The sequence below is a fragment of the Streptopelia decaocto genome (genome assembly GCF_964273445.1).
Source record: "Streptopelia decaocto genome assembly, chromosome: 1".
In the NCBI taxonomy this organism is placed as follows: Eukaryota; Metazoa; Chordata; class Aves; order Columbiformes; family Columbidae; genus Streptopelia; species Streptopelia decaocto.
The window spans coordinates 54,077,460-54,221,638 of record NC_138663.1 but is presented as its reverse complement, the minus strand read 5'-3'; the positions used below and the strand labels follow the sequence as shown (position 1 = coordinate 54,221,638).

Here is a 144,179-nt window from a genome sequence, read left to right as displayed (position 1 = left end):
AAAACTTTACCAGTTTTTCATTATGGTGACCTTTTGACCATGATTTGGAAGCTGAATGGACACTTCCAGTGCCTGAGTGTTATTACTAGCATATGTCACCCTTAAAAACATCCCTGTTTTGGTCTCTGGATGCACCTATTGTTTACTTACTCTTGCTCACTGTTTGCATATCCCCAGAGCAGGTGTGTTCTCCTCCCTGTGTCAGGCAGGAGTCCTGATCTGAAAGAGTAATTGTACTGGGTGAAGACTGCATCTTGCCACGTGCATGTGATGGAACTCATCAGCCCTGGCACCCTTCTCTTGGTCATTTCTTGGCTCTTACTGCATTTCTCAAACACTGATGTTCTTCTAATGCCAGGTTTTGGGGAATCTGTGGTTCTGCATGCACAAACCTGAGTGGTGCTGAGATTCCTGAGTGTCTCAAGGAGCAAGAGCTATCAAACAGCTATCAAAAAAGGATATGCTTACAGTCATTTCACTCACAGGCCTGTGAGAAAAAAAATATATTTTTCTCTAACCTCGGTTTCCAGAATGATGGAACTGATGCCAGTGGATTCCCCAGAAGTGTATTTTGCTATTTTGATCAAGCACTATCCAATGAGATATTTCAAGTCTTAGCCATACACAGATTTCAATTACCTTTTTAGAAATTCTTTAATTATACTAGTGCAGCCCAATAAGTAGGTAGCCCTAAGTTGGTTTATGTTATTTTTCCCTAGCTGGTTATCCAAACAAATAATGGATAAAATTGTGTGGGTGTCTGTATAGAGATCTTACATTAGATAAACCACTTTCAGTCATTATTTAGCCGAAGCAGTAGAGATGTGTCTGCAGGTAAGATTCTAGTGTGTACTTTCTATCCTCACTCTTTGTTACTCAGAGATCGTAAGAATTAGCTGTTCTATTCCCTGCAGTATTTTTCTTTCTAAATTTTCCCTGCTTCTCCTTGCAATACAACAGCATATCACAACTAGATAAACACAATTTAAATTATTTACAACATTGCTTTCTGACACTCCTTAAGAAAATCTATGATGTTCTTTTTTAGCCTGCCTTGTGCACACTAAGAGACTGATTTTGGTGAAACAATATTTTACTAGCATTTTTTTTTTTCACCTCTGTATGTGGATTTAGATCAGAAGAACCTATTTCCATTAGAATGTAAAGCATCAAAAGATTCCAACATTATATTTCTTCCTAGTTGTATGATGAAGGGAAATTATAATCTACAGCAGTGGGAACAAGTTTATAACGAGAAAAATGTCCTGCCTAGTGCCCAGCACATTCTGGTCAGGCTGAAGTTTATGGTAACTGCTGTATTGCTGCAAATGTGCAGAACAGAAATGAGTGGAGGCACATCTCGCATTTACCACTCCAGGCTCAGCTTCCTAACAAAATCTCCCAGAGCCCTTGTTCCTTGTCAGCTCGTACTCAACTGCCTTTACATAGAAAATTCCCTGGGAACTCAATGATCTGCCAGAGTTAGATTATTTAGTCTTCGGATACACTGCAGAATGCATCTTTTTCTTTCATTTTCCTCTGACTGCCCAAGAAGGAACAAGCTGTGGGCTGGATGGTTTTTCACCTTTTTGTAGAAAGGATTTTGCATTATTCTAGGTATAAGGTGCACAGAATGCAGTGTAAAACCTACTGTTTTGTTTTATGTACTTGAAGAGATAAATAATACATGAGATCAAAGATACTTTCACTACCTTCCTGGGTTTTTATGTGCTACTTTTCGTTTTACTGTTTTGTAATGCAGACAGCTATATATTAGGCCATAAATCATTCTATTTCTTTTGATGGCTTTACTGCACGTATCCAAAGGAGAATAACAGTATTCAAAATATAGGTCGCTTTGCTTTCGGTTTCCTTGCTTTGAGTATGGTAGAAAGAATAAAATAATGGTTTTTAAATCTGTGACTAACAGAGTTATGGAAGAGTTGGACTTCTAGATAGTATGTAAATATAAACAATACTTTAAAACTGGGAGTCTAAATGGATACATGTTGAACTTTAGGGCTACATTCACGCCTAAGTAGTAAAACTGAGGGAGGCTGGGGGAAAAAAATTCTCTGTCTGCCTGGCTTCCTGCTGGTTTTTGTTACGCTGCATCACAGCACAGAAACTGGGGTTAGCTGGAAGAGAAAATACCAAGAGAATTTACCTGAGTAAAAGGGCAGATACAGTTGCAATAAAAGTCTATGATAGAGCCAAGCTCTGGGTGACCCCAGCAGACCCATCCACGAATGGATTCCTGGTGTCTTTGCTCTTGGGCTTCTGGTAGGAGTCAGGATGGTGCTACTGGAGAAGCCCAAGAAGACCATAGCTATTGCTCTGTCTCCTGCCAATGCATCCATCAAACCCCTGGCAGCTGGAGCCAGGATGCATGAACAACCTTGTATGTGCCCTTGTGTTTAAGAACTGCTGTCTTGTGTTTAAAGTAGGATGTAAACACTATGTGCTAGGAATGACAAATACACTGTCCTTCTGTTTTCTTTAATAACAATGTGGAATTTAATGTATTAACATAGACAGGGGTCTTGCAATAATGTTTTTTTTTCTTCAGATGACCGGAGCTATGTTGAAACAGACGCCAGGCTGGCAGAACAGACAAAGAGAAAATGTTACCATCTTTTAAATATGTGATGGGCACATGTTTTGTACTTGGTTAGGGTCTTGAAGAAAGCTGGCTGTGAAAAGAGTCCCAAAGAGCTGGGTTCTGGGTGAGATATCTTGTTCCCCAAAAGCAATCAGACCATGTTAGTCTTGTGCAATGTTCCTTTTGCTGCAAGGGACAGGGTGTGTGTGAGTCAGCGCTACATTTGCCATGTGCTATAAGAAGTGGTGAGTAAACCTCATAGCAGGTAATGGAGTGCAGGGTTGTATCTTTGTTGTCATGCTTAAATGGCCTTTAAAGTATGAAAAAGTATTTGCTGTGACAAGTGCTTTGGCCAAACAGCTCAGTCCACCTGCAGTATTTGCAGGATGTGAAGTAATTTCTGTTCCCGGACAAAGACACAGGTAGGATTGTTGGTCTTGCTTCCTAGGAGTAACCTAGTGGGAAATTGCAAAGTAATAAGTAAAGAAATGTGCTGGATTGGAGCACTACTATTGGGTTAATTTGCTTATATTCTGTTCTAGACAGCATGAAAAGACAGCTTTTCAGAAACACACTAGATCAAGTCACCTTATACTTCAAGAAGTAATAAAAATATGACTAAGTAAGCTTTTTTCCTCCACATGAAGCTTCTAACTATTATACTATGAATGAAATGAGGCTGTGTTTGCCTCACTGGGAAACAGCAGTGGGAGTTACAACATGAACATCCAAGATAGCAGCATATCTACTCACACAAAATGACTTAGCCAAATCATTGTGCCCAGAGGATAATTAAACCATCTTGAACTTAAAATAAAACAAAACAGAAGGACTGATACAAAAATGAGACAAGAGCACATGAGGTGCAGGAAGATGCATAGTTGCATCTGCAGGAACCAGAGCAGATTTTCTTTTCTCCAGCAGATGGTAGAATTTTCTCAGCTACAAACAGGTAACAACAAGAAAAAATACCCAAAACCTAAACTCTGAAGAAACGATCTCCAGACTTTTTTTTACTTGCAGATTCCTAGAAAATCTGGTGGAGTTAGGATCTGAACCTTTCTGGATGGTACAATTCTCAACATCTATTTTAGCTACTGCTTGGAGGTAGGATACTGGGCTAGATAAACCTTTGATCTGGCTGTTCTTACGATACTTACTCTATGTTATGTTACTTACTCTAGTAAATTATTTAAACAATGTGAGGAAATAAAATTTTGCTACAGGTGTTACTTAAGTCCTTATTCACCACTATGTGGTGAAGGAGCTGGTAGGTAAGGCAGCAAGGTTTAAAGTCCTGGAATTGATACGGATATTCTCTGTATGTCTTTTGGCAACTCACTTATCAGTCAGCTTTTCAGCTTTCTACCTGCAAATTTGGTACAATGCCCTCAAGAGATCAGGATATGTTCTTTGGATGACTTTGTCTTTATTAGGTGCTCAGATACAATAGAGAAGAGTTAAAATCATGGCTAGGAAGATGGACTGTAAACATGAACTCTTTATCTAAATACATAATTTTAGCTAAACTTTGAAAGAACTCTTGAGATATCATTTTCTACCAAATGCTACATTTTGGATTTGCTAACAATAACCATTCATTTATGTTAAAATGGTAGATTAGGTAGGTTTGATTTTTTTCTTTTTTTTTTTTTTTTATTTTGAGGTGTTCAGCCACTATAATCATACTAGTACAAATCTAAAGTTGCAAAATAGATTTAGGTGTACTATCTTCTTTGTAAACAACTATGTGCAGGAGCAACCTGTAGAAGCAGATCTTTATTTTTTTTCTAACATATTCCTACTCTATTAGGTGGATTTGTGTGTTTAAATTCTTATTTTATTCTGACTTAACTACTAAACCCATTACACTCATTTCCTAAGTGGACTTCTTTCACTTCCACTCACAAAAGCAGGAGTCACAGGACCACAGAACATGTCTGCGTTTGGAGAGGTGAAGCTCTGCAAAGTAAGAAAAACTTTCCTTCATAATATAAAGTTTTTGTCTGTAATTTCCATTTTGGTATTCAAATTGTTGTTTGAGGGTTTAAAAACTCCATAGAATCATAGAACAGACCAGCCTGGAAGGGTTTCCTGAGCTGCTGGGAACAGCAACTAACTATCAGGTAACTTGTAACTTGTGCTGAAGTTGTCTCTTTCTGTGTTGCTTGATTTTTATGATAAATAAACAAAATGTTTTTCAACTACAGAAAGATGTGGTCACAAACTTTTTTTCAGGGTCTCATTCTTGCACCTTTCTTACATGGTATCCTATTCTGCAAGTCAACCCATTAGAACTGATGGCATAACTGAGCAAGTAAAGCACTGTCCCCTGCTTTCCTACCAGCATCTATGTCTTCCTCAAATTGTAGCCCAACTGTGAGACCCTGCAATGAGAGGTAATGCTTCTGTCTGTGTTTTTTTTAACACAGGCAGAATTTAAAATAGATGGAGATTGAAAGACTCTTCATGAAGGTGGTAGAAGAGGATTGAATGCAGTGTGGTCCTGCATCAATTCATGCATTCTTTTCAAAATCGAGGTCAGTGGAACAGGGAGAAAGTCACTTTAAAAAGTCAGCTCTCATATTTTTCTTGTTTTTCTAATGAGCCAGATTAGATAAGGGTAAGGAATTACTAATCAATTTCTACAGATGTGTCAGTTTTATTTATGCTCTTTGATTTCTCAAAGAACCTTACTGTGTATCTTCTGTGCAGGTGAATGTTGAGTAGTCACTAACCTGGTGTAGAGGGTTTAGATTGCGGGGTGACAATAAAACCCTGGCAGATGTATTGTTAACCTACTCACCCCCCGCCACTGCTTCCCCCTTTTGACCCTCCCTCTCCCCCCTTCCCACTAAGGACAGGCGATCGGGAGGAAAAGAAGGACAGCGAGAAGAGAGTTGGAAAAATTAAAAATGTTTTACTAATGCTACTAATAAGAATAGAGAAAATAATACAAAATATACAAAACCAATCTTGAAAGTCCCAGCAACTGCAGAGCCGACACCCAAAGTCCTGGATTGGACTCTGCAGCCAACCGGAGCTGGATTCAGTCTGTCACTAGGCCTCAGTTCTCAGGGACAACTGGCAAGGTCCTCTCCTAATGTCGGCCATAAGGAAAAAGGAGCGAGATCCTCGTGATCTCCCACTTTTATATGAAGTATTCACGTGAATGGAATGTTATACACTGTTGGTCAGTTTCTTGGTCACTTGCTTCTTGTTGTCCCTCTCGCGAGATGTCCATCCATGCTTATCAATAACTTCGCATTCCATTGCTATGTTTACCAAAACATGTATCTGGTTCTGCAGGAAAATGCAGCTAATACGAAGGCTTTAGCTGACAGGCAAATTCACTAAAAGAGAAACTTGTTTTTTAACAAAACCAGGACAGTGGATTAGCAGAATTCAGTGTTTGTCATAATACTTCCCTGTATTAGCAACTTCTGAATAGACAGATACTCAACCATATGTCATGGGCATTGTTTAAAAGGTGGCCAAGTTGCTCCTTTGGCTCTAGTAAGGTAAGAGGCCCTGAATAATTTTACTGCTGCTTTTACTGTGATCGTTTCCAGCCATCTGCAGTCCCTGGAGCATCACGGATGTCCCCAGAGCTTCTAAGCCTATTTTCCATCTGTTGCCTTCTTACCTAGAGCAGCACTAATATGCCCCAGAAGATTTTGCTGCTTTCACTGACAGCAAGAGCAACATTTGGAGCCTTCTGCTGTGTGCTGGTGCTGCTGGGAGCTGACAAGCAGGCAGCAGGAATTTATGGCTTCAAAGCTGTGCAGGTTAGGGTTAGTCAGACTTAGATCATGCTCAAAACCATATACTTGCTCTGGGAAATGAGAAGCTCAGGTACAACCTTAAGAATGCCACCAGGACCTGACACCTGAATGTTCAGAGCTGTTCATGTGATTCCCCTCATGTGTAGCTGGGCAGAGGGCAGAGCCTTGAATCCATGTGGATCTACTTGCTGGTTAGAGCAGCTGATCCAGCAAAGAAAAAGCAATTTACTGTTGTACAACTTGGGAATAAAGAGGAGGAGGAAGGGTGAAAGTGAATTTGCCGTGTCTTCTGGGCATAACTATCTGCAAGATGGCCAGCTGTCCTCTCTGTTGCTCAGAACTGAATCTGTGAGCACAGTCAAGCTCTCTGCAAGACGCAGGGGAACTGGAGAACTGAGGGGGCTGGTTTCCTGTGCTGGGAGGGGAGGAGATGGAATAAGATTGGTGACATGAAGAAGAAAGGACCTCTCAGAGCTGGCAGAGGGAGTGTCTTGGGAACAATACCCCCCAAAATAAATAATATCTATTGATTCAGTGGTCTTTCCTCTGCCCTGGGACACAGTCTTAGAATTTATTAATCTTTTTAGCCGTGGATGCACTTTGGTAGTTCATGGTTTCCATACAGGTACTCCTTTCCTCAGTGCTTCCCCTAATGAGTTCTATACCAGCCATATGGTGGGACACTGAAGGATGTTGCCATACTTCCTTTTCACGCCTGCTTCTCTGTCACATATCCAGGTTTCATAGAGAAGTTGTTGGCGATGCACAGAAAACAGCATTGGGATGCTTATTCTTATTTTTTCCCAGGTACTAAGGTGCTTCAATAAACAGCCAGTTATTTACTAACGTTACTCTTCTCTGTAAATTACTGCAGGAGTTGGGTTATTATGTGATTTTGTTGAAGTGATGGGATGGCATCAGGAACCATAACTCTGTGAAGCAGGGTGATTCTTTATGAGTGAGTCTGAGAGCCTGATAAAGTCTAGTGATAGGAAAGAAAGAGGGATAAATGCAGAGGGAGACACCCACCCCCTGTTTCAGGACCCAAAAAGGTGAAAAAGCAAGAACAGAATAGAGCAGAGCAGAACTCAGAGCAGAGCTGGAAGTGGTGTGGTAAGGATATGTTATGAATCTTGTGCTGTGACACAGCAGTGCATGTTGCCACCCAATTTGATTCAATATCACTTTGGATAATAATCTAGCCCTTCATGGTGATCTCAAGAGCCTCCTCTGGCTAACACAAACACCCAAGTTAGGACACACGTCCCTGGAGAGACCCATCCATTCAGCTGTACTTAGGAAGAGCAGCTACCAGTTCCAGGAAGGCATGGAGACTCTTCTGCTTGCACCATGCTGGTCATGCAGAAGTTCCCCATCCCAGCAGCCTTGCTTGACTCTGTGGCACAAGTGAGTGCCTCTCCATACTTGATCTATCTCTGCCTCTCCTGGTGAATGTGGTAGTCATAGAATCATAGAATCATTCCATTTGGAAGAGACCTTCAAGATCATCAAGTCCAGCCATAACCTAACTCCAGCACTAAACCATGTCCCCAAGAACCTCATCTATACACTTCCAGGGATGGTGACTCGACCACTTCCCTAGGCAGGGTGTTCCAGTGCTTGACAACCTTTCCATGAAGAATTTTTTCCTAATATCCAATCTGAACCTTCCCTGGCACCATTTGAGGCCATTTCCTCTTGTCCTACCACTTGCTACTTGAGAGAAGAGACCAACACCCTCCATGCTACAACCTCCTTTCAGGGAGTTGTAGACAGTGATAAGGTCTCCCCTCAGGCTCATTTTCTCCAGGCTAAACAGCCCCAGTTCCCTCAGCTGCTCCTCATCAGACTTGTGCTCCAGACCCCTCACCACCTTTGTTGTCCTTCTCTGAACTCTCTCCAGCACCTCAATGTCTTTCCTGTTTTGAGGGGCCCAAAACTGAACACAGGATTTGAGGTGGGGCCTTACCAGTGCCAAGTACAAGGGGATGATCACTTCCCTTGTCCTGCTGGCCACACTATTTTTGATGCACGCCAAGATGCTGTTGGCCTTTCTGTTTTCTACAGTGTTGTGAGAGACAGTCAGAGGGTGAAGATAGTAGGGAGATGATCCAGTCTAGGAAAGCTTCCTGTCTTCCTCTGAAAAAAGATTGTTCACTCTGCCTGCATGACTCAACTGGAGCCAGTATAGAGCTGTCGTATATACCAACTTGCGTTAGGTAAGCTGGCACGAGCCTTGAGAAACTACTGCATGTCACCCAGGGACCAACAATGCACAGCCTTTGGTGTGACTGGCTTAGGGCACAGGAACCAGTTTTATGCTGCCTGAAGAACTGGGGAGGTTTTTAATACCCAGCTATATTCCTTTATTGTCAAAGCAGCACAAAAATTTAAACAATTCCAACAGTATTTCAAAAATCAGCAAGATAAATTTCTAAGAACAAAAATAATAGAAAATATCTTTTGGAAAGTTCTTTACTGCCTTCCTGCTTCAGAGATGGAAGTTGGTTTTAGGCTGGGGAATGCCCTCATGTCAGAGATTTGCTGTTTTCTTGTGTCCTAACAATAGGCCATTTTTGAAAATGTTATAAATTGCTGTGTTAGTTCAATTAATGTGCACTCCATAAAGACTTGTCAGAGTTTGGTACCCATTTTCCAAGGAAATCTGATCTGCAGCAAGCACATATGTTGCCCAGGCTGAGATGTAGGGACAAAGAGCCCTGCAGCAGCTGCTTCTGGCTGACGCAGACTTTGTGGTACTTCACACAAGATCTGAGAGCAATGAGCCTGTCTCTCGGGGATTTTCAGTGCTCCTTCTGCTGCACCAATCCTGGCAGCAACAGGACAGTAACTGAAGTACAGCATCGAGTGATGGCGAGGTGGCAGAGAGAGGCAAAAAGGGCAAGGTGCCTAGGAAGAAGGGTGGAGCAGGGAGCTGTTGAAAGAGGGCAAACACCAGGACCTGTAATGCTGGGTAAGGATAAGGGATTTGACTGAGTGCTTTGAGAAAAGAGTCTGGAATGCAAAAAAAAAATCAGGTTCTCCTAAGAGAGGGAAACCACGTTGTGACGCTATGAAAGACCAACTATAATTTTCCAAATAGAATGAATGCAAAATTCAGGATAATTCAGTAGTAATGGAAATTACAAAGTAGAGGAGACAAGAAACAGAAGAGGGAGTAGCAAGAGACTAGAGCTGCAAAGATGTTGCTTGAAATATCCAGATACTGAGGGGGCACAGATAAGAGAATAGGAAAGTAATTTAAAATATGAGACTGATGATGAACAAAATCGATGTGAAGATGACAAAAGCTGTCATGAGGCTTTACAGACCAGCTTTAAAGCCAGAAACAGCAACTTCCTACACATCTACAAGGCTGTACCACATACATATATTCTCTTCTAGCACTGTTCTTTCTAGAGTCATTTGTCCTCCAGCTTCCTACGCTAATTGTTGTTGTATAAGAGTTATGCCTGTGATTTCTTTTATAGTGTTGCCAATGTCGAGGAACCGGTAATGTTCAGTCATCAATAAAATCAACAAAATTCTCCTTTCACTTCAGAGAGCTCCAGGCACAATAAATAAAGGAAGGGAGTTAAATTAACAGGATACTGGTAGCTTCATTACTCTTTCTCTGTAGAGCTCTGGCAGAAAGACTGAACAAAATTAACTGCAGAATTGGAAGAGGAGAATGAAAGGGGAAGAACAAAGAAAGAAGTGAACATGGACACTTTAGCATGTAACTATCTGATTAGGCACTCTTTTGTACTGTGAGTTAGACCAAAAGAAAATTCATCCTTGTTGCCTGTCCACTGACTTCACTGGAGACAGAGCAGTACTGAAGATAGCCTGGGCATTCTCAAATACATGTTTTCTTCATAGTGAGCATCTAAGTTAATTGCTCCTTTGTAAAAGGAAAGTGGAAGAGAAATGAGGTTCTATTTCTAGTTCTGGCACCAACTTGCCAAAATGTAACTGTTTATACAGTTAACTTATGTGTAGGATTGCCTTCCTCACCCCTGCTGCTCGGAAGCTGTGCACAGACTTCATTCTTCATGCCAGGTCCAATGCTTTGGCCAAAGATGTGTGCTTCAGGACTCAAGAAGCCAAACATTGCCTGGCACCAAGGAGAACAGAGATGGGCAGAGCTCTCCATCAACCCAGGGTCAAGAGTGAGGTTTCAGAAGTAGTAGTGTCCCTGTTGTGAAAAAATATCAGAGTACGGCACCTTTGTCTGCAGCCATTGTGTTTCATTTGCTGCTTATAAAAGGCCTCTCTGAGAAACCACAAACGGACACACAGCTCCACCACGCCTTTCAATGCAAGCAGGAACTTGGAGGAGTCCTTTTAGCTGCTGCTTCTGTGCTTCATCTTTATGAAGCTTATTTCAGAGGAACACCTTATGGTCTCATTTATTAATGACTTTGAAGCTCTTTTATCATTGGAGGAAAGGCTTACAATGACAACTATAATGCTGCAATCCTATACTAATCTCTGGATGTCCAGTACAGATGATACTAGAATTTTGTGTGTTATCCAGTTTAATAAAGAGCAATGCAGTATTCTCAGCAGATCCCTGAATGACCTTTGTAGGCTTTAACAAATTATATATCCAGGTTCGTTCTGCATAAGAAGCATCATCTTCTGCTAATGTTTTCTCCTTGACTAGAAACCAAAGACCAAGTTACTCAAGCAGAGGGAGTAGTATCTGTTTAATATTCCTAGTCCTGCTTTGTCCAGCCCCCCACCCTGTAATCAAAATCTCATTTTACATTATAGAACTATAGGAAAATGCCTTTTTTTTTTTCTTAAAAAAAGGGTGCTTATATTTTGTATTTTGGGGAGTTTTATTATGACCATATATTTTGACTTTGTACTAAACGTTTCATGTCAGTCCAAAGCATCTACCATGTACCTAACAGCACAGAAATAAATTTAAATCATTAGAATCCACTGGATAATGTTATTATGCTACTCTCCGAATAGAGAGGGTGCCTTTGGTGTCTTCTCAAATCTATATATGCAAATTCACTTCTATACCTGCATAGTTTTCTAAGGAGTAGGAAAAAGGTAATACCTTGGAAAAGCAAACAAGAGGCCAAGGAGTAGTCAGTAGGGAAGGGCCATGTCTCTTAAAAGGGCACCTCTGTAGGGCACAAGTTTGTGTGGGTGATAACCAGAACAATGAACAAATGAGACACTGATGTATAGCTGCTACCCTGCTGACACACGTAAAGAGGAATTTCATGTGTGTTCATTCACTTATAGATACAGGACTAAAACTGAGATGCACAACAGAGTGTAATATAAGTACAGAAAATAAACGAAAGACCTAATTGTGTTCTACAAAGGTGTCTCTCTCAGTAACTTTTAACTCTTCCTGAATTTTCAGTCTTTCTGTAGACAGACCAAGGATTTAAAGATGGAAAGTCAAATTAGAAGACACTTCAGATCATAGTCTAACAAAAGGACCTGTACTTTCCATTCTTTTTGTTGCCTTACATTTGTGATTCTTAATTTGGTGGAGGAGGGGGGGAGGAGTGGTCATCTCCCATTCTCTCACTGTGATGCAGAGTTAATTTTTTGAGCCCTGTGGTCAGCAAATGCGTGTCTGAGTGGTGCCATAGGAATCTGCACTGCCCTAAGGCAGAGCAAGGGAAGCAAATCCCCTAAAGAGGAGGACACAGCTGGGTCAGAACTGCTGGGGAGGGAAATATTCATGGAAACTGTGTAAGAAGCCATCAGGCAGTGAGACGCTGACTCTGGTAAGGAAAAGCAAATTAGAAGAATGTCTGTAATCGGCACCAGTAAAGCAGAAGTGCTTGAAAGTGTGAATAAGCAGACCAGCTACTGGAGCAAGTTCACGCTAACAATTTGAACCTTTCAGCTGATTAAGAAGCAAAACATGAGGCAGAGAACAGCCGAGATGTTGAATAAGGCTGCTCATTACTCAAGTCAGTTCAAGTGGCGTGAGGAGCTGGAATATATTCCAGAAAAGTGACAAAGAAAAAGCATGAGAGCAGATGTGCTAGGCACTTGCCTCCCTCCTAAGTGTGATATATGTATTCACACAAAGAAAAAGAAATGTGGGAAATAGAACAGATTGGGATGGTCTGAGATGATACTTTGTTCTCAGGAGGGCAAGAGTTGCTGTCAGTAACTGCTATATGCTAAAAGGGCCTTGATGCAGTGTTACATATGGCAGATGGCCAAAGGGTGTGAAAATTGCACTTGATTCACCAGTAACTAAGCAGCATGTCATCTTTGAAGTACTTCTTCTTACTGATTTGCATCCACAAAATTTTATTGCTGGAGCGAGATCTTAAAGTCCATACCCAGAAGTTAGGAATCTCTGCTGTCTGTATGGGAAGCCAGAAATCCAGAAATGGGATGAAGACGAGCCTATGTGCTGATAAAATGGGCCGAGGGAAATACGGCCACCAATAAAGCATACTGCAGGGGGTGTTCCTGAATCTCAGCTCTCTCCTAATACCAGGATGGACTTCTTTTTCTCTTAGGCACCTAGCCTAACTTTTGGGGTACCCTCCATCCCTGTTCCCAGCACTGCTTTTCTGCATCCCCTTCTGCCTCCTGAAGGTATAAAATACCAAGAGAAAGTCAAACCAATTTTTCACAATATTGCAGGCCATTGTGCTTAATTATATGTGATTTAAAAACATTGGTCAATCCTCCAGACCAAGGGTGTCAAACTCATTTTCATGGGGGGCCAGGAGGCTGATGTGGCCCTTGGTGAAAATGCGTTTGACACCCCTTCTGCAGACTATTTTGAATGGAGAATACTCCTTCCCTACTGATCAAAGAAATATCCAATTGGGTTTTGTTTTTCCTCTGCTCTTCATATAAGCAATTTTTCCTTCCTAGTAGGTAAAAAGCAATTCTGGTCCTGCAGAAGTAGTTTATCAGCATTCGTACATCCAGTACCTACTGAAAGCAACACAGAGGAGAGAGATTTTCATGAAGACTCTTTTTAACACAGAAAGAGAGATTATTCTTTGTGACCAGGAGCCAGGGTTCTGCATCATCAAGCCACCACCATAATGTAAATGAATTGGCAGCTTTTCTACATAGGGGTGGTAAAATTGATGCAATAATACATAGCAACGTTAATTCAAATAAACATTAAAAACAACCAAACAACAAACAGTCAAAAAATGGAGGACAATCCTTTGAGGGGGGCTTTATTGTTGTTCTTTCATTTATACATATCTATAATGGTAAGTTGTCATGGAAGATTTTTAGTGGAAGCCGTTTTTTTTTTAGGCCAGTCACTAAGCATCTGCTGCCCTAATTGCACTAAGGTATAATTCCCCATCATAAAATGAGACTTTTTTCCTGTGCACAGCTTGTGTTTTTATTGCCTTTTATAACTCCAGCACTTACTGCATATTTATCTTTTTGATAATTCTAATCAGAAATTAACAAGTTAGCAATCTCAATCTAGTAGTTAATAAATTAACCCATTTCCCCCCCAACTTTCCTTTTTTTTTTTTTTTTTTTTTTTTTTTTTAATAAAGAACCCTTTCCAGTCACTTTGGTCCATCAGACCACTTATCTACAATTTGTTTCTCTGGGTGTGTGTTGCTAAAAGAAGAGACAGCCTTGAAATGACAGGTAAAGACACACAAATGAGACAAACATGCAGAATACTCAGGAATATCTAGATACATTTGACACTGGCAGCCACTAATGAGGCTGTCAAGTGCTTGTCAAATTTCAGATGTTTTGGTTGTGAGGGTTGGTAATACCTATGAGCACTGCCAACAGATTGTTAAAAATAACCCCAGGAACACACCCTTTCTAGGTCAAAACCAACTGTGAAGCTGAGTGCACTGTAATTACAGTGCACTAAATGAGTTACAGCTTGAGCTAATCACACCCCACTGAACTAAAAAGCTGTAATTACACAGAGAGATAATGTGAATTTGGCAGGATCTCTTATGGCAGCCTATGACTTTGAGGGAAGCTTCAAGTGCAGTTTGCTGGTCATTGCAAATTGGGGCTCAGCAGGACCAATTTGCAATTCAACAGGTAAAATCAAGTTTATGTTCAATAAAGGGCAAAAGTTGATGGTATTTACCTAGTAAAGATGATATAAAGAACAGTTGAATTGCAGAAACAAGGATATTTATTAAACCAACCCACACGATACCGGTTTTATGACAGCATGATGCTGTTGTTTGAAGGGAGCTAGTATAATCTATCAATGTAAATATAGAAAGAATTGAGGCCTCTGTATTTTTTCTAGTATTCTGTATGTTCCTCTTATGTTGAAGAAGGAGTCTGCATGAGTTATGAGATATAGGGCTTCACATTTCATTCTTGATTTTCTGAAAGTTGGAGTTTTGCTTTATCTGTCTGGAAGGCTATGAACTACTCTTTAGGCAACTTTAACTTGGTGCTGTCAAACATTTCAGTATTGATTAATTCTTAATAAATAGATGATTTTCTCTTACTTGTGATACACCTTGGCCTGTGTTACAAGTAGAGCATTTAACAGGCAAGACATCCTTAGCACTATAGGAATCCCATGGAGAACAGTTCACAGAAGTAACTATATTAATCTTAAACAAAATGCTGGATCATCGTATTTGTTAAGAACCTCATGGTGCCTTCCTGAAGGAGCAAAGCTGTAATAAAAGTGAGAGTGGATAAATGGAATGAATATTAAACAAACAGGAAGAAGAGACAAAGAGACTGGAGAAGGAAAAGTCATTAATGAAACATTAGGTGCCTAACTTAGCAGAGAAGTCATATTCCCTGAGGTGACTCCTGGGACTTGCTGGAATATTTCTAAAGACAGCCAGGAGACAGCATTCTTAATAGTGATGGCTTTTAGTCATGATTCACTCTTTTAGCTGGTGAAGAACTGCATTTAGACTTTTTATTCATTCACACAGTGTCACATGCAAATTGTTCTGCCACAAAAACCTCCTGTCTACCACAAATATCGCTGTTGCTGTTAAACACAATCTGATAACTCAGTCAACTAAAAGGCAGCCTTAAATATAGTGCCTGCAGGCACTTCTTTGCACCAGAGGATGTTTCTGTGTCACATTTCAGCTGCCCCCTCCAGCTCTTTGGTCGCTAGATCTGCACAAGAAAGGTTGCTCTAATTTTCTGGAAAGCATCACTTAAGGAAAAGGGCCAGATGTTCACTTGTGTCAAAGAGCAGAGGATAATGCAGGAACATTATCCTGCAGGAACAGTGGGATGAACAGGGCTTATTGTGCTTGCGAGAGGAGACCTGCGTAACCTGTCCCCTACCAGATAAGCCTTCAGGAGCAGGAAAGAGAAGGTCCTGAAGAGAGCAGATGTGGTGGGAGATCCCAGGGAAAAAGCCTGCCAGGCAGAAAAGAGGCTACATGGGGTTTACAGCAGGGAGAGGGGTCTGCCCAAACCCAAGTGTGGAAAAAGGGGAAGAGTGTGAGAAGTTCTGTCAAGGCAGGTTTGTGCCAGGATGTATTCGGGTGAGGTGACCTTGTTTTGTGGTTGTTGTAACCCCTCTCATTCTCTTCCCTTCCTTTCTGTGAAGGGGTGAGATAGAGATGGCAGGCAAGGTGGGAAGCCCTGCACACACCTGGCAGGCGGTCACCAGGAGATGGCAAACTCTAATACAGAAGGTGTTGTTTCCTTTCTCTCAGTATTGCAGCTTGTACGCTCAGAAAAACACTACATTGGGTTTAAAACTGTGGCCTTAGCTTAACTCTTCCTAATGAATTTAGAAATTTAGAAACTAATGAATTTAGGAACTCTTCCTAATGAATTCATCCGCTTCTGGAAATCCCTGTGTGAACAGTATCTAGAGTCCTAGAGAACCAGGTAAGTCTGAAGTAAGTACCTTGTTTCTTAAATTTGGGCCCAAGAAGAAATGTGGGGAAGGAGACCAAGGGATGGGGGATTTTTATCACTGTCTCCCAAGAAATGCAACAAGTGACCAGAGATAAAATAGCTTGCTGAACTTGTTTAAATTTCACCCTATGGGAATGGCAGGGCAGGTGGGATGAACTGTCAAGCTTAGTTTTGCCAATAACCTGCAAAATGTTATGGCTTCTTTCAAAGTTGATATAATGACTGGAGAACTTTCTTGAGTGGATAAAAACCAAGAAATGCTTGCTGTGTCTGAGAATGCCATCAGGCTGGGAGTGCCCTCTCTAGCTAGCTGTTGAGCTCCATGTATGGCCACAGGTGAGATAATAAAGAAAGGAAGAGGCAAGGTTGATAGGGAATTAGGGAAGAGATGCCCAAGAAACTGATGGCAGCAGGAGTTTGACAGTGCCATACACATCAGGAGAAGTGCTCTGCAAGCCCAGTCTGGCTGCTTGAAAGGGAGGCAACGCTGGCAAAGGTACCTCTGCAAGCGAGATATGTGGGAAAGCTGGGAGAAGTAAAATAGCCCTCTCCAATTCATAGACACTATCTTCCTTTCTTATAATATTAATTGGATATTATTTTAATCTACTTGCTATTTTGTCCCCCTTCTGCTCCCCAATCTCACTAGGTTTTTTGCTGTGTTCCCTCCTGCCATCTGCCCTGACTCAGCAGGCAGGTGAGCAGCTCCTGCAGAGAGCCTGACACGGGCTGTTAGCGGTGCTGGTTTAGCACAGCAGAAAAGCAGCCATGTGGAAGAGTCTAGCAGGGTGGTGGGGTGCAGTAATAAAACAGTGCAGGGTAGCAGAAGGAAGGAAGGAATCAAGGCTACTAGACTCTTGTCTGGATTGGTTTTGATATCCACACCAGCGAGCAAGCCTTCATTCCTGAGCCAGGTGGTACGGACTGGCTTGTGCCTACTTGCTGCAAGCCCGGGGTTTTGTGGTCTGGACTGGGAGAGGCTGCCTGTTCCTGCTATCACCATGGTGTGATAGCTTGCCATAGTCCTTACTTGCCCTTGGTCTCTCAGCAGATGCTGCGCTTCTGTCTTGCCTGACTTGTGCACATCATGCGATCAGACAAGCACATGCTGTATAGCAAACAAGCCCAATGGCCAGGTGTCCTGGTTTTGTTAAAAAAACAAGTTTCTCTTTTAGTGAATTTGCCTCTCAGCTAAAGCCTTCATATTAGCTGCATTTTCCTGGTTGGTAAACATAGCAATGGGATGCAAACTTATTGATAAGCATGGATGGACATCTCGCGAGAGGGACAACAAGAAGCAAGTGACCAAGAAACTGACCAAACATGTATAACATCCCATTCACGTGAATACTTCATATAAAAGTGGGAGATCACGAGGATCTCGTTCCTTTTTCCTTTTTCCTTATGGCTGACATTAGGAGAGGACCTTGCCAGTTGTCCCTGCGAACCGAGGCCTAGTGAGAGACTGAATCCAGCTCCGGTTGGCTGTAGAGTCCAATCCAGGACTTTGGGTGCCGGCTCTGCAGTTGCTGAGACTTTCAAGATTGGTTTTGTATATTTTGTATTATTTTCTCTATTCTTATTAGTAGCATTAGTAAAACATTTTTAATTTTTTCCAACTCTCTTCTCTCTGTCCTTCTTTCCCTCTCGATTGCCTGTCCTGAGTGGGAAGGGGGGAGAGGGAGGGGCAAAAGAGGGAAGTGTGGGGGGAGAGTAGGTTAACAATACATCTGCCAGGGTTTTATTGTCACCCCGCAATCTAAACCCTCTACACCAGGTTAGTGACTACTCAACATTCACCTGCCACTACGGTTCATGCTGTTGCTCAGCAGTGATGATATTGAAGCCTAACACAGGACCATTTTCATCCCCTGAGCTGGAGGCAGATAGATCTGTGCTGAGTACAAACCATCCTGGGGGATGGATGGAGTTGCTTAATATTCATGGAAAGTATGAGATGTTTGCACCATTTGCATTCTACAGATTTAAGCCGTAACCCAGGCTGACTTGTCAAAAGGAGGGTTTGGGATTGGGAAACTAGTATCAGTTGGTGAGACCACATCATTCAGCCTCGTGAGATAACTAGTAGAGAGTAGAGATAACCATGTTCAAGTGTTTGTGCCAGGAGCTGAGTTACTCTCCAGAATCAAAGAATTATCTTGTCAGCACCCAGGCCCAAGAGGAAAAGGGCTGCTATGTGGAGCTGTGCAAAGATCAGTACTTACTAGCTGTTGAAAAGCAATTTTGAAGTCCATGGTTTTGCTGTAGGCACAGAGGAATGAAGTCTCTGGAAGCCCAGCTACAGGTCCTCTGCCCCCACATGATCAGTGTCCAGTTCCTCAGCTGTACAGGGCCACGATAACTATAGAGATTTGCATAATGCCTACATGGAACTCACATCCTTAGCAGAAATGAATGGTTAGGAGTTTGGGTCATTTTTCTAAGGCTTTCCTTGTCTATATGTGCTAAGGCAAAAGTGCCACACTGAAAGTCTTGAGAATTAAAAGCATTATATAAATATTAAACACTGTATTAATATATTTATATTTTTTGTATCGTATTTGTATTTATGTACTTATAATCCCTGTGTTTATATTTTAATATTAAGGCACTGCATAAATGTAAATATTATGCTATTTCCAAAGCTTATAAAGACAGCTTTTTCTGCTACAAAGATGCAAAGTGATATTTTTCTTAAACTTTTCCTTTTTTCCTTTTCCTTTTCCTTTTCCTTTTCCTTTTCCTTTTCCTTTTCCTTTTCCTTTTCCTTTTCCTTTTCCTTTTCCTTTTCCTTTTCCCTTTTCCCTTTTCCTTTTCCTTTTCCTTTTCCTTCCCCCTTCCCCCTTCCCCCTTCCCCCTTCCCTTTTCCCTTTTCCCTTTTCCCCCTTCCCTTCCCCCTTCCCTTCCCCCTTCCCCTTTCCCTTTCCTTTTCCCTTTCCCTTTCCCTTTCCCTTTCCCTTTTCCCTTTCCCTTTTCCTTTCCCTTTTCCTTTCCCTTCCCCCTTCCCTTCCCTCTTTCCCTTTTCCCTTTCCCTTTTCCCTTTCCCTTTTCCCTTTCCCTTTTCCCTTTCCCTTTCCCTTTTCCCTTTCCCTTTTCCCTTTCCCTTTTCCCTTTCCTTTTTCCCTTTCCTTTTTCCCTTTCCTTTTTCCCTTTCCCTTTTCCCTTTCCCTTTTCCCTTTCCCTTTTCCCTTTCCCTTTCCCTTTTCCCTTTCCCTTTTCCCTTTTCCCTTTTCCCTTCCCCTTCCCATTTTTAATCTCCATTAAAAGTATCTGGCTTCATTTTTGGAGACTGTTGAGTGTACGATGACATTCAAAGTTCTTCACACTACCACAGTAACATAGAAAGGCTACAGTCACTCAGAAGCTTTGAAAAGCTTGACTCTGAGGCTGGGAGCGAGGGTAACCAGGCACTGGAATGGGCTGACCTCAGAGGTTATGGACTTTTAATCCGTGGAGATGTTCAAAACTTGATGGAACTCTGAACAATCTGCTTTAGCCATAACTTCTGTGAGCAGGCAAATGGACTAGGTGACCTTCAGAAGTCTCTTCTAGCTTGAATTATTCTGTGATTTTATGATCTTGGCAGAAAGTACCTCTCTACTGGGTCATCTTGAATGGATACAGAGATTCAGATTATTTGTAGATAGCTAATAAAATAAGCTTTTATTGCCTTATTTGTTGGAAATACGGTTGGTTTCTTGTAACTGTAACTCTCAAAAACCTATCTATTTTGTATGCCACCACTCACTGAAGAGCTTTTAGAGGCGTTTGAGAAACAGTGTCCACATATATTGTTTAATTTAAACTTTGGGTTTCAGATTGTCTTCAGGATGGTTCCAGCTTTTCCAATTTTCTCTTTACCAGGGTATGCAACTGCTAATGTCCTAGTCTATCTAACACAACAAGAAAAACAGCAAATGAGTTTCTGAAGAAATTATTGGCATTTTAACAACAGTAGTCAGATTGGAAATGCTTTAGAGCATACAGTAAAAATTACTTGAAATCTAAGACCATTATGAGAATCAATGATACAGCTTTGAAAGTATGCTGGTTTTTTAGACTTGCATATTCTTTATATCAGTTTCAGTAAACTATTTCCAATTCCTTTAAGTACATGAAAGAGTAAGATATTTGTGGTGCATAACTTCAGTGGGGTTACATCTAGGATAATGTTGCCCATCTTTCACTGTCAGCTGGGGAATATCTCAAACCAAGACCCCAATTACGTATGCAGTGATCATGAGCTATGTCTGCGTTGTTTACAAGATTGCACTTCATTAATAAACACACTTCTGTATTGCATGGTTAATGACAATCAACATAATTACCATAACCTGGGTAGACAATTGCTTCTGAGTTATAATGAAACATTTTATGAAAGAACCTTTTACTCCAAGACTTGAGATAATAGCTTTAATGGAACATTACTCCTTTTTAGTTTCTTTTCCCTTTTTTTCCCCCTAACATCCAGTAAGTACTTTTAAGGCAATTCATCTCAAATGTGTAATTTAGAAGAACATAATTACCAAAGTGGAGGACATTTTTTTTTCTATTATTTTATGGAAATTCAGGTTAGATTCCCCTTTTTGCTTTAGTCAGCCAAGGGTTTACTTTAGAATTATTCATGGTATGTTTTCAGAATATATCATGAATAGTAAGCTAGAATCTTTCATCTCTTGTTTGTACACAGTTAGTACAGCTTGTCAATAAACAATTTGGATTTTGCCCAATTCTTGCTATGAAATGCTGAAACTTCTTGTTTAAGCAAAAAGTATTTACCCTGTACAAGTAATGGTATTCCGAGCATGCTCATTTTGATTACATTAATTTGCTTCCACAGACCTAGGATTATTTTTTATTTATTATCTAGATATCATACATATATTATGATTTCTTTTTTTTTTTTTTTAATTGAGTCAGCACCGAACAAAGCTATCTTTTGAGTTTATTATTTGGTAATACTTTGAGAAAATTTACATTCCCCCTTTGCATGAATATATGCAGTGAAAACAAAGTTAAAGATCTTTCTTAATTTTCTTGTCAGATCACTCAGGATGTTCATCATGAGGACGTGAAAGAGAGGAAAAGTATATTTTATTTTGGGTAAGTTTTTACTGTGTACAGTCCATGAAGAGATACAGAGAATGAAAAACAAAACAACAAACACATCCCAAGACAAGAAAAAAAGTAGGATTTCACTTTGGAGAAAGAGATTTCCAATGTAAAGAGACCAATTTGGGAATAATTAGTGGAATAACAATACTCAAATCTGCCTCCACATGTGATTGCTCAAACTGGATGTGCAAGCAGAAAAGAAGTTAGGCGCCTAGGGAAAAAAAAAAAGAAAAAAAGCAGAATTCACAGTTTAGGTGTTGAAAACAAGCTAGTGGCATCACTGTGCCATTTGGCTGGGATTTAATGTTTCTGATTTCTCAGTAGAGCTAATTAGCCTAATGAGCACCGTCAGGAAGGGAGCCGTGCCCAGTTCAGCTGATTCCAAGTCAGCACCACTACGTCACCCTCTGTTGTGCTTCATAGACACAAGTGAAATGTCTGAAGAAATATCTGAGGGATTCCCTTAGGGATTCTCTGGCTGAAATCATAAGATAAAAAAAGATGATGCTCTATCAAAGGAGAAAAATGAAGGAACAATCTGGAAGGAAAGCACAGCACCTACATGAGGTGAAATCATTGAGTCCCTCCACAGGATGGAAACAAGGTTGTGTTTAGCAACTCTGATAGGTGGTACTTGTTAATTAGTGCCAGATACAAATATCTGACACCTGTGCATTCCAGTTCAGTGGAGAATAGGAAAAGAAGCAGGCTGAAAGTGTTTACTCCAAGGGCAAAACATGCAGCTATGTCATTTGCTTAGTAGCTACTCAGTACTGAAAAAGTGACCAAGATAAATATTCATGGAGAACTGAAGGTCTGTCAGGAAAGCACTGGGCTATGTCACCAGAAGGTCAGTGACATGGAAGTTTATGACCTGAAAATTCTTTGTTAGAATCAAGTGACACCAAACCTTGACCAAAAAAAAAAAAAAAAAAAAAAAAAAAAAGATAGGTTGTATTGGTAGTTTCAACCCCCTGTCTTGGAGGGAACAAGGCAATGGTTCTCTCAGTCAATGAGGGAGAATGACTTCAAGCAAGATACAGCTTTTCCAGTCTGATTAAGCACCCTTTGAGAGGAAAACTAAAGGATCAATGACACCAGTCCTGTACAAAAATAAGAGTAGACTTGGATGCTGCTTTCTTAACTGCTGCTTTGCACCAGCAGGTGCTGGTTCATCCCAGTAATAAAGGCACTCAGACTCTGACAGGCACTATTTAAAATGCAATTTACTAGTGTCAATGTTATAGAGAAACAGAGGGTAGTGTAGATAATCTTATGTCCTTGTAGGAAAACAGAGGGTAGTATAGATAATCTTATGTCCTTTCAGATGCTGGTAATGCTGAATTGTACAGCTTCAGGCAGGCGTCCAGATCACATCCATCGAGGAGTTACACCACCTGTTTTTTTGTTAACTTGAGCTCTTAAAATATTTTCTCAAAAGAAAACAACTCTATTCATAATTTCTACTGCCAGATAGAAAGGATGTTCCCATGAGAACTTGTTGCTGCAGTTTTAGATAAAGGCAAGGGCATGCAGATGGTGTAATCATGGATACTGAGTGGGAGCTGCCTGCAGACTCCTCTGTTACAATCAACCACCCAAGTTCACCCTGTGACCAAGGGATCTGTGCAACACAGCAAGGGCCAGAAAACCCTGCTGTAGTGCAGCATGCTCGGGTTAACTGCTGTGTGGATGACTCACTCCTTGAGGTACAATGGTCTGCTGGTCATGAACACAGCGTCTGCTTGCTGCATCTGATTTCTGTAACTCAATGACTAGGTTTAGCATTTCTGTTACCATGTCTTTATATAATCAGGCAACTTTCATAGGCAAACCAGATAAAATGTAACCCCAAATAAAAAGTAATGCAATTGCATGTTAAATAGAGCAGGTATTGGCCTAAGTCAGGCTTACAGTTCACTTGGCAGAATGATGTATTTGGCACGTGTGGAGGAAGAACTTTAACTGAACCATAAAGGTCAGAGAGGTTAAACCTATGAAACATGGTTGCTGGCAGATTTGGATGCTTCTCTCTAGAGACTGTTTAATAAAAAGCCTCTTACATTGGTCTACTTGTGCAGTGACAGCCATAAATATAACGGGTGAAAAGCAAGCTAATTAGAAAGCACTTTCCCTAGTCTTCCAGACTCTATTCAGATGGAAAGCTTAACTTTCAGGCTACAACCTACTCCTTTCATATTCAGTCCCATACTTTCCTTGTTCTACTGTTAAGTTTTTTCTTGTTATTTCAGCGACATGCAATACATCTAATAAGCTTTTAAATGCAGATTTCTTTCTGTGGTTCTGAGTAAAAGTCATTTTCAGAACAAAAGTAAGTCCTTGAGGAAATGTGGCATCAGCTTCTTTGTCTATCCCATCAATTATTTGTTCCCCTTCCCCTAAGCAAACATACACCTCTCTTTAAAACTCAGATCTGGTGGAACAGGACTACCTCCAACTGGGGATATGGGATTTACTAAATCCAGAACCAGTATTAAATATCTGCTGGTGCTATATAGTGCTCCCCAGTGCGATAACATAGCACTGACTCCCCTATTGCTATGCTAAGATTACTCAGTAAATTTGCTTGGTGAATTTGCTGAAGTAAATAATCTAAAGTACAAGTGCGTTTATTCAATGACAAGCAAGTTACTTGATGATAGAATGGTGAAATTGTTCAAAACTGAATAAACAGAGGAATGAAATTACAATATCTCTTGACATTCCTTGACATTTTTGAGATTAAAAAAATGAAATTTTCAAGTCCTTATAATAAAACTAACCTCTTCTACAGCATTATCCTGGCCTGTGGTTCAGTTACTAGAGTGATACTTCACCTTTGCTTGTGACCACAACTTAAATCTAAGATAGACTTGCTTGAACTGTTCCTTACAAGTGAAAATATTGCCTCCATCAGAGAGAGCTGGCATTTCATTGCAGGTGCAGGTGGAAAATGGATTGTTTGTGCACTGATCCTATTTCTCTTTATCTGTACTTCCAACCAGCAAGGGAAGCAGAAAGTAGCCTAGGATCAGGCTGGACTATTTGAGTCTTAAACTTTCATATTTTCAAATGTGGAGAACTGGAGAGGGACTCTGAACTTTTAGCTACTAGCAAAGGTTACCTGGCTAGAATTTGATTGGAGCTGGAACTAGAGGTGTTGGAAGGAGGGTGTTGCCAGCAAGGCAGGAGAGTATCCTTTGAGCTGGACAGTCTTTGGACTAGGTTTTGGGTGAACACTAGGGTAAACTACTTGGATGGATTTAAGTCACAGACTGGCAGGGTATGATGGCCTAAGGTGAAGTTGGAATTTATTATTTCACTTTTACACATTGAAGGCCAAAGGCTGTGGCTGTAGATAGAAGGAGAGAGTAAACTAGCCCTGAGCTGGCTTAATTTCACTGGGTAGGGTCGGTATACTTTACTGTTAAAACATAGGTTTGCAGAGGGCTCTAGTGGGAAGTTTTCCTGACCCCAAATGACCAGTGAGGTGACTGGGGAAGGGATACATGCCCTGGGTCAGGCATAGGGACGGTGCAGTAGTCCCTATATTGATCATGAGACCAGGCCAGGGTTTTGGGACCAAAGCACAAATCTCCCACTCTCTTGCCAGGCTTTTGGGAGTGCTGCAGCTCTGGGGTCTGGCCTTGAACAGGAAAGCAAGCCACAAATGAGGGAGAGCAATTTCTTGTATATGTCTCTAAATTTTTGCTCCTTATTCCTGATATCCTCTGTTATAGGGGATATTTGGCAGTTGCATGGCCAGGGATGGACAGAGAGAAAGGTCTGTGGATCCAATTTCTCAGATATGTAGTAGATTTGACACAACTAGAGGTAAGTCAGGACCACAATCTGACAGACTTCTTGGATTGCTCTGGTTGCTATATCTTGCTCACATTCCCATGGCTAAAATAATTGCCAGATCTGGGGTTTAGTTAAGGATTAAGTTTTTCTTTTGTGTCAGATTGGCAGAGGCTGAGCAGCTTTTGCTTTCCTGCAGGGCATGGTGTAGGGTCCATCTGCTAAAAATTTTCCAGGGATGTTTCAGCTAATGGCAGCGTTGTGTGTCTCTTCTGTTCTCTTTTAAAGTGATGCCATGGTGTAATTTTTGAGGCTTTTTGCACCAGTGGTCTTGCAATTGTTACACAGTCTCAGAGACTGCTTTATGGTATGAGATATAGGTGGGGGTGCAGGTACTCTGAGTATCCATCTGAGTCTACTGTCAATGTCATCACAGTGTGATCACAGGGAATTGGATTCAATGACCCAGAGGCTCCTTTGCAGTCCCACCTTCTGCCTCACCCCCTGTGAGCTCGGACAACTCATGTGTCCCCCTTTCCATCTAATTTTCCTGTTTCTCTGCTGCTCTTCAGTCTTCTTTTCATTAGATATGTTTCTTTATCTGCTTATGAGACTACCTTAAAGTCTAAACAGAATATTTCCAAAATAAGTGAATATAGTTAATAATACCATCCTTCGAAATTATACTGTTCTGATAATGCTCACTCATATCTTCCTATTCATGCATTAGCTTTGGACCCAACATTTCCACAAACTGCTGGAGCTGGAGATGAATCCTTCATATAGCTTGGAAGTTGTGATTATATGTTTTCAGATGAAACATGGCATTGTTTCAAACATAAACCACTTGAAGGCAACAGCCATTTAAGTTGGGTCAGAAACACTGAGTCAGAGTGAGGATAGAGGATGTTAGTGAAAATAATGTGTTTTTAATCTTCAAAATCTCGTGAAACACTGAGCCTAGAAGGCAAACTGCTGTGTATCTTTGCAAAGCTAGACTGGATGACTAGCCTTCTAGTGGCATATGGCATTGATTTCTGTTCTTAGTGATCCTGAGTCATCCATAGTCAAAGGTTTTTCAAATCCAGCAAACACACAGGCCTTTTTCTGGACAGGACAGGATGTTTTCTGCATCTCAAGTATCTTGAACCACTTACTGGAAGTCATCCAGCCTTGATGAAATAAGGACTAGCCAGTAGGAATAAACAGAACTTTAAATAAAAAGGGTTTGTTCTCCTGCTGTGGGAGAGTAAGAAATGCAGACATAGCTATATAAGAGGAATTGTCTGCATGAGGCTTTCTTCTCAAAGGCTTACATGGGGAGCGTAAAGCTCCTCTTAAACACTCACTTCTTAGGCAATGGCACTAATGGCACACTGTGCACAGAGTCTTCAGTTTTAATAGCAGCTGCTTGGGTAAAAAGGAGGTTCTGTTGCCTGATTTTCTAATCCTGCCTGCATTGTTTTTGGAAAAGTCCTTTCTGTGCAAAGCCCTGAGAAAGAAAGTAAATTCTTTTCCATTTTTTAGTGCCTGGGATTTGTGAATACTAGAAACAGGCCAAAGCCTCGATGCTATTCTTGACATTTCAAAGTCGACTAAGCTGAAAATCAAATACTGCTTAATGACAGAGAAAGAAAAGATTATGGCTAGTATTTCCCTCCAGATGCATGAGACCCTGTGGCTTCCTTGTTCCCTTGCCCAGCCCGCAGGCTGTATACATCTGGTGGGAGAAGATTTAGTGCAACTCGAAAATTGAAGAGCTGTGACTTTATGATTAATAAACACTTGACAAAAAAGAAAAAAATGTTTCAAGAGATGATGAGTAAGAAATGCCCCTATTCTTTCCCCAGCCACCCCTCTTTTTCTCCTCTAGTATCCTCCTTTCTCTGTGTTTTACTGCCCATTTTAATTGTTTCTTTCTCATTTTCTCTCTCTTCTCCAAAGCTTTATTGACTCAAATTCTTTCATTTCCATGCAAGAGTCTTTTTTCTGGTTTCTCATGTAACCCCCCACCACCCCGTAATCTACCCCTTCATTTTGTGCCTTGTTTTAGTCTGTTCCTCTTTTCATTTCTCAACCTATTTGTTAAGATTTCTGCCAACTTCAGGCTACTGGCAGAGAGCAGTACCTGGCTTCACTCCTTAGATGAGCTCTGCAAGCCACAAACGATCTGGGACATCAGTAGGCTTCAGTAATCTTCACTATGCCTTTGGAGACCATGTTGGGCTTTATTATTGTCCAATGTAATAAGCACAAACACAGAGTGATAATGTGTCACTGCAGCAAAAGGGAAGGGCAGATTCCCATATCAGAGCATTGACTGACCAAGTCTTAAGTAATTCCATTTATCTTCATGGAATCATACTGTCTACATCAGTGTTTGCAAAGATACCCACTGCCCCTTTCTATTAAGAGGCGGCTCCTGCAAATACTGGACCTGATTCACTGCTAATATTGCGGAAGTTTTGCACCAGCAGAACTTCACTGGTCCCAGTGGAGGGAGGCCAAGCTTAGGGATATATATGGGAGCAAGAGTAGTAAATCTAGCCTATGTGTTTTCTCTGAGGGCTTTCCAAATCTTCAGTTGTATTTTAAGAGTTTCTGCATTTTTATTCAAATTCAATTATTCATGTTTGATAGAACTTGCTCGGGTGCTATTGTGCTTTAAAAACTGGAAACTCCTTCAATGTACAGCACAGAAAAAATAAAAGCTGCTATTGTCCTTGAAGGGAACACTACAAGGCTGCTGGTTCTGTTCTTTCAAGCAGACTGACAGGTTTTCGTCCTATTCTGTCAGTTCATGGTTGCTGAATGTATTCTAAAACATCTCAATTACTTTCTATTTTACAGACATTTTTATTAGATCTCTAATCTCATGCCTCATATCCTCAGAGTGTCCTCAGTGCTCTGCCATTGCTAAACAATTATCAGAAGGATGTATTTTCTCCCTGATGGATTCTAAGCTTTTCTTCCAGTGGCTAGACTTTATAGCAGATTTTATGTCAGGACAGCAGAGGTTCATTGTTTCTTCTTAATTGTTCCCACTAGAAGTAAAAAACATAAATACAGGAAGAAGAGCTGGAGTGATAATCCAGGCAAGAGAGAGACCAGGTTTTGATGTCCAACATTCTCATAAAAATTCATTTCACGTTTCTGCTGACCTCCTTCTTGTTGATTCATGATAGATAAGCAGAACACCTCTCTCTTTTTTAGTCTGTTATGATGCATCAGAGAGGCCAGGCTCATCTCTTACACAACCTCTTTTCTGCAGAAAAACAGGCTATAGGACAGCAGATAGTTTTGCAAGCTTTCATATTTTGGCTGTTCTTTCTGCCCAGGCTTATTATCTTGTCCTCTTCATATATTGAAACACATTACCCACCCTAGGTGGTTTTAACCCCACAACAAATCACAAATGAAAAAGCATGTTAATGCTGTCCCCAGAATATGATAGTTCATATCCGTCTCTTGTGCTCTGCCATTTTCCACAGCAAAAAACCCCCACAGGAATATATTCCCAGCTTTCAGATAAAGGTGTAAAATTCATTAATCAAGTCTAATCTTCCAGTCCAGCCTTCATTTTCTATTCTTAAGAATTCTTAAGTGTATGTGAAAATAGGGATACTGAATATATGGCAGGAAAAAAATTTCTTTCCTCCAGTCATTGCAGTAGCAGTGTCATAGCTATATGAGACTTCTTAGAAGCATATGACATATTTCATTCATATAGTGGATGTTTTCAATTGGATGTTTTAAGAATTACTTCTATAAATTAATTAAATGCACAGCACATGAAGGAATGAGGCTAGACTTCTCAGTTTCAGTATTTGGGAGATGTCCTACCAGCTGGCTGCTACGAAGTAGCCAACTTGCCAAGACTACAGACTGCTGACATATTTTAGGATCAAAGGAGAAGATGGAGAACCTGGAAGACAACAACAGTTTGAGAAATTAAATGGCAAGAATGTCACAATAAACTTTCTTAGCATAATTCCAGTGGGTCCTTACTCAAGCGTGTAAGAGAGTAGCATTAGGTTTTCCACTAAAAGGCTAACCACTACAATGATTTTTTTTTCTGATTTTGGTGAAAAAATATTGAGTTTATGCCAGTAAAAGTCCCACAATTTGAGGCTATTGCTACCAAGTTTGCTTCATGTATTGATTCTGTCATTCTGAACGCCTTTTTTTCTGCATGCATTTGACAAGCACTTGAAATACTGCTACAAAACAAATGCACATGAATTCAAGCCAACATCCTTTGCACAAATACATTATCTCCAGAAACGCCTACATTATTTTGGAGCCAGGGCAATTTTTTAAAATGTCACTCAGAAGAGTGGAGTGATATCCTTCCCTGGGGGAGTGCCATGGGCAGAAGCCTCTGTTGGAGTCACACACACACTCTCACATCCTAATGCTGTGCCTGTTGAGCTGATGTCTGCACGGTGCAACACCTGTCACAGGGAGGATGTAGGGTCTTTCCCACGAGCCAGAGAAACTGCCTTGTATCCGCTTGTGGTGCATGAAAGAAGTTGAGCAGGCTCCTCCATTAACCACCTGTCTCCCTGATAAAACACTGGGAGGCTTCATTCTTGCCAGGTAACAAAAAATTTAAGAAGGAGACAAGTATTTGTAGTCAATAGTAAAATATTTCATGTTTCAAATTCACTGGGGTTTTTTTCCACCCAATTTCTTGCAAGAGTTGGGAAATTCCTGCTTCCCAATTCTGGCAGCTGCCTGTGTGTAGGTGTCCTGGTTTCAGCTGAGGAACTTTGGTACAAATTGGAGTAAAAGACAGCCAAGAGGAATGCCTTATGTTGTGAGTCCAAATCCACCTGGGCTGCCGCATTGTGGTAAGATAGTGCTGCCCAGCTAGAGAACCTGGTTGTAAAAGTACATTGTGTAAAGCCTCACATACCCAAGAGTCAGGACACTGAAGAACATCGAAACAATGAGCAGGTAGATCAGGCTACTAAGACTGAAGTGGCTCAGGTAGATTTGGACTGGCAACATAAGGGTGAATTATTTATAGCTTGGTGGGCCCCTGACACTTCAGGTCATCAAGGAAGAGATACAACATAAAGATGGGTTTGTGATCCAGGGGTGGACTTGACCATGGACACTATTGCACAGGTTATCCATGAATGTGAAACATACTGCAGTCAAGCAAGCCAAGTGGTTAAAACCTCTCTTGTAAGGAGGAAAATGGCTGAAATATAAATATGGGGAGGCCTGGCAGATTGATTATATCATACTCCCACAAACTTGCCAAGGCAAGTGCTGTGTGCTTACGATAGTGGAAGCAACCACTGAATGGCTGGAAACATACAGAATGCCCTGTGCCACCACCCAGATCACTATCCTGGGCCTTGAAAAGTAAGTCCTATGGTATCCCACAAAGAACTGAGTCAGGCCATGGGACTAATTTTCAAAACAACCTCATAGACACCTGAGCCAAAGAGCATGGCATTGCATGGGTATGTCACATCACCTGTCATGCACCCGCCTCTGAGTAAATCAAATGATACAATGGACTGTTAGAGACTACACTGAAAGAGATGAGTGGTAGAACATTCGAACATTTGGATATACTTTTAGCAAAAGCCATCTGGTTAGTCAACACTAGGGGATCTACCAATTGAGTTGGCCCTGCCCGGTCAAAAGTTTTATGTATTGTAGAAGCAGATAAAGTCACCGTAGTGTGTACAAAAATATGCTAGAGAGGATAGTTTGGGTTATTCCTGCCTTGGGTAAAGGCAAACCCATCCATGGGGTTGTTTTTGCTCAAGGACCTGAGTGCACTTGGTTGATAATGCGGGAGGATGAGGAAGTCCGATGTGTACCTCAAGGAGATTTGATTTTGGTAGAGAATAGCCAATAAATTAAATTGTATTATATTAATTGCTATATAATACTGTATATCAGCACTACTATGGTTGCTATATGCCATATCAACAATATTACAGCAAGAACTATCCAGATTAATGAAGAATGAACATTGATAGAACCAGAGAAGTGCAGCAGTGTTGGAATCAGAACTGACAACCAGCAACTTCCTCAAGATCAGAATCTTCAACCTGCAGATCATTGGCATGTGTCTCACCAGATACACCAGCTATGAGCTTTGGATGCAGCATGCAACAATCCAACACCACACACCATCTCTTCTTCCCTGAAAGACTGTTATGACAGATAGACCCTAAAGTCATGGACTAAATGAACTCAATGGACATTTTAGATGGATGACCCACAGGCTAAGGGAATTATATTTCTGTATTATATCAAAGGATAGGAAGGGCGGTGGTGGGTCATGAGAATGTATTGGAAAGTATAGGATCTGAGCATGACGCCATTTGTATAGAATAACGGGTAGATATTGTCCTGGTTTCGTGTGGGATAGAGTTCATTTTCTTCCTAGTAGCTGGTATAGTACTGTGTTTTGGATTTAGAATGAGAATAATGCTGATAATATATTGATGTTTCAGTTGTTTCTAAGTAGCCAAGGACTGTTCAGCTTCTCACACCGTGCCAGGTGCACAAGAAGCTGGGAGGGGCACAGTCAGAACAGCTGACCCAACTGACTAAAGGTATATTCCACACCATATGACATCATGCTCAGTATATATTTTAGGGGAAGCTGGCTAGGGGAACCACTGCTCAGAACCTGGCTGAGTATCAGTTGATGGGTGGTGAAAAATTGCCTTTTGCATGACTTGTTTTATATGGTCTATTATTATTATTATTATTATTTTATTTTATTTTTTTTCCCTTTCTGTTCTATTTAAATGTCTTTATCTTAACCCAGGAGTTTTTGTTTGTTTGGTTGGTTTTTATTCTCTCCCCATCCCACTGCAGTGAGCAAAAGGCTGTGCATGGTGTTTAGCTACCTGCCAGGTTAAACCACAACAGTAGGAAAACCCATATCTTGGTAAGAGAGAAACTCATCAATCGCAGATTTGAAGTGCTCAAGCCTGATGAGAGCTAGCCTTCAGATGACTGCAATAATGTTGTGGGCTTCTTTTAAAGAGTAACACAGATGCAGCTGGCTCCATTTGCTGTGTTTTACATTTCTGCTCTGGCTTCTGTCTTCAGGGTTTAGGATAGGAACTGAATGCCTACAAAGGGCAAACAACGAGCACTGAGTGAGTTTCCAACCAAACAGCACAGTGCTTATACAACATAGCTTGCTGTGAGTTGTGCTTTTGTGTGGCAGCTCTGCATTTAAGTCTCCGAAGTCTTTTCTTTTCCTCCTTTATGTTACAGACCTGTTTTGAGTTGTTTTCTCTCTCTTAAGTAATCTTGCAAAACCAATACTGTAAAAGTCCTTGGAGCTTGGTTGTGACATGCATCTCTGCTCATGTGTGCAGCTGGCTCTGCGTGGTCCTGTCCCCCAGATGGGTTTGTGTGAACTAACTCTGCTGACCCTGGAGCTGGCAGCCTTAAGGTATTGGTATGATCCAGCTTGCATCTGCGGAAATGCTGTGGAGCGCTCCCACTCGGTCACTGCTTCTGCCACTGAATCAACACGGCAGATCCATGCTGCACCGGAGAGCTGCACCGAGTTCAGGACAGCCTGTGCCTGGGCTCTCTGTACTCTGCTTTATCCTGAAGAGCATCTCCTGTGCCTTCTTGCCACAGTAACAAAGAGAATTTTAGGCAGTTTTTTGGGTTTGGTTCTCTCTCTCTTTTTTTTTTTTTTTTTTTAATATTATGTGAGAGGCAGAACCCAACCTTGTGGTGACTGATAATTGTCTGCAGAAGGTGCAGATTATAATTTAAATTGTGTATCTATTTGTGTATCTATTTTCTGATCTGCTCCAGTAGACTACCTTGGGCAGGAATGGTAGGACAATATTTGCCACGCAATTGTGAAGGAAAAGAAACCATGAAGTGAGAGGATTTAATAGATCTGTTCAGTAGATCAAGGCAGCACCAGCCCTGACTGTCCCTGAGCCTTTCTTGGGGCTTCCCCCATGCTGTCCATGGCCCAAGACCCCATGTCAGCCCCACGGGGCCATCAGCCCGTGCCCCAGCAATGCCACAGCAGGGCTGGTCTCCATCTCCTCACAGCCCTGCCCTGCTCATCCCATCCCCAGCGTGCTGCCCAATGCCAGGGTTAGGGCTGCCCTGGTGCCCCCCCCAGCAGCCACCCTCCTCCCTGGCCTGCTGGGTGCTCAGGCAGCAGCAGCTCTGCTCCTTCATCTGGAGCTGTGGGAGCTATGGGGAACGGTGCTAGGAACAATTATTGGGTTAAAAACTGAGAATGCCAGAAACAGGCTGTCAGGAAAAATAAAGACATTTATAAGACACTAAGCATATGGCTCCTAGGTCTGTATTACGTTTCATTTCACCTTCATGGAATCAGCCCCTCTCCCTCTGAGACTGGCAGGGACTGGGTTAGTGTTACACAGGGGAGCTCACATCTCTGTAACAGCCAGAATATTCTCAGTTGCAATATGCCAGCCTGCAACTTTGCAGATGAAACTGATTATTTTTGCTGTCAGCCCCCTTCTGCTCTATTAAAATTTAATTTTATGGTGCAATATCCCCTACAGACTTGTTTTGTCATTTTTTTCCAAGAGATACTGGAAGCATGTATGTGCTTCTAGCAAATGCTGAAGCCTATGAGAAATAGCTTATAAATTAGCATCAGCAGGCTATAGTATAAAAAACTGCTTACTTTTTTGTTACTGTATGATATGTGACCATTTGTAACAGTTTTAAAGCCCAGCTATATGCTCATTTATTAAATATCATTCTGTGTGCCAAACCTTTTAGTTCCACTGTATTAAAGTGCGAACAAGACTTTTTTCTTATTTTTTGGGATTGCTAAATGTATCAGCTGTAAATGAAGCCCAGGGTGACCAAGGTCCTGATCCTAGAACTTCCCAAGTGTTGCCATTTCCCATTCCCATCAAGATGTGCAGTTAGAATTCTGTGAGATCTCTCAAGTGCTGGCACTTTTGAGAACAAGGGCTTAAAGAGTCATAAACTTTGCAGCAACTGAAGGGAGGTCTGTCTTATCAAGCTGTAGGAATCATCAATGCTATTTTGACTGTGTTACCTCAGCATATGAAGGAAGATAACAGAGTCATTGCCTTTAATATGTCTTAGCATTTAGAGACTTTTTTTCAGAAAAGAATTGTGAAAGAGGGTTAAAGCATTCACCTATTTCTGGAATTATCTACATGGCCTATGTTTTGTGATGTTTCTGATCAGACATGGGTTTTGATTTTCATCTGCAAGCTCAGAAAGGCAGACTTGGAATAGTGCATCTGTAGATTTCTGTCCACTCCTAACACTGATCTTTGCACAGCAGATTAGAGCTGTGTAACAGGGCTGCCAGCTTTAATGTGACAGCTCAGTTCTCCTGCACTTATTCTAAAAATGGTACCACTGGTTCCTTTCCTACAACTCCTTGACTTGATTATACTGCCTATACACCTCCTATGCATTTCAATGTCTTCAGTGATTCCCATCTAAACATAAAACTATGTGAACCCCAGTTTTCTTTTTAAAAGATTTAAATTTTCATCATGCAGCATCATGTTTAACATCTTATACTTAATATTACTGAATATGTGTTTAAGTTTGCAGTTCAGATTGGCCATTTTCATCCAAGCCTTCTGAATACCACATTTTAGTTACTTTTGTTATTTTAAAGCCTAATTGTGAGGATTACCTCTTCATTTAGTAGCTTCATTATTCTGGCAGTCGTTATATGAATCTAATAAAGGAAATCCAACCCTAAAACCATGTTCATTTTTCTCCAACTGTATCAATGAGTCAGTGAAAGAGATTGCTGCTACCTGTATATCTTTTCTTAGTCAAGGGCAGATAACTGTTGGTGCTACCACACTTTCTCCTTGAAGGACAGCCTAGTTTATATCAGCACCTATGCACAGAGTACTTGCCTGTGTGCAGTGGTTATTAATTCATCATAAATTCAGCAGAAACCTAAATAATATGGTAATTCATGCGGCATTTTCCATCACAATTTTGAAAGCTTATAATGAGTGATGTTGGCTTATTTTGTCTGTCTTTAATTCCAATAATATCATAAATCTAAAGCACCTGCATAACGCGATTTAAATACTTCAAACAGCTGACTGTTTTCTACAAAATAAAATGCCATAGAGAAATAAAACATGTCCCATGAAAAGCAAATGGTCAGCCCTGAAGTGGTGAGGCAGTTGGACTAGATTATTGTTCTAGGCCCCTTCCAAGTGAACTATTCTATTCTATTTTCTATTCTATTCTATTCTATTCTATTCTATTCTATTCTATTCTATTCTATTCTATTCTATTCTATTCTATTCTATTCTATTCTATTCTATTCTATTCTATTCCATTCCATTCCATTCCATTCCATTCCATTCCATTCCATTCCATTCCTATGTATAAGAAGCTTTCTGGTTTTAATCTCTTATTTTCTTTCTTATATTTTGGTGAAAATTTCCTTATTTTATATTTTGTTCCTGTGCTATTCTTTTTTTTTTTCTCTCCTCTTACATGAATACAAACAACCTTTCATGCTCAATGAATGAGCAGGTCCATCTCTGGCAATGTGCTGTCCCTGACATGGTCTCTAGATATCCACTATCACGCCACTAATGACTACAGTTCCTGAAGAGGATTGTAACACCAAGTAATCCATCACCATGCTATTTACAAGAGTGTATTATTGTCGTATGTTTAGGCACCACCTCAATCACTGAAAATTGTTTGAATCCAGCTATCAAAATGTGATTTATAAAGGGGAAATTTGTTAACCTATCATGCTCCTCTGAGCTTGATTTAGAGCTGAGCAGGGAAAATATTTACTTCATTTAAAATAAAGTACTAAAAATAGTTCATTTATTGGCTTTTATCCAAAGATGGTTACTTAAACTCCTAACTGTGATTTTTTTTTCTTTATTTTATCACACAACCCACTTCAACCTCAATTCCTGAGGAGGCAATATTTCATTAAAGGACCACCGTAGTTAAATATAAACTGCTTCATTCTCATTATTTTTAAAGTAGTGGAATGGCTTTTAATTTTACTTCATTGGTTTGTTATTGGTTTTCAGTTTGGCAATGAGCTCCTACTTCAGCAGCTACTTGAGTTTCAGAAGTCTGTTTTTGGACATGTTCTGCAACTTCTCCAAAGTCAGCTGGAATAATCAATGCAATGGATGTAAAAAGAGGTCTGGGAGAACAAATTGGCAATGAAAACAAAACCAGCAAAGAATAAAAGTTCATAAAATATAATCCAGTTTTCAGTTTCAAGTCTGTTCACTTTCCTTTATAAATATCAAGCATATTCCAGTATCAGCTGTTGTACAGGGCTGCATCACTGGAGTCCCAGGTTTGCACCAAAGAAAGAGTTCAGGTGGATGTGTTTGCAGAACAAACAGGTACACATGACATGTTCCCAGATGTGCTTCATAAAGCACTTTAAGGGGAAACTCAAAGGAGAATAACAGACCCATATTTAAAAATATTTTGGTAGACCTATTAGATATATTCAGTCTAAATAGAGGTAACACCAAGCAATAGCAACTTTGACTATAATGAATGAAGAAAGAAGAGATGGTGCTTTGACATTAAAGACAGAAGCAAAGCCATCCGTGAACATGATATGCTATGGTATCAAGAGCAGACATTCAAAATACGAGTGGGAAATAGACACACATCATCTTAAAGGAAAACAAGTGGGCATAAAAAGTCAACTTACACGAAACCACTCATTTTCCGTACTTTTAACTCTATGAATCAGTGCAGAATTTGTCAGCATGTGGAACTGCATCAGCAAAGGTAATCACCTTGGGAAAGAATATGATTGTTTTATGTCATTCAAGGACTCTACATATGTGCTATTAGTAAGATTATTTTGGCAGACAAGAAATACACAATAAAATGACAAACCCACCAAAAATCTAAGAGCATGGGTGCTATGCTTAATAGCAGACTACATTTAGTGCTCTCCTCTCTGACTGTGTTCAAATACTAAATCACAATTCCATAAAAAACTGTATGAAAGAAGAGCAAGTGACTGAAAGAAGCTATCCAGAAAAAGATATTGCCTTAACTGGCTGAATTTCTTACTGTTTTGAAATCCAAACTTTAATTAAGCCATTTAGGATTCCACAACTACAACTTTTTTTTTTATTAAATACATATTTAGCATCTTGCAGTTACTCACTGTTTTCTATATATGTTTATTTCATCAGCACTATATTTTAATAACTTTACAGGAAAAGCTCCCTGCGTTTGATTTAATGTAGAGATTTGGGGTCCAATTATGCTGTGGAAATCTACCTGTAGAAAAGGTTCTCTTTGAATGAAATGAATGACATCTTTCTCTGCTGCAAGGGCATTTCCAGCTTCCAATGGCCAAATGTAGAGAAATAGTAAAGGATGGTATAAACAGACACAGTGTCTGGCTTTCTTCTCTTCACAACAATGTAAATCAAGATGACCAACATGGAAATTCAGAAACACATCGCTATAAAACTGGTGTAAGAGCACTGCCAGGCTCTCTGGCGTGATCCACAGAAACAACCTACCTAATGTAGCCACTCTGACTCTTCCTTTTTGCCAGATGTGCAGGGAAGAGGAGCCTGACCGTGCTCAGTAGAGAGACAAATCACATCACCCGCTGTTCACTTGTACTAACAGCATTGACTGACGTGTGGCAGCATATTACACAGCCACACAGTCGAGTCGCTGCTGTCCCCAGCTATCCTTGCTGACAGATGCTGCCATCTCCCAGGAATGACATCCAATCCCCTCATGAGCCCTCTCCTGAACTGCCATGGCTTTCAGCCCAGGAGGCTGAAGACTCTTGTTGCCTCAGAAGAGAGGGCTGGACCCTGCAGTGGCTCAGGGTCTGACCCACAGCGGGATCTGACAGCTCTGCCTTCCAGCATAGAGACCTCTCTCAAGAGGATGAGGCAAGTGTTTGGGAGCAAAACCAGTTTTAGTCACTCAGGTTTTATTCATGTCCACACAGCTGTCAGAGCCCCGAAATATTATCACAGAAGCAGTGACTGCAGCTACAGGAGGCAGTGTATCAACCAGATTCACAATCTTTGATTTCTGGTATCAGTGCTGCAAATTTAATATCCTCCTAATGCACTTGCTTTGAGAGCATTTTCAGCTGGATTTTATTTTTAAAGACAAATTCCACGGAGCTGTTTGGGCAGAATGACACAAAATAAACTATGGCTTTCACTGAGGATAAATGACTTTGATTGTCCTTATAAAAACTGGTTGTAGTTTCACTTCAGGTATCATTTCCTGCATGGCATAGGGGAAGACCTGTTTGTCATCAGTTTAAATATATTCTTGAAGTTGTTAAACTGTGAATTTTGGGGCATCACAGCCTATCTTAACCATAAGAAGGTACGAAAGGAAAACCAGCAATGGTGTCATGACCTCGTTTCAGCTACAGTCATACACAATAGACACCCCTATCTTCAAAAAGAAAAATTGTCATACCAACATAGTTTTTTGTCCACATTTTTGTTCACACTGGATGGAAAATGGTCATTGGCAAACCTCTCCCTGTTATTGGAAGTGGATCACTGGTTTCACCTCAGTTTTCCCTCTGGTTGTTTCCTGTTATGCTGAGAGAAGACCTAGTGAGAGTTTCTAAAAAATGCTGAGGGCCTTACATCATGGGATTAAAATGAAATTGCTGAAGCAGGTTTCACTGTTGCTGCTAGGCTTGCCTTCCAATAGCCAAACCAGAAATATTGATGGAAGTACAGTATATGAGGTGGGCAGTCACAGCTTAGGGAGTAAGCTTCAACCAGGCAGAGGTTGGGACAATGAGAAGATGCTGGCCCCCACAGAGAAGAAAAACCTACACGGCTGGTAAATGAAGGTATGTTTCCGAGCCTGATGCGTACTTAAACACTCAAGAATATGGTAATGCTGCAGTACTTTGTGCTGCAGAAACACATTATGGAAATGCTTCCAATAATCAGCAGCAGGAGCAGACTGGAGGGAAGGCCACCTGGGGGGTTTCAGTCCGCCAGACTCACAGGCTTTCAGTCACCCAAACTGGTCCAGACTGTGTGAGAAGTACTCTCCATCTAGGAGTGAATGCAGAGAGAAAGCACAGACTTGGATAAACCCAAGCGGAATGACACATTTTATACATTCATTTTGGCATACACAGCTAGATGGATGGATGTAATTTCCAATATGAAAACCACGAGGCTCAAACAACAACATGACTAGAAAATGCAGAGTAGGTAGCCAATAATAAAGATAATTGCTCATTCTGATCATAGCCCCTCTGCACACATACCCAGAGAACAGGAATGTGATATGGCTTTCCCAGATATTTTTGTCCCTGTCAGTGAAGCAAGTTTTTTGGGTAACTGTGTAAGGGAAAATTTCAGAGAGGCTTCAGTATGGTGGCAAATCCATCTCATGATGCTTTAACTAGACAAGGATTAATGAAAACTGAAGAAAAATCACAGCTCCTTTTAATATATTCATTCTTGTAGGGTTAGGTAGGGTAATTTTGACCTAGCACCTGTTTTTGTGCTAAGACGTTCCAATATTTTCAGTTTAAGTTTTGGCCTGCCATGAGTGCAAATACTTAGCTTTAATTGCAATATTTTAATATTTTACCTTTGCAACCTTTTCACTGCAAAGGTAAATATTGTTCAGCTGCATTTTTAGCTGGTTTAAGTGGTAATACCACAATACAAAACTATCACAAAAAGAAGTATATTAAATGGGTTTTATTTCACTGTCACATTTCACAGCTTAGTGGAAGATTGGAACTAAAATAGCTGCACAGTCATCCCTAGCACTGAACTGTGTGTATGGATGTGTACTCTATAAATGGCTTGTCTCTGCTGAAGTAGTTTTCTTTTTTTCTTCATTAAAAAAGGTAAAATTCATGCTGCAGAATAGTGAATCATTAAACTTTGTGATATTTACTTCCCAGTTAGGCTGTGTTTTGGTTTACCTGAAAATTAAAAGGTGTCTAGGCCTCATGTCCTTTTTCAGCGATTAATGTAAAGCAAAACAAAGGAAAGAAAATCATTGTGGTATTGGTAAATTGTGTTTGTCTTTTGTCTGACTAGAATCTAAAATAATTTTCTGGTGCATGCCATGTTTAGTCAATACTATAGACCTGTCCCTCTTGCACATCTAGTAGGTAACCAGATAGAACCTCTTCAGTCAATATGGAAAACATTTCACACATCAGCTATCGACCATTCAATGTAACCAAGCAGAAGAGCATTTTCTGCCATTGATCAGCAATAATTCCTGGCATTTACAAGGTATCTTTAATCTGAGAGCCCTAAATTGCTCTGCAATTATGAGTTCTAAGAGTACCCCTCTGAACTGGGTGACATAGTGTTTGATTTAGAAATGAGCAAAGTAAAACATAGAGGAGTAAGATAATTGTTCAAGGTCAGATAGTGACATTGTGGCACAGATAGAAAAGTACGCAACTTTACAGCATTTTAGATGGTGGAAAGTAGGCACAAAATTTGTTACCAAAGCAGATTATTAGTTTTGTATCTGCAGTACACTTTGCACAGATGTTAATTTGTCTGTAATGACAATATAGGACAGTGAAGAACCATATTTGTGTTACAGATCCCAAAACAGGGAATGTCTGAAGTGTGGAAAACTTTTTTAACTTCTGATCACTGCTACCTTTTGAATGAAGAACTCTAATGCAGAGACACCTCGGCACGCTCCCTTATTCTAGTTCTGCTCTTACATGGTGGTAAAAGGGACACTCAGCTCTGAAGGATATAACGGGCTGCACATGAACTACATAAATGGACGAGGCCTCAAGTTTAATGGCAAAAATTCTCTGCACAGATGTCTCTGAGAACGGAATTGGTTTCAAAATGCATCAACCTGTGAAGAACAGGGTATAAATACCTAGAGAGATGTCAGAGTGTGCCTTTACAATCCAGTTCAGAGCCAGGGGACAAAGCATAACTTCTTCAGACTTGCAAGGAAAAATAGTCTGCATAGTAAAAACACTATAAAAATTTTTTGTTATTTTATAACCCTCACTTTTATTACAATGAGGAGGGAAGTACTGTAGTGACTGATAGGTCTATTTCTGGGGCTTGCAGGGGGTTGAAAGCACTCTTTTCTGGCAAATCAGATTGCAAATAATATCCAAACTCAGGTACATTTAGTAATACACACAGTTAAAAAAAGATCCCCTCTCCTGTGTACTCTGTGTCTTCTTCTGCTCTTTTAGTACTTCAGTACCTTATGGTTTCAAGTCTGTACTTTTAGACCTGTTTCACACCCCCAGTTCCTAAATGCTATGTCATTCTTCTTGACAATTTTAAATTTAAATATATTCATAAAGTGAAAAGATATTTATGGTTTAACATTTTAATAATGCTGTAGGCAGATTTTATTAGTGCTTTTGTGCTACATTTTGTATGACACAGGAAAGAGTAATGAAGAGAATATCATTGTGGGTTTTTAGGCTTATGAGCTTAACGTATTATGATACAATAAAATGTATTATCTAAAGGTCCCTTTCTCATAAAGGCAAATGAGAGCACCATAGATATGGCAATATAAAGCAGTAGTCAAACCAGTGGTAACATTCTGTAATTGCGAAAAACATTTTTGTTGTACAAAAATGTAATTTATAAAAGAAACCAAAGTTTGAAATAAAGAGATTTAGGATACCTAATCTTGGTTGTATGTGTATTACACAGCTTTCAAGAACAGAAAACAATAACAAAACCAAACCCATTTTCCTGTAAGATGTAATTTCACCCCTGAATCTGCAGCCGATAGCTTGGCCATCTGGACAGTGTGTGGCAGGAGGTAAGAAATCACCAGTTGGTTGTAAGGGGTTGGAAAGAAACCTTTCCAGATGTCCTCAGAACTCTTAGGGTGTTTCAAACATGCTTGCAGTTGAGAGCAAAAACCTTATCAAAACTCTCTTTGATTTCTTCCCATGCTCTCTTAGTGGGCATGAAGGTAACATATTAGAAAACTGGACAGACATTACGTAGTCTGGAACCGAATCAACATTCAATGTGCAAAGCAGCTCTCCTTTTGCTTTCATTCCAAATTGTAATGAGCTTAATTAAGCTGAAATATCTCCCAAACCCCAAATTATACTAAATATTCATTTTGGAAGCCGATACTGTTTATCTCCAGAAAGTAACATGCTTCTCCAGACAACTTGGTTGCTTGCAAAAAAAAGTTGCTTTCCCTTTTGGTGGCTGCTGGCCCCAGAGCAGCTTCTGTGGAGCTCTGGGGAGGCTGTAGGTCCCCAGCCCACAAGAGACAAGGCCCCCCTGGGGCAGTGAGCATGGGCCGGCTGTGTGAAGGCAGTGGGTCAAAGGGGCAGAGAACCAGCGACCTCTCCCCTGGAGATGTGGCAAACCAGCCCCCTGTGGGAGGATGGTGGCTGCCCTGCTGAGCCAGCTCCCTGTGGGAAAGCAAAGACGTGGGAAAGCAAGGTATGCAGTTCCAGCCACCTGGATGATAAAGGAAGATCAATAGTAACATGACCATCTGGGCGGTCGAAGAACAAATAGTACTAACATAAATAGATTGTAGCAACCATTCAAAATATAAAGGGCCTTGGACAGGTTGTGCTGAAGTACGTTTCTCATAATTGTAAAGAGTGATAACCCAGACTCGTGGGAATGATGACTGCCCTTAGTACATGTGATGAGTGGATGTCATTGGGCCTGGTCTGTGAATGAGTGGGAACTTAACCGAAACAGGCATGAGCATGGTGTGTTTTTAATAACAATTACTGATAAAACATCATCGTCCAGGTCCGTATCTGTAAATCCTATAAACTGTCAGTGGTTAACAAAGAGGGTCTCAGCCTGGCTCAGCTCTCTGTTATGCCCGGTGCTGCACTCCTTCCTGAACAAGACCTGTGTGTGCATCTTTGCGTCCCGGTGCGCGTGGCTCCTCATCGCCGCCGCTCCCCGCCCCCGGCGGCCTCTCCTCCCGCACGATCATTCCGGAGGCCCGTTAGGGCCCGTTGTGCCGCCGCCGGGCGCTCCCGGCGCAGGCGTCTCCCCGGCCCCGCCCGTGCCGAAGCGGCCGGGGAGCGCGGGGCGGAGGCGGTGCCGGGGCGGGCGGGGGCGGGGGCACCGAACCCCTCCCCGAGCCCCCGGGCCGCCCCGCGGGTCTGCGCCCTCCGCGCGCGAGAGCGATACGCGGAGCGCGAGGCGCCGCGGGGGGGGTGTCGGGGGGAAGGCGCGGCGGGCGCGCGCGCATTACCCGGCATGCAGCGGGCGGCGGGCTCGCACCAAGATGGCGGCGCCTCTGGAGGAGTACGAGAAAGAAGCGGGCTGCGTCCCCATCCTGCACCCGGAGGTCAGTGCGCCCCGCCGGGCGGCGGGCAGGGCGCGGGCTCGGGGCGCGGCTGGGACGGCGTCCCGTCCGCGGGAGGGGCGGAGGCGAGGCGAGCGGGCGGGCGGGCGGGCGGGCGGGGTGCGCGGAGGGCGGGAGGTTGCGCCGCCGCCCCCCGCTGCCGGCCTGGGTGTGCGCGGCGGGCCGGGCAGGGCCGGGCGGGGTGGAGGATGCGGGTGCCGGTGGCGCGGAGGAGGGCAGGCTGCGCCGCGGGCCCTCCTGTGGCGCCGTCCCTGGTGGTCCCGCCCGGCAGCGGGCCGGGGGGTGAGGCAGCCGGAGGTCTGGCCCGCCGCGACCTCCGCCGCTCCGCCGCGGGCAGAGCGGCCCCAGGGCGGCACCGGTGTCCCCGAGCGGCAACGCTCTGTGCCCGGCCGGACTTGGCGCCCGCCTCCTCTGTCCCGGGGGGGCTGCGGCCCGGCAGCCCTGGGGGGCCACGGTTCGGGGGAGGAGGAACAAATGTCTCCTCTGGCGTTTGGCTGGTACTGGCCTGCGGGTTCTCTGCAGGTCGGGCCTGGTCCGATCCGGCCCCGCGCTCCCTGGGTGGCGTGGGGTTTGTTTTGAAAGCAAACGATCTGTCTTTTGCAATGTACTGGCCAGGAGGTGGGACGAATGTTTACAGGTAACATGTAGAGGTCGTTTTGTGTCGTATTTTTACCCTTCTTTTGTGCCACCCACCTTTGTCAGCAGCAGGCACACATTCTTGAGGACTAGTATGATTGTTTTGAAATGTATTTTAAATAGTTTAGAAAACCTTTTAAATGCGGACTTGTCACCTGATACATTAAGGATTGTAAAAATTGATTTTTCAGCCTACGTAAAACATCAGTGCATATGCCAGGCGGCAGTTTTTGCTGAACAGATGGTGCGCTTTTTCCTTAAACAACATTTTAAAGATGCTTTTAGTTTTCTTGATGGCTGAAGAGCCTCTATAGGCCTCTGTATGCAATTGTGTATCCTACCCACTCTTCTCTACCTCTCCCAAACTCTGCTCTCTTATGGCTTTAAAATATACCCGTCTGTTCTGAAGGTTAAGTAGCAAAGTGCACTCCAAATAAGTGTTTTGATTTTTTTTTTTGTTTAGAAAGTGTTGCACGAAGACCAATGTTACGTGTTTCTTCAGACTAACTGGAGAAGTACCTTTATTTGCAGTGTCTGATGTTTTTCAGAAGTGACGAAGTTTTCAGTAATGGTCCTGACCGTGGGATGTTGATGTTCTTTGAAAGAAAATGTTCTTGACTTGTGGAAACCTTAAATGGGCAGTCTAAAACTATAAAATGGAATAAAAAGCATTTACAGGCTGCTAGAAAACCATTGTGTTTTAAAGATTGAAGATTAGCATTTTTTGTATTACCTTTGAGTAATTACTCAATAGTGAACAAAAACATCCCAATTTAAATTGATGATTTTTCACTAGTTAAGCAATCTAGTAGAATTTTTTACTGTTCCTTTGGTGTGTAAAGTTGGGTGCGTGTACAGAAGATGGGGAAGCAAGTTAATATGTATTGTGTGTTGTAAGACCAACCTGAATCTTTTAATATGCAATAAATATCACTTGTCTGACTAGTCTTGAGGGTTTTTAATTTGATTTTTCTGGAAATATGGAGTATCTGACTAGATCTTATTCACAGGGTAGTATTTACATGGATTTCAGTGGGTGTTCCGTTAGTCCTTAAAATCCCTTTGTGCAGATAAGATTTAAAAGAAAAGAATGCTTTTAATGTTGATGGTGAGACTGTTATAAGAGCATTTCTGGAGTGTTTGTTAAAAGCCTGAGGATTCTTCATCATAGCAGAGCTTTATTGTTCAGTGGGCAGGTCTGTGACAATGTAGTGCATCTGCGTTCAGTCATTTTTGAAGGTCAAGGCCCTTAACACTCAGTGATTTACACTTTTTAAGAAAATAGCACCATGTCCTTATGTAAGTGGTGACATTGGAGCATATAAGCAGTTCTTACGTTTGTATACATGTAAAACAGATGCTTTTTATAGGTCTGTCAAAATCTTTCCCAGTTTCTTATATTTCAGGCTACTGTTAACCTGTCATACCTCTTAAAAAATATTTTTCCTGTGCTGCCTTTTTTTTTTTTTTTCATAGAAGTGAGGCATTTGCCTCTTGCTGTCTTTTTGTTTTGATTTACTTGGATTACTGTTGAAGTATTTTTAAAGGGCTTTTTTTTTTTTTTTTTTTTTTTTTTTTTAAGATAAGTGTTTACTTTTATATGGGCTCTATGGCTTTGCATTTTGCCATGAGATATTATGAACACAGTATTAATGTTGTAGGAAAGATGGTCTTGGACGTAGTGAAAAATTACTTAAATACTGGAGTGCTGGAAGATCTTTTGAATTATCTTAAGCTGAGCCTTTCACAAATAAATAAAGTTATTTTGGTAAGAAGAGGTAGAAACACGGCTGAAAATGTGAATGCTCTAGAAAATGGATGATGGGACAGCTTTGGGTGGGTTTTGTGTAGTATCTTGCTGACTGAGTTCATGGGCCTCCCTCCCTGCCGCATGAATGCAAGCTGAACTTATATCACAGACTCTTGTTTCAAAGGATATTTATGCTTCTTATCACAAGTTCAGTTTAGTATGTCAGTGTAGATCTCACTGTTTTCTACTAGCATTGTTGTTAAGATTACTAGTGGAACAGAGCAGTGTATAAATATCATTTTAGTGGTGAAGTACAACAAATAACATCAATTGCTCATGTAATACTCAAAGAATGTGCTTATAGTATATGATAAATGGATGAAGAGCTGCTGGCTAGCTGATGTATCTTGGAAATAGTTGCTAGAGCAAATTATTCGTGAATGTCATTGTTCCTGAAAGTCTTAGAAGAGTTAATATACTAGACTTGAGACTCTTTTAATGAATGGTTTGGAAGTAATAACAAAATTGTCTTGAGTGAAACTTAGAGATGGACAAGATGGGTAGGCACTAAGCAGGAAGGATGGAACAACTGTAGAAAAACATCTAGAATTCAAGGATGCTAGTAAAACAAAGTGCACCTCAGCGCAGCCATATTTGAAGTAATGTGTTGAAGATAAGGAACACAAGCATGAGATTGTATCCTAAAATTTATTGTCTGGTAGGATTTAAATATGAACAAGCAGTTCAGCATAAGCTCTCAGTATAATGCTTTGATTGAAAAATATGTAATATATTCCTTGATTTATTTTTTTTTAAGGTGGTTTACTGATTAGGAAAAAGATAATGATTTTTGGCTGAGTATGTGGTAATAATAATAATGATGTTTTGTCTTTAGTAGTCATTGAATGAAGAATGTGGAAGTGAAGAATGAAGAGTGTGTAAGGGAGTTAAGAATTATTTTAATAATGCCTTACAGTGAAAGGCTTGAAAAAATGCTGTTCACATTATCAGAAGGAGTGAGAAACACCTTTTTTGTCCCATGTAAATACTTCCTTACTGAGGTGCAGTCCTTTATTCAGTTTATACCTAGCAAAATCCAGCAGCTGGAAAGTGAAGCTGAATCAAATTGAAGGGCAAAAGTGGTAAATGGTGAGGTTGAGTAATCATTGTGACAGAGAAGGGAGGGCAATGATGATTGTCCAGCTCTTGGTGTTTTCAGCTTGAATTTGGATGTCTTTCTAGAGAACAAATGCAAGCTTTTGAGTTCCAAACATGGATGACAGGGTGGTGCTTCAAATCCATTAATACAATAGAGTATAGATGACGTTGGGGTGACTGACTGTGTGAGTGATGTGCCATCTCTTTAATATACATGAGTTTCTTCAGCAGGATTGTGAAGTGCACAGATGAGCAAAGAGGGGGAGTCCTGTGGATGTAGATCTCGGGGTGGACATGGCATTGGCTGCCCTACAGTGTGGTGTGATAGCTCCATTATAACAGATGCAGAACACGCCAGGATGGCCCAGTTACACTGGACTTTCTGGTGAGACTCCACCTGGAGTCCTGCATCCAGCTCTGGAGCCCTCAGCACAGGAAAGACATGGACCTGTTGGAGAGGGGCCAGAGGAGGCCACAGAAATGATAAGAGGGCTGGAACAGCTCTGCTGTGAGGACAAGCTGAGAGAGTTGGGGTTGTTCAGCCTGGAGAAGAGAAGGCTCTGGGGAGACCTTATTGCAGCCTTTCAGTACTTAAAGGGGGCCTACAGGAAAAGATGAGGACAGACTTTTTAGAGACGCATGTTATGACAGGACAAGGGGTAATGGTTTTAAACTAAAAGGGGGAGATTCAGGCTAGATGTGAGGAAGAAATTTTTACAGTGAGGCTGGTGAAACGCTGTCCCAGGTTGCCCAGAGAGGTGGTAGATGCCCCATCCCTGGAAACATTCAAGGCCAGGCTGGACAGGGTTCTGAGCAACCTGATCTAGTTGAAGATGTCCCTGCTCATTGCAGGGAGGTTGGACTAGCTGAGCTTTGAAGGTCCCTTCCAACCCAAACTATTTTATGATTCTTTGACTGAGGAGTCCCTGTTAGTTTGTTTCCTTCTGCCAGTGTTCAGGCTTCTGGTGACAGAGTGGCAAGCTCTGCTTCCTTTTATACCGTGTAGCCCTGGTATGGGAATGCTGCTCCTGCTGTTTGTACTTGCTGTCCTTGGACCAAATGATTTTAATAGGCCTTCTGACTTCAAATTCCTTGGATCCTCTAAACAAGAACAACTTCCTCACTGTTCTGTGGTAGGTGATGGTAAGCTTGGATGTTTTATTCTAAAATCCAAGAATGGGAATGGGCATCTTTAGGAAATGGATTTTGTTTGTATTGCTCCTTTTGGTTTGGAAAATGTTGTTTGTGTGTGGCCTAATATGGCCTGAACTGTCAAATATATTTCAGCTGTTCAAGGCTGCATCTCTTCTTAAATAGTCAGAAATATTACTGAGGGGGAAGCTCTGTTTTGTTACTGCTATCTAGTGCATTCACCAGTGTGGTTAGGTTGTATGGGATATGTTTGAGAGAGATGAAAGTTTTTGATTGTTACAGATTTCTTTTGGCGTTAGAAAATCTTGGCTGTGGAAGTGTTAACTTTGTTTCTCTCCCTGTGGTTCAATTTGTAACTACCTGAGAAGTTGGAAACACCCTATTTCCTTGGATTCCTTGGTGGCAGGGTGAAGAAAATAGGTAAACCTATTGTGGGCAGAATCATAGAATGATTCTACTAATCACAGGGTGATAGTTTTTGCTCTAATTTCTTCTGTTTAAGAGATCAGTGAAGGCCTGATTTTGCAGTCTGACTCTATTACCTGTGGGATTCTGTTGATATTGTTGGGGCTGTATTGCAGTGCAGATTGTTCTTAATTGTCCTGCAAAGGTATGAGACTTACTCTATAGTTTAGTCAGGATCACTCCAGGGGCTAAGCTTACATTTGTGAGCTCATTCGAAGATAGGTTATTGTTGTTACTTAAAAAGGACAGAACCATGAAGTCTCAGACAAATTAGCGTGCTTAATATTGAAAGTTGAGTCTGACTTAGGAAATCATGGTTACCTTCAGAGTTTGAGGCCAGAGGGGGCTGCAGATCTAATCCAACCATCTAATGCAGGCATTGAGAGGATTTTAATGAACTAATTCTTTTTATAGCCAGCATACTACTTATAAAGTAAAAAAAGAAATTAAGCAAAATCCTACAGTAACAGATAATTTTGTATGGCTGGGCAAGTTGCCCCCAAATTTGATTAGTCTGCTTAAAACTTAAACCTGTTTCTAGTCTAAATTTAATTTGTTTCTGTTCATTACATCTTGAGAGTTATCTATCCACATATAAGTCTGTCTGTATTTATTTAATATGTTGATGATTATCAGATCCCTGCACTGGTGTTACAGTCTACAATCATGCTGACCCTTTTGAGTCTCTCATTAAGATGGGTTCTTTCATTATTTCAGTGTTTTTGTGACATTGCTCTGAGTGCAATAGCTGTTGTACTAGTGAACTTGAGAACAGAGCACTATTCTTACAGTTACGCCAGGGCCAGTTGTAGAAGTAAAGCAGTTTTTACATTCTTACTCAGCATTCCTCATTTGTATGGAGGAATTGCACTAGCTTTGTTGGGAACTGCATCACACTGGAAGCTTGTGCTCAGATGACTTTCCACCTCTAAGTCTCTTCAGTGCTTTCTGGATAGTCTTCTGGATGGGTTTTCCTTTTAGATATGACTTTGCATATTTTTGTTGTTGTTTTTTTTGTTTTGTTTTGTTTTTTGTTTGTTTGTTTTGTTTTTTTTTTTTTTGTTTTTTTTTAAAAAAAAACTTATTTTGACTTGTCTCAAGCTTCCCCAAGTAATATAGGCTACATCGTATCAGAAATAGTATTTTTTTAATCTCTCTTTTTTCCCTCACTCTAAAACTTCTAACTGCTGTTTGCTCTAAGGTTGCAGGGCAGCCATGGAGTAGAGTGGGGTCAAAATACAAGAGCAAGAGCCTTTTTTGGCCAGCTTAGTCTTTAACTACGACAGTATGTATAATAGTCACAAATTGAATCATAAGAATAAAGCTTGTACATCTCTAGTTTTTAATACATGCAAGATAGGCCACATTAACTTTCTTTATATTCTGTTTCCTTAGTCAAAATATCAGACAATATTAAATCAGGCACTTTTTACATTAACTGTGTTTGACCATTACTACTTCTTTATCAACTGAAAGTGCTGGGTTTATTTTACTGTGAAGCCCTGGTAATTAGCATTACTAGTCTTTTTTTTGCTTGTTTGTTAATTCTATATCAAATCTAGAAAAGTCTGCAATAACTTAAAATGGTAACCATTTATAACCCATGTTATCTTTTATCTAGATCATTGAAGTGTCTTCAGTCTTAATGAAAAAGTGTTTACATGTTTTGAACTATATAGTTCACCTAAACAACCTGTACTTTAAATAAGTTTAGTAATATTTGTTGTCATATTAGAAAGCATTTTATCATGGCAACAGGATGTGATTTACATTTTCTGGCTTCTTCCTCAACTGTTTTTGTTCTGGATTTTTTGAATGTTTTCAGATTTTGTTGTGTTCTTATTGACAGTTCTATCATTTTTTTATGTTGTAATCTTGACAACTTTTGTCCTTTTTTTTGGTGGTGTTAGGATGTTGCTTTCCTTTCTATGGATAAGGATGTCTTGTATCCTTTTGCTTGTCTTTCAGTTTTCTATATTTTTCTAATTTGTCACGATCATTGTCAATGTTTCTCTTGACATTTCTATAATATTTTTTTTTTCGTTTTGCAGTTGTTCTCACTTCCCTTGTAAACTGTGCATTTTTTTCACCACTCTGGGCTTTTTTTCAGTGGTAACATTATGGCTTTTCAGGCATCTAGTAAAACACTTAAACTGTAAATAGCTGCAGTCTTTTTTTTTTTTTCTTCTACATATTTTCTCTTTATTTGGGCAGTAATTGATTTTTAACTTTCTGGACCAGCATCAGTCATAAATGTCTGGCTTGACCTAAATTTGTGTTGTCTCAGTTTGCAGTTACTTGTGAAGCACAGATGCTTTCTCAGATTTCACAGAATTTTAGTCTTTGAACAGCATTTGTTTCACTGTGTTTACCTTTTTGCTCAGGAAAGTAATGAGGCAGTATAAATCTGGAAGAGGTTTACATTTTAACTTTGCAGATTTGGTTTATGGAATTAAAGAGAAAAGTGTTTGCTGTCTGCTTGAAAATTGGATAATATTGTCATTGATACTGACATGTTTAGATGGCAGCAGCCTCAGTAATTGCTGTTTCAGCATGCCCACTGTCCTCTGCTGCTTTTCAAAGACATAAGAGATAAAGATTTGACTTTCACAGCATCCCTAATGTTAAGGGAAACACTGGAATCTGTTATAAATGAGACTGTAGAATGAAGTCCAAAGCTTTTTCTGTAGTCAGAGGGAATCTGGCTGAATTGAACCCTCAGGCCTGTCACGCCCAGTACGTGGTGTAACATTAGACTACAATTTGTCTTGTGCAATTTTGAAATCTAGTAATTTCTTCCTACCCTTGTAGGATGCTATGAGGGCTTTAGAAGTGTTTTCTTGATTGTCACTGTAAGGAAGGAGGTATCAGAAATAGAGGGTAGTGGGAATGCCGTGTTCAGAGCTGGGAAGGCTGCCCAAGACCAGGGGAAGATGAAGATGACTCAGTGAGGAGGGAGCACAGTAGTAAGAGAGGAAGAACTTTAGAGTGTGTTTTGAAAACACTTCTATTGCTGACTTTGAAGGATGTGGTTTTGCAGCTGAGTTTAAGCTGCCCTAAAGCCATGGTGGAACCCATACACAGTCCCCATTCTGCTTCCTGGGGTCAGCTCTTGCAATTGTGTGGCCAGTAGGTGAACTGGGATACTACTTGCTTTGTGAGTCTGTGACCTGACCTAACTGAAGAAACCACTGTTGTGAGAACTGGTAAAAGGTAATGGAGAATGTGCAGCCAGGACCATGAGTGTGACCACTGCTTCTGATGGCAGGGCAGTTTTAGTTTGCCTTAAGCTAGTTGTGAAACCTGCCTTTAAGCACTTGCAGATGCACACGTTTGCCAGTGATGTTTGTCTGGTCCCAGGATGAGCCAGTTCAGGGAAGGAAATCGGTAGAAAATTCATCCCATACAAAAAAAAAATATGGTGAATAACTTTCTGCCAGTTCACTAAACCTACTCATTGTAGGATCAAGTACACTACAGTACTGACAAAAGGTAGAAGTTGAGCTGGTGTGACCAGTTTGGAACATTGGGAGTTGGATAGACTGTGACTGTTCATAGCTCTCAGACCACAAATTTCCTAAGCGCTCTCTCATATGCTGCAAAAAGTTGACTGTCAGCATGGCTAGAAGCACCTTGCATTCACTTCCTCGTTGTGGCAGATGAACCGCCCTGTGTTTATCGTAAGTGGGAATGAGAGTTTGCTTAGTTAGCTATGGATTTGAAGCTCCGTTTGCTGGTTCAAGGCTGTGGTGGGAACAGTGAATTCAAGTTTTCCATGAGGACTGAGTGCAACTTGCACTAAGTGCTAAGGAGAAGAGAGGGTCCGTAGGTGGACTGACTCTTCATTCTGTCATGTACACTTGCCAGTGCTCTAATTCTTGATTTAATTTTTTCACTGTTCCTTAGAGATGACTTAATTGTAGATTCAGTAAGCAGCATAATTTACATTTGAGTGTGACTTTGGCAAATACTTACTGAATAAAGTGGAACCTTCAGTGTACAATTTTTTTAACATGCAAGGTTACGAAGTTTGAAAATTGAATTAAATGTCTTGATATATATATAAAAGAATTTTCAGATAATCCTTCTCAGGCAATTTTGAAGAGAGTATTGTGTTTTTTAAAAATTTTGGTTTGGTTTTGTGTTTTGTGTTTTTTTTTTTCCTTTCTTTCTATTTTCTTCAAATAGTTGAGAATCAGGATTGAACTAGATACATATTTATGTGCTTTTTTGAAGTTTAGCATTTTAAGAGTGAAATGCATAATCAATTTTAAGTTACTCTTGTGTTGACTGACTACTAAGGCTAATTCTCAGGGATTTTTTATGTTGAGAGGTCTGCAAGCTCAAATACTCTGAGACCTGTTTAAATCCCTTGGAAAAAAGTACAGTTTTGTGTTGAAATCCTAAGATTTTGGCTGAGAACACAATGAAAAGAAAGCCAGAAAATATGTGTGTACATGTTAATGCAAGTTACTAAATTAAACAAAACTTTAAGCTTTAAACCATAGTATTTTAAACTTTTAATTTTTTTAACCTTTACAAATGCTAGTAAACACAGCTGTTTTAAATAGCGCTTGCTGGTAATGCTATGTCTGCAAATACAAGGTCTTCTGAAAAGCCTACTTGTGAAGCTATTACTTCCTAAAGTGTAACACTGTTCAATTTAGGAGCACCTGTAAGTAAATGACTAGAAAGCAGCAGTCAGTTGGTTATGGACACTTGCTTTAAAGGAACAAAATTTACTAGTTACCAGCTGTGCCTTAAATCACATGATCTCTGACCTCTGCATAAAGTGGTTGGATTAAGGACACTAGTTGAGCATCTCTAACTCGTTGTTATGTAAAAAAATTAGATCTACGTTGGAGAGTACACACGGGATTATTCTCTATGTGTGTTGGCTGACTTGCTTGTGGGTGAAACTCTGTATCAGCAGAAGGACTACTTTATCGTGTTTGAGATGAGGCTTTTCTTAATTTATTTTGCTGCTTTTTAAATAAAACATTGTCAGCTTAAACTATAACTTGCTTAAAAAAAGAATCAGTGTTAGGTTCAGATTTTTTTCCATTGTCTATGTATTCTTTAATTAGCTTCTCCAGGGATTTTCATAAATGTGTCTTTTCTATTATTGTGTCAAGAAATGGTGCAAAGAGGCCAAAAATTTAGGAGGGAAACCAAACAGACTTCACAAGATGCTGTTGAATGTGAAAAGTAATGGAAAATGGTGACAGAATTGGCATTGAATGGAAGGAGTTTTTTGTCATGTCATACTCATTTTGTATAATTTAATGCTATAGTAGGGGGCAGGGAGAATCACAGCATAGATTATAAGGGTCAAAGTAAGGCAAGTCCAACAGTATGTATGTGCAAGCCAAACACTGAATGGTGGTGTTATATTTTGTTTTTTGTTTGTCTTTGTTGTTGTTGGTGGTGCTTGTTTGTGTGTATGGGTTTTTTTGTGTGTGTGTTTTTTTGTTTGTTTTTTTTTTTTTAAAAAAATTTTGTTTTGTTTTTGTGTTTTGTTTTTTGTTTGTTTTTTTTTTTTTTTTTAATATGCAATATGACCAGTTAAGATGGGACTTACTGTGTTGCAGAATTAGGTGAATTGATAGGTAAGATATAAACTTCAGAAGCGAAAGTTCCATTTAAAAAAATACCAACAGTATATTTTTTAGGAATGCAATTAATTTATTTGCTTGTACTTTGTGAGTGTTTTTCTATTAATACTAACACATGAATGGCTAGTATTTATGTGTATACAAACTAATGTGGGTGTTTACAATATGCAAATTACTATAAATAAATTTGTCTGTATAAATTCTTACACTTTTTTTAAAGTAGGAGGAAAACTGGGAAAGCTTACTAAAAAGGACTATATTCTAACATATTAAGAACAGATAAATTACAGACACAAATACAGGGGAAGGAATTATTCAATATTAACTTCCAGTAGTCTCTATAAAAATGTAACACACACACACACACACACACACACACACACACACGAGGATTATTTTATTATTTAGCTTTCCTGAAATAGTATGCCTAGCTGCAGTCACTTCTAATTTTATCATGATTCTGCAGCCAGATATGGAAATAGTATAGTCATCAATTACAGAAAATAATTATGATTTCTTCGATTTTCATTAAGAAAGGCAAGAGTATGCAGTATTTTATGGAAGGTAATGCTTTTATTTCTACATTTTAATTTTAGAACTTGTTCGTATTTTCTTGGTTACCATTCAGAATTTGACTGTCTTAACTTTGGTCATGGTATCACTTCCTTTCAGCAATATTGCATAATGTTAAAGGAAAGGCAGTTCTAGCCATCTGTCAGTGCCTACCAGAGCCATGTGTAGCAGCTGTAAGCAGCAGTATTTTCCTCCCTCCCTTATGTCCAAGCGGGCATATTGACCTATTCTTATCCTTCTGCTATATAGAATTGCAAATTATGAAATTGCTGTCTTAGAATAATTCAGTCTTGGGCATTTTATTCTTTCATGCGTAACTTATTTTTTCTATGAACACTGCTCTTAGAATTCATCTTGAGCTTATTTCAGTTAGGCTTTTTTTTTTATTGGAAAAGATTAAAAGATTTGAGTATTGAGGGGAAATAAGCATAACTTTACTTGTGCATTTGGTTATGAGGAGAACTGATTCGGAATGCAGGTATTGCTAGTGCTCATTCTTCAGAGCTGTGCGTACTTTTTTCTCCTCCGCACTTCTTCCTTTTTCCTTTGGAGTTATCTTTCATATTGTGCTTTATCTTTTGTCTCCCCTTCTTGTTGGTCCTGTTTTCCAGAGGAGGTTCCTTTTTTCTCTGGTACCATGTTGTTTCTTTTTTCCAAAACTTTTTTTTTTCCCCCAGCCTTAATCTCATTCTTCTGAGTTTTTTCCTGCCCTGCATTACTTATGCATCCATGCCAGCAATCTACACATTTCGTGACTAATGAGTAATGACAAACTAGTCACAGATGCATATGAGTGATTAGGGCACTGTCAAAGGATAGGCACTGAAGTGGGAAGCTCATCTAGAAGAGTGACCCTTGGCAGTAATTGAAGAACCCAATTTGGTTTTTATAAATAAGTAAAATCTGTAACTCTTGCAACCTTCCAAGCCAACTAACTCTGCAGTTCCTAAAAGTAGCATCATTTTCTTCATCCTGTGAGTCTGACTGCTTTGAATATTTAAAAGCTGAAGTGTGTTGTTCCATGATTACTTAGTCAAATTAACAACCGGCAAGTACCAAAATGTTCTTGCTGCTTTCTCTTTACTTGCTCTCCCTCTACCAGTGGTTCTGGAGCCTGTCTTTTCACAGGAGAAACAGATTCAACTTGCTGTCCTAGTAAAAGAAATATTTCTTTCTGTTTCCTCTTCATTTTTTTTTTTCCCTCTAATGAGTTGAGTGGGCTTGCTGTGACCACAGCTCCAAGTACCAAAGCTATAGCTTGAGTTAGGCAGCAGGAGCACAGAGCCAAGAGCAGTAGGGGAGAGTGGGCAGAGAAATGACCTTTCTCTTTTTGCAATGGTAAACTGCTAATTTGGCTCAAGTCACACTTGGAAATGGTTCCTTGAAGCAGGATGAAATGAGTAGAGATTTAGCATTTGCAACCTGCCTGTTGTAAATCAGTGGAATTGGGCCTCTGCTCTACTGCCTTTTGTTTAGTTTTCCTGACTTTCAGCTGGGAGGGAGCCATTGTCAGTAGAGATCAAAATGTCAACAAATAAATGCATTTGGATTTGAGTTTTTCATCTTTGAATGAGCTGTTAGTGGCTTTTAACAGTGGATCATCATTGTAAAATTAAACTCCTGGAGTAAATATTTTCATCATAGAAGGAAAAATATTTTAGCACGTAGGAATATTGTTGAAGCCATTTGTGAATATGTTAAATGTTCTAGGCTCAAAATGTTAATTATTACTTTATTATCAATCTTTCATGTGTTTTAAAAAAATGTAGTAGTTTCAAGAATTTTAACTATTTTAATAAAATTTGTGTGAGGGTGTATGATTTTGGAGAAGGCTTATTCTATCCTGTTTTAGGTGAGAACCTAAAAGCCAAATGATGACAATGAAATTGGCAACACACAAAGTTCTGTGAAAGGTGTGATCTAAACATTCTGTACATCGTTTTTCACTTTTTAAATGCTTATGCCTATTCCTTTAGTAATAGTGGGCAAGTAATTTAGATCAGTATAGGATTTTTAAGCAGAACTTTCTCTTCTGTCCAAGAGGTTGGTGGAAGTAATCTGTATTTTTGTGCGTTTTAATCTTCTGTTAAACTCCAAAAATAGATGTCATCTGAACATCATACTTATGTTTTTTTTTCTAGTTTAGCTGCTCAGGCGGAATGACTAAGATTGGGCAAATTCACCCTAGATGTCACAGGACTGTGCTTAGTCCTGCTGGGGCTGAACAGGAGCTGAGATGCGCGGGCACAGATGGCTTTGGTCTGTGAGCTACATCTGCGCATGTTACAGCAGCACTTGGTGGTGTGGCTGCCTTGAAGCCCTTATATTTGGTAGCCATGCACCTGGAGAGATTGTGTTTGACATCCACAGCTTTTTAAATAGCAGTCTTTAAAACTGCTATGCTAAGCATTTAAAAATATAAAACTTGCCAAAGAAGGGGGTGGGAAGGTGTGCTTGTACATTCTTTGGCATGGTTTTATTCTAAGCCATGTCTTTGACGTAACTTACAACAGGTGAATATGCACAAGCTTGTATAGGCTCATGAGGAGTTTTATCTATACAAGATGAGCTTTTTTTTTTTTTAAGTGAGTGAGTTGGAATCCTTGCATATTTAGGCTTAGCTTTTTGACTTTTAAATGTTCAGTTGTCTTACTGCTGGGTCCTTGTTGCAAACTTAATAGTTTAAATATACTGTTGCAGTTCTTAAAATGGATTAATTATCATAGTGGTCGTTGAAGATCTTGACTGCTTTCAGGTTATGTTTGCAACAGTGTAGTGCAGTCAGATGAAACAGTCACCACACTGGATTTTTATGACTTTCCAAGTAACTGCAGAGACACATGACAGAACCTAACCACTGGCTGGATAGATAGAAAGAATGATTTACATTTACTCTTTTTTTCATTTGAGAGATTATTGTAGTTTAGCCCCAGCCGGCAGCTAAAACCACATCCCGCTCGCTCACCTCTCCCCTGCCCAGGGTGGGATGGGGACGAGAATCAGAAAACAAAGGCAAAACTCGTGGGTTGGGGTAAGAACAGGTTAATGGAACAGCGAAGGAAAAAAGAAAAAGAAGAAAAATCCCACAAAATCCAAAACACAAACGCACACACAAAACCAAAACAAGCAAAGGAAAAAACCCACGAAAAAACCCCAAACAAACAAACCCCATAACAAACCCCCAAATCCACACCAACCAGAAAAACCCCCAAACGAACAAGCATTAAGAGCAATACTGAAAGAACCTACAAAAGCGATGGGCTCGCAGCGCATCCCGATCCGCCTCCCCCCGCTCCCCCCGGAGCGCTGAGCAGCTCCCACGCTGAAACTCTCCTGTCGCCCCGGCCACAGCTCACGCTGAAACTGCTCCCCGCCTGCCCCGAGCTGGGACTTTCGCCCGAAATACAAAAGCAACGGTCAAGAGGGGATCGAGCCGACCCGCTCCTCCCTCTGCCTCCCTGCCCTTATAACTGAGCGTGTCCTCACGTGGTACGGAATACTCGCATGTCCTGACAGTGAGGAAATTAACCCTATCTTTACCGACCCAGAACAAGATGCAGCAGAAAGCGTGTATTTGTCTGTACTGTAGTATTAGAAATTACGGGTTTCGATTACAGAACTGTTTTTAAGGAAAAAGAAAAATAATATAATTTGAACTTCCTTGTGAGTTTTAAGAATGTGCTTTTGGCTTTCAGCACTGTATGTTGAACAACTAAGGGGAGCTTTGCACTTCAATTTGAAGTGAATGTATGGATAGGACCAAATACATGTCAGGTATCAGGTTGTACTAGTTTGGCTGAAATAATTAGAAATCTGATATTGGTATATCACAAGTCAGGACATCTGGGATGGTTAATTGCATTGAATACAACAATTGTAGTTTCCTGGTAAGTCAGTGTTTAATTAAACTAGTGGGCTTCATAAGCAGAGACATAAATAACCAAATTGTTTGTTGCATACTCATATTGTGTCAGGAAGTCATATTTGCCATCACCTCAATTTTGACTTTCAATCACTTTGGCTATTTGGCATTAATATAACAAAATCTGAACATTTCAGCTTAAAGAAAGTAGTTCAGAGACAGTACAAAAGGAGATTAATTTTTTTTTTTTTTTTTTTTTTTTTTTTAGTTAAGGGTATTGTCATTGCCATTGAGTCCTTAGTAAATGTAGTAGATAACGTGTAGGTAGGGCTTACAAGAAATAGCCTCTCACTTTTTCAAACTTACGTGGTAATAGTTAAGATTTTGCTGTATTCCTGTAAATCCTTTTGTGAAAGCATTAGTATCATAAGGTTGTGGTTTCATGGTCACTTCAGGCTGATGGAAGTTTACACTGCTTGTTACTGGGCAGCTCTGTTGACTGGCCAGTGGGGGCTCAAGGGAACAGAAGCCTGGTTTGTGTGCTGAAAGTGATCAGGAAAATGCAGCTCAAGAGAAATAGTGTTCCCTGATAAATTAATATCTGCCTGAAAAATAACCCAAGTTTCTCGGTTTGCTTTTAATGATTAGATAACAGGAAGTGAGAACTTTTCTGCTTCCAGCAGCTGTGGAAGGCTAAGAAATACATTTAGCTACATCTCCTTGTTGGGATGCTCCAGGACCGTGACTTTTTTTTGTTCTGGCCTCTGCCTACTTGATTTACCCTTCAGCTTTTCAGGGTCAGAGCATTCCAGTTTGACATGTAAAGTCTTAACTGCAGTTGTGTGGTGTAATAGTTGGGGAACAGGGGTGGTATAGATCCTGCTTTTTTTCCTAGTATGATGGAGAAGAGAGAATCTTGTGGCACAAAATAAGAGAAGACTGAATTTGTTATATTTTACTTTACATTTACCAAAAAAAAAAAAAAGTCTTTTGATATCTTTTCAGGCATCTTTAATCCAGATAACACCCTGGCTTATCTAGTAGTGGGGGGGAGGGAAAAAGGTTTGGTTAAGCTGTTGCCTTCTTCAAATACAAAGTGAAGCAAAGTTTCTTGATACTAAGAGAACTGGTTATAACATGTGGTTTAGATGACAGCAGATGCCCTGTTACTCCTTTTGGTTGTCTCTTCTGTAGAGATGGCAACAGAGCAGCCTCCTGCTGCACTGGCAATGCTTAATTGGTTAATCTAGTTAGTTTTTCAGGTTTAGAACAAAAAAAAAAAAAAAAGAGTGCCATAAAATAACATTACAGTCAAGAAAATATGTACTCTGCTGATCATTTAGGTACTGCATGAAATAGAAAAATATATTTTTCTGAACAAAAGTATGTGTAAGAATAAATCTATTTTGAAATGAAGACTTTTGTTGCACTAGGTCTCAGTGTTACTCTGTTATGGTTTTAAAGCTCTAAACACTTACATTTATCAAAAGGTTTTTTTTTAATGTAGAAAATATCATAAATGTTCTAACTATAAAAATGACTATATTCATTTTGTAAAATTTAGCCCTACAAAATGTACTTAATGCAGTAGAATGTATCTTCTTTCAATTTTTTTTTTTTTTTTTTTTCCTCTGTGAAACGGCTACATTGAATGTAATAAATACAAACCTGCTCTACTGAAGTTAGTCTGGAAATTAATACTGAGAGTTTTGGGGATTTGCAACTAAGCTACCTTCTTGATAGTTTACCCAAGGTTGTAACTGGTATAAGTTTTTAGACTTCTGCTTAAGTAGGACTTCAGTATTTTGAAATCTGGAAATAGATATTTTAGAAGTAGTTTTCAGTTTTCAATCTTTTTTTACCTTTCTACAAGAGATACATAATGCACGTAATAATTTAGGCTAGAAGTACCTTGTGTACACATACGCAGGCATGTCGCAAGAAGAAACAGAGGCCACGAATGCATTGCAAAGAGCAAGTTTTATTTTAGTTACCTCTCTACTGGGGGATCTCTGAAGCCACACCTGAGCTCCCAGGCAGAGGTGACACAAGGGGGTATGCAGGCGCTGGTCAGTTCAGCCCTGCTGGAAGATCACTGGGCCTGCTGAGCTCGCCTGTATTTCAAGGCTTCAGGCAGGCGCAGCCTCCCGCTCTTTCTCACAACAAAGCAGGAATCTCAGATATAGTGATAAGGTGCCTAGAGTTTCTCACAGGCCTATGTTATCTAACACAGAGGTTCTACTCGTCAAGCATATGAGGTCAGTCAAACCATTAGTATGATGTATGTGCTTTTTCTACAGACAGGTGCAAGTCACTTGAGCATATTTACATTTAACTAATCTTGTCAAATCTTTCCCTATATCCCCATACATACCTTAAAAGTAACTTTAATGAGAAAAAATTGTGATGACTGATATGATTACTAGCATGCAATTACAGGGAAGACATTGTCTTTACAGAAGTGAAAGGAGTAAGGGTCAGATTAAGAGCATCAGAGAGCAGAGTGTACTTACCTCCATGCAGCTCAGTATTTAAACTCCCATTGCAGTCAACAGAGAGTCCCTATTGTTGCAGGAAGCTAGAAAACACTTGGGGTGGCTATCCACAACTGGACACAGCTTCTGATTGTGACCAACAGCTCCCTTTGCAGATGCTGTTGCACAGCTGAGAGAACGTGAGAAATGGGAGACCTGCTCAAACGGCAGTAGGAAGTCTCCCTGGCCATAGTATTGTCTCTTAGTCACTTAAGGTAGGGCGCAACATACGCCGCTTGGGAGAGAAGGTGGTGGAGATCTGTGTCTGCAAATCCTTGTTAAGGTTACATGTATTATGGCATGGTTGTCTTGACTAAAGATACCTTTACTAAAAACCAAACAAATAAACAAACCTGTCTTGTATAATAACAAAAAAGTCAATCACTCATTTTAATAGCCAAGTGGAAGTTGGAACCTTAATTAAATGCCTTTTGCAAGGTGTTCAAAAGTGTTTCTAGGTGTAGATTGAAGAAACAAAATTTCTGCTCATTGATCTATATGTTGGGGAAAACTGAGTAAAAGTAAATAAACACACATTTTAATAAAATCAGTTAAAATGCATTTTCAGAACTTTCAGGGAGCTTGCTTCTTTTTTTTTGCTTTATTATTCCAGTTCTCATACTTTTTTATGTAGGTGGCCGAATTGCATGGTTGATACACAGAGGCTACACCTGTAGTATTTGTAACAAACAGAAAATTGTCTAGAAGCTGTGTAACATTCATCATTTGATTTCAACTTGCTGAACTGACTTTCACATGCATCAGTATGTGAAGAAAAATAGTGTGTTGCTGCCCTAGTGATCTGTCAGTGCAGTGTTTTAATATAAATTCTGCCACAGGAAGCATTAAGAGTTGAAGTGTTGCCCTTCATCAAAAGAATTAAGTTCGTAGGGAGCTGTATCTGATGAAGAACATATCACAGTCATGACATTTATTTCTGAGACTCATAGGTTAAACATGCAAAGGTCACCTCTGAAGCTGGGACTGGAGCTGAAGAATCAATAAAGTATCAGTAGATTCTAGTCATTGGTATTAATCATTCTCAATTTTTTTCTAGAAGGTATTTGGCTGTGATATTTGAAGTGTAACATTTATTTGTAGTAGCAGAATCAGATGATGTCAGTTTATGGCCAGTAGCTTTCTTTAGCTATGCTATGTTGCATTTATTAAAAAAAAAAACCAAAAAAACCCAAAACAAACAGAAAACCCACTGAAAAACAAATGAACAAAAAATGTTGTTACTTTCTATTAGCATTCTAAAAAAATAACCCAGCATAGGATTTGGCAGAACTCTGCTATTACAAGTGGTGTTTTCTGGAAGGTGTTTTAAATCTGTATTAGGGAATACACTGGCCTGATTTGCAAAATGTGACCAGCCAGCTTACCACTTACCACCCTCAGATTTAGGTAGCTTTAGCATATATTGAAGTGGGTACTGCTTTAGTTTTGATTATAGCAATCTCAGAAACTTCAGTGATGCTGATTTTGGTGTTCTAATAGCAAGTTTGTCTTTTTTAGGAAATAAAGCCTCAAAGCCATTACAACCATGGATATACTGAATCTCTTGGACGAAAAAGCCACATTGATGATTACAGCACTTGGGACATCGTCAAAGCCACACAGTAAGTTTCGCTGTTAAACTTGTCTGCATCTGTATTAGTTAAAAACAGTGAAATAGATTTTTTTCATTTGTGTAAAGTGGAAGGTGAACAGTATTAGTAAATACAGCAGTGGAAGATTTCAGATGTGAACTCTACAAAAATACTGTTAAGACAAATTTATGAGCTTTGTATGAAAATACGTGGGAGGAATTATGGTAAGTTGTAAATACAGGTGGTTGCTGGACAGCTTGCTTGAAGAGAATGTATGGTTTTCTTCCTGTTGGCACTGATGTTTATATTCTGTAGGTGATGACTAAGAGATAAGTGGGCAACATTTATATACAAAAATGAGGGTTTCCATGATTGTTGGCGTTATTTATAGGTTAGAAGGAATGCGTGTCTGTGTAATTTGCTTCATTGTCTCTAACTGTGCAGTTTTAGTGCTGCCATGAAACTGAGTTTATTGCTGAGAAAGGTTTGCAGGAGTAAACTGTGTAAATTTCATAATTGTGTCCTTAATGTAGATAAATTCTACAAATTTGTTTTCTGTACAATCCTGTAGTATGTACAAACTCATGAGACTTTCTGAAGAATTGTAATGACACTACTTTTCAGCAGAAACCACCACCCTGTCACCTTTCTTCAAGGGGCTGAGAGGATAGAGAGTTCTGTAAGATTATTTTTTTTTTTCCTATTGTTGATTTGAATGATTAAACTATTACGTATGTTGCTGAGCTATTTGCCTTTTTCTTCTTAAAATATTTTTTCCTTTTTTTTTTTTTTCATAAAAGGCACCTCCTCAAACTGAAAGTAGCTTTGCAACTCTGCATTTGATACGGACCCCATTTAGGTTTAGGAATTCACTTTTTGTTTTGAGTGTGAGGAGATTAACTTTCTGAAATAGATGTTGACTAGCTCTCCAATTGTTGCCGTAAATGCTTTAATAGTAATGCTACAACTTGTAGTTCTCATGTCAGGGCATTTTTAGAAATGAAAATATTGGCATAGCATCAAACTATCTGCCTCTTAAAAGCATGGAAATATGACAGCAGAAGTGGTTTTGCAGGTTACTTGCTTCCATTCTGGTTATATTCCTTGCATGTGGGAAACCGTAAAACACATTTGTTGCTGTTGGCCCTCAAATTTAGGCTGATCTGTCCTTTCAGCTGAGTTGCTGTTATTCTCTACTGATCTCTTCCACCAAGAATCAAAAGGGCTGTCTGTTATCTGTTGTGTTCCTTCCCAGTCGTGGTGAGTTGTGACTTACAGAGAGTGTGACATCTCACCAAAGAGGACTGTAGTTTCACATCATACCGCTAATGATTAATATCACAGGGAAGGAGGATTGTCAGCGTGGGTATATGATCAAATTGTGGTATCCAGACAGCACTTCCCTCTAGAGGGAGAACTCACCTTTAAGTATTTACTAGGATTTGAAGGCCACAGCTGTCTTAAAGGGAAATATCTCTGAAGTTTAAGGCAGAAAATAAACTCATCAAATACCATAAGGCTTGCAATAAAATGAATACAGGGTGTTTAAAAAAGATGGACCCAATTTCAAAGATATAGTGATTTCAAATTGGGTCCATCTTTTTGAAACACCTTGTAGTGCTGCTAATGTATTAATTCAGTGTTATTTAAAGGATATACAGTTCCTATGAAAATGATGTAGTTATTAACTTTTGTAGAAATATAACCTCTGTTTTATATGTATGAAAATTAGGTGATCTTATCCTCTACCACTTGTCCTCATAAATCAATATTCACTTATATTTTAATATCTGCTGATTTTGTTTACTTTTAAGTTCTATGCTAATGTAAGACAGATTTCACAGAACATTTTTTAAGAAATAGCCACTCATCTGTCTCCCAGAACTCCCTTCCCCAAGCAGTTCAGTAAGATCAAGCAAAACACAGCAAAATAGAATAAGAATTATTTTTGTTGTCTTAGTTCGGGTGTCTTTTTCCCAAGTCTGGGGATGTAGCATTCAGCAGGGGATTGGCAGCACAGTTCTTTTTTTTGCAGAACACTTCAAAACTGCCTCAAAAGAATATAGCAGGTTTTCTAGTGTGATATGGTCAAATGGTAGGTGGAGTGCTTACCATTAGTTAAATGAAATTCTGTTGATCTTGAGAATGGTCTGATAGCTAATTATAATAATAAAGTTGTATATCTTTTGCTATTTAAAAAAAAAAAAAAGTGGTCAAACTGATCTGTCATCCAAAATGGTTTGACATTTCATGTAAGACCACTTAAATTGTAGGCTTCTTGACAGGTAGAAGGCGCATTTCACTGTAGCATAGAATTGTTTGCTATTAGAACTGTGATAAGCCAAGCAGGAAGCAATTAGTCACTTAACGTTAGTAGCTAATCAGTCTTTTTTTCAATCATTGTTGTTCTTACAGTATGCAATGTCCTGCATTATTGAAAGTTTCTCCTGTGAAAGTAACTAGTTATATTATTGTTGCAACATACCTGAAAATGGGGAACATAGTTCCTTAAAGATGATGATGAAAAAACAAATGAAAAGGTTTAAAACTCATTTATACTTCTTATATGCTGTTTGACTGTAGAATTCTAAGATGTTGAGTTTATTGGCACTCGATTGCAGAGAAATATAGGGTGTTTCAAAAAGATGGACTGATTTCAAAGCAGTATAATTCTACTCTGTAAAAGAATGTTAGTAAAATAATGCATTTCCTTTTATGTTTTTCAGCAAGGGAAAATAAGAGCTTGCAAGCTCCACACATTTTTTTCCAGAAGTATTTGTTCATTGTTTCATATTTTGTTGAACTGTTTGTGTGCTTTGTCGTCTTAGTCTGTAAATAGACACTTATTAAATTAACGTGCTCATACACTGTGTGGTACAATTCTAATAAGCTCTTACAATCAAATTAAGGCTTTGTACAGAAAAGAGTTCAGCTGATGTTCTCATTGCAGAGTTTGTGTTTTTTCCCCATTACATTTGTGATTAAATTCTCCCACAGACATGGGGGCCTAGGCATGTTCTATACCAAAAATAGTCTGTCTTTATGTTAACTTTGCAGAAACTTGTGCTGCAGTAAAAATGATATTATTCGATTTTAATATTTATTGATGTAAAAGACACTTTCACTGACTGTCATAAACATGTCCAAGGCATCTAGGTGGTGTTAAAAGTGGTAGTGTCTTAGCTCTTCATCTTGCAGATGTTACAATGTGAGTGTGATTTCTTGGCATTTTGTATTTGGTTATGGCAAAATTCAGTTTATTTAATATAAAGTTTCCACTGTGTTTCTGAAAGCAGAAGCAGGTCACTTGTGTGTTTCAAAACCTGTTTTTAAAGCAGTAGTTAAAAAAACATTCTCCATTCTTGCCTTTGCTATTGTAATGGAGGAAGACTGCTTACTAATGCTTAGTAAGTACTTCACTTACAACTGCATAGAAAATATTTTAATTTCTCTACCTCTACGAAATCGGAGGGTGTGCTTTTTTCTCTCTTCTTCTAATAATAAAATCATAAGTGATTTAAAAGTGAAATTTAATGGAGGTGTATTAGGTATGTTTATTTCCATCTCTTCTGGCATCGGTAGCCCTGCATCATCCAAGGCTGGAGTCATAACTCTTAAGATAATGTCTTGGAAAGAGAACTGTGTTAACCTAACTTAAAGTCGCTGCCTTTGTTTAGTTCTAAATCTTTTAAGTCATAAATCTAAGGAAAAGTAACTAATGTAACTAACTAGTGAAGTATATGATGGGTTATGACTATGTGAACATAATCAGAGACATGTTAATCCTTGCTTGATGATTTTCAGTTCTGTTGAGAGTGAATAGCAACCTTCTGCTTGTAGTGAACTTGAGCAAATTCCATCTATTCTGGAAGTGTGTTGAATAACCCTTATGACCATGGATATTAAACATTAATAATATTAACAAGTGCTTTTGTGGCTTCTAGAAGATTGATTCCTTATACTCAAGTGTTATGATTTCATTATTGCAAGATTAACTTTTCTGTTAGTTTTATTCACCGAGATGATTCAAAATGTAGTCGTGTACATTGTGAAATAGTGCAGCACAAAATATGAAATATGCTGAATCTTGCTTGGGAAAAAAAAGGGTGTTGGATACATTTAAGAACATATTTTTTTCTTCACTGTTTCTCATATTCATGGGGTGACATCTAAGAAAAAGAATAGGATACATATGGAATAATTCAAATTTACGAGGGTTGGGCAAAGTGATAATTACTCCTGACTTTTTTCACCTATCTGGAGAAGAGGATGGGCAGACTGTGACACAGGTAGACATTCTTTATGTCTAGTCATTTGGGCCCATGGAGTTTAATTATATTCCTGAAAGCGAAAAGTATCTGAAGTTCACATGGAAGGGTGGGATTTTTTTTAACCTCAGCAATAATATAGCCACAACAGTCTAGACTGTTTGAGGCATTGGAATGTATGCAAGAGCTGAATTTCTCTTGTCTCTCAACATCACTGATAACAGTTCATTAAGCAGCTATTGAGTTATCCCTTTACTGTTGAAAACGAAACTGTATTGCTGTTTAACAGAAACACAGGAACATTATGAAAGGCTTTGTTAGTATTTAACCATCGTTCATGGGAATGAGACTTCAAAAGATAAAAAAGGTCATTTTTCTTCTGATTGCATTTCCAGTGGAAACAGCTTTGACTGGGGTTACAAGGATAGCAAGATGAGGGAGCGAGCTCCTGGTTTGCCTACTGTTTGTTGGCATGGTGATGTGCTCACTGAAGAGATTCCTTCCTAGTATTGTGGCCAAATTTTATGTTAATCATGTAGCGAAGATGGCAATGTCTATTTCCAAGAGTCGATGTGATTGCAGACAAAAGATTAAAAACACAAAAGGATTCTAGAATACTATTTTTGACATTATTTAACTCAGAATATCTTTACCCTGCGATGACAAAATGTTACAGATTGGTTGTTGAAACGGCTTAGAGACTGTGACAGTGAAATGAACTTGCACGGTGTTATTTTTTGCCCTGGAAGAACTAGTCCCATTTCTTTCAGAACAAGACAAGCTTAATAGTATGGTTTAATTATATTCCATATTGATGTTTACAGCATCACCCTCTAGAATTCATCCAGATGCTGAAAAATTGTCAATATCAGTGTCTTGTGAGGATTTGAATCTTTTCCTACATTCTTGAAGGACACAGAGCCCTTTATAACAACATTGTAAGCACGATTATGCTGAGTGTCTGAAATATGTGACTTTATTAACAGTCTGTCATGAACATTTGGAGAAGGCAAGGTGAATTCAGCTGCAGCAAATTGGTGGGAGAAGACTGTAGGTGGTATGTAGGAGAAGAGTGATGCATTTCTAGGACAGAGCTCAAGAAGCCATGACTGCATCATATTCAGTGTTTTATTTAATTGTGGAGACCCTATTCTTTTCAGGAAGAGGAACAAATAGTTTTAAATTCCTAATTTTTTTTTTTTTTTTTTTTTTTTTTTTGCCAGGCACATTTTGTCTGTCTAGTTCCCCGAGTCCTCTTGTGACAATTGAAGAAATTGAAGGGTTGTTAAGTTATACCTTGTGTGTTACATCTTTTGTAATCAGTTATGACTGAGTTCAAGATACCAAAATAAATTGCTAGGAACAGGCAAACCAACGGTAAATAAAAAATTGTTACATACCTCTTTCTCAGTTTATCTTTTGGGAAGCATTTTGTTCCTGGGAAGCCTCTTCTGATGTATTGCAGACTTCATGATTTGTTCCATGGCCAAGTGGTAGGAAATGTCTATGACTTGCAACTTGTCTTACAACAGGAAGGAGGAGAAGTCTGTGATGTGTGAAGTCCCAAGAAAAAATCCATTCCTACTACAGGACTCTACCTCACCAGCCTACAGAGTTGATTCATATGCTTGCCACAGCTCTCCCTCTTTTTCCTGTGTCTTGAGCAAAGTTCTTCAGAAATAAAGCACCATGGCATTTTCTGTAAGAAATTTGCTTTAAATAAAAAATAAACAATAAACAACACCACCACCCACACAAACCACAGACACACCCCTTCTCCCCCCCGCCATGCCTTGCTTCACTCCCTGGAGGCTGTGATAGCGCTGCTTGGTTATACCTATTGGTAGCATTGTATAACAAAATCCTGGCTTTCATTTTATTGTTGTGTGGCTAACTTGGTCAGATACTAATCAAAATCATTTGTATGATTTACCACAGATGACCAATAGTAATGTGGTGGCTTAACTCTAGTAGGCAGCTGAGCCCCATGCAGCTGCTTGCTCATCTCCCTTCCTTCCCCCCAGTGGGATGGGGAAGAGAATCAGCAGGGTAAAAATGAGAAAACTTGTGGGTTGACATAAAACCAGTTTAATGGGTGCAGCAGCAGCTGCACACACCAGCAAAGCAAAACAAGGAATTAATTCTCTGCTTCCTATGGTCAGGCAGGTGTTCAGTCATCTCCAGGAAAACTGGGCTCCATCATGCATAGCAGCAGTTATTTGGGAAGACAAACACCTTGACTTCAGATGTACCCTTTCCTCTTCATGCTCAGCAATAAAAGCTGTGGGGAGAATGTCATATAGTGTGGAATATCCCTTTGGTCAGTTGGACTCCACTGTTGTAGCTGTGTCCCCTCCCACCTTCTTGTGCACCATCAGCTCACTTGCTGGTGGAGTGGTGTGAGAGGCAGAGGAGGCCTTGACACAGTGCAAGCACCATTCAGCAAGAGCTGAAATATTGGTGTGTTAGCAACACTGGTTTGCTCTTAAATCCAAGACGTAGGCTCATAGGAGCTACTATGAAGAAGAAAATTTACTTGATCCCAGCCAAAACTGATACATGTAAGAAAAATGCTAATGCATTGCACAGGAAGGTTTACATTATTGCATCTTACACATTATAGAAGTTAGTGTTATGGTGTTCTTGTGTTCTTTGTATCTTTCCAATAACTTAGAATATTTTATTAATATAATTCCTTGTTGTTGTGTAGTAGTATTACTGGTTTGAGCAGGATGAGAGTCAGCTAAACTCAGCCTTAGGCAGTACAATTTTTTGTACTTAAACTTAATAGCGGGGCTGTAGGTCAATAACTTCTTACGTTATGGCTTTGGTTAGTTGTCTAAATGAAGGTAGCGGGGTTGTCTGCAATAGGAAGAGTTGTCATAGCAGCTAACTGGAGTAGAACAGCTTGTAAACAAAAGCATGTTTTGCTATTCTACATGAAATCACTTTCCAGGTTACCTCGAGGTGTTCTAACATTCTAATGTGATACTGTGGTGCACTAAGATCAGAATTTGCTGCCTTGCTTGCAGAAGTCCTGCTTTCCCCTGTCTCTCCTACGGTCTCTCACTCCTCATTCTTTGCTGACCTGCCTGTAGTAGTCCTGACCTGTTCCAGTGGCCCTTTCAGCTGCAGGGGATGTCAGGAGTGGTATAATGTTAAGCCATTGAAACAAGCACCCATCAGGTCATGCTGCTGATCTAGGCTGGGACTTGGCAGATAGTGTGCCTCAGGGTTGGCCAGGCTTAGAACCTTATCAGTTTTCCTGGCAAGTATGTGTGTGTGACTATGCTTGTCTTGTCTAGCTGGTTGCTTGTTTTTGAGTATTTGTAAATGGTATTTCTTCTTTTCCCCCAACTCAACTGATTAAAAGCAAAGCTTTGTCATCAAAATTGTTCATAGCTGCTGCTTTTTTCATTCACTCTAAGGGACTAAATTTTATAGGCTTATTTGCCAATTGGTATGTTCTGCACACAATAGTCTTTGTTCTGATCTTCTGTAGTGTTTGGAAAGATTACAGGTATGACAGCAATTTCTATAATTTTTCATAATTTCTAGCACAACTTTCCTAAGAAGTTGAAAACAACGTGATCAAAGTAGGCTCTTTGTCTAATACTTCTTTTTCAGTAGTGTCCAACTAATTTAGATGCTTAAAACCTGCAATAGGCTTGGAAAGCCTTCCTGAGGTTTGTTAGTTTGAGTCAATTGGGGCTTTGCTATGAGAGCACTGTCCAGATTGGAGATCTGTTCAAATACATGAAAGAAAAAGTAAGAATGGTAACAATCCTGGAAAAAAGGTCTCAGCATCGGTTACACAAGTGTAGCAAAGGGGCCTTAAGGTGTCCAAGGCTGTCTCTTTTGCAGAAAATAGAACATAGAAGCAGCATAAGGAAAAACTAATTCCGGCTTTGAGAGGCTGTTAAAATTCTGCTTTAGCAGAAGTTAGATATCCCAAGGCATTGATCTTACTTTCAAGGTATGCCTACAAGTCAGTCTCCTTCTTGAGAGTCGAGAAATCCCTGTGGGTTGTACAGACATTGAAATGTAATCTTTACTTACCTTTCTGCATTGCTTTTTTGACACTAAAAATAGGTGGTAAAACAGCATAAGCATCAAGACAAACATTATTTAATGTTGGAGTTATTCCTACCTTAGATTCCTAAGGGATGTCTATACTGAATTGTTTCAACTTTCAAAATGCATGCATAATTTTTTTTCCAATGACGGTAGCTCACATTTAACGGTTAGCTTTAATGAGAGAATTAATTTCTTACTGAAGAGTAGAATTTTGAAGTGGTATGAAAAAGAAAATGGTACAACTTATATCAGGAAAATTGCTATTTGTCGTCTGAGAAGAAAAGTGGGAAGTGTTTGAGCTCTGTGTTCATAAATGACGTGATGATTTTGTTGTCTGTGAATTTTAGGAAGATACTGTCTTTGGGTTTTTAGGAGATGGAAAGGTGGGAAAAACAATTGTAGTGGAGTTTCTGAGAAGATTATACTTGATATAATACTGATCTATATTATGCCTTGCTCTGCTCTATAGTTTGCTACAGAGAAAAGTTTTCTGTAAAATCTTAAATTGATTAATATATCTTTCACCAGTGGAAAATTCTTGTTGCAAGAGATCTGTAATCAAATAGAAACAGAAATAAACTTTCTGCTTAATTTCTGTTGAAGCTTTTGTATCTGTAGTGATAAGTATGGTGTTTGCTGAATGCTTTTTTTTCTGAGATAACAGCTTAGAAAAATCTTATTTCCTTCTTCAAGGTATGGAATATACGAACGATGTAGAGAGTTGGTGGAAGCAGGTTACGATGTACGACAACCAGACAAAGAAAATGTAACACTTCTCCACTGGGCTGCAATCAACAACAGGATAGATCTGGTGAAGTATGTATTACACTTTAAGTTAAAGATAAACTAATCATGTCCTTAAAAATGTTAATTTCTTTTTTTAAGATGTTAAATATTCTTAATTCTCTTAAGAACTCATTTTTGGTCTTGAAATTTGGAGGGAAGGGGAGTAGTCAAAAGACCTAATTTGCATTTTGGCAGCAATATTTTTTTGACACAATTATCAGAAATAAAACCTGTTAAGTGTCCAGAAGTCAAGACACTTCTCAAAGGAGGTAAACCTTCCAGAACACCTGTTCAGCTGTATGTGCAGTTTCTTTATACTGTGGTATACTTGTTGAAATACTCAATTTCTTTTTTTGAGGTGAAATTTTATGCTAGTGAATGTTTTCAATAAGCAAGATTAATAAGATGCAAGGAAATTTCTATTTCATTCAGCATTTCAAGAAGTTCTAACTTAAATAACTTATTTGCATTTTAAAAACACAGATGTTACAGCAGGTAAGATTGCAGCACCTCTCCTGTCAAGTAATAACAATCTTTAATAGCAGGATCTGTGGGATTTGCAGTATTTTTTTGCTTTTAGATTTATAAAACCTTGAACATAATATTTGAGACTATCTTTTAAAACATATTATTGTCTTTCAGAACATGGAGAGCTTAAATTCTGAAGGGATAATTCTTAGTACTTGCTGTTTTACAAATCATGAGTGTGTATAGTAGATGTTTTTTTTTTTTCTCTACCGGTAACAAAACAGTGAATTAAGTATATGCAATTAAATCTAAATACACAAACTATTATTGAATCAGCAAGTTTTAGAATATTTGATGTAAATTCCACATCTTTAATCAGCCCACTTTTCAAAACAGTTCTTATTAATGAATGTGAGTAGTTACACAGGAAATGAAATGTAAAACATCTTCATTTAAGCACATTCTCCCCATGTGTGTCCATCACTAGCACCTTCATCAGACCAGATCTTGAATTTTTAGATCTCAGGTTCACATTTGCCATCTTGTTTTTAAAGGACTTCCCATGTCCTGATGCAGTTCTCTTAAAAGAAGGTTAAATAGGTAAATATAGGTAAATAGATAAAGATTTAGATCTGATGAGAAGGACCTCGGGGTCCTGGTGGACAGGAAGCTGTGAACCAGGAATGCAGCCTTGTGGCAAATAAGCTCAATAGTATTTGGGCTTCTTAAACAAAAACATTGCCAGCATGTTGAGGGAAGTGATCCTTTCTCTCTACTCAACTGTTGCAGCTGAACATCTGTGTGAAGTTGTGGGATACCCTTTGTAAGAAATATATGGACTTATTGGGGTGAGTCGAGTGCCAGGTTGCAACGACAATTGAAGGACTACAACATCTGACATGGGGAGAGGCTGCAAGAGCTTGGACTTCTTAGCCTAGAGAAGAAAAGGCTTATCTTGTGAATGTGTATGAAATTCTCTTGGAGGATCTTACTAATGTATAAAAGTACCTGGGATACCTGGTAATGTAATATGTGGTAAAATATATTACCTGGAATCTTATCAATGTGTGTAAATACCTGATGGTAAGGAGTAAAGGAGCTGGAAACAGACTTTTCCTGTTAGTGCCCAGGGGCAAGACAAGAGGCAGAGGGCACAAATTAAGACACACATGAAATTCCATCTGAACATCAATAAACGCTTAACTTTACTGTGCTGGTGACTGAGCACAGGTGCAGGTTGCCCAAGAGAGGCTGTGAACTCTCCATACTTGGAGATATTAAAAACCCAGCAGGACATGGCCTAGATAGCATGATCTAGATGCTTTGACCAGGGATGGTTAGACTTGATGATCTCCAAAAGTCCTTTCCAAACCAAAAACTTATTTGAAATAATTCAGTGTTTCTGAAATATATATATTTTTAAATTGCAAACAATAGGTAGCACAACATGTTTTATGTCTTTTTTGTGCATAGAAGCTTATAATAGAAACAATAATTCTGCATTTGGTATCTTTTTTCATTACAAGATACGTAAACCAATGTTCTTTCTGGCATGCTGAAGCAGACACTCTTGCAAAAGCGATGCTGGACCCTGCTTTACCTGAATAACCTTTTTTATGAGAGTACATTTTAGACTGTTGTTTTCTTCCTTTTCATTCCATTTTCCTTCTAGGTTGTTTTGGGTCCTTATGGCTAGCATCTTACAACTTGCTGTGGAATAACTGAAATGTATAAAATTTTTTAGATAGTCACTTTAAGAAAAGTACAGCATCTGTAATAAAAGTTGTATTTTGAGCTCACTTTTTATCCATCTTGTATGCATAATGAATTATTTGCAATGAATTTTTCATCTTATTTGAGCTGTTGGAAGACAGTTGTATTGCAGATACTCCATCTCATTTGATATGCCTGTATAAGGTCTAAAAAGTGTCACTGAGACAACTATCACCATTTAAGAACACAGTATGACATGAAGCATTTGAAAAAATAGGCCTGTATTGTGGATAATGTTTCTATATTAACTTAATGTATAGATTCTGTATTAGCTTTGCAGTGCAGTGAATCTACCTGTGTGATATTTCATTACGACTTAATGCTTTAGTTCCCTAACATTTTCTGTATTCAACAGCTTTTTCTTTAAAAATCAAAGCAAATTCTGTCCCCCAAAATTTGTTTGGAGACCTTCTGTCATTCACAGAGTAAAATCAGACCACATTTTAAATTCCACATTGGTCCTCTTTTTTCTTTTTTTTTTTTTTTTTGGTGAAAGAAGTACTTTAGCATGTAATATTTCAGGTTGTATTTTACCTTTTTTTTCCCCTCCAAGCATGTTGCTGACAATTTGCTGCTATAGCAATTGTATTGGGTATAGAGGTAGTTCAAAATCAAAATGTCATACTCAGATAAATGGAAGTCTGTGCTTAAATCTCTTTCTGAATTTTTAGTTAGCTCTTTATTATGTGTTAGGGAGATCTCTCCACCTACATTTGAGTGCTAGAAACTTGTTCTGAGAATATTAATTCAACATAACTTTAATTGTATCAGCCATATCTTTTTGAAGTTATTTTAGTATGAGCCCTGACAACTGAATGTTCTTAAATCTAATGTGTCTAATTCTTCCTTTTTCCTAAACAGTATGTCAAAACTTTTGTCCCTTCTTGATGCATCTCTCTACCACTGTGACATACTGCATTGCATTTTCTTCCTGCTGTTTACTGGAGTGCATATGACTACTAATGTCTTTAACTGCATCTGAAATTAATTCCTCCTGATGTAGTTCTTATGCTCCAAGTTCCTCTGTCTCTAGGGGTTCTTGGCTTATTTTAGTTTATATCATTCAGCATATCATGCTCTCTCTCACTCTCTCTTTTGTGAAACAGTGGGTTATTCTGTTTCCTTAGAATGAAATTATTCAGTGTTTTTGTTTTTTCCTACCACATCTTTTCCCAAGTCCCCACTGTTTATCCCCATTATTTGCAATGCATAATTGCATTAAATATGTTGGCTAGTGAGTTTAGCATCACAGAGATAGATTCTAAGTGTAAGTGGTCTGCTGTCATGATACTAGATCTCAGAGTCTTGAGTACTGGGTGTTTACTTCCCAATGAAGTAGCTTAGCAAGCTCATCTGTGGAGAGTGCAGGCTTAGAATTAGACTCTTTTTTTTTTTTTAAAGTATTTCTTCATCCTGTCTATTGTAAGACTTCAGATTCAGCCTAGATACCAGTGAAGCCTATTGATTTTTTTATTAAGGAAAACTACAGAACCTTTTCTTATTTCTGTAGGATCAGGGGAAAGTGTCAGACATCCATAATATAGTTCTCTTTTCATCATGACACTGATCTATTGGTCTGTCTTCAACTCAGTCTTGTAAAAATAAAAAAAAATTGCCTTCTGTCTCTACTGTTACCTATTGACTGCATTTCTCCATTCCCAGTGTCGGACTTTCTCTAGACAAGGATTTCTATTCTACTTTTTCTAGCAACAGTGACTGCATGCATTTTGATTCCATAAGCACTGAACACAAAGTAGGACAGTTTTGAAACGCCTGGCAAAGGCTTAGTGATCCTAATGTGGAGATCAGTGGAAGTATTTTCTTAAGGCAACCTCTTACCAGATCTGCTTGCTTTGAATGTAAGTAGATTGCTTAAATAGGACTTGCAGACCTGGCAGCTTGTAGTGTGAAAGCTTAGTTGAGTCACTGAGAGTAGAGTCACCCAGTTCCCCCTGTTCTCCAGGGACATTCTCACCAAGCACAAAATTGCTTCCACAAGATCTACCTAGACAAGGAGATTAAGTCCTCAGTTTGGTTTTGCAGAAAAATCTCACCATTTATGTGTACTGAAACTGAAATGCAGCAATAAATCTTAACTTAGTCTAAGAACATCCTTAAGCAAACATAAAATGATATTTCAATGCGCCATCTGGCAGGAGATCTCCGCCTTGTCTTTTCCCAGTTGTCAAACTGCAAGTTCTTCCTTCTAAATAAAATGTACTAACCAGTAAGCCGTACTGCTGCTCAGTAGGATCTGAACATATTCTGTGTTTCTGTGGGGACCAGTGTTTGAATGAAGACAATCTGTTTAATGTTCACCTCCCCGTGAGTCGCTGTCACATCAGCAAGATGGATCCAAGTTTTGACTGTGAATTTCTCTGTGCTGTCTAGACAAAATTTCCTCGAGAACTCCTTCTCAAGATAGACTAAATATCTTCTCAGTACCTTTTTCAAATCTGTTCTTTGATAGTTGGGACTTCGCTTCACAATAACAAAATTACGTTGTCCCTTTACCTTATATACACCTTGTCTTTTTACCAACACAGGATCAATACTTTCACAAAATCTTTGATTGTTCTCATTGAGAAATCCAAAAGCTTTACCTTAGCAGAGGGATGTTGCAATTTTGTTCCTTTGGTGTTGGAGGCCAGTGGAGTGGACTGTCCTGTCCTGCATCAATTAGAGCAGATCTTGTTTGTTATACAAACCAGAGTTTCTATGATTTGGCAAGTCTCCAGAAGTACTTCATTGTGTCTGATGGCTCTAAGCAACTGTATAAAGGGATTTTTCCTTTAGATGTTTTTAGTGTGGACATGGATAGCTAATGCATTTTTCAGGTTCCATCCCTGAGTATAACTTCCGGGCTGTTTTTGAAGGTTCACTCTCTGAATCAATAAGCACTGAAGAAAAAGAAGGTAGTTACTTGAAGTTTTTAAAATTGTTTGGCTTGTTGCCTTTCTTCTTGACCCATCTTGAAATACTTAGGGGGAAACTGAGGCACCAGAAACTCAATGCTAAGGATTTGATGGACAGTTTTGTGTGGGTGAGAGAGCAAGATTCATCTACACCTGGCAGGTATTTTGAAGGTTAAAAAGTCTGTAGGCACAGGTACTTGAAATGTGCAAGCACTTAGGAATCTATAGCTGAATAATGCTTTTCAAAGGTCTGTTAGTAATAACTTTTTTTCCCATTGGCTTATACAGTAATGAATGAAGAAGTAGAAGCCTTCTGGGAAGGCCTTTTTTAAAAAAAAAACACATTGATTTTTTTGTAAGGTGTGCATTTTCTTTCACTAAGGAAAAGCAATATTGCCAGTTAGGCATCCCATATAAAACATCAAGGAAAACAGTTCACAGAAACAGTACATATTCCTATAGTTATGAACTGCTGCCATTAAATATGGGTAACTTGTTTTCTTCCTACAGATAGCTTGTCACTTTGTAAATATCCTTGAGGGAAAAATATCTTCTAACACATCATTTAGAATTGTATTTTAAATATCTTGATGTTTTTATCCTTTCATTTATAACAGTTGTCAAGTATGTGAAGATCTTAGTACTTGGCAAAATGCATAACTTAAACACAAGCTCTTAGAACAATAACTTTAGCAAGGCCATGCCAGTGGTGATATGTGCTGCAGGTTGAAATCGCTTTGCCATTTTAGCAAAAATTCTCTAAATATGCTAGTTTTCTAGCAGCATATTATTTTTACCATGAATTCAGAATTCTTTTTAATGCATCAGCCCCTAAATATTTTAGCAGAATCCATTTTGTTAAATACTTCTGTGGTAGCACAGCTTGTACTAATGTATATAGCACTTATTCTGTTTTACCTTGGAATGAAATTAGAAAATAGCATCATGCTTAAAAACCAGTAAAAAGCATCTCTACTCTCCAAACGGACATAAAAAAGGCAAAAAATTGAATGCATGTGCATGACCTCTAAAAAAGGAGGTTATATGAAGGCAGGGAAAGTTTCTGGTCGTCTGATCTGTAACTGCTGGTTTTGCATAACATAGAACATGTTTACTGTGTATCCTTTACATTTAACTAAGACAAGCAGTAATGTTTATTATTTTTGTTATTCCAGATACTATATATCGAAGGGTGCTATCGTTGATCAGCTTGGAGGAGATTTAAATTCTACCCCACTTCACTGGGCAACAAGGTGGGGAAGAGTCTTCTGGAATTGTATTTTCCTGTGGTGTTGTTTTTTTTTTCTTCTTATCTTGGAATCTGCTACTGATTGATGTATGAAATTGCTGTATTTTGGGAGAATTCTTTGTACGGTAATTAATTCAGTCATTGATAACTGGGCACACCGTGAATGTGGTATGTTTGAGCTACAGGAGCTTTCAGCATATAGTTCTGGTTTTGTGTTTTCTTTCTGATGTAAAGGAAGGTGATTGCTATGATAGGAAAAAGAGTAAAGTAAAAGTAGAGTCTATAGTCACCTTGACTTATTCTTATTTTGGAGGTCTTATTTTTGTCATTCTTTCGAAGCCCAGTAACACTTGTGCAGGTGGGGCTTGGGATAATTTTGTGTGAAATTGTCCTTGCAGTGTTCTACTATGTGTGTGGATTTTTTTACGATGTGCTTGAAGTCAGATTTATGGTGTAGAAAATGGTCTGAAAGTGATGAATCACTGGGAAAACTGAAGACAGCCTTTGAGTTGTAGCTGCTTCTTCAGACAAATGCTTAGAAGTAGGTGGGAAAGGAACACTGTCCATATTAATAAGGAGACTTAGAATTCTAATAAACTTTTAGAACATTTAATGTATCAACATAATTTTGTACTAAAGATGAGGACTTCCTTGTTAGACTCAGTCAGCTTGTAGCTTGTTATGTTTCTTTTTGTTACAGATCACACTCTATGTTCTGTGTTAACAGCACAAAAGCTTGATTAAATTTCCTAGTGTTCATAGCTGTAATCTGTTTTTCTGTGAAGCATTGTCCAGAGCTGCTTCTGACAAACTGAAGAAGTCTTTTTGCTCATGTCAGAAACTGTGGGCTGACAGTTAGGCACCATATCAACAAGAAAGATATGCCTACACTCATTATGCTAAAAATATGTTTAAGCTTTTAATATAGTGTGAAGGAAGTATAGGCCTTCAGTTTTCCCTTTTTCACTCCTATTTTTGTTTCGCTACTATTTTTAATACTAGAAAGATAAACTGTATGCCCCACTAAAAGTGAGAATATATAGCCAGTTTGACATCTGTTAAAATAGCAGGTTTCATGTGGGGACTGGTAGAAGTCACAGTAGACTAGACTTCTAAACTAATAACTTGTATTTTTTGTTGACTGGCATTTTGCTATTCAACACACTTAAGCCACTGCATGCGATGCATGCATTGGCTGCATGAAATTTGTTCATATGAATGAGTTTGCATACTCAGTTGCAGAATTAGATTGTGACAGTTGTTGTTTTTGAGGTATGAGTCGAAGTGCGGAAGCTCCAGTAGTGTAATTAACCACTAAACATATTTGTTGTATTCAAATATTCAGATTTTAATAGCTTTTCTGTATATAGTTATTCAGTTGTCTGTTTATAGTTATTCAGTTGTCTGTTTTTTGTGTTTTGTTACATTTAGACAGGGTCACTTATCCATGGTTGTGCAGCTGATGAAATATGGGGCAGATCCGTCACTAATTGATGGAGAAGGATGTAGCTGTATTCATTTGGCTGCCCAGTTTGGACATACTTCGATTGTTGCTTACCTGATAGCAAAGGGACAGGTAAATTTTAATTTAATATAATATTTAAATAAATTCTACTCAAAATTAAAATAGGAAAACAATTGTAACCCACACCTATCATTCAGGAAATGCAAAATATTTGCCTGACTAAACATAAAAATAATTCAGTGTCTTTTATTGTAGACTACAGTATTGATGTGCCACCTGCTAACTTCATTTCTTCTAACAGTGGTCTGAGTACTTTGGCCTTAATTCGTACCTGTCTAATGTAGTATATGGATATTCTGGCAGTTACTCTTTTACCATTCTTTATTTGTAATTAATGTGATCTTTAAATGTTAACAATGACAATTATGACAAATATTTTAGAATTCTTCACAGAATCATCAGTTTATACACAGGTAAAAAAACTAATGCCAAAGAATTGTTATAGGTCATCTCTTTTTTTTTACACCTCAGTCCACAACTTGTATTTATTGCTGTTACTAATTGCATGCATGTGTAAATAAAGAAAAAACAAACCAACTCCAAACCTTGCTAGCCTCTTATATTACTGCTAGATCTGTAAAGTGTGTATATAGCTTGTGTATTCATTAGTGTTCTCATTGCCTTCCATCCTTCATTCTGTATGCTCAGAAACATGTTCACCTTTTTGCTACTCACCCTGCATTATAATTTGTAGATTTACTCACCCACAGATACATGAAGCACAAATTTTATTTACATATAGAAAAATCAAGGCCCTCCTTTATTTTTACAGTCTTGCTACCGCTGTTCACACTGCTATATTCTGTTTATTCTTTCAAACAACAAGTGAGATACAATCCAATGAGTCAAGTGGAATATGACTATGAAATCAGTAGGTTGGGTCTGTGTAAAACAAACATTAAATTTGCTGTAGAAAATGATCTGTGCCTGTAAAAAAATAAACTATTGCTCCATGCAGTATTCAGTTTATATCTAAGAACTGTTTGGTAAAACAGCATTTAGTGTATGATAGAGAGCAGGCAGGCACAAGAAGGGGCTGATCATATATAATCACTACTTTGTAGGAGATAATGATTGGAGAGAAGTGCTTTTTCATCAGGAACAAGTTTTGGATTTTGTTCACAAATTATGTATAATTGTATGTGGGTTTTATGTTACTAGAAAAATCTTGCAGCTGTTATACATGTGCAAACTTTTTTAAAGCATAGCATTAATGAAGGATAAATGGCCTTTAAAATGTTCTACTGTGATTATGAAATCTCCCTGTAAATGTTTGTTTGCTCTCTTTATCTGAGCATATACTACTTCAGTCCAAAAGAAGCTGTGCGTGTTTATATGTGTAATACATGTATATACATATATACACACACATATATATACATAAGCACAAAACTTGCTTTAAAATTTAAAACCTTTTATGTTGGAAACAGCTTTTGTTATTAATAACTTATTTTTAAAAGGATAATTCTTATTTAATCCCCAAATGTTATTAAGTATGATTTTGGTATCCTATCCATGCTGTAGGTTTGAATTAATTTTAGCAGTTATTTTTGGAAGCACTTCTAAAAATTCAACTTGAAAAATATGGATTGATTTGCATGTTTAATATATAGTATGTTTAAAATATAGCAATATCAATAGCATTGTAAATAATAATCCCTAAACTCATAGTTCTCTAGCTATACTTCATACAGTTACAGAAACTACATGATTTTTGTAGAAGTTATGGGAAATACATGATTCTACTTTTTATTCTATTTACTAAGTACATATGAGGGTGTTAATCCCTCCCCCCCAATTGTTTTTTTTCCTTTGTGGTGCCATGGTCTGGTTTTGGAAACTTGAACTGCTTTTGCCTCTGTGAGCTTGCTGTGTATACTACCTGCAAAGTTGTTCTCTTATATCCTAAAAGTAGGTTTGACCTTGTTCTGAATCTAATTGTAGTACCTGTGTGGTAAACAACAACTAAATAAATGTCAAAATAAAGGTCAGTGTAGGCTGTTGTGATTTGTTAGTTCTGATGCTGATGCTTTTGTGGACCTGCATGGTCAGAGGAGAGCCAGTTTTTATAACTTTGTAGAGAACTGACAGGTGGATTATGAAGTTGCTCCTAAATTGCTTCTTGTGCCTTTTTGAGACAGAACTGGAACCTAACTTGGGTGTTGCTGCTTCACGCTCTTCCTGGGCTGCAGCAGCCAATGGTGACATTTCCCATCTGAGGCTCGAGTCACATCCTTCAGCTTCTGGAGTGAAGTGTAAGGGAAGATGTCTTGGTCAGATGCCCTCTGGCCTTGGCTGAAAGTGAACCCACGTTCATGCCAGCTAGTGCTACGCAGCCAAGAGGCAGCAGTGTCTGGTAGCTGTTGGTTTTTATTTAGTTGTGCCTCTTCCTGAATTTTGAGAGACTAATACCTGGCTGTATCATAATTTGCTCATGTTGTTTGTGTCAATATGTTGCCTGGGCCAAAATGAAACCTGGCGCAAGAACACGATAAAAATATAACCACGTAGCAAGTAGCAGAATCTGTAGCACAGTACACAGTACAAGTTTAGGAAAGATGATTATTAAAAACAAAACCCCCAAACAAACAAACAAACAAACAAAAACAAACAAAGAAAAACTAGAAAGAGCTTGAAGGCACTTAAAAATGTTCAAATTTGATGCTCGTACTACTTGACTCTTGACACTGTGCTTACTTAAAATGCCAAAGGCCTGTCAGGACCTAGCATACTCAAACATGTCACCCCAGAAAAAGTTAAGATATGGTTATGATATGTTGGATGGTGGAATAATATGTTCTTATCCTGCAGCATGTGTGAGATAACTTACTTCAATCACAGATAATGAGTGACTATAAAGTTACTAGCAGGGTAAAATCAGGTTGTAGGAAATATTCTAGAGCTAGAATTATAGTTTATTTCAAACTCATAGTTCAACTATCAATGGCCAGTGAAAGACACTGAACCAAGTGTTTATTCCCTGGACCGAACTTACAGCATATTACATACAGAATTATAAGTCCAGTCATGTTTCTTTCTCATGTTTGTCAAAACTGACTCTGATGGACTAGAGTATTCAGGACAGAGCTTTGTTGTTTGAAAGAATAAGGTAGGTTCAGTTCTGTGTTACCTTGCTTGATGAGCCGACTGTTGATCTGCAATCAGTTCATTCCACAAGAATCCTGCAAAATTTCTGCTTTTAGTGAATAACTAGCACATATCTTTCCTAAATTAGAAAATGTTTTCAGCTTACCTCTCCCTTCTCAAAAAATCTTACTATATGCTTTTAAACATGTCATCTCTTTAGAAGCCTGTTTCCCTTTCCCTGGGTGACAGTCCATGTGAAGGAGACCTTTCCCTTGTGGAGAACAGGATTCTGAACAAGGACATAGTGGGTCTTTCTGTGAAGGCCTTTGTTTTGTGAAATAACCAGTAATGGATCTGAAGAGCATAAAATTTCTGGTCTCCTTCTGTGCAATTTAATGTATGTGCTATGAAGATCATTAGGGGCCTAGAGCACCTTCCTTATGAAGAGAGACTGAGAGAACTGGGTCTGTTCAGCCTGGAGAAGAGAAGGCTGAAAGGGGATCTCATCAATATTTATAAATATCTCAAGGGTGGGTGTCAGGAGGATGGGACCAGACTCCTTTCGGTGATGCCCAACAACAGGGTGAGGGGCAACAGGCACAGATTGAAGCACTGGAGGTTCCATCTGAATATGAAGAAAAAAATCTTTACTTTGAGGCTGCCAGAACCCTGGAACAGGCTGCCCAGAGAGGTTGTGGAGTCTCCTTCTCTGGAGACATTCAAACCCCCCTGGACACATCTGTGTTTGAGCTGCTCTAGTGAACCTGCTTTAGCAGGTGGTTGGACTAGATGATCTGCAGAGGCCCCTTCCAACCCCAACCATTCTATGATTCTGTACTTTTAAGTGGAATCCCTTGATGCTTTTTGTGCTTTTGAAAAGGCTGTGTTGTATCACAGTACTGGTTTGACCATTCTTGTCCCGATAAACTTAAATGCTGCTGTGATCTCTAGCGAATCCTACATTGTCAGCTACATTACTTTCAGAAAGTAGTGTTAAGCAGCAAAAGAGTTGCTACAGCTCTTTTCCATGCAGGAAGCTCTTTCTCCCCTATATTTTTGCCTCTTCAAAAGCTTTTTGTAGAATGTTGTGTTAGTGTCCTGGGATTCAGTCTGGTTATCTTTGCATATGCAAAGTTGTTCTTTTTCAGAAAGAAGTGAAAAATTTGCTAGTTGTGGTTCAAGGAGTTCACACTTGAAATACATACACAGGGCAGTAGTTTGCGTGATTTTTTTTTTTATCATTGCATCACTTACTGTTGAAATATTTTGTTCTTGCAGTGCTCTTATTGTTGTCCTAACAGCATAGGTACACCTCTCCATGAGCATTATCAGATTGACCTGTCACCAAGAGTTAAACAAGAAATTAATGTTAAAATTGGTACACATCAGAATAGAACAGTCTTCCAATATGTACCTGCTGCTGAAAGGGTCATATTTTTGCCTCAGCCCTTTGGTAAAATGCAGCAACAGAGCTTCCTTTCTGAAATGTCCCACTTGTGTGGCTGTAGTAATGATCTGGCAGAATAACAAAGAATTTTTGATGGTGGTTTTTTTTAGGGCATGCGTCTGCTATCCATCTTTGCTTTATCTATAAAACAGCATGCTAAGGAATCTGAGTTCCTTTTCCTATAGTTACAGTTCCTTTGAAAAGGGATCTACCTCAGCTCATGCTGGACCTTAATATGTGTAATAGCTGTAGCCTGCCTAGGTAATTTATGTGCAGAGAACAGTCTGGAGCTCATGTGTTGTGGGTTTTTTTGTTTTGTTTTTCTTTTTTCCTTTAGCTGAGTGTCACCTAGTGTGCAAAGTGCAGTTTTGATTTGTCAGGTGCAATCACTGAAGGAATCATTTTACCTGCCCCTGCTGTTGGTTATGAAGAATTGCTTTTCTATGTGGAATCCAAGGATGAAAGTGTGATTGCTCATGTTGTAGAATCTTTAAAATATGTTGTTCACACAGTGTGATCTGTGAATCAAAGTCATGCTTCTCAAAGATGAATGACCTTCAGTTTAGGCTTCAGTTCTAATGTCCTTCATGATCTCAACAACAGGAGGTTAAAAGGAGTGCAAACAGGCTGAGGAGGATGTAGTCTTTACAAGAACTGAGGGCAAACATACTTGGATCCTGGTGTCAATGCATGTAACTCTTTTCTGAACAAACCACAATAAAGTAATGGTTCTCTCTTTCCATCAATCATGTATTTTTGTTTGTTTTTTTTTTTTCTTTTTTTTTTTGGGGGGGGGGTGTGTGTTTGTTTGTTTGTTTTTATTTTTTACTGAACAGAGTAATTCCTTATTTTTTATTCAGAGTAAAAACTCAGATATGTAAAGGTATTTGCAGGCTAGAGATGTTTTAACAGCTATTATTTGCAAGAACTGAATTGGATTTCCTGAAAAACATCTGCCTGAGTCAGGCTAGCAGCACTACAAGTAGGGATCCCAGGGTTCTGGGTGTTTGACAGGCTAATGGAGTGGAAAAGAAGGTTCTAGGTGTGTTCTTCCTGCTTTTGAGTGCAGTATTACACCATCTATGTATATTTTTGATGTTGAAGACTAATAATAACATAGAAATGATTGGTGTTTTACAGCACGCCTGTTCCTTAGTTTCCAAAGTATATTGGAATGGTTATATTTTTGCAACAGTGGTATTAATGTCTGTTTTCATTTTTAATACTATTTTATTATGTACTAAAAGCTTGCCAGGATTTCTCTAGTTCAGTTGCTTAGTTTTAAAATACTGCATCTCATTGCAAACCGTGTATTTACTGGAACTTAAACATGCTTATTTGTCTCACCAACGTTTTTTTTTGTTCTCTTTTCCTTTTTTTAGGATGTAGATATGATGGATCAAAATGGAATGACACCTTTAATGTGGGCAGCTTACAGAACACATAGGTAATATCTCACTGCAGTATTGACTTTCTCTTGATGTTAACTAAATGGCGTAGGCTAGTGACTGGTTTTGATTTTTTGGAAATTCTTTTTGACAATTGCCAAATTATCTTTCTTCATTTGTGATTGTTGTGGCTTAACCCCAGCCAGCAGCTGAGGCCCACACAGCCCCTCACTCACTCTCCGTCATTGGGATGGGGAGGAGAATGGGAAGGGTAAAAGTGAGAAAACTCATGGGTTAAGATGAAGACAGTTTAATGGATGAAGCAAAAGCTGCATGCCCACGCAGAGCAAAATAAGGGATTCATTCACTGCTTCCCATGGGCAGGCAGATGCTTGGCCATTTCCAGGAAATGGCTCCATCACATGTAAAAGTTACTTGGGAAGGCAGGTGTCATAATTCCAAATGTCTTCCCTTCCTCCTTCTTTCCCCCAGCTTCATATGCTGAGCACAAGTCATACAGTATGGAATATCCCTGTGGTCATTTGGCTTAGCTGTCCCAGCTGTGTCCCCTCCAACTTCTTGTTCACCCCCTGCCTACTTGCTAGTGGAGTGGAGTGAGAAGCAGAAAAGGCCTTGATGCTGTGTAAGCACTGCTCAGCAGTAACAAAAATATCTCTGTATTATAAGCACTGTTTTGGTCACATATCCAAAACATAGCACCATACAAGCTACTATGAAGAAAATTAACTCTTTCCCAGCCAAAACCAGTACAATGACCTATTCAAGAGAGAGGACATTATGCACGAGTACTTACTAATACAAGTTTGCAAAGTAAATCTTCCTGTGGAGTTGATTTGAAAAAGCTGGTGTAAAATGACACTTCTCCCAAGAGCAAATTTGTCTGAATTAGATTCCTGCTCAGAAGAGCCTGTCTCCATCGATTGTTGAGAGGAACATAGGCTAACTTTTACAAATACCTGCCATCACCAACATTATCATCCTATTGTGTTTTCATCTTTTGGAATACGAAGTAGAAACATAATATGTTTTGAACTTTGGTTGTTATCTGGCAAGTATATAATCGTGTGTGCTTTTACAAACCTGTTTGTTAGTACTGTTAGGTTTTGGTAAACATGAATACAGAATTGTATACCAAATGTGCTTCATGACATCCCAGAACAAGCTGTCTTACCAGCTCCTTTAAAGTCAATAGAATTGTGGTTGCTCTCTGGTGGGAAGGGACTTTGAGCCATTCATAATTGTCAGCAAAAGTCACTTTGCTATTACATAGTGTACCTGATCAATGTCCTCTATAGAAATTGAACACGTTAACAATAAGTTAGTATGTATTTGAATTCGTCTACTGTAATCTAATGAGAGTTTTCTTTTCTAGTGTGGATCCAACCCGATTACTACTTACATTTAATGTTTCTGTTAATCTTGGAGACAAATATCACAAAAACACAGCGTTGCACTGGGCTGTGCTAGCAGGAAATACGACAGTTATTAGTCTTCTGTTAGAAGCTGGAGCTAATGTTGATGCTCAAAATATAAAGGTAAACACTCAGTCTTTTATTTATTGTGGGTGGTTTGAGGCAGAAATAGCATTGCCTCTCGAGAATAGTTTATTATTGTGGGTATGGTGGGACATGGAGATGGAGCAAAAGCTGTGCCACTAATGTTTGATTTGGGAATCAGTTTTTCCGAACAGTGTTGCATAACCACTAAATCTGCACCTTCAGAAGTACTGATATAAATAATTTACCAACGGTTATGTGCAAATATATGTCAGGGGGATGTGCAATTATACCGCATGTGTGAAGACCCATGCATTTGGATGCAAAATTGGAAATCTGACCAGATGTCTTCTAGTGAAGTTCTGGGGTGACTGTCTATTTGTTGGAGTGAGAAGTGAGATGTGAGACATCTATTATATCTCCCAGTGGCAGTAAGGAAGTTGGAGGCCTAAAAACACCAATACGAGTAAAATATGAAAATGGGCTCTTTTTTTGCATCAGAACTTTAAGTTGCCTGATTATTCTACGAGAACCTCTTAATGATGCAGCTAAATTCCGCACTATCAGAGCCCATCCCCAGCATACGTTAGACCAGCCAAGCAGCTGTTCGAATTTATGCCAGAGACTTGGAGTCTATAAGAACTTCTCCAGCAGTGGAAGGTGCGCCTATTGAACATGGTTTTGTCCATTGCCTCCAGACTAATCTGTATATTAAATTAGAAGCACTTCATCACCCAAGGTGTTTCTTCTGTGCTGTCAGAGAAGAATTTACTTTTAGAAAAAAGAATTCTCAATTTCTCTTCAAATATTTCTGTTTTCCACTTAGCATTACATATGGAGCAATTGAACTGGAAAATAGAGCTGTAAATCTACATTTATAAAATATTAAATACTTGATTAAATTTATTTGACCTGTCATCATTTTCCCTGATGATTAAGACGGCCAGGGCCTATTTTGCTTGGCCACAAGTGATAGAAATATGCTAAAAATATATCTATATATATTCACATCTGTTTTCTTGAACAGCATGGAACAGTGTTTTTAAGGGTGCAGTCAAATTTTACTAGTAGCTTTTCTAGGTCCTAGATCCACTTTAGAATATCAGAAATACTGATGATCATGACTGAAAACTCATTAGAAAAATCACATGGCTTTTCACGTGTTTAAAACAAATCAACTAGTTTCTTACATGTACTGATGTGATTTTATAATAATTATTCCTGGTCTGTAAGGTCAGTCGTGTGGATGAATTATGCTTCTAGTCTCATTTCTTGTAAACTGTTAAAAAGCTTTTTTTCTATGACACCTAATGGTAAAATTAAGGCATTTTTGTGGAAAAAAAAATCAGTGTCGTACCTTGCTTCCCTTGGCAGTCTGACTAGTGTGATTAGAGCTTTAAAGTCATTGCCTTACCTACATTTCTGGACTCTTATGAAATCTGTAATAAAAATTCCTATGTTTGGCCAAATTAAAAAGTATCTGCTAGCCTGAAGCAGTTCATGGTCTCTCCTTCTTTATTGACAGACAGCAGCAGTCAGTAGAAAAAAAGGTTTTTGGACCTGCTGGATCATGATTATCTTTCCAGTCATGCCAGAAGACATGTGCCTGGTTTCATTAACATGCCTGCCTTCTGCAGTGGAGTCTGGGTTTCTTGCATGCCTTCCCATGTGTCTAGGATCTTCAGAGGATCAGAAATCATTCTAACAGTGGCAGTTCTGTCATCCTGCCAGTGACTTTATAACATATGCTGATTTGGGTGATGGTAAACATATAGGAAACATAAGAATTTGGTTCGTTTTTTGTAGGTATATAGAAACTCAGTTTGGTGCTTCTCCTTTGACTGCTCAGAAAAAAAAGTTTTCTTTGAACCAAAAACCGGTTGTGAAGTGTCTGGCTTATGTTCCCCCAGAAATAAAAGGAATCGTGAAAGCCTCCTTTCTGATGCAGTCACTTGGAGATTTCTGCAGCACTATCTAGCAAAGTCCTTTTCTCAGGTAGCTCGTGGAATTGACCAAGAATGGCGGTAAGACAGCTCAGGTTAAAGAAATACACTGGCTGAAAGCCCTTCATCTTTTTTAAATTCTGAAGTGGCCGAAATATAAGGTGCAAGGTTTGACCTTGTTCTCAGCTCTGGGCGGTCTGTGTTAGAGGCACATGCTGCTGGCCACTGAGGTATGGGACAAACTGGAACCAGTAAGGTGCTCTTTTTACTTTGCCTGACAGTTCGAGAATATATGAACAGTAGCACTCTTATTCCAGAACAAAGCTTGTAACAAGCAGCGGGTTTGTCCTGTTTGTGTTATTTATCTTCTTTACGTTATGCTATACAAGAAAACAATACTTTTCTTTTGGTGGTAAGATACTTTCTTCTTCCTTTTTGAGAACTGGATTACAACTTGGAGTTGGAAGCTGCTTTTCCGCAGTTGAAGTAAAGTGTGTTGTGTTTTTTATTTGGTTGATTTTTTGTTAAGGAAATTATCTTGCCACACTTGTAGACAGACTGGGCATATCAGGACAGAATTTCACAGGGAGTCAGATGATTGCTGGGCATTGGGGGGGGAAACCTGTATACTTTGTTTAAATATAAGCAGAAGCTCCTTTTTCACTAGAGAGTGATGGAGACCAGAAAGAGCTTTTGTGATTTAAGGAAGATATATTGAAAAAAACACCCAAATCTGTTAATAAATCATTGAATGGACTTTAGATGTAGTTTCTTGATTTTGCAGTGTATCTGTAGGCTTGTCTGTGGAAGTCTACATGGAAAGTTGCTTATCGTAATGACACTTCAGAGGACTCTGTCTAAACACTTAAAATATATGCTATTGAAGCCTTATTGCTTGCTGACAAACAAGTGTGTAACTAGATTAAGTACCCTGTTTTGGTTTGGTTTGGTTTCTTTTGTTTTTCTGTCTAACCAAGTCAGCCATCCACCACCCTTGTGAATACAAGGAAAATATTAAAATGGCCAGATGATGAGAAGCATAGTCAAAGACTTCTTTAAAGCTCCCTCAATCTTTTTATCTAGGCAGTTCCTAGGTGTCTCATGGCCCTCTAGTGGAAGGGATGCTCAGCTGGACCCCAAGACAACTTCAGGATTTACTTGGGAGATCAACTCCCAGAGGGGATTGCTTGTCCACAGGTAATCTTTACAGACTGGATATATAAGGTGATATTAAAACAACAGCATCTCTGGAGTTTTCCAGATACTAGCAATTCAAGGTGCTATTAAATTTATGATGAAGCAGGCACCATAGTTTGATTTCAGGCATTTCTGTTGAGGATGGAGTTAATTTGTTTCTTAAACATCTGGCTCTAGATAACTTTGTTAGCCAAGTTAAGTCAAAAGATTATTGTTTTTTAACTGATTTTGCTAGTTAAACTTCTCCCACAGAAGAAGTGCAAGGTCCTGTTAAACAGCAAAAAGCTTCACCTGATAATCTGTAGTCTGTGCTATTTACCCTCCTTTTAGAGATATCAAGAAAGATTTCAAAGGCAAAAATGGCAGTTAAGTACTCAGTTCCCATTGTTTTTCTATGGGATATAGGTAGCTGACTGTACTTTAATCTTTGAAATCCCTTCTGTCTATAGTAATTATTGCCCTTTCTGGGTAATTTCAGTTTCTGGTACCTGTCTCACTTTTTTTTTAGGAGGGGGCCGTGCGATGGAGGATTCAGCCATTTTTCAAGCCTCCATGAATGGTTTGTTTAGGAGGGGAGTTAACTCCAGTAGAAGAGAGGAGGAGTCATATGCAAAACTGAAGCTGGAGGTACCTGCAATTGGTTGTCTCTTGCCTCCTCTATAATTTTAGATTCAGTCAGTAACTTTCATTTAGCTCTCTTCCTAAGTGTTTAAAAAGCAATAAAATCAAATCAGTTTGATAGGCACCTTTGGCCCCTGTATCTCTCTCTGTCTCTATCTCGCTTTGTCTGTCAGTCCTCTCTGAAAGCAGGGAAAGAGAAAACATGGACCATGCTTAGCATCCCAAAGTATGCGAAGCATAAGCTAAGCGTGAAAGTTCAGAGTTTTGGAGTAAGTTGGACATGAGAAATCAGTTTATCCTTTCCTGTTTTCTTCCTAGGACTTCAGTAACAGAGACGAATATAAGAATATTAAGCTTGTGGAAAAAAATCATCATAGAAACATTTTAGTAACTTCACTCTGCTGAAAAGGCAGAGAGTTAACTGAGAAGTCAGACTTTAAACTGGGAGAGCTTCCATGATCCAGTGGGTCACGAGTTCTTATTCTTTGCTTGATTTCTGCTGCCTGTCAATAGCTGAGGGGGAAGCACAGCCCTTCGTTTACGGACTAGTAGACTGTGTGTAGAACAGTGAAACACAGATGTGTTATGCCAAAGGCAACAATTATTGCTATGTCAGGACATACATATTGTCAGAATCACACATTTAATCTACTTGTCCACGCATGTATAGTTATGAGAGTGAAAAAGACCAGAAGGAATGATTGATGTTTGGTGTCAAGTAAGCTGCAGAGCCAAAAGTGTGCCAGAATGTAGCTTGAACTAATTTAAAATGTATCATTTTTACCTGCCAATCTTCTGTTGCAAAAGTGCTCTGAATGCATTTTATTTTTAAATTGGATGTTTCCCACTTTTATACTTCTGTCAGGGAGAATCGCCACTTGATTTAGCAAAACAGAGGAAAAACGTTTGGATGATCAATCACCTACAGGAAGCAAGACAGGCAAAGGGATATGACAGCCCATCCTTTTTGAGAAAACTAAAAGCTGATAAGGTAAGAAGTAGTATCACACATAAATCAACATTACTGCTGCTGTTGGTTTTGGGGTGTGTGTGTTTGTTTGTTTAAGGTAAGCAGTTCAGTACTGTGGTTTCCCCACATTTCAGTTTTGGGAACCATCTTTTTGTTAAGGCAAAAGTAATTGCAAAAGACAAAAAGAAAAAAAAAAACAACTCTTTATTCAAAGCAAGAGGAAAGAAAACCCTAAACTTCCACACAGTTACCTTTAGTTTTTGTACTAAATAAACATTAGGAAAGTACTAAATGGCCTGGTATTGTTGAGGATAGCAATGACTTTCACAAAGCTGACTTTCAAGGGACTAACAGGGAGCGTCTGCCACGGTTTATTGCCGCCTTGCCTTAAACCTTGACACAAGTATCTAAAGAAAGAAGCATTTTAGATATTCTGAACTCTGATCTCCTCTCTGATCCTTAGTGTTTTGTGTTGAACAAAAACAGCAGTCAGTCTTGGCAGTATAATGTAATATGTAAATTTGTGATGTGGAGGCCTTTTTCTTCTCATGTTGTTATTTAATACTGCAGATAGGAGGAAGCAAGAAATGAGGGTATGAAGGGTGACATATTGCTCTAGCTTGAAAAACTATCTACTTGCCTGTAGTTTGATAACTTACATAGAGTTGATATTTTCTTACTAGGCTGACTGCTGTGCTTGTTATTAAATATTGCTGTCACTGATTTGTTAAAAGTTCTTGATTTAAAGATACATTGCATGTTGATGGTTAAAGCACTGGCCACAGCCCGTGCTTTTAACCCTGTGGTAATACAGTAGTGCAGTGATTATTGACTTTAAGTGATTTGTGCATTGCATTATGTGTACATGTGCATTGTGGCTGTGCTTTGAATATCTGCTAAGAGTTCAATGCCTGCATCAAGAATTTTACTCACATAGTATAAAACAAAAAAGGTCCTGTCTTTCTTCATAGGTGCTTCAGTATGAATTTATCTATTCATTACATAACTTCAGTCTTTAAACTTCACCGAGATTGCCATGTGCTGTGTAGTAGTTTATACACTTTGACAGGTTCTTAAAAAAGATATGCTGGTGCCTTTATTCTGAATTAAGAGTAAAGTCTTTAGAAGACAGTTCTTCTAAAATAAAGGAATCAATTGATTTGCTATGAAGTTTTAGGATTTTTTTTTCTTGCCCATACAATGGAGATACGTAAGTACAGGAAATGACAAAAATTTATGAAGATTCCTCCTCCTCTGTCAATCTTCCTGAAAATTTATTTAAGCTTTTGTGACTGTCCTATTTATTCTAGAATATTACTTACTGATATTTGTTTCTATACAGGAATTCCGTCAGAAGGTGATGCTGGGAACTCCTTTCCTAGTAATTTGGCTGGTTGGGTTTATAGCAGACCTAGACATTGATTCTTGGCTCATTAAAGGGCTGATGTATGGTGGCGTTTGGGCTATGGTGCAGTTTCTTTCAAAGTAAGTTTTTTACCAGGATTCTGTCTGTTTCGTGTGCACACAAGAGGTGTTTCGCTGGGATCTTTATTGGATAAATAATCTTAAATTTCTTTTTTTGTGTGTTGTTTTTCAACATGCAGCATTTATTTTCTTGTTGGAATTTTTAAAATTATATTTCTGGGAAATACCTTGTGCAACTTTTTCTCTGGTAATGCTCTGTTTTCTTGCAAATAGCCATGGAATTACTTTGAGTGAATACCACTGAGCTGAGACAAGCTAACAGCAGAACAGAAATTCAGTCATTCTCCAGAGGAGGGTGCTGAATGTCTGTGTACAAGGAGTTATCAGAATTAATTTTGAATAAAGCAGTCAAGGGAAAAATTACTAGAAAGGAACAGAAAAAAATAAATGTGCAAGCTTGCTATTTAAACCCAATCATTTAGAATTTAAATACCCAAAGGCACCTGAAAAGATTTATATAGAGAAATGAAGTCAGAGTCAGGTTTTATAGCTTCTGTTGTTGTGGAAAAGGATAACTAAAGAAAAAGGCTGCTTTCTGATAATGTTTTTCATTTGTTACCTCATCATAAAGAGTTTGTTGTGTTTGATTATTTTAATTATCTGTAAATGCACATGCATACACACACACAGAGGCACGCTCCAACAGATTTTCAGTATCTGAAGACTACTTCATTTATCCTTTGCTTTTCATTTCCATGTGTAGCATGTATAGAAGAACTTATATCTTCATACTTAAGAATTTTCTGCTTTTCTGGCATCAGATATTATGTTTATTAGAACCACTTGCTTTTCCTTCCTTTCTGTTTAAAGAGGAAAATAAAATATATCTGTTCCTTAAACCAATTTAATAGAATATTAGTGAACTTGGTACACTTGGAGGGGGGTGGGAGGTCACCAAGCCTTTGTCTCTGCAGGATCTTGGAGATGATTTGTTCAGTCTTTTTGTCATCTCTGAGACTGTGCAATTTGCTGACCTCCTCCCACAAGTAATTTATTTGGCAATGCAAATCCTCAACCATGTATCCTGCAGGAGGCACAGACAAGATTTCTTCAGGTTTCTGAAGACCTACGTTTCATTGAGTTTTATATTTTTGACCTGCCTGACATGTATTCAGGATTAATAGTATTACTTTCTCTTATCCTTTGCTTACTGTTTGGTATAAATACTTTTTGAAGTGTTTTTCACAAAGCCCTGTTTTGAATGAAACTTTTTCTGTTATTCTAGTAGTATTTCCTTTCCCTATTGAATTTTAGCTAATCTGCTTAGCTGGGTTTTCCTCCCTGCTCCTTTCACACGCACAAAAAAAAAGGTAACTATTGTGTATCCAAATGTATATTCAGTTAGTACTTACACTCTTAGCTCATCTTCCTTGATTTTCATAAAAGACCTAAGAAACTTCTGTTAGAGAAGAAACAGTTACTGAAAGGGAGTAAAGGAGTGAAATAGAAACTATTCGGTGCTCACATTTGTTTGTTACAGCCCTTGAAGGCACCACCAAAACAAAAAGCATCAATGAAAGGATATTTAGGCAGATGATGGAAGAAATTCTGTTTCAAGGAATTTATCAGTTAAGAGTGGGACTTTTGATATGTTTAGCAATTTTTTTCTTGAAAATTTAGTTACCTAGTCACTCACCTAGTTTGTCTCAACTAAATTCAACTTTATTCAGAATATACTTTAAAATGCAAGAATATAAGAAGGTAAAAATAATTCTGATTAGCTTATTTTTTTTAAAATTGAAGTACAAGCATTCTGTCTTAGAACCTGGCAAATCTAGTGATACAGGAAATAAATTAATCTGCTTTTTCCCCGACTATCTATTGGCAACTTCTTGAAGCAATAGATTCAAGAATCTGAAATATTTCAAGTATGTAGAATGGTAACACCAAAGTCTCTCTTAAGCTTTTTTCTTACTTAAGTAATTTTAACATATTGTTTTCATTGTGTGAGTTTCCAAAATATCTTTAGTACTGAAATCTCATTAAGTAAATGTAGTTTGCAACCATTATCCATGCTGTAGGCTAGGAATCTCACAGATTTCGAACTATTTTCACAGTGTAGTCATAGCATGAGTATGTACTCATTCTGCCTTTCTTGTCCAGTTCTTGACATTCACTTCAAAGGTGGATGTATAAATTTTAATTAAATACATGTCAGTCATGACCCTTCACCTGGACAGGTTGAAAAATGGGAATTTCTCGTGAACTTTGAAGGTAAATGTGAGGAAAATGGTTTTCATGGTGTATTTTGCGTTATACCATATAATATATATTTTAACGGGAAGTGTTTTTCAGAAACATTAGTTCAGGATTTACATTTTATAACTCGAAACTTACCGTGTGACATTGCTTCTACTTTACAGGTCATTCTTTGATCACTCCATGCACAGTGCTCTGCCTCTTGGAATATACCTGGCAACGAAATTCTGGATGTATGTGACGTGGTTCTTCTGGTTTTGGAATGATATCCTTTTTTGTGTAAAACAATAAGTAATATTTTCTTTATCTTAGTAGTATGGGGTAATACCCAGAGTTACCCTACATATGAGAGTGAATAAAGTAATTACAATTTTAAAATGCCTATTTCCATTAAATATTGTTTTGGCTTTATGGCAGTTACTTTCTTGCTTTGAAAAAGTGCACATTATTGCTTTGCTTCAGTGAATGAAAGATTTTCCTCAAAACTGGCTTATAGTAGTCTGTGAAACTTCCTATGCTTTACCAATTTCTTAAGCAACTCTATAAAGTATGCTGTGACTTTGAGGTGACAAAGTGTAATTGACATTTTAGACACTGCTTTTCTGAAAAGCAGTGGGTAATTTCATGGTTCCAGCTTTATAGTTAGTTCTTTGTAAAGATTTTAATTGCATTTCATTTCATACAAACTGTAAATATATTCACCATATTTTCAGTTTTTGAGGATGTGTGTATTAACAACACTAATGATAGACATTCTGCATATGCCCATCTTTTTATGGTTTTTGACTGTCTACCTAGATATGAACTTTTCGTACTCATAGGCATACAAATTTATTCAGAGTTCACTGAAGAATGTCAGTTATCCACCTTAAGGAAATAGATCAAATTTTTTAGGCAACTTTCTTGGGTATTGTAATACAATACCCAAGAAAATGAAATAGAGAATTAATGTTTTATTAAATGTTTGATACAGTTCTTCCAGTTGTAGATAGTTGAAATGAACTTAATATTTATGATGGATGTTGGTTTGACTTTTCTAGAACCCAGTTTTCTTTTCATCCTCAAAGGAATTACCATGAACTAGGAAAGTAGCAATGCAACCCTTTTTCCATCTTATTAAGTTGTTCTCCAACCTTAGCTAAAAGAGCCTGATGTTTTTGGGTTGAGAACAGAGACGAGACCCTGCTTCCATGCTGCCTTTGTCTTCCATGCTGACAGTCTTTGCAAAGGTGCTGCTGTGAGTAATACCAGTCCCATGTGGCTGGAGATGACTGCTATTTCAAATTAAAACAAACAAAACAAACTTAAAAATCTAGCAGCTGTTAAGTAAAAAAAAAATAATATCAATGTTAGCATGAATATGTCTTGAAAGAGTTATTTAGAAATGCTGGTCCTGCTACCCATCTCTGATCTGATTTTCTGTCTTTTTACTCAATTAAATTTACTAGTAACTGCAGAATGAGGAAAGCGCGTACAAAATGAATATGAAAAGCATTTTAGAAAGCAGTAGTTTAAAATGGAAGTGTATTTTCCAGCTTTTATGCAATGGAGTGGAGCTGCGTAAACATGTCCTACCGCTAGACTAAAATTGCTTTTCTGTTCTTTTTATTAAGAAAAGCCAACTTTTGGCAAATAGTAAAATACAAATTTCTGTGGCGGTTATAACTGCATGATATCCCTTTTGAATCTCATCTCTCCGTACCTTGGAGGTTTTCTTTAGAAAATCACATTTGCTAATGCTGCCCCATGTTTTGGGTTGTGAATGTTGAGCTATTGTGAAATGCTTTTTCATGCTAATGTAACATCAGCTTGAGACACATCTCGGAATGTGCACAGCTTTAAATCACAGTCCTTGACCATATTAAAATGACTGCACAGCCAACACAACTGATGACGACCTCTATTTTGATGTAGAAAGCCGTCCCTTAAGGCTGCCGAATTGTTAGATTTTAATCCTGAAGCTTGTATTTTCTTCGTATTTGTACCATGTTGCTTAGATTTTTATTTCTGGTAGCCGTTCTGCTTAATGGAACTTGAAGTTAGTTTCTTTTGTTTTTTGGGGGTTTTTCTTGGTTTACAGAATAATGTTCGTTGTCCACTGGAAGTAGTAACCATAGACAGTTATTTACCCTAATAAAGCCTAACTTCAGAATGTCAATAAAATAGTGTACTGCTTCTGTAATTTAAGGTAGGTACCTCAAAACCTTTGCAACTACTACACAGTAGTAGTAGTCTAAAAACTTTGGTTACTAATTGCTTTCATTAGAGCTGACACAATTCTCTGTGACAAGCAGTTTTAGAGACTTACTGCTTGAGGCCATCTTCCTTTAATTGATGATTTTTAATTGGAAGTCTTTGTAATAAGATTCTAAATTCATTCTTCTTCTGGAAAATTGCCCTGTAGCTTTATTGGGAAAAAAAAAAAAAAAAGAAATCGCATGCCTGCTCTATTTTTATAGCATGAGGCACAGCATTGTGGTTGGAGAAAGGATTCTTTTATTTTTACAGCTTTATATGATTACTTGTGATAGACCAGAGTACTACTTTATACTCTGTAATATTCAAGTGGTGAAACTTGGCCCGGTGGTTTTTACGAATTCTGACCATCTTCTGCTCAGGAAAAAAAGTTTCTAAGCTTAAATAGCTATCACTAATTGCATTATTGAAACTTTGTATTGTAAGTAATACAAAATCTTAATTGCTGCAAGTGTTACTTTAGTATTCAGGTGTTTGGTAAGAATTTTCTTGCAGATATTTTGAAGGTGTCTGGAAGATCATCTGGTCTTCCCAGATTAATCCTAATGAGACAGAAAAGGGCAGTTGAAACAATGTGTCATAAAGAACAAACAAAACCAAAGATTAGCAGTGTGGTTTCTTGAATTTCAGGGTGATCATATGAAAACTAAGTATAACTTCTAAGGCTAATGATATGTCTTCTAAAAGACCAAGCTTGAGAGTAAATTCAAACAGTTTAGATAGTTCTAGTGTACTGACTTTTCATAAATGTTTCCATTCTCTTTGATTTTTCTCAGCAGCTTCTGACTCTGGTATATTTGTTAAAATAGAAATCCTATTCTTGCTGGGAATGAGGAAGTTATGATCTGTGAATTTATAGGTATATGAGTCTATGGTCTTAACCTTCCCTGCCACTGTTGTGCTGCTGTATTATTGCTTCCCTTTTATCTGTATTTTACCCATAAGAAAGGACAGTTATGTGTTGCCCTGTTAGTGTATTCTAATCTTCTGCAGTTTGCAGAATGGGGGGGAACCCTCAAAAATCCTGCACACTAAATCACCGTATCTTAATTTAGTTTTATTTTTAAAGTAAACAAAAAGATTTGAAATTACACTTTTAATAACATGAGACTAGAATTTCACATTTCATTATTTTTCATTAGCCTTTATAGGTAGAATTCTCTCTTGTGTCCTGTAAAAGTCCAGGGCACATGTACCGAGTTCATATCTCAGTTGTTCACACAGTCTTTTCAGTTCCAGCTGAACAAATAGTGCCTGTTATGTCAGAAGGTTCTTATACTGCTTTGTTTTTGTAAGATGTCAGGGTTTGCTGTAACTCCAAATATGCACAGTAGGGTTGGTTTTTTTTTTGTTGTTCTACCATTTCCATTTGGTGCAAATGGGAGTGTGCAGATTTCATTAATTAAACTTTTTTGATACAGCATACTACTTGCAATACTGATGTAATGAGATGGTGGAAACCAGTTTATATTTTTAAATAATTTGTTATTGACTAATACTTGATTATCTTATTTCAAATATACTTCATGTATTGATGGCTTTTAGATTAAGGAAAACAAACACTACACAATTTTTCAGTTCGGGATCATTGTAAAAATTGGGTGTAAGAGAATTCATGATGATTTTCATGCTGTCACACAGGTGTTACAATAACATAGTGTTTCAAAAATTGTAACAAGCCAATTGGTACAATTAAGCAGTTAAAAACAAACAAAAAACCAAAACACATTCATATTACAAAAACTAGATTCATAAACTTTTTCTAAACTAAAAAAGAAAAACAAAACCAAATATGAGAGGTGGAGGAGGTGGCAGTGAATTATTATTATTTTTTGCAAGTTAAGGGATTTTCTTTGATAGATTGAAGATGGAGGCAGAGAGCTTTTGCAGAGGTTCAATGGATGAAAAATGGCTTTTGTCTGATAAATACCTAGTCACTTGAGGCTGCTTCTGTAGTTATCTGCTCTTATCTACCTGGACTCCTGGATCCAGATGTGCAGCTGTAGTGAACTGGTAGGTTCATTAGTATGTATTGATCTCTGACAGCTTACACTGGATGCAGATTTTTCTCTCTAGGAGAAAAGGACTTAATTACTGGATCTGTAGTTAGTGGAAAGGAGCATCTTTGTATATGATGTGCACTTTGGTTTGGTTTCAGATTCTTGTATGATGTATAGCTGTGATAGCAGGAATTTGCATGTGTCTGAGCTGTTCTAAATAGGCTGCAGTTTATCACATGTTTACCTCACTCATGGGTTGTGGGGTGCTTGCTGTGGTTTAATTTTCTTTTTAATGAAATGGTCTTTTTGTTTCCAAGTGATTTCCTGGAATAATTTTCAGCCTGTTGCACTTGTTATAATAATTAAAGGATACTGATTAGGACTAAAAGTAGAAAGTGTTCCATGGACTTTGCCTCTCACAATGAAAACTGGGGAAACCTCATAAAAGACAGCAAACTGGTGACAGGGCAGAAGCTGAATGCCTGCTCTATCACGCGTTTTTCAGCTATTAATAATATGGTAATGTATTTTTCTTTATGTAGTTGTAAATGAGGATGTTAGGACAAAATGAGGGACTCTGTGGAGAACTGATTCCCTACTCTCTAACTACTGCAAACCCACAAGGATTTCTTGCAAATGAAGAGTTTTGAGAGACGTCTGGGATACAATTTGCTAAGATCTCTTTGGAAGTCAACTTCAAAGGGGGAGTTCAGCATAACTTTAGATAGGTCTGGTGTGGAGTTGGTTGTTTAATTCTTCATAGCTGGCGGAGAAAAATAGGCACTTGTAGGGCGTTGCTTCTAAGACTTAAATTAATGTCTTGATATTGAAGATAGACTGGACATGCCTTTTTCCTTTCTGTTGTATGTGAAGGCATACTGGGTGATTTAAGGTAGGTGAGATGAATCGCACAGTTGGAGTTGTTTATCTACATCAGATGCCAGAAATATCCTGGAGAGGACTATTCTAACTTTCCGTTCTCCTTCAAAGTCGATTTTTGAAGATACTAATGAAAAATACGGCTGACTTTGCCTTTCTCCATTTACATAGTTACTTCTCATCTGTACTTAACTCTGCTTTCTCATGTAGTGTCCTGACATCTTCCATCCTCATCACAGAAGTACCTTATCTGCCACCTTTTACACTGTAAGAATTATACTCGTCTGACATGAATGTGGTAAAAGCAAAACATAGACTTTGCGAGGAGTCTCTTATGCTCTCTTTGTATTTTATAGATAAAATGGGGGAAGGGTAAGTTCAGAAAAATTCTGCATACTGAACTTCTACTAGTGTTGCTTGAATCCATGGACAGCTTCTTTCTCACACAGGTTGTCCAAATTTTATTCAGTCAAAAACAATTCCAAAACCTTTAAGGTCATAAAAACCCCTTTAATGGATAGAAAAGAGTCTTTCCCCCTATCTTGTTTAACAGTCTAGACGTGACGTTTGGTAATCAGGAATGGGTCATATAATTTTTTTCAATTGTACCTTTATTGTTTGTAACAGATATCAGATTAAGATATTTTTAATGAAAAAGCAGTTTTCACTGTTGTGGCAAAAAGCCCGTGATACTTTCAGTATTCTAAAGAAAATGGAATCTCTTTCTAGTTATACAAGTAAGTTGAACTATCTTATTCTTGGCAGCAGGTAATTTTAGAAGACAAATATGAAGAAATTAGATTGTATAAATATTAAAGTCAGAGCTTTTCATCTGTGTTGTATCAAATAGAACTGTGAGTGTTTAGGTTATAGTATAGCTGGTGTTTTTTTCCCCCTATTATAAACTTGCTGGAAACAGCTTTTAGAGGAAAGTTTAATTAGCCATTAGTGAGTTGATACTAACATTCTACTATATAAGGTACATGATTAAAAGTTTTACTTAACTTGCCAATATTTTTTAATTAGAAATTCATAGCAAACTCCTCCCCCCAACAGAAGGAAAACAAAAGTTATTCTGGATACAGTTCACATGAACAATGAGACTTTGTTAGCGTTTCAGAAGTCAAAAAGAGGCCATACTTGTATTTATTCATATTTCATGGTTCTTACATATCACAAGAGCAGTGTAGAAAGATTTGAGATACTTACTGTCATTCTATAGACATTCTGGATTCTTCATTTAATATTGGCCTGCATCTGTACCATGTAGACTTGTTTATCAATGGTTTATGTAATTTTTTCTGAATACTCTCTTCTTAATAGTGCCTTTAATGAAAGATTTTTTCCAGTAGAGTCAAACAGAACAGAATATGCATGTAGATATGTAGTAGAATACTATATATTATATATAAATACCAAATATTATGTGTATATATATGAGCATCTATTCTAACTTGAAAATCTGATTTTTGAAAGCATGCAAAAACTTTTCTTGTTGTTGTCTTTAAAGTTTTATAAACCAATTCAGTACAGATTGCCACATAATGCTTGTTTGTAGTCTTATATGCAGGGTTTTCTAATGCAAACGCACAATATATTGAAATTTAATTACAGTAGACATTCAAATGACTACTGAAGTAGAGAGAAATTTTCATCTAATTACTCAGAATATAGTGTATTTTGGGAGTGCAGTGGTTTGTGCGTGAGTAATACATGTCCTTTTTGCCTGGATAATGATGTAGAGGCTTCTGTCACCACAGCTTTGTCAAATATAGCATCTCCTCACAGTTATGACTGACAGCTGATGGGTATCTTTAGTCAGGTTGGTCAAGTCTTTTGTAGATTTATCAGAGTAAATAATTTTCCATCTTTTGTGGAAGAGGCATGTCTGAAGTATTTGGTTTTTCAACATCATTGCCAAGAAATGTTTTAGTTCTGTGAAGAAATGTCAAGTGTTGTAAGACTGGGCATGTTATACAGCAAGTCATTCAATACAGGAAGTAATATTTTAAAACTCATGCTAACTTTCTGTTTTTATACAGTAATTGATTTTATAAACACTTCCAGAGAATGCTAAATCCTGTATTTTTTAAGTGTTAGATTAATTTCTATGTTAAAAATAACTTCCATTGCTGTGTAAAATATGAGTATTGCCTTTTCAGACAGTACCTTTCTTGGAGATAAGTGGTCTTGAGACATGATTGCCATGCAGCTGTGGTCACTACAGCACAATTCCTTCTATGGCCAGAAACAGTCCTTGCTGTCATCTAATGGGAATGTCAAGCCACTGAAGACATGGGCAGTCAAATGTCTATCTTATAAATAGAGCTCTGAAATGTTTATTGTGAAAACAGGAAATACTTTAAAGAAGATAAATTTCATGTGACTTGTTTAAAAGGGAAAATAATTACAAAAACTGAACTATCATTGTTCATTCTTTAGAAGGATAAGTGCTTTAGAAATGCCACTTTGAGAACAGCATTATAAAAAGTAAGTTTTTAAGTTTGAGCAACAGAAAATACTGAGTACCAAGCTATGTCTTAAAGCAGTGCTGAATTTAGTTAATCCAGAAACAGTGATTCAAGGGTATTCGTAAAAATTAAATTTTATTTCAGCATTATCAGTGGGTATTTTCAAGAGGAAATTTGGTTTTAAAAGTTTAGATTCCTTGACTTTAAACACATCTCAATTTTTTCTTTATACATCTTCCGTTCCTCGCTAATAGCGTTGCACTTTTCTACAATTTTGGAAAATCCTGGAAATCTGATCCAGGAATCATCAAAGCCACAGAAGAACAAAAGAAAAAGGTAAAGCCATGAGATATCTGAAACTTGTTCTTCAACAGCCTTTCACCAGTTGATCAGAGTAGTTTGCTGTTCAATACATGAAATGTCAATAAATTGTTGTATAACAAAAGGTCTAAAACGTTGAAAGGTCTTGTCTTCCAGGTTTCTTTTTTCACATTTGGAATATGCGTTCAGGTTGTACTGGTTACGTTTCAGCCATTTTGAGTAACAAAATAAATTGCAACTTCAATTTTCAAGATAAAAAGTTTAAAAAGCAATTGAATGAAAATTAAAATGTGAAGTTTCAGAGTTTTGCCTCCTGAAACAAATAACCCATTGTAGGAAAAGTATTAGTTAATCAGATTTCATGAAAGCTTTCCAGACTCCAAAGGACCTCTAATTTTACTTATCTTTTGTGTCTAAAAGTGTTAGACTGACAAACATTTTGAGCCTAACACAACGAAGACCCCTAGGTTTTTGTTTTGGTATAAATATCAGAGAAAATACAGATGATTAAATGATATCTTTCTAAGACATTATAACACTACTTTTAGTATTTCTGCTTTCTTATAATTTAAGTGCATTGTTCTCAGCAGCCCAACTGAACATCAAATATACCAAAATCGTACAAGCAGCAGAAATATTTTGCTTGTCTCATTTTGGTTGTTTCCTAGAAGGTCACATTCCACCAAAAGTGAGTTTTGAGCTTCTCTTTCATGATTATTTGTGAAAACCCCTGTGTGGATCAACATCGGACCACTTGGAATTATGGCCTTATGTACGAATGAAAATCTAAGAGCCTGGAAAAGGATGGTTGTGATAGCTTAAATGATTTTTGTGTTGTTACTCTATGTACAGATTTACTCTGCAAATTTCCTTTTTGTATTCCTTCAAGTGGACTAAATTAAGTAGAATAGTCAGCAGCCACACTTTGATTTGGATTCAGCAAATTGCACAAATATGCTGTTCGTTTGATCAACTTCCTGAAGTAGTTAAGTGTTGTTACAAAAGCCTGGCTCAACTGGGTAGAATTGTAAAATGCAGCTTCTTCAGGCAGATGCACATGTCTCTGAATATTTTGGGTTTCTTCCATTTTAGGTAACCAAACTGTAAAATTATCTGTTAGCAGGTGTATAAACCACTGTAGGGCACATGTCTTACCTTGGTGCAGTGTAGGGCTTTCTCATATTTTCATATTTGGTCTCCAGATGTTTAATGTTGAGTTAGACTTCAGCTTTGGAATAAGCAACCAAGCAAATTCTTTGAATTCCAGATGGCCAAGTAAAGTATGTTTGGAAATGTGTAGTAGGCAACAATTTCAGGTGTTTATCCTTCTCATATGTCATATCCTTTCTTCTGTGTTACAAAATAATGCAAGTCATTCTTAAAATAAGTAAATAAAATAATCAATAGAATTTTCCAGTAATTCAAAAGTGTGGAAAATAGACCCGAGGTTTACAAAGCACAATAACTTGAGTGCTTCTGGGTCTCTATGTTAGAAACTGATGAGAGTTATATTTGAAAGTGATTTGTCTGCTCTTGTTCAGTTCTGTTCTCCTGAATGTTGGCATCTTGCTTGTGGACAACACTGAACTCCACATTGAACATCGCACCACGTACATTCCTTTGTGCATACTTTTGTTAGACTGTGGTGTAGCATATACTCCCACTGAAATCAGGGGAACTATTTTTGAAGTCACCCAATATGTATTGTATGAAATTGCCCAAGATATCAAAAGTAGATAGTTGGGGGTTTTTGCTTTCTGTTCATCTAGTTTATTTGCAAAAGTTACTCTTGTGAAGGAGGCCCTTTAATTCCACATCCTGTCGTGGGAAATGTTGCTAGAGCTGTGAGGGATGGCAGAGGGGGACGTGAAGAGAATGCAGAGTTTTGGAGTTGGCAGCCTGCGGGAGCGACATGGAGGGGCTTGTGCATGGTGGTGGTTGGCTGGAGTGGGGGTCTGAAGGGTTGCAGTGGTGGAGACAAGAACACTGGGCCAGGAGCAAATGGGAATACAACAGACAGGGAGAAAAAATAGTTTGACTTTCAGAGTTAGAAGTGTTAGAAAGCTGTAAATATTGTTCTCCATTTACCTGAGACCAGCAGGGAAAGCTTTAAGACACCAATTTACCCCCCTCTTGACTGTAGGTTTTACTAGTTACTTTGAGGAAAAGTTTCCATAAATTTTTCCTAACCAGTTATTATGTGTAGTATTTGCGAGGGAAACTTCTGTGGCTTAAGTGAAGATACCCACTTTAGTGGTCATCATCTAATTAAGGAAGTTGTTTATATTGCTATGATGAGAAAATAGTTGTAAGGACTTCTATTGCTTCTGCAGTTAGAAACCACCTTGATACATAGGATACATGTGGTTTGAAAGAGAGCAGGCAATTAATCTATTTGCCATTAGATCATCTATGCTGAGTGAATTCCTTCTGATTCAAGGAAGGCTTATTCTGGCAAAAGATGTTTTCAGGATATTTTCCATATGTTGCAAAAGTCATTTAAGCCTCACCTGGCATGATTTCAGCTGCTGAGTTTCTAAAATTGTTGGAAACCATTTAATAGAATAATAGGTTCCTTCTATTCCAACAATGAAGTGGGTACTGAAGGATTGTACAAAATAAAAAAAAGCTTTATTTTAATGTGAAGATATAGGCATGCTTTAGCTGAAACCTACTTCTGTGTATCACTTGACCCATAAATCTAGCATTAACTGTAAGAGGAGGTTTGGTTTGCATTATTTCTTTTCTCTCTTGAAGCGTCAACATCTGAGGAAAGAGTTGAATATAGATTTAAAGGTTTTGATGGGCTACATCTAGAGAGATAGTCTGGATTTTAGACTAGCTGATCCTGCTAGCTAGTTTTATTTATGTTCGTGTTTGGAGATTCAGCTGTGTTAATTTTAATAGGTTTAACAACATTTTAGTCAAACTGATGCTAATCACTGTGTGGATGTATCAAAATTAATATAAGCTTGCTTTTTCTCGAATTAACTTACACTAAGAATAAGCTAGAATTAATTTAGAGGTAAATGTGCATATTGGTTTAATAAAGTAGGTTTAAAATCAGATTCAGCTGAATTTAAGTTGTTCCTGTGTGTAGAAAGTAGAGTTCACAGCCTGAGAAGCAGCTATTACAGTGGTTGTCAGCACTTGTTTATAAGCTAATCCTATTTTTGTCTTCTTTACTCTTTTTTTCTGCAGACAATAGTAGAACTTGCAGAGACAGGAAGTCTGGACCTCAGTATATTCTGCAGCACCTGCTTGGTACTATATTTTTTAATCAATTGTAGCACATTTTTCTTTTGGTGGGACTTTTTTTGTTGGTTGTGGTGGGGTTTTCGTTGTGGGTTTTTTGTGTTTGTTTTGGTTTGTTTGGTTTTTTGTTGTTGGTTGGTTGGTTTTTGTTTGGTTGGTTTTTGTTGGTTGGTTGTGGTTTTTGGTTTTTTTCAAGCTAGGCCAAAATTAGATGTTTCTATATCAAACACATTTCAAGGGCTGGATTTATTTGCAGTTTCTAATTTAGGCAGTGTTTTCATTAAATAATATATCTGTACACAAAACTCTCTGTAACAGTAAAAGGAAAAAAAGTTATCACTGTGGAACTAACTTGCCAGTGTCAAAATCCAAGTATCCAATATATCTACCAAGAAGGTTGGTTATATACCTAAAAAGTTATGAAAATCCCAGGTGCCATTGTACCACCTTTGTAACTCCTAGCAAAATTATGTAGTGCTTCTAGTAAAATATTTTTTTCAAAAATCAAAGTATGTTTCTCAATTTGACAGTAATTGGGAGGGGAAAAAAAACCCAAAAACCCCAAAACCCCAAAAATTCAGATTTTTGTAAAGCTTGCAAAATTGTGAGCAAATACTTTTCTTGGACTTGTTAATACTTAATTTCACCACAGAAAATCTAAAAGGAAATAACTGCTTAAGGAAAGACATTTACATTGTAAGTGTAATATAGTCCTTTTTTAGAAAGTTACCTAGTAAATATAAAATTATCAGGGTTATCAGTGTTACACTATAATGCTCTGACCTGTGTAGAACATGAATGATGTTAATATTCCCAAAACTGAATCTGTAAAATTTTGTACAGATGTGGCACCTTAAAAATTCTGTATGTGTATGTACATATATATCTCAGAACACTTTATGATCAGTTCTTTTTTATTGCCATTTGGTATTTCTTTCAAAAAAATAACCTTCTTAAAAAAGGTTGGGAGTAATTTAGCATTTTAAGTTCCACTGAGTTCCACTTCTTGGGTCATATTCCTGTATTTAGAAAATAAGCTGGAAGAGTTTATGTTGGAACTCAGTTACGAATGAAACTGACAGAACTGTGGAACCCAAACTCATTCTGTATTTTCATTGTTAAAAAGCTGAAATGAAACGGGTTACTGTATAAAGGTCAATAGCTGGAGGTGATAGGCGAACTTCGTATGGAGATAAAAAATCCTTTATATAACAAAAATAGTGTGATAATTTCTGTGTGGTTGTATAGATGTTGTGCTAAATAATGTACAGAATAAGCTTAATAGCTAAGATTGCTTTAAAAATTAGCATCAAGCTGAAATTCTCTAAGGGGTTAACAATAGCAAAATCAATTTACATTTAAATTGAGGAGGTTTTTTTTCTATTTAAAATATATCAGGGTTTTTTGCTTTTGTAAACAAGCATTAATCACGGTTACAGATACGGAAGCCAGTGAGGTCCAAACACTGTGGTGTGTGCAATCGGTGTATAGCAAAGTTCGATCACCACTGCCCGTGGGTGGGAAACTGCGTAGGTGAGTAATTTGCTAAGATACAATGTTGTGGTAGAAGAAAAAGCATTTTCAATATTGAGCTTAATCTTTTTTCTACATGCATTTCTTGGCATTATTCTCATTTGTATTGTTTATTATATACTCATCCTGAAAGTTGTTCTGCATCTAATTCAGTTGCCTATGTATATATTTCGTTAACCTAAATTCTAGTAACGAAAAGATGAAAAGTTTAACTGCCTTTTAGTGTCTGTAGAGAGCACACATACCGATTCCACAACAAACTATTATCCATTACATGAGATAAAAATTTTCATCTTTACCAATAATTTTTAGTAATTTAATGGGAAAATATACATATTGAAAAATTTAATGGTTATAGCAGTTAGCTATGCAATGACCTCCTGTTGAGGTATTCTCTTTTTCACCCTCCACATAGTCATTTCTTCTCTCCAGTGGTGATGAAAGGAACAGATATAAAACAGGAGTAAAGTCTCTAAATGCTACTATTCCCTGTCATATTTTTTGTGAAACATATTTGAAAACCATTATCATGCAGGGAGCAATGAAGACTTGATAGCTAGGAAATGAGGGCAGCTTGCTTTGCTGGTTTATTTTTTTAGGACGCAAGCGGAGGTAACTTTAGTATTGGGGAGGAATTAGGACCTGGATGCATCGACAGCTGACAGCCAATAAATGCTTCATTGTAGTTCTTCCAAATATATATAATAATGGGTAGTCATAGTAGTTTCGTCTTATGATCAAGAGTAAAAAGAGTCAATGCTGACATTAGAATTGTAATAGAACATCACTAAAGTCTCATTGAGATGGACTTAAATGTAACTGCTCCTACATTTATACAGTCCTAAAATTACATTCGGCCCTTTGAAGTCAACCGTGAAGCTGATGTGGCCCCCAGTGAAAGTGAGTTTGACACCCCTGATTTAGTATTTTAATCAGTAACTGGAAAAATACAAAAAACATGTGGGGAAGGCGAGACCTTAGTTTGTGGGTGATAAGAGAGTATGGGAGTAATGGGATTAAGTTAGGTGGAGAAAATTGTTTTTAAAAAAACAATGCTGATGGAAAAGCAAAGTCCTTCTACTAGTGGGCTCGTACAGATTGGGATAAGTGGAGGTAAAAGTAAACATTAGGATGCTTGAAAGCATGCTGGGAGAAAAACCATTAGAAATCCCACGATGGGAACAGCCCTGCACTGGTGGGAGTGATGGTCTCAATGGCCTTATATGGCTCCTCTGGGTCGCTCAGACTGGGACACGGTGACTCTGAACCCGTTCTTAAAACAGCATTCATGGGATGTTTGCCAAAAAGGGAAACATGAATCACGCCTTTCTGGAAAGGTGGAATTTGAAAATGTTTTCTGTAGCCTTCCTTGGGACGTCTTAGAAGGACAAGAATGTTACTAAAGTTAGAACTGAGAAAGATTGCAAGAGTGTGTACAGACACTCTAAAATTAATCCTTTGGGCATAAAACTTGGCACATAAAGAGATTCAGAGGTAATATTTTTACCATTCTGAAGAGATTGACAAAAAATGCAGACTACTTGAAAAATAAATAAATTAGCAATTGGGGCAAATTATCTTTCTCATGCCCACAAAATTTTAGTTAAAATTACAGTGAGCAAGTCTCTAAAGGTGATTAGACTTTTCTTTTTAATGGATTGTCAAAATAGCATTATGGTTTTTACAGTTGCTTGTTTGAAAACTAAAAATAACAGATTTTATTGAACTTGTATTTACATTTCAAACACAAACTGCAGAGTTGCAACAGAAATGTCGTTTTCAAGTTAAAGTGTGAAAGGATCTCTCAACTGGGTTATGTTGACATTGTACTGAGTTATTGTTCTGATGTAAGATACCTTGTGTATATGAGAAATTATTTTATGGTTTAGAATAATGTTCACTTTTTCCTCCCAGTAAAGGTTCTTCTCGAAGGAGCTAAAAGTAGCAAAAATTAATAAATGAACAAACCGTTTGAATTATACAGTATAACTCTATCAGTGAAAAATCAGTTTTCTTTATTGTGTGTTATTGCTTATGTATAATATAAGTACAGACATATAAAGGAAATTAGGAACAATTCTTACAGCATTGTTGTTTTAGCTGTGGGGGGTAACTTACTGTGTTCCTGCCAGTCCAGGGTGAAGCTGGAGAGAGTGGTGCTGTGTTTTGTCCAGTCTTATTTCAGATACAGAAGAAATGTAGTTTCTCCACTTTCTTTATCCAAAATCTTTTATTTTTTTAAGCTGTGACCAAGGTTGTACCTGTCTCATTTGTAGTTTTCAATGCTACATGTATAATTTTACCAAATACAGGAAGAGTTCCTGTTAAGCAGAATTTGGTTTAGTGTAATTGAAGATGCTTCTGAAAAGAGCATCTCATCAGCTGCCTCTGATGAACCTCTAGGTCACCATTTAACTTCTGGTTTTGTTTTTGTTTGGTTTGTTTTTATTTGTGTGTGTGTGTGTGTTTGTTGTTTGTTTGTTTGAATGTCTTTTATGAAACTTAACAGTTCTGAAATTTAGTATGCAAGTGAAAGTTATACCTTGGGGACATTCCCAACACAATTTCTCACATGCTCTTAGGTGACTGAAGGCAATGTTACAACATATTTTGTGTCTGAAGGAACTTGTTTGATTTTCGAGGAAATGTCTTGTGTTTAGTCTAGCTTGTGTTGCATGTGTATTTTTCCTCATCTCTTATTTATAGAGCCTTCCAGTTCACTTGATTATTTCCTGCCTCCAGAGGATGCTCTTGTTTTAGCAGGCAAAACATTTGACATGATGCAGAAGTAAATGCTGTGCTGGTACATGATGACAGCCACATCTTTTGTGGCCCATTATCATCTCTGTGGGTTTAGTGTACAGCCTAGAGCTGTTGGAAGGTTGCAACAGTGGACATATTTCACAAACAGAAGGAAGGCTGAGTACTTCAGAATTATGTACATGCACAAGAGGCATCTTTTTAGCTTTATTAATGTTAAAAATAGGACAGTATTTTAGTAACAGAATTTTCTTGCATTTAAATTCCATCTAAAGCAGAATGGTTTATATCCCATTAATTTATTTTAGCCAGGTTGTTGGGCCTCATCTGTTCAGCTACACATATTTGTTTTACAAGTTCTATTAGGTATGTTATTTATAGTTAGCTCCATCAAGCAGGCTTAAGCCCAAGTTCTGAGTTAGCTTATTATCAAGGGTCTTTGTATATTTATTCGTATTTTTGTTTCTTTTAAGGGAATGAACTCTTCAGCCTGATGATTTTTTTAATGGAATTCTAAAAATATTTATTGATGTGTAATTCCTGGCTGTTTAGGACTCTGCAACAGTTGTCACCAACATTATTATAAATGTTATCTATCAATAATTTTATTAGCTCATGAAACAGGTTGCAAATAAAGTGCATTTGTCTGATTTGTGTCTCTGATGTGACAGAAATTGAAGAAAATGAAGCAGAAGTAAACCAGCTAATTTCACTGTCTTGAAGTTATATTGTCTCACATTTTGGAGTAGTGTTTCTGTATATAATAATAAGTAGTTCTTCTAAGCAAGCAGTTAAACTTGCTGACGTAATATTGTCTTTCTTCTGAAAGTGTAGTAATTTTCATCACTGTTGTTCTTGTGCAACTTCAGGAGCAGGGAACCATCGCTATTTTATGGGATACCTGTTCTTCCTGCTTTTTATGATCTGCTGGATGATTTATGGATGTATCTCCTGTGAGTAAATGTGTTTTTTTGGCTTTATTTAATTGCTTATGGATACTATGTTTATCACCTGGTATGGATTTTGACAGATTACTACATTGTTAGAGTTTTGGATATTTTCATTCTGGAATTGAACTGCATATTAATAGTGGACTATATTGGATATTTTAAGTTAGACGATTATGTTTTTCTTGTCCTAGACATTTTTCTTCATCACAGAGCCAAGTATGTGCATATATCATGTATTCAAGGAGTTGGGAATGCAAGGGAGAGCAATTTAAACTATTTGGGCACATTGTCGTTTTCTTATTTAATTTAATACATACTGATGTGGGCATTATTTTGATGTACAGTAACATATTTTAAATCTTCTGTATAGTTTTTGACACTTGTTTTTTTTCTCTAGACTGGGGTTTCCACTGTGAGACAAGTTATGCAAAGGATGGATTTTGGACCTATATTACACAGATTGCTACCTGTTCTCCGTGGATGTTTTGGATGTTTCTAAACAGTGTTTTTCACTTCATGTGGGTGGCTGTGTTACTCATGTGTCAGATGTATCAGGTATGGAAGAGCACTTTATTTGTAATGTGGAGTCTCGGGAGTGACTTAAGAATATCAAATAATTCTGTCATTTAAATGTTAATGTTCACTGGGCAAGACCAAGATTTCAGTCTCTTTGGCACACTGGAGGAGGCAGGCATCTGTTGTCTCTGGGTATTAGGCATCATTCACTTCTCATTCATTTTTCTGTTTGCAAGAGGTTAAAGTACCTACCTCCTGCTTTCCATTCTTAGAATGACAGGAAGACAAAACAGACCAGACAAAAGCAATAAAGACCAATAGAGGATAATATCTGTGGGTTGCACTTGAAATAATGCCGTATGTCATTAGCAGAAAGAGAGGGGTAACTTTAAAGGGGCTACAGTGATTTCTTATATGGCTTCAGTGTGATTTGAGATCACATTACTGTACTGTAATCCAATCAAACCCAAGCATTTCTTTATCCTTTATACGGAAAGACAAGTCATACTGAAAGCCCTTCAGTGTGACTTAAGTCTTTCGGTATGACTTGTCATTAACACACTGTAAGACTTGCCAGTTTAATCTTTCTAGAGATCCTGGAAATAGAAATCATCCCCTAAGGTGTCGGTAAAACTTTTCAGGAGTTTTGCCCTCCTCTTTCTACCATAATCATTCAGAACATGTATAATTTCAAAATCTTGTATGTGTGAGCAAAAACCATTGAGTCTTTCAGAGGTCCTTCCTGCCCAAGACAAATGAGCAGAGGTAACTACATGTATTTAAGGCGGCTTTCAAAGCATTCTTACCTACCTATTCCATACTATAGACTTCTATAGCAGAATAAACATGTAACTTTGCAGAGAGCTTTCTGTCATACTTAAATCATGATCCATTAAGTTCCCTGTTGAGGATTCCTGTTAATACAATCTGTCTACAGATGAATCTGTGATTTATGCCACTTGGAAAAATACATATCATAGTCTTTTGTATCATTAATGTAATTAAGCAAAATAATTCTAGCATTTGAGTTCTTCAATAATCCTGGAAACATGAAAGCTGAACACAGTCATATTACTAAATTTCTTAAGAGTTTTACACATAGGAAACTTAGAATTGTCCTTGACAAATCTCTTTGGAGTTTGCCATAATGATAAAATTAATAAAGATATTCTCTTAATTGCTTCTTTTGATTTGCTACTGCACAGCCCCTACTCTTGCTTCTCTTTTTTTTTCTTCTCCCATCATAAAGTTTGAACATGTCCTGCTTATTGAACTGGGCAGGATTATTGGCAAAACACTACCTACTATCTTAGAAGGATAATTTAAAACCTTTACTTCCTACTTCAAAAGTTGGCCTTTGAGAGCCTATTGATGTACATAGACAACCCAAACTTAACTTTCTCAGTGTTCTTGCTTTTGTAACATGCAGCAGAGTTGACTTTTTGTGTTTCCTTAAGAACTACAAGATTTAATATTCCTGCAGTATGCGGCTGCTAAGAGAGTTCTCACATTTGTATTTCCAATTGTATCACATTACAGTAAAGTCCAATTTTGTGTAAGATACCTTTTTAGGCTAACATAGTTGTAAGGCTGTTAAAGAAAAGCATAGCCATTGGGCCAAGTCATTCTGTAAAAATGAAAAAACATAAGGAACAACAACAAAAACAAAAAAAACACCTTGTTTTTTTTCTGACCATCTTTTTGTCTTGTAGACAGAAAAGTTTCATTATTGGAACACATTTATGAATGGGGAGACTATATTACTGCTGCTAAAACTGGGATGCCAGGAGGAAAAGAAAGCAGTTCAGACACCATGTAAAATAACTCCCGAATCTGTTGTTTACAGTGCACTTCAGCTGACAATATAGTAAAGTTGTCTCTTTATTATGGACTAAGAAATCAGAGATTTTTCAGTGACCATAATTTATTTCTTATCACTTTCAAAATTAAACCTTTTGCACAATCCAGTACAGCTGTTGTATGGTGCTTTATTTTCGGACCTTCTAGTTTCCACAAACAAAAATTCATTCTTCAAGAGAAGGGGTATGAAACAGTAAATGGGGTCCTCCTTTTTCAGTCTGTCTTGTGCAGGGCTTGTTTGCTTGTTTTTGCATGAGCTAAATTGCTTAATTTTTTTCCTGCCTTCAGATATCTTGCTTAGGTATCACTACAAATGAGAGAATGAATGCAAGAAGATACAAGCACTTTAAAGTTACGACCACATCTATTGAAAGCCCATTCAAGTAAGTTTTAAAGTGTAAACGTCTTTGTTATTTCTGTAGCCTTGCATACATTTGTGCAGCTTGTTGAAACAGAACATAGCTAAATACTGTTAAAGTAGTTTCACTGCTTGGAATGCTGAATCTGTCAGCTGTTTTTTACAGTGACACATTCTGTCCAGTTAAGTATTAAATGTTTTGTCATGACTAGACAGGGATGCATAAACACAGAAAATAATGCTTTCCATCAGCGGTCATATTTTGCTGTAGAGTTTATGGGTAAATAAATATCTTCTTTATAAATCAGATACCCAAACCAGAGGTAGTTGCTTGTTGCATGGTGTCAGTGTTGACCTGGATCTTCAGTTCTACACCAGGCACTTTCTCCTGAGCAATATTTAATGTGCTGTTGCATTTGCTCTGTGCAGTAGGTCCCATTGCTCTCTTTGCTGTCAGGAAGGAGGCAGCACTTCCTTCCTGCTCGGGAGGAAGAGCACGGGCAAAGCTGTTTGTGGGGAGGGGAGCAGGGTGTCCCAGGAAATGAAGGATGTGTTGCCTGGGTGAGATGTGGGCGGCTTTTGGGTGTCAGTTGGCATTCTGGTTTGTGTAGTGGGGAGGGTACAAGCTGAGAGAGGGGCTTGGGGATAATACAGCACTGGGATGGCAACATGGCAGCATGGAGCAGCTTGTGGAGCCAACGCAGGAAATAAATAAGTCTGGAATATTGGTAGGATGCTGGATCTCCTGGGGGAGCTGTGGCTCTTTCAGGTGGCACCCAGGGGAACAGGAAATGGGAGTTATTGTGGCAGTTTGATTTCTGTGCTAGACGAGAAATTTGTGTGATCTGTTTTTAAACAGGGTGGTGCACAGGATAGGAAAAAAAGTGCTGGTTTTGTCTCCAATGTCAAATTCACAAGCCATTTTCACTGAAACGGCTGCTATTGTAAGAATGACTCCTGAAAATAACACCAGATGTCTAAAATAATGGACCTGGCATCACATGTCAGATGAAGCATTAACATAATAGTTGTCGTCTCTTTGTTGCTTAGGCCTCTTGTTGCATGTATCATAACGCGAGCTTCTCTTCCAGAAAACCATGATCTATACAGCCCGTGTGTAATTAAGTTAAAAAAAAAAAAGGAGTTGGAGTTCTGATGTAGGTGTCTTAAATATTTGACAATTAGTTGATTCAGCCACATAAAGCACTTGACTAGTTCATTTAATTCAGATAATACTCTCTTAATTTTGTGTTGTCTAGGGACTTAATTGATCTTAGACCTGCAGCTGGCGAACCAGTATTTATGACAGAAATAGATATTAATAAAAATGGAAATTATTCTAGGAAGACATTCAATTCATACAGTTTTGTCATGCATCCATCTGCACAGTGCAGCTTTCCTCTTAGAAAGGGATCTGAATTATTGTGCTATGCTGCAGGATGGTGCACTACCAATGACATGTTGCATTTCTTCACACAGTTTTGGTAGATAGTCGAAGAAAGTTAGTGTCTTGGTTGTGTCCGAAGGTCAAACATTCATCAGTCTGGTGACTACTTCTTATTTCAGAACTTGTTCATCAGCAAGCACTAAGATAATTCTCATCTGAATTGGTTTTCTACAGTTAGGAGCTTAAAGGATGAGGAATAGAATTTGTAGGTAGACAAAAAAAGATTTGTTAGACGAACTGTGATGTTGCTTACTAACGTGTTTTTCTTCTGTTTGTAGCCATGGATGTATAAGGAATATTATAGACTTCTTTGAATTCAGATGCTGTGGTCTTTTCCGGCCCGTTATCGTGGACTGGACAAGGCAGTATACAATAGAATATGACCAAACTTCAGGATCAGGCTACCAGCTGGTGTAGCACCACCTTCATCCTGTGAGCATATCATATCTGAGTGGTGCCTGAAAAATTTTCTCTCTCTCTCGAATCCACATCCCTTGAAGAGTAGCATGCTATGTGTAAGGCTGATGATGAATCATAAGGTACCTTCTCTTCATCAGAATTTTATTAACAAAAGTAAAAACGGACAGAATAAACTGCCAAACCTGATAAGGAAGAGGAGGAAGATCAAAAAGGGATTTTAACAGTTCTGAACATGAGAATTACTCGTGACAGCATATTCACAGTATTTGTTGTTGGGTTTTTTATTTAAGGTCCTTCACAATGGAGCATGAGATTATTGAAGTATTGACACAAGTAGCTACGCTGTGCTGAGCAGAAAAAATTATTTCCCAATATGAATAATTCCACTGAAACAAAAATCTAGGTTATAAAACTAAATTTCATGATGCAGAGGTCACTGATCGTTATGTTGTAGTTCCTGTAATGTGATTTTTTTTTTAATACAGATTTTCTGTAGTATTATGTACATTGAAAAATGTGCTTTTCAATGCTGTTATAAACATCATGTGGTGGGAATCCTCTGTAATGTGCTGAGTTATAGCAGTAGGGCACGTCAGATAATGTTGAGAAAAAATATGTTGCCCACATTTTTTGGTGATTGTCTTTGCCACCACTTAGTGGTACAACTAAATACTTGTAATAACCCTGTTCTGAGATTATATAGTCTGAAATAAACAATTGTGCAAATAAGGAAAGCTCTTCTGTCAAAGCCCTGCTTAAATGCATGATACACCTGTAAAACTAGATTACAGGGTATAATGTTCAGGAAAATAAGTGGGAAAAAGTCATTATCTTTGAAGTAATTTTATAAGCAACTTACAAACTAACAATGTTTCAATATTAGGTTTGGTCCTTATACAGTACAGTGTAGTGTAATTGGAGACACGTTGGAAGAGAAATTGCATGGGGGAAACCACAGATGTGAAAGCAAAAATCTCTATTATGAAAAGACAAGATAGTTTTAAATTGAGAGCAACTGCAGAAGAAGAAGAAGCCAAAGTTGTCTGAAATATGCTTATTTTCTTTGGATGTAAAAGAATGGAAAACAAACTTTAAAAAATCCCCATAATAGCACACGTTCACAGAAAATGTAATGCAATGTTCTGAAGAAGATGGTGTATTGGCACATGGAAATCACCCTTAATTTATTTTTTTAAGTTCTCATGCTACAGGTATGTTTGGAAGGTAAGGAATGATCCGAAATTGCATTCCAAAGGGTCTTTTCTTGACTGCGATGCACTGATTTTTGTTCTGTTGTTTTCACATACTCATAGTGAATTGTTCACTGCTTCCTTAACTATTGTTTACAGAGAGACTGAGAATCAGGTTAGTTCTCTTCTAAGTGCTGTAGCAACCCAGTGGTTCGAGAAACCTGTGAGGGGAGTTTGGGGAGGGACCCGAAAGCAGATGTCTGAGACCAGTGTAAAGAATGTGTATCTGTATATAAATAATTTATCAAATAGTTTTCTCTCCGTGAGTGTGTGTTTAGTGTATTTAAAGCTGCTCATTTTCATTTTATTCAACCAAAAAAAGTGTAGGAAGATATCTAATGAGCTTTTAGTGATGTTCAATATTGCTGTTAATAGGCATTATGCCCTGCAAATTCACTGCATGTTTGATGCTTGGCAAAATTAGCGTTTTCTGTAATATGCAGATTACAGGTAATAAATCAATCTAGTGGTATTCCCGGCCCTTGCCTTAGTAAGAGGAGCAGTGAAACTGTAAATAGTTGATGTTCAGTATTTGCAAGTAAACATTTTTTTCTGTAGTTGTTCATTGATCTCAAGACACACACTTAGTTTGCAAGTACCAGATATCAGGATTTACAGAAGTGCAGCATTAGAGTACTTGAATGTTTAATACTGGAAAAATCAACATCGTCTTGGACACAGTTTTAATAGGAGAGGTTTGGGGGTAGGAGTGGCAAAAAGCTTTTGAGGTTTTTGTCAGACTAAATTTGTAATTGTAAAGAAGACATGTTCTGTTTCAGTGAAAAGAGTTGACGTAAGTTATTCATATTTTTTCCAATCAAGAAAAAGCATGAAGAATTTATGATGTTGTTTATTTTAATCACCAGTAATGTTCTGCATATTTGTTTTGGAGGTTTTTTTGTTTCCTTTTGTTTTGTTTTGGTTTGTTTTTCCACATTTCCTTTGGGGGTCGGTTCACTTGAAGAATTTCAATCCACTTTATTAAATATCGCCCAGCACCAGAAAAGCAGTTCAGTATGTGATACAAGTTTTGGTTTTAGTTGCCCAGTAGCATTAACTGCCACGAATTATGTCATGCAGTCCATGTCAAAAATGGTCACAAAAGAAGAGGTGATCTTTGGTAGTACGTAGTGAGTTCTGCGCTGTTTACTTGTTAGTAGCTCTCTGGTGACAGTTTTGTTGAGACCTGCAGAATTTGAGCAGTAGTAGGTGGTTCTGAAAATTAACTTGCATCTATGGATTTGGGATATATGAAGCTTCCAGTGTAAAATGTAACTTGTCTTGAGTAACACTGAATCCTTTGATGTGAAATCATAAAATCAAGCAGGGGGGAGCCAACTGTGCAGCATTTTTCTGTCAAGTTATGAAACTTACATTTCACTTGTTGAACCAAAACTGCATTGCTTCTGAAACTTGAAGCTGATCTAGACCAACAGCAGATCAGAACAACTTAATCTGACATAGGGAGAATAAATGGGAATTTTGTCTTGGCCCTAAACATGTGCTGTTTCTTTGCAGGTTTTCTGTATTCTTTGATGTCCACCAGATTTTTTTTTTTTCAATTAATGTGTAAAACATCACTACATTTTAAGCTATGGATTTTTTTGTATATTCTTTATTTATAACTGTGCCAAGTATTATTTTAATACTGTTGAGATCTCGATGTATTACATTGTGAACAAAAAAAATCTGTAAAATGTTTAATAAATTAGCTCTCCTTACATAAATTAAATCTGTTAAATTTTGTAAGTTATTAATCAAATAAATATTGACTCTTAGATGCAGTGTTTGTCTTGACTTGGGATATGATTTCAAAGTGTTATTTCTGTCCAATTTCAGAAGCTGCATCATGAGAAAACAGCTGCTATCTTGCATCTTATTTTAGTAAAGTCTGTTTCCAGAAGGATGTACAAGGTGTCTTAGAGCATGCACCCAATTCTGTGCTGATGTGAAATCCTGTCAGCTACCACTTTACTGGGTTTTGGTAAAGTATACCTTTGTACTACCAATTATAGTTACCACTCACTAATTAGTACACCTTTCTTTTGAGTAAAGGTGCTGGCAAGATAACATTTCATGAGGGAGAATTGCTTTTAGAGAGCGTTTCAGGTGGCAAAATGTACATATTTAATGATAATGGCATTTGAGGTGTTCTAAAGGAAGACAAGATGTGCACGCAGGGCTGGTAGGTATGACCAAGATGTGCATTTCTAGGTGGCACTTGCAGGAGACAGAATACTTTGACTCTTCTGGTTTGTGCTAAAGGTTAGATTCTGAGTAGAAACAAGGTAACCATCCAGGTTGGATTTAATGAGGGTATTTATAACGAGCAGTATGTATTAAAGTATAAGGCTAGGACTTAAGAGCACACCTAATGGGGAGAAGAAAAAGTCTCTTGTTTTCTGCTGGGTATGGGTTCAATATTAGCACACATTGAGGATTGCTGGTGCTGTTCTAGGAGGTTCCATCTGAATATGAGGAGAAACTTCTTTACTTTGAGGGTGCCAGAGCCCTGGCACAGGCTGCCCTGAGAGGTTGTGGAGTCTCCTTCTCTGGAGACATTCAAACCCCGGCTGGACACATCCCTGTTTGAGCTGCTCTGATGAACCTGCTTTAGCAGGTGGGTTGGACTAGATGATCTCTAGAGGTCCATTCCAACCCTAACCATTCTATGATTCCCCAAGGAATGGTTCTGGTGAGGCTGGGCCCAAGCTTGCCTCTGCTGACCACCCTTTGACTTGGCCAGTAAAAGTCAGGGAAAAAAGTACTTTCTTTTTTAATAAAAGACATATTCTGTACTGAAGATCTCCAACAGAGATTTGCAGTGCTCTGTCAGAGCAGTTGCTGCTCTTGGGAGGTATGGGTGGGCTCCTAATGACTGGAAACCTGGTTACTTGGTTTGTTTTGTTTGGAAGAAGCCTGCCCTATGCGCCCTCATTATGGCTTGATTAGAGTTCACTCCCTCTTGCCTCCCGTGAGCTGCCCTTAAGTGAAATCAGATTTTTTTGCTATGAAGGCAGAATGCTTGCATTTGCGTTTTATCTACCTTAGGCTACTGCATGGACCTCAGTAAAAATTGCACCAATTCCAGGTTGAATTTACTTGCATTATCTTATAAGCGGAGTGCCCTGTTCATGTTGCCTCCAATCCTACAGGCTACTTAAGATCTCCAGATCATTAAGTCAAAGTGCTTTTGAGAGCCAGTCTCTCCTGGCATTAGGGCTCCAAACTGAGACTAACTCCATTAGTTAGCATTACTCCAGCCTGGGCCAAGCATTTATTCATCCATGTTTTGCTGCTGCTGAAAAGTTAACAGTAACCAAGTGAACGCACTTCAGTGTTGGGTTTTCATTTCTCTTGGCAAGTATATTGTCTTTATGGTTACAAGTTTTCTGTTTTCCTTCATTTATTTCTCTTTCTGTGGTTAAATGATGTAACTGGTTGGGATGTAGAGCAGTGTGGAGCTGTGAGTTATTGCTATGACTGCCTCTAGTAAATGAAAGCCCATGATTTTTAGTGGTTTAAATGACTTCCGATCATTTCTTCTGTTCATTTTTCTAAGAACTGAAAGCTCTTTTTTGTAGGTAAATGAACATTATATTAGATGCCCATTTTTGTCAGCATAAATTGCACCTGCCAGCTCTGCTACTGTGGCGGTTTAAGATCCTCTACAGTAGCCACATCAACTAATGAGGGAGCAATTTCACCTCCTGAATAGTGTGTCAAGAGCGTTATTTTGGTTTCTGTCTATCAAACGGTGATGCTCAGCATTTTGTAATGCTGTTCCTGAGAAGTACAAGGTAACAAGGCGGTGGAAAGGGGATTTTCATGTCCTCGGCTGCTGGGGCCTGGATACTGCTTCTAAGTTAGAGCTTTCCATGTTCATTCAGGTTGGAAGAGTCAGAGGGGATCAGCCCTTTCAACCTTTTCTGGACAACTGTCAAGTTGGCAAAGGAGAAAAGTACTTTTTTTAGTAGAAGAGTATTAGAATCATCAGTATGAGTAGCAGGACCAGAGGTTTCTTCCCCAAATGTGTGCTGCTTCTGCCTTGCTGTTGTCTTTTTCAGCTGTAATCTTTCCCTCTCTGTGACCTGTACAAGCTCTTGGCTCACATTTTGAGCCGTCTGTCTGTTCTTCCTCACAATCCACACTGTTGCTCTGTAACCCATACAAAATGCTCTGTATGTATTATTTTGACTAGTACGTATTTTTCTAATTAGGCTTTTGGTTTGCACTGCTTCACTACCTCAGATCGCAGTCGTAGATTTTGCTTGAAAACTCTGCTTTGGATGGTGCTGATACATTTGCTCACTATTTTATTGTAGCATTCCTAGTCTTGAGTGTATCTCCATAAATTCACTCAGTGAAGTGGGTTTTTCCCCCCTAGAGGTACCAGCCTCCTTCCCACAACAGATGGTGTTTCAAATCTCATCTTTTCTTTAACTAACTTCTATTGGGTGTGATGAGAGTTGAAGCTGAACCTCCCGCCTTCACCCCATAACACCACATGGGTTGTAGCCACTGGGGTGGAGCTTGTGCCTCCCTACAGGTGTGGTTGGCCTCTAGTGAAGCCCTCACTGTACAGTAGCATGTCCTTCACTGGAAGGGCTGGAAAGGAGCTCCTACAACCCTCTCTTACCTGCTGGAGCTCAGGTCTGCTCACCTGAGGTACTATTTGTGCTTTTAAGAGGTGTCAGTGCCCAGTTCTCATGTGCCTCCTCCCTATTGTAGGCAAGAGCAAACCACAAGCTTTGCAAAGGGGGCTTGGCAGGGGAGCCTGAGCTCACTGCTGAAGGTTTGCTTCAGGTGCTCAAGAACCTTAGGCCCAGATTTAAAAAAAAAAATAAAAAACTTGCTAAGCTGTTCATACTAACTGCTGGTTACTTGTTTAAAAATAGAGCAGCTTACCTCAAACTGGGTGATTCCTTGCTTCACAGTTTTAGACTTAAGTACCTCATTCTCACATAATGCCTTTGTGGTGGACTGATCCTAAGAGCTGAGGAGGTGACTCCCATTTGCTTCACAAGAAGGGCAATTGCAGGTGCCATCAGCTCAGGCCTCACAGGCTTGTATTGGGGGCTGCTCCAGGCCCTAGAAGAAGCCAAGCTCTTCTGGGAGCTTTCCACTCAAGGACTGGCTAAGGAAAACTAATTTTCTCCTAACTGTAGACCTTTAGGAACTGCTGCTAATGAAGAGTTATGTTAGCAAGGTCAAGGATCCTGACTATTATGGCCTTCACCCAGCTGGTGTGTTTGCATGGAGTAGATATACACTGAATTTGATGTGTTTAATTGCTATTCCTCCTTGCCTATCATCTTGAGTTGAAGTCACATTATCTACCAGGGTGGTTAAAGGCAGAGTTTTATTCTGCTCTGTTACCATGCAGCTACCTTTTCCAGGTGCCATCCTCAAGAGGTTGAAGCCTTCTACCATCTTCAGTGAACTGAGGGTTATAACACTACTAAGAGAAGGTCAAAAGCTGCTCTTAAAACCTGAATTTGATGTGCTAGTCCAGACCTTGGTCAACTGCTGAGTAGGAATGGTATGAATCTTCAGCTGTCTTGGTAGAGTACTCCTGCATACTAAGTCCTGTCCATAATAACATCTCAATACCAAAGCATGGTACAATCCCACAAAAAATTACAGTGAAAAAGGTTTGGTTTACATTCATGGCAGAGACAGCCAGCTGTTTAGGCACAGAGCTTCTTAAAATCTATCACTTTCAGAGCTGTGTCACTACACAGAGCAATAGATGAGGATCTGCTGCTTCTGGGCAGTGAGCAGCTGGTTGCCTTGCACGTGCATATCATGGTGTGATACAGGAGGACAGTCATTCACCTCTGAAGGCTGTGACCAGCAATATGTATGTCTGGCTTCCAGTCACGCTGGGTCTTCAGTGAAGGGCTGCACCAAGTCTATCATTGCATCTCCACCCCTGCACGCCCAGAGCACCCCAACACCACTCCCCTTACTTATCTTTGCTGACAAAGCATGTAACACTTGGGTTTAGGATATATCAACAAGCAAAGCTTTATTGAATTGATACTTGGTATTAAATGTTACAGTGTGATACACAAAGCAAGAGAAAAGCAGTGCTTTTTAAAAAAAAAAAATCATCTGCTGAATGTATGGCCCAAGCACTACGGTAACTAGTATCTGTTTCCACAGTAGTTAGTAACATTTAGGAAACTCTCTTCTTTCTTGTAGCAGGGTCTCAGCAGAGCCATAAGGTGTTTTGAGACGTGTTCCCTCACTGGGCGTGAACAAGGGCACCCGCTCCCTGGCCGTACCCAAACCCCTTGGGGCCAAAGTTCTTCGCGTAACAACCTGTGAGAAACATAAACATGTAGAAGCTGAGGCTGCTGGCTCGGTAATTAAGAACAGCACTGTCTAGGCTAAACCCCTGGGCTGCTTCCCGCTTAGTCACCTGCACTTCCCCATCAGAAGCAATGCTTAAAAACCTTTTGTTAAGTTCTGTGTCTGCCATGGTTAAACTCAGTAGCTGTAGCTGTTTGGTCATAGCTCCCAGTCTGCTCTGTGAAAGTAATTCATACATGGGTTCCAGCCTGAGGGAGCTGGGGTTGTTCACCCTGGAGAACAGAAGGCTCCAGGGAGACTTTACTGCAGACTTTCAGTACTTAAAGGGGCCTGTAAGAAAGATGGGGACAGAGTTTTTAGCAGGGTCTGTTATGATAGGACAAGGGGTAATGGTTTTAAACTAAAAGAGGGGAGATTCAGGCCAGACATGAGGAAGAAATTTTTTTTTACGATGAGGGTGGTGGCACAGGTTGCCCAAAGAGGTGGTAGATGCCCCATCCCTGGAAACATTCAAGTCCAGGCTGGACAGGGTTCTGAGCAACCTGATCTAGTTGCAGATGTCCCTGCTTATGGCAGGGAGTTGGATTAGATGAGCTTTGAAGGTCCCTTTCAACCCAAACTATTCTATGATTCTGTGGCTAGATATTTGATCAGACATATGTTGCCACCAGACCCCTGTGTGGATCAGGTTTATATCCACAATACCACTCAAGAAGGCTCAGCAGGGTGCTGACCAGCTTGTTTTCTTGCTCCGATCTGCTCTCTGACCCAGGCGGAGGGCACAGGCTGCTGCTGCGTTACTCAGTGTGCAATGTTTTGCTTGATGCAGAAGTAAGCTACATGAGCAGCTTCAGTAATATGTATTCCATTTCTCAGCTCTATTCCTATGACTTACAGAGCATTTCCATCTTGACAGAAGCCTGAAAGTCTCTTATACCAGGAATAAATTCAGCATCTGTCCTTGTAACACATTTCCTTGAACCACAAACAAATGGTCTTTGTTTCTTTCCTCACCTTTACAATAGATTTCTCCTTCTTTTTCAGTTAGGGTTGTTGATTCGAGGCTTTTTCCACACTTGGCACATCGGAAGCAGTTTTTGTGCCATGGCTAGGGAAAAAACAAACAAACAAGATAGTTTAAATACAAAGAATGCCTGAGTTTGTAAAAAAGTGTATTACCCAGAGATACCTGTATCAGTATTGTTTACAGATGACTGGTGCAATAAAAACCAATTCCAATGCACCAGTAGCAGATGAGAGCATCTGCATTTCTGCAAGTGGCCCAAAGCCCTGGATTCTACACAGTGTCCTGCTCAGGGCAGCGTTTTGAAAAGTTTAGGCTTGCTCTAATCAATTCAGAGCATATCTTGGCTCTCTGTAGCGAGGCAGACAGCTGGCAGAGAAATGCAATTTTAAGGTAGGTCTGCCCTGCAGTTTGTTCCCTACTGGAACCCACAGAACATCCCCGGCTCGCTTTAAAGTCCACGCAGCAGGTACAAAAGGGCACAGGCAGTTCCTTACCTTTCCAGCTCCTATTACTTTCTCTGCCGCATAAACAGAATCGCCACACCTCGAGCATTTCTCTGCACCGCCAAACTTCTGAGCGAACTTTGAAGGGTTTGGGTTTGTTGTGGGTCGGTGGGGAGAGGGGGTGCTGAAAGAAAGGGGACATTCATTATCTTTATTCTTCTTACTGAATGACTTCTTGCTCTTCCTAACAACACTAACAGAGCAGCATCCAACACACAGCGACAGAATAAAGTACTTTTTCAAAACTGGAGAGGTAAGTTAACCAGCAAGGCTATTCAATTACACTTGGTAGGGGAAAAAAAATGAGAAAGGCCATGCTTCAAAGGACAGTGAGTAGCTACTGTAAAATCTAGTTTTTTGAGAAGCCTTCACCTTTTCACTTCTGTAGAAGTGCTGAATTCTGTATCAGGACATGGATTTATCAGATAGCAAGCTACAAGTAATTCTGTTAAATTCCTGTCTGCTGATCATAATCTGGAACCTGAACTGATCACTGAACCTAATGGTTTGAACTGTTTATCAGTTCTGGCTATGCCCTGGCTGAAGAGGAGACATGATGTAAAAGTCCAGCAATGATTTTGGAACTTGCATGAAGCAAGTTGTGAGGCAAACTTCAGCTTCTTTTCACATGCTTTGCTTTACAGCAAAGACTTAAATCAGACTAGGAACATTTATTATTTAATAGGCCTTTACTTTTTGGCTATAATTAAAAACAAGTGTTTTTTTATTTGCCAGTTAAAAATTCATTCTTCTTGTAGCCCCAGATCCTCAGCTTTCCAAATCCATCCGTGCCAGAACCTATTGAACATTTGCCTTTGCAGCTTATCTAGGAGAGCAGCTCGAGACTCTCAGTCACCTCTGTGGGCTTGTGCAGAGCCACCACCAGCTCCATAACCCAGTCCCTTATGGCTCATGTGTAGGGTTCATGCATCTTTACCTGCACTAACTTCCGCTCACGTGGTGCCTACTTGTGTAGTCACCAGTGGAAGCTTTGTGCACTGAAGATTAATCACCCCATGTTTGGTTTTACTGGGGTATTTTGCAGCATTCCTATTCCAGACAACATGAATTAAACAAAATCCAGCCTGAGGGACTCCTCTGCAAACAGTACTGGAGGACAAGGGTCACCCCTACACCCCCCCAAACTCAGTTCACTCACCTCTCAGGCTTGATGCCCAGTCTCTCTCCCCGGTCCATGTTCAGCGTGCCAGCCCCTTGGCCATACCCATAACCTTTTGGGCCATACTTTTTTCCATAGCACGATTTGCAGTAAACTTCAGCATCATGAATCGCTACAGTTGTGCTGTCCAAGTTTTTCCGACAGACCACTGGAGGAAAAAAAAGAATAAATTATAGTGCCTTAAGAGACCATTTCCATCAGCACATGCAGTAAGCCAAATATCAAGTGAGAAGTGGTATTATGGGTTTTCTTGCTCACAATTCTTCCTGTTAGGCTGTGGGACTGCTCAAGATAAGAGGGGGCAGGCTGTCTTCTGAATTAATGAATTATGCTTAGCCCTGTAAAGGGTTCTATTCCCTCCCACCTCTTCATGACCGTGACATTTAAAGCCTGGAAACTTGCTGTGGTTTGATGAATGAGCCTGCTCAGAAACCCAGATAGTCCAGACAGCATTTTCCCTTGACAGATGCCATATAGCACGAAGCAAAAGTCTATGGGTGCAGAAGAGCCCTTCTCCTGCCCTTTTGGGCAGGGCTGGGAAAAAAAACAACCTTCAAGGTTTTCCCCCTGCCTTGGCACTGGTTTGGAGCAGAGCTGGGTCTGTTTCACAGCTGTCACCGGAGGGGCTGTGCTTTTCTGGCATTCCTGCATTGTCCTTCAGCACAATTCAAGCACTCTGTTCAAGGTTACAGTAGAAGGCAGAACTATTTCCTTCTTAAACCTTCTTTTGTATCCCAGCTGGCAGGCTCTTTCCGTCTGCAACAGCATTATGCCCATGATAAAGAATTTGGGGAGAAAAAAAAAAAAAAGGCTTTATGAATTTCTTGTTTAAAGAGAAGTTTAAGGTCTTCAAAACAGAGGGTGACCTTTGCCTATGGCATTCCTTAACTCTAAGGTTCTTTTTATGAGACACAAATATCCAATAAGTAAATCAGCTAATGCATGTTTGTTAAGTCTACAGACTTTAACCCCAGCAGAACTATGCACTAAGGAAAGGCAAATACTCAGACACACTAGAGCCATTGTTTGACTGTAAGTTCCAGGTTTCTTTTAATAGAAACTCCCATAAAAGGCTGAAAATGAGGCAGCTGGGACATCTAATCTTTTCTTGTAACTGCTGTAGAGCTGAGGGAAAGGAGCGTAGGTGTGCCGAGGCTCACGGTGCGCTGATGTGACGCTGCAGACTAACAGCAAAGTGGTTTGAAAGGGCCAGTTGTAATTGTGGCTAAACTGAGGCTAAACCCTCGCTTTGCCTGCAGGTATTAAACACAAGGAAGCAGGACAAAGCAGTACCTCATGTTTGTAATGAGGCAAAATTCTCTGATTCAGACAGATAGGCTGTCTGTTTGCAAAGTAGGAGCCTCCGATTCACAGCGACCCTTTGTTCCCTTCATCGAACCAGAGGTCTTTTCAGCAGAGAAAGCGATTTTCAATGCCTCGCTGGGCTTATTGGTTGGACTCAAAAATAACGCTTTGGACTCCGTTCATCTGAAAGAAACCACGGGCCCCTGTGCCAAGAAAGTCCAGGCTTTTGGCTGTGCTAAAGCATCGACAACTCAGCTGTGCTCAGGCCCACTGGTGTCCCGCTCTGTGTGCAGCTTCAGGGCAGGGGTTTGATAACTCTTCCTTCAGCTCCTACCAGCCCTGGGATCACTGTGAGAAGTCCAGCTGAGCTCAGACCAGTGCAAACGACGCTTTGCCACTGGGCTTTCTCCTCTGCTTGAGCAACACTTTAAGCCAGGTTTCTATCCTAAAGATCCCTTAGACTTCTGAGGAGAAGGATCGGGTACGGGGGAATGGAGAAGCGAATGGAGAAGCATGATGTGCTCTGCTTTGGGAGGGACATCCCCTCCCTCCCACACTGCACAGGTAGGATAATACCTCTCCAGGAGACAAGCTTTCCCTTTGGCACCACCAGGCTTAGGAAGCATGTGGTGAAGCAGAAGTCAAGCCCAATGTGATGGACAAAGCCACCTCTGGCCGCTGCCATGCCCTGTGCATCACAGGTACCAGCTGAGCCTGGGACACCTCCTGTGGACCAGCACCTTGCTGTTGTGACCCCCTGGCTATGCCAGGAGATGTTTTGGTGGGGTGCGGGAGGGGAATACTTACTGCAGAGGAAGCAGCAGCGGTGGAAGCTCCTCCCGTCGCATTGCACCTCTTCGGCATGGTAGACAGTGCGGCCACAGGCGCCGCATTTGTTGCCGCCTCCCCAGTTTGGCATGATGGTGGCCCTGTGCGCCCAGCCAGGCACGGGCGGAGAAGAGGAGAGGTTTGTTAACCACAGTGTCCTCCACTGCCCCAGCTCAAGGAAAGTCGGGGTTACAGGCTCCTTTAAACCAGGTCCGCAAACTTTGTATGGCAGAGCACAAGCCTGCGATTTTGTCAACTGTTTAAAAACGTGACCTTACGCCACGTGAGAAGTTTTTGTGATCAGATCAACTTCTCAGTCCTTCAGATCACAGACCAGACATAAAGGCTTAGGCCGTCTCTCTACGGCTATTTGTAAAAGCAGATGGACTGGCAAGGGGAACAGAGGCTGCCGCTGCTGTTGCTAAATAGCAAGAAAAACAGGGACATGGTCTTCACGAGACGTGTCCTTCTGTCCCTGCCCATTATTTTGAAAGTTACATAAATTGGACATGCACAAATTACAGTTTCATGCACAAGGGCTTTACTGTACCTTGAATGAATGCCCCCCCAGATGGATATAATTTCAGTTTCTATGCTTCATTAACATTGGGCCCCTTGTCTGATGGAAGAAAACCAATTGTGCCAACAATGGCATTTTGTTTTACTGCAGGGCCTATTATTTTGGATGCAATACAAGCCAAGTTGCTCTCACCGGACAACCAGTTATTAGGGCTGTAGGGACATTCTGAACTCCTTTGAGATCACACCTGCACTTCAGAGAAGTTTGAGGTGGATTATTTTTTGGAGGCTCCACCACTATTACATGAACTGCACCTTTACCAGAGAGGTATATGAGTGAAACCCAACTGCTCCAGGAGCCACAGCTGCTTTAAAATAAAATAAAGCAAAACTGCCTCCCATGCATTGTTGCAATGGACACTCAGAAGGCTGGTGGAGAGGGACAGGCACTATCACCCACCATGTCAAACTACAGCCTTGAGAACAGTCTCCTACATTAAGCCAGAAGCAGCAGCTGCCCCATCTCAAGCTGAGCTGCCCCCTCCCCACCTACCCTGCCCTCGTGCCACCACCACCACCAGTTCCCATGCAGCTCTACGGGGAGGTCCTCTTGCTCCTCCCCATAACTGTCCTGGGTTAAAACACCAAAGCAGAGCACTGCCCACCACCTTTGGCTTTTCTGGGACTTTCCTCCTTCTGTCACCACCATGAGCTAACAGAGCAGTGTTTGCTGAAGGCTCATCTCCCAGTCATTGCTGAACTGCCCTTGAGTTGCAACCATTGTTGGCTAACGGTGGTTTGCTACCCTCCAGCTCACCACCAGACCACCTCTCGGAAGCACGGAGCCCAACAGCAGGCAGAGAGAGGGTTATCAATTCAGTGAGTCTAAGCCAGCAGGGCTTCTCAGGCCTCATCACCCTCTCCGATCCCTACTGACTCTTGTTGCAGACAGGGTTTCTGGGTGGGAACCATGGGTTTGCCCACTTGAAGCCCAGAGGGCACCTTCTGCCACCCCACCAGCAGCATCATTCCCTCCCAGTAGGCTCCCCACAGCAGCCCTGTGGTACAGGTCAGAAGGGAAGGGAAGGGAAGGGAAGGGAAGGGAAGGGAAGGGAAGGGAAGGGAAGGGAAGGGAAGGGAAGGGAAGGGAAGGGAAGGGAAGGGAAGGGAAGGGAAGGGAAGGGAAGGGAAGGGAAGGGAACTTGTTGGGAGCTTCTGACTTCCCTCATCACAACCCATCTTCAGTTACCTTTAGAAGTTCTCCTGTGTTGGCCAGACAGGGAGAAGAGACATGCAACAGCATCTCCACACAACACCCACAACCTGCTGCCTTCAATCTGCTTCTGGCTCAGAGGGATGGGTGGCAAAGCTGAGGACTACCAGCCTCCATTTGTCTCCCTGGCCAACAGAGAGGAACTGGAAGCACTGTCATGACACAGAGAGCCAGAGAAGAACACTTTGCTTCAAGATTCCCTTTCTCTAAGGGGCTTTCCCTGATGTGTGGGAGATACCTCGGTGCAAACCGAGCGGTCTTGTGGGTGCTCAGCTGCTGCCCCTGCTCTCCAGGCAAGGTAGAACAGACTCACAAATCACATCTCAGAGCAGCAATTCTGGCTAAGCCTGAATTAACTGACCCATCTTGCTAGTACTGCTAAAAGAACCCTCCCGCTCGAGCAGCCTGACCACTAATTCAGCAGTTTTCAGAATGCAGGGAAGGTTGTGCAGTTCCCAAGTAAGACTTGCTGCCAAGTAGCTGCTACAGGACCTTTGTCCGAGGCAAGCAGACAGCCATTCATGGCATGTGGGAAAATAAGATTAGTTTATTAACCTAAATTGGGACATCTTAGGTACATTCCTCAGCAAAGGCTTAGGAAACTTCCTCAGAGTGGCTGAGCCGTGCCATTTGCACACTGACACTAATTACTGAGATATCCCTTTGTTTAATACTTCCATGGGATTAGCACCATTACCGCTCCATGGTTTAGCACTAATACCCTGACTGAGCTCATAAAATTAGTTTTATGACATTTCCCACTCTGCCTTTGTCATTCTTGGCACAACTGTAGAGTCTAAAAATTAAGATTCCATTTCTTTTATTCAAGTGCTTGGCTGTGCTACTGCACAGCAGCTGACATCAATCACGGCAAAGAGTGTCCTTAGTTAAAGGGAATATAGACTGCACAAAGATTTGGAAAAGGAATGCATGGACTGGAAAAAAAAAAAATTAAAAAGAGATTCCTTTCCACTTGGTATGCTTTCCAAAACGTAAATGGTATTTGGTACAAGGACTACTTATGTCTTTTCCTCTCACCATCCCCACGCTCATGTTCTTTCATGCATTTACATAAGTCTAAATTATTGTCATAATTTTGTTAGCAAATGATTATTTAGTTTCCATACACCCTAGAGCTGAGGACGTGGATCAGGTTTCCAGTTTTGCCCCAAATTTCCCATGTAATACTGGGCAATACAGGGTGCAGCTCCACCCCTTCTTCCCAAAGGAGACGAAGTATTAGACAGTCTGGCAACCATTAGCTGACTCAAATCTTCTGATAAGGGCTCTGGGAATTCATTAAACGAAAAGCAAAAAGGAATTGAAGTCAGTACTTCAAGGTGACCTTGGTTTCTTCAACAGAAGATATTTCCATTTATCCTCCCCACAATGTTTCCATGATGGCGTGTGTGGGAAGAACGGCAATATTTCCTCAATTACCCAATGGCAAGGGCTACCCTGAGGCAGGGGTGCCCATAAAGCACTTAATGGGAAATGGGATGACCTGAAGAACCCCTGCACGTAGGACAGTGTACAAGCCTGTGCTCCTGCCCACCAGCTGCTCTTAGCACCACTCTGGAGCTTCACACTGCCCAGGTCTCCTTTGAGAGCTCCACAGGTAGCAGATTCAGATTTCCAGTCCTGCCTTAATCCTCATCTGCTCCCTGATGACTTTTTGTCTAGTTCAGACAGGCCTTCAGGGAGCTCAAAGGCAGTCATTAAACATCCAGATGATCTCACTACCAGTACCAACAATTCTGAGTTCCAATTGCAGGTTTGTTGGCAGCTGCTTTCCTCAAATAAGAAAATCCTGACTTCTGCTAAGCTCATGCCCAGTCAAGAGGAGAGCACGTTATTAAGCTAGCATTCACTGGAATGCCAGTGACAAGCCGCGGCAACTGCAAAGTCCTTTCCAACCCACTTGTGAATGGCAGGTTTAAATACAAGAAACCTAAACCAGTCCCAAGACAAACGCTGAGGAATTTGAGGCAATCCAGTTATCCTGGATTGCTTTTTCAGCCACCCGTTGGGGAAGCCAAGCGTGTTGCTGCTCTGTTCAACGCAGCAGGCTGGAAGCCACAGCTCCCGGCACCTCTCCTTGCCCACAGCTTCGCCTCTCCTGGACACCGGGTCGGTTTGCTCCGGGCCAGGGGTCCAGCACCAGCCCCTGCACCAGCGGCCGGGGGCGGTGGTGATGGAGCAGCCCCTACCCGCAGCCTCTCTCCCGCCCTACCACCGGGGCCACCGCCGCGGGACCCCTCGGCAGCCCCGCCGCGCTCACGGGTGGGGCGGGACGGGCCCCACGGGCGCGGCTTCGGGCGGCGGCAGCGGCCACCGCGTCCCATTCCGCACCGCGGGGCTGCGACCGCCTGCGGGGTGACTCTGCCGGCGCCTCTCCCGTCCCGTCCCGCACCGCTCCGCACCTGCGCGCCCGTTGCCCGGCCCGGCACTCACCGCGGGGCTCGACTCGGCTCGTCCCGGAGCGTCTGAGCCCGGCGCGGCCCCGCAGCGGCTTAAAGGGCCGGGGCGGAGCCATGTGGGGCCCGGTCCAGCCCCGCCGGCCCCGCTCCCGCCGCGCAGCCCCGGCGCCGCCAGGCAGCGGTGCTCTCACCCTCACCCATGGGGCCTGAGCCCGTCCCCGCGGGAGTCAGACCCCAATGGGGCTGGGGGAGCCGTGTGTGCCCCGAGCCCCCTTGTCCGTGACGGTCGGTGAGGCGTCCAAGTGCGAGGGGTGACGCTGCTACAGCCACCCCGAGGGGACAAGAGGAGGCATCCCAACTACAGTCTCAGATATGAGACCAACCTGTGTTTTTACTCATTTTTAGGATTTTTCCTTAAATTCTAAACTTCTTCACTGCCTGCATGATGTCGACGCAGGCACCGTGATAGTGTTTCACCAGCATGGGGGAAGGTGTGTAGGGCTTGGAAATACGTTTTTCCAGCCACGAGAAAGAGCTGGGGTGGAACCTGGTACCCGGCCGTGTAGGAGTCTGCAGGCACCCCCGGGGAGGAATTGGCACCGCAGGTCCCTGCTGAACCACTGTTCCAAGCGTGGACTAATTAGGAAGGACCTTAATAGTTTTTGAAAAAGGCCAGTGAGTTAGGCCTGTCCACACCAACCAGTTCACACTGCAGAAAACAGCTCAGTGCTTGAGCTACTTTTTGAAAATGGCCCCATCTCCCAAGTCCTCAGGGCCATCGTGCGCTGGCTGTGTCAGTTCACGATTATACACAGGGCTCCCTGTGTTTAGAGGGAGATGAAGGTTCATCTCCTCCTCTTTATTAATCAAATGCTGAATCAGCTACTCATTGCCTGGATGAGTGGCAGAGTGCCAATTCAGCACAGGAACTACTTCTTTGTGGACACCAGAAAATAAGCCTGGCAAGTTGGGTGGAGGCAGCTCCTTACAAAACCTCTAGCAACAAACACTGTTCGGCAAAATGGCTGTTTGCAGGTGAGGCGCAAAATAGGTCCCGCCAGACCATTAGCGCAGGCAGCTGAGTGACATGCAACCCACATTGTCCAGTGGCCGATACATGGAGCCAAATTGCCCATACTGTGATATTAAAAATGACCTCCATGTCAGGCACGTGAATGAGAAAGGTGAGATGTCCTCTCCCCTTAAAATGTACTTCAGTGTGCTGCAGCCAGCCTGCTGGCAGCCACAACTCGCTGAGATTTTTTCCTTACCATTTATGATTTTCTTTTTTCATTTGCAATGAATTGTGAATGACCAGATTATGTGCGTTTTATGCACATCTCAGAGCCCTGCTCCATAAGCAAAGTTGGTATCATTTCCTGTGGAACAAAGTGATGTTCGCTGTGAGCAAGACCAAGACTATGACCTCAGACATCATAGCAAAAATTTTAGTCTAGGCTTTAAGGGAGCACCATGAGAAGCAGAAGTATTAGCAACTGTTGTTTCACGACTTGGAGCTTACATGAAGGGAGAGGATCTCTTCAAGGCAAACAAATAAGAAGCGTATGAGTCACAGCAGGCTGACTCCATTTATTGTGTTAAATGCCTGTGCTCTCTTGTCCAACCTGTCCCGCTCCCAGCCCTGCTGGAACTACCTGTGATGATGCTAATTTATTTACCGTGTCTCCTCAGGTAGCCTCCAAAGCTATTAGATTTTCCCTTTTGATAACATTTCCTACAGACTATAAAAAATAAACAGCAGAGATCCCAAAAGGAAGAGAGTATCTTTGCAGTGAGGTCTGACTGTATGCGAATAAAGGAAATTCTCACTGTGAATAAGGGGCCACGCTGGTGCAAAATAAAACTCTCTTCAGCAGTGAGGCACTGCTAAGTGAACTAGAAGAGAGCCTGACATCCAGTTATTCATTTTCACATGTCTAATATTTAATCAGTCTGTCAGAAGCAGAGTAACTATAAGGGACAGACATAAGTATATTGATAAGTCCGTTACTATAGGAACAATATTAAGGAACACATTACTATGACAGTCAGGAGCAAAACCTTGTAATGATGGAAAACAAAAGCCAACAAAAAACTTTTCACCACGTACTTTATTTCTGTTGCTAAGGATTATTTCTATCAATACATTTTATAAAACTAGGTATATTTACTATCTACGAATACATACTTATTTTATATATAAGCATATAAAAACATACTTATTCTACCTTCTCAGCAGATCTCTTCTCTGTCTCTGTCTTTCCTGAGGGCATAGTTCAGAATTTTTTGAAGATAAAGCCTACATCCAACCCTGCCACATTCCTCCCCGCTCTCCTGCCCTCCTTCACCCTGTTACCCTAAGCATCCCTCCCACTGCCTGGACAGCCCCACTGTCCCCTTCACTCTCCTCCTCATCCTCTGGTCACTGACCCATCCTTTCCTGTGTTCCTGCCTAATGCCTGCCATAAATTCCTCTTTCCAGTTTGCGCAAAATCTCAGATGTTGCCTCTTCTCACTGGCCTGGGAGGGGGGACCTCCTGTCCCACCACACCAGGTCCCTGCAGACTGTGGGGCTCCTGCAGCTTGCCAGCTTTTTGTCTGGCTTATGCCGTTTTATTTTTTAAATAATAATTAGGACAGTTTATTTCTGAGAAACAGCATTCAAGTGTATTCACAGCTCCTGCTTGTTTACCCTGCTGATTCGGCAACTCTGTAAGGGGGGAGTTGTGCCTCTGTTTTTTTTCTGCTTCCTTGGCCATGGGAAAGCCCACAGGCTGTACACAAAACCGGTTCTCCTTTCACTTGTAAAAATGACCCAAAGCATGTTTATCACCTCAGAACAAAATTCGCAAGGTTTTAGCTATGCCACAATTTTATGTAAAAGTTATTTTCTGTGTTTCAGGGAGCTGAGTAAATTGTTGGCTTGTCTGACCTAGTTACTTCTCAGAAGACTTGTCACACATCAGTGTTTTCAAGCCTTTTGCATCCACTAAATAGCTTCCACTCACCTGAGATTATCTTATCCTTGTTTGATCTTGTAAGCATGGTCCCACATGCCTGCTTACGGCTGAGTCAATCTGCTTGCTCTGCTGGTAATCCTTCCTATTATTTGGTGAAGGTTTATTCTAGATACTCCAGATTTTACTTTGCGGGGGGTTTAGTCATATTCTGACATCATTTTTGCCAGACCTAGTTTTATCCAAATGCTACTACTGATAGAGCTCCCTTAATTATGTTCTTGAAAGAGCATAATTTAGCTATTTTTTTCCTATTATGAAATATCGTTTTAAAGATAGCATTAGAGCATATCATTTACCAGCTTTCAAAATCGGCCACCTCACAGTGGTTCCTGTGCTACCTTGGCTATTTTCTCACTGGCCATCCCCAAAATTTCCCCTAGTAAAAGGAATTTTCAAGTGAGCTTGAAATTAATTCATGCCTAGAGTTATTCAGATTTGCCCTGTGCTGGAGGAGCATTGTGTTTAGCTAATTTCCTTATCTAAGTATTCATGCATCCCAGTAATGCATTAATACTTTTATTTTACCATAAATACAACAATGAAAACTCAGTGAAATTTGCACAAATTAAAAAATAGGGCAGATAATTCTAGAGTTTACAAGAGCTGTGATTGTTCTTGAATCAGCTCTTTAAATTTGAAATACAGATCTCTGAGACATTCAGTATGAGAGTACTGTGCTTTCTGAGCTCATTGATTTGTATATCATTGGTCATATTTATAAATTATTTTAATTCTAGGAAATCTTAATTCTAGGATAAATTGAATTACAAAACCCTAGTTTGCCTATTGATTATAAGAAATAACTATTTGGGTGTCCAATAAGCAACATGGTCTAAGCTGGCATAATTTTATGAAACCTGTATTTTCATCTTTGTTAACCTATGTCTTTGTATCAGTGATGCTTCTCAACATAGAAATCAATAGTCAGATTTGTGACTCTATTTGAAATCTATCCAGATCTCCTTTTTATAGAACATTTTTAAATACTATACCTCATCATACTTGATTCCTAAGATACAGGGACTGATACCAAAGAGTTCTCTGTTGTCAAGATTTTAAAACTAAGAAATTAAGAAGATTTGAACTTTTGATTGAAAGGATTTGCTTTCTTCTGTCATGGCCAAGAGACATGTGTGTGCTTCAGCACAGGTCCTCAAAGGTATTGGGCTTTTGCAGCATCACAGGTGTTTCCCACACTGAGAAATTCTTGATCCCCCTTTAAGCAGTAAAGCATTTAATATTATCCACAAAAAGGGTTGCAAAGGGAGGTTGAGCATCACCTGTATATATCATTGCTTAGGTTAGTAAATCACCTAGATTATTTCTGAGCAGGGCAGCATGCTTGTGCAGAGATGCCAGGAGAGCACCATGCTTTGCTAAGCTTCATCCTTCATCCCTGGGGATGGCTGTGACCCAGCGCTCGGGGTCTGGGCAAATGGGGGAGGTGGGCACTGCTTGCTATTTGGGATGCTAAGCAATTGCTCCTTGCTGCTGATGTAGTTCATAGAAACATAGAACAATTTTGGTTGGAAGAGACCTGCAAGAACATTAAGTCCAACTGTTAACCTAACATTGTCACTAAACCAAGTCCTCAAGAACCTCATCTATGCATCTTTTAAACACCTCCAGGGATGGTGACTCCACCACTTCCCTGGGCAGCCTGTTTGAATGACTGACAGTGATTTCCGTGAAGAAATTTTTCCTAATATCCAATCTGAACCTTCCCTGGCACAACTTGAGTCAGTTTGCTCTTGTCCTATCATTTGTTACTTGGGAGAAGAGACCAACACCCTCCATGCTACAACCTCCTTTCAGGTAGTTGTAGACAGTGATAAGGTCTCCCTTCAGCCTCCTTTTCTCCAGGCTAAACAGCGCCAGTTCTCTCAACCACTCCTCATCAGACTTGTGCTCCCCTTTTCCAGAGGTTAGAGCTGGAAAGGTCCCACTCAGGAACAGGGACAGAGCCACTTTCCCACCCTTGCTGGGCACAGAGGAGGGCGGGTGCTGGACGCTGAGCACACACCTGCTGTGATGCCAATTTTTCAGTCCCTCCCCTTATTGTGAATCCAGGTTATTTCTCTCAGGATAATAGCACTATGGGGAGAGGCTGAGGGAACCATTCACCCTATCTGACAACCTCCCGACAGCTAGGGCCATCTTCCACTGCATGGGAGATGGTGGCTCAAACCCCTGCTACAGCTCAAGGATTTCAATGTGGTTTCCATGTGGTTTCCATGATGCTGCAAATAACAAGTTATTCAGGAGATGGAGTCATACAAGTCCTCTCACGCCTGATGTGTCACAAATGTGCCTCAGCAGGGCCAAGGGGCAGAGAAATGTTTGTCTTCCAAGTCCCATTTCCCTGTGGGCTTTGCTTTAAGGGTTCCAAGCAGAAATGGAGGCAACTGTGGAACTTCCCACTGTTAGAAATATGGGTGCCAGAGGGATTTTAAGGAGACTGAGCAGTGGGTTTCAACTCAGAGGCTCTCAGATACCTGTCCAGCTCAGCAAAGCTTTCTGGACCCAATATGTTCCTGGTGCCCCAGGGAGATGGATCTGGACTCCTGCAGAAAGCTCCCATTCATTCACAAGGTCTTGCACACAACACTTCAGCCTGATGTGAGGTTTATCTAAACCCCATAATGATGAAAGAAACACATGGTTTGCATCTAATCCCAAATACATTTAGTGAGGTAAAGCACAATGTTGACTGCTGGTACTGATGTTCAGGTGATGGTGTTGTAAAAACTCAGCAAAACATTGAAGTTACTATATTCAGGTTCTGAGGTTTTGAACAGAGGTTTCTGAAAAGCCTAGCAAAACATGAGCTCTATTTCAGATGCCAGCTCAGCAGAATACTAATACCTGCACTGGTAATGATGTCACCTCCCTGGCAAAAGGCATAATTTAGGTTGAAAGTATTGATATCTTTTATAAAGCTCAATTTATCCACTGTACACTCACAAGGCCAGATTATCCCTCACGCCATGCCGTGGAAAAACCTGCAGACAAGAGCTTTGGTAATCTCAGCAATGTATAAGCTCTGTCATTGACTGACAGAATCTCATTAGCGCAGGACAAAATTTGAGGACACACACAGCTTGTTCCAATAATACCATTACTGACTTTTGAGGAGGGCAGGGAAATGTGTTTAATATTAGGTAGCAGGCACAGAGCGGATAGCAAGGTGAAATGGTCTGACTCCACTGTTTTCAGAAAGCTTCCCAGCTCCATCAGGCTGCTGAGGAAGTTGCTGGGAAGATGTTACCCAAATAGCAGATGGCAGCCTCGCTAAATCCATAATGTGAAAAAACAGTGGTTGGGCTGAAAAAAAGAGCCCATGTGATTTTTTATTTATTTATTTTTATTTTTTTTTTCCATTGGCCCTTTTCCCAGTAATGGCTGGGACCTTAAACCCTTCTTCACCACCCTGGCACTGCTGCATGTAGCTTCTTGTCCTGGTAAGAAGAGGAAGCCCAAAGGGGAGCCGTGCCAGGGCAGGATGCTTTTCAATGCCGTTCCCTGCCTGCCAAGGAACTTCGCTTTAGGCTCCGTTACATCACCTGTGAGCAAACTTCATCAGAGCCACGGGCAGCCCTGGGCCAGGGCTCCCTGCTGGCTGCTGTGAGAAAGAAGAGGGTGGATGGTTTCCAAGTTGCATTGCGTTCCCCTCGTGGAGTTTCCTGCATCCTCACATCAAAGGAAAAGCATCTCAGACTCCACTGAAACAGCTCGAGGGTGGTCAGCAGTAAACCCAGCAACGTGTTGATGCCTGCTGGAAACCACGGAACCTCTGTGGATGCTGAGCTGCTACAAAATGTGTCTTTGGTGGCCCTTCCCCTGGTAGCATGACATGCTAAGATGCAATGTTTCCTCATCTTTACCAGGCTTGGAATGTCAGATCTAGGGAGAGGGAGTGGAAGTTGTGGCAGGAAACCTGCCCAGCCACAAGGGGAATAAGCTACTGAGTGTGGTTGGGCTGTAGCTTCTAGCATGTCTCCTCGCAGCCAGCAGTATTTCAATTACCCTGCCTGTCTGCAGAGAGTCTTGGTGGGATTGCAGATTGTTCCTGTTCTCATCTGAACAAAAAACAGACTCCTACTTTGCAGCTGAATGTAACTAAGTGTCTGCAGCAGGCTCTGCCCACAACAGCGAGGGGAGACATGTCCATTAGCTCTGGGTGGACTTGTTCCTGTCTCTGACAAATCCTTGACATGCAGGATTCATGGTGAGTATGTGATACAACAGTAACACCTCATGTCTACATTTTCCCATGTGTTTTAGGAAGAACTGAAGCTGAACTGCTCACCTCAGTGCCAACTGAGAAGGGGAGAATACCTCATAAGTTAAATCAGCTTATGCTGATTATTAATTAATACAGTTATCATCACTGGTTGGAGTATTTTAATTACCTTTATCACTGAATAATTGTTTGAACCAGTAAAAACAGGCAATAGCTGTACTATGGAAATGCTGATTATACACAGGTGTTTCAGCAAGAAGAGGATGTCGAGACTGAGCGCTTGGAGATGCCTCTGTGGTTGTATTAACATAAAGGCCATCGTAGTGCACAGTGAGCATCCAATGTGAGTTGCCCAGCAGAAACTGCTCACCTGGGGTGTTACCTTGCACCATCAGCAGAGATATCCATCAGCCAGCACTCGCACTGGTGCTGCCCTGGTCCCTTGGCCCAGTGCTTGCATCCCCATCCATGCTCCATCCCTCTTGTTGGCCATAGCACTCATCAGGGTGCACAACGATTCCCAGTTAAAACTAACTTTGCAAAAAATCATTTCTAGTGGCAATGCTGGCTTTGGCTGCTCATATAACTACATCATCAGCAACAAATCATTGTGAGGCACTCTACTTTTCTGTGGTTTATTTGGATAACAATTTATGAGCTCCTTCCACACACAGCGAGTGAAAACAAGCTGCGCTTAAGACCATGTTGGCCAGCTATTGCACATCACACAGTCTTGGCAATGATCCCTCTCTCTTGGCAGAAATCCAGAAGCACTGGTAGACTATGGGGTGTCTTCTGTATGGTGCTGCTGGTCAGCTTTCAGCCCTTGGCTTATTCATTATCTTTAAGGCTGCATTCAGATTATGACGACCATGGTCCCGTAATGCGCACTCTGTGATAGTGCACACACCGTCCCGCTAAAATAGAGCAGTGCCTGTGAAATACAGATCTCTCTTGCACAGAAATATAGGTGTAAAAAAAGGAAAGCAAGAACATGAAGGAGACCTACAAGTATTTTATCATGCAGAAAGCAAGATCTGTCTTTAATAAAAATTAAATTCCATGGTAAGGAAAAAGCCCAAACAAGTTACAATATTTTCTTTAATTGGATTGCAAATATCACCTTTGGAATACATTTAAAAATCAATTACTCTTTTCTCTTTGTTGTGCTGTCAGTTTCTTTTTTACACTTCACTGACCAAGGCAATGAAATGAGGCTGTTGTGCTTCTTATTGATTCCACTTTGAGTTCAAAGTCAGTTTATCTTTCTAGATGTTGGGCAACAGTAATATCTGTTTGCTTTTCTAGCACAGATGAGCACAAAATTTGCACAAAATTTAAAACTGAGCAAATTGCCATCATCTACCACAGGGTCATTTCTGGTCTTCCTTAGATGTAGATTCTTCTGTAGAATTAATTAAAAGATACATTGCAGCATAAAAAGAGATAGCGTGTATGGAGGTCAGAAAGACAGCCTGCTTAAGCAAAAAGCTAAAATGGGAAGACATCTCAATAAAGGTTGAAGGGGAGGTGTTTGAGATTTATTGTCTAGAAGGCAGGGATTAAACAAGGATTTAAAAATAAAAGGTTATTGAGGTTGTTTTGTAGGCATAAATGGGGAGACATAACAGGCAGAAGAGAAAGTGTGAAGCCTGGAGTGAGAAAAGGAAGCAAAAAGAGCAAAAATAGTAAATGTATAAAAGTGTAAATGGGGAAAAAACAATAAGGGAAACTGGAACAGAGATAAGTAGGAAGATAATGGGAAAGGTCCCAGAGGAAAAGGTCTCTGGATGAGGATGAATAACCAACATGCTGTTTGAGACATGAGAGCTAAACAAAGGAAAGAGATGATTGTCAGCATGAGAGAGGTTTTAGTATCAGGTTGAAAAAAAAATAATTAAAAATTCAGAAGATTTTAAAATACAAACTGGCTTGTAGATGCAGAAATATATTTTCTGTATCATTTGCAAGTCATGGTACTGCTCGTGCTATTCTGCCCAAAGATTTTTTTCCTGTAGCAGTCCAGAAATACTGAATTTCTGACGTTCATAAGCTTTAATAAACAATTTGTTAATTGAAATTGTAGGAGTTAATGATGATTTTTCCTTACCACCAAAAGGTTTATTCTGACTCTGACTGAAAATAATTTGTACTTCTTTTTCCACAGACTGAATTTAATGTCAGCAGGGAATATAGCCATGTATGTCTGTATGGATATATGTATATCTGAGTATACACATTTCCACAGTGATGTCTGAGTCATTTTTGATCCATGGTTACTCACACTATTGTTTATTCTCCTTGTTTTATTCTGCACATTTGAGCTCCATGCAAGTACACACCATCAGCTCAATATAAGTCACCTAAAACTTTCCACTCTTGGTTGAAAGACCATCAATTAGCAAGTCGCACCCTTCAGTTTAACACTGTCCTTTGTGTGCATGTAACAGCTTGGGTGATGTGGCTTGGTGTGGGAGGAACAATAGAAAGATCCTTTGTCCTTTCTCCCCGGGGCTGGCGTACCTTGTGCTGGAGCAGCTGTGGCCACCGGCCCTCGTGCTGGTGGAGCTCTGATGGTGTTGCTGGGCTGCAAAACCCTCCTAAGAGCAGGTGAGACCCTAGTCTAGACAACGCTAAGGCTAAATCAGGAGCCCACTAATGACAGCTAAAAGAGACAATGGATTTCAGTAAGGTCTGGACGGGCTTTTTATCCTTTTCCTTGGCCTTCTCCCCCTACCTGGAAAGTGAGGATGACAGCAGTAAATGCTGGAACAGTTGAGTGGGGGCAATGACTTTTAACTGCTTGGTGCCTTATCACCATCACAGCTGATTGCAACTATAATCCTCTCAGTAACTAAAGGTCAACATAATTGTCCCCCTGTATTCAGCACTGGTGAGGCCTTACCTTGAGTCCTGTGTTCAGTTTTGAGCCCTCCACTACAGGAAAGACATTGAGGTGCTGGAGAGAGTTCAGAGAAGGGCAATGAAGCTGGTGAGGGGTCTGGAGCACAAGTCTGATGAGGAGCAGCTGAGGGAAATTAAAGGTCAGTAATTAAAGGTCAACATAATTGTCCCCCTGTTCTCAGCACTGGTGAGGCCCCACCTTGAGTCCTATGTTCAGTTTTGAGCCCTCCATTGCAGGAAAGACATTGAGGTGCTGGAGAGAGTTCAGAGAAGGACAATAAAGCTGGTGAGGGGTCTGGAGCACAAGTCTGATGAGGAGCAGCTGAGGGAACTGGGGCTGTTTAGCCTGGAGAAAAGGAGGCTGAGGGGAGACCTGATGGCTGTCTACAACTACCTGAAAGGAGGTTGTAGCATGGAGGGTGTTGGTCTCTTCTCACAAGTAGCAAGTGATAGGATGAGAGGAAACCCCCCCAAGTTGCGCCAGGGGAGGGTTAGATTGGATATTAAGAAAAATTTCTTAATGGAAAGGGTTGTCAGGCATTGGAACAGGCTGCCCAGGGAAGTGGTGGAAT

General features: G+C 39.5%; 2 protein-coding genes across 3 annotated transcripts; one reads left to right on the top strand and one right to left on the bottom strand.

The window, feature by feature from the left end:
• Nucleotides 1-43,430: 43,430 nt before the first annotated feature.
• On the top strand, nt 43,431-119,839 carry ZDHHC17 (zDHHC palmitoyltransferase 17; the record flags this gene model as incomplete). Its single annotated transcript, XM_082043472.1, is given in 18 exon segments — nt 43,431-43,447; nt 43,449-43,521; nt 62,803-62,906; nt 71,915-72,037; nt 78,339-78,416; nt 79,844-79,988; nt 85,854-85,918; nt 87,253-87,415; nt 92,003-92,128; nt 93,450-93,592; nt 95,956-96,058; nt 103,611-103,733; nt 106,920-106,982; nt 108,413-108,506; nt 112,136-112,219; nt 112,614-112,771; nt 114,881-114,975; nt 116,676-119,839. Coding segments are annotated over 18 exon segments (1,896 nt in total). The 3' UTR covers nt 116,815-119,839.
• A 4,239-nt stretch (nt 119,840-124,078) lies between these two features.
• On the bottom strand, nt 124,079-133,592 carry CSRP2 (cysteine and glycine rich protein 2). Of its 2 annotated transcripts, none has more exons than XM_082060965.1 (6): nt 133,475-133,592; nt 129,208-129,329; nt 127,075-127,243; nt 125,907-126,039; nt 125,400-125,493; nt 124,079-124,394 (listed from the first exon to the last, which is right to left on the bottom strand). In XM_082060965.1, exons 2-6 carry the CDS (start codon nt 129,317-129,319, stop codon nt 124,318-124,320), a joined length of 585 nt encoding a protein of 194 aa, XP_081917091.1. In that variant the 5' UTR covers nt 129,320-129,329; nt 133,475-133,592; the 3' UTR covers nt 124,079-124,317. The 2 variants fall into 2 exon arrangements, with proteins under 2 accessions (XP_081917091.1, XP_081917090.1); XM_082060964.1 differs by having other exon boundaries at nt 133,444-133,512.
• Nucleotides 133,593-144,179: the final 10,587 nt, after the last annotated feature.

What these genes read in the sequence shown, in the direction of transcription:
- CSRP2 (XM_082060965.1), bottom strand. Translation starts at nt 129,319, where the DNA reads ATGCCAAACTGGGGAGGCGGCAACAAATGCGGCGCCTGTGGCCGCACT. An exon ending in CCGCTGCTGCTTCCTCTGCA is followed by an intron (nt 127,244 to 129,207) that starts GTAAGTATTCCC and finishes TTTTTCCTCCAG; the next exon opens with TGGTCTGTCGGAAAAACTTG. An exon ending in AGGAGAAATCTATTGTAAAG is followed by an intron (nt 124,395 to 125,399) that starts GTGAGGAAAGAA and finishes TGTTTCTCACAG; the next exon opens with GTTGTTACGCGAAGAACTTT.